At 40.1% G+C, this 144,179-nt stretch overlaps 3 protein-coding genes across 3 annotated transcripts in view; 1 reads left to right on the plus strand and 2 right to left on the minus strand.

The window, feature by feature from the left end:
* Positions 1–1,409: 1,409 nt before the first annotated feature.
* Positions 1,410–70,057, minus strand: ST14 (suppression of tumorigenicity 14). The gene is made up of 19 exons (XM_027877669.1): positions 69,676–70,057; positions 27,431–27,590; positions 26,625–26,752; positions 26,281–26,351; positions 24,933–25,090; positions 24,576–24,611; positions 21,027–21,267; positions 19,952–20,091; positions 17,983–18,080; positions 16,933–17,042; positions 16,472–16,602; positions 15,682–15,786; positions 14,691–14,801; positions 14,182–14,295; positions 13,094–13,216; positions 12,213–12,399; positions 6,631–6,905; positions 6,157–6,293; positions 1,410–5,385 (listed from the first exon to the last, which is right to left on the minus strand). The coding sequence occupies exons 1-19, from the start codon at positions 69,754–69,756 to the stop codon at positions 5,224–5,226; spliced, it is 2,568 nt and encodes an 855-aa protein (XP_027733470.1). The 5' UTR covers positions 69,757–70,057; the 3' UTR covers positions 1,410–5,223.
* LOC114054480 (60S ribosomal protein L37a-like) lies at positions 52,899–53,329 on the plus strand. The gene has a single exon (XM_027877676.1). It carries the CDS (start codon positions 52,975–52,977, stop codon positions 53,251–53,253), a length of 279 nt encoding a protein of 92 aa, XP_027733477.1. The 5' UTR covers positions 52,899–52,974; the 3' UTR covers positions 53,254–53,329.
* Positions 70,058–110,556: 40,499 nt separating the features above from the next.
* The window catches only part of APLP2 (amyloid beta precursor like protein 2), a 91,168-nt gene continuing 57,545 nt past the window's right edge, over positions 110,557–144,179 (minus strand). The window contains exons 4-17 of the mRNA XM_027877556.1: positions 132,726–132,838; positions 131,622–131,818; positions 131,073–131,290; positions 129,636–129,803; positions 125,746–125,876; positions 124,983–125,057; positions 123,764–123,922; positions 122,887–123,015; positions 119,623–119,722; positions 118,957–119,109; positions 115,082–115,164; positions 114,194–114,268; positions 113,612–113,767; positions 110,557–112,067 (exon numbers count right to left, since the gene is read on the minus strand). Of these exons, the coding sequence (XP_027733357.1) occupies positions 111,966–112,067; positions 113,612–113,767; positions 114,194–114,268; positions 115,082–115,164; positions 118,957–119,109; positions 119,623–119,722; positions 122,887–123,015; positions 123,764–123,922; positions 124,983–125,057; positions 125,746–125,876; positions 129,636–129,803; positions 131,073–131,290; positions 131,622–131,818; positions 132,726–132,838 (1,859 nt within the window). The 3' untranslated portion in view covers positions 110,557–111,965. The remainder of the gene's footprint in view (positions 112,068–113,611; positions 113,768–114,193; positions 114,269–115,081; positions 115,165–118,956; positions 119,110–119,622; positions 119,723–122,886; positions 123,016–123,763; positions 123,923–124,982; positions 125,058–125,745; positions 125,877–129,635; positions 129,804–131,072; positions 131,291–131,621; positions 131,819–132,725; positions 132,839–144,179) is intronic.

A 144,179-nucleotide genomic window follows, 5' to 3' on the forward strand; every position in this document is an offset into this window, starting at 1 on the left:
CTCCTTATCCCTAATCTCCCTGCTCCCTTTTCCCTCAACCAGATATTCATTGAAATGAGCACTTAGCACAGAGCAGATCGCTTAATCTCCCTGTTTTCTAGGTGACTCTGACTATAAATCGCCGATCAACTCCCTCTACCATTGAAGTCACAGATTCAATCCCTATCCGTGGTGCTCTGTCACTGTCTGTCTCTTTTCTGCGACCTTCAATGCCTTGGGCCTTCCTTGATCCCTTCTCCCTTGGGTTATGAACTTTAAAGTAATGCCAAGTAAAGGGTCGGATACAAGAGTTTATTCGTTAAGTAGACTTTTGATAGTGAGCCAGCCTTGACTGGATACTTAGACTGTGCCTGCCCCGATAGTCTACACTACCTCCCCCTCCGGTGTTTTGAAGATGATGTCTGTAAAAGGATCATCTATGACAACACCCTCATCTTACAAATAAGAACACTGAGGCCCAGAGAAGTGACTTGCCCAAGGTCACACAGGTCGTAAAAACACAGGACTCAGAATTCAGCATCAGTTGCACAACGCCGTGCAAAGGGTCCAACTGACAGTTTCTTTAAGTGTAGAGAAGAGCATGGGTCTGACCCACCAATGAGGCAGTTTCAATCTCAGGGGTGTGAGCAAGGAAAAAGCCTCTAAGTGGAGGCAAAAGAACCATAGTGGAAGAAAAGTTCAGTCAGCCAAGGGGAAAGGGAAAGTTAGGTTTGCATCTTAGGAAAACCCAAGCACAGATCACCCCTGCTGGAAGATTCTGAGACAATGGAATGGACAGACAATGGAATCATTTCCACTAGCCCCTGGAAAGAACTTGACAATGACTGTAAGGAATACACTGGGGGAGGCATGATGGCTGGAGTTAGACCCATGGAATTCCATGCTCCTAGTCCAGGACTGAGGGAAGAGTGCTTTGACATTCAAGGATTGTGTTTCACATCCTTTGGGCTATGGCCAGGCCATCATCCCCAAGGTCTCCTACCCCAGCTCCCAAGGACCTGAGCTCTGAGGCAAAGTAACTTCAAACTATGTCACCCATTAAGAGTAAATGCTTAGTAAATGTGTGTTCCCTGTCCTACCATTCCTAACCCCCACTTCCACCCCCAAACAAAGCTTGCCAATTTTTTTAGTGGTGAATCTGGAGTCAGATATCCTTGGGTTCAAATCTCAGATTTACCACTTGGTAGCCATTACACTGGGCAAGTCATTTCACCTGTCTGGACCTCAGTTTCTCCATCTGTAAAATGAGAGGTTTGGACTAGGTAACCTCTGAAGTCCCTGTTTGCCATGAGCCTATAATCCTGTCAGGTGGAATTCCTTGCTTCCTCTGCCTGGGCCCAAAGAAATTGGAGAGAGGATAGAAACACAGTTTGCATCTCCAGAATCAAGTAAATTTAAGGACACAAGTGTAGGCACGCAATAATTTATTTTCCGGATCAGTATCTCTTAGTTTGCAAGGTTCCAGATTTTGCCTGTGTGGACTGCATAGAATATTAATAACTAGGCCCTTAATTAAAGTTTCTTGACTGGTTGGTAGACAGTCCTGGGATCCACAGCAGGCCTGAAAGATTGGTCCCTTTGAAGATTCCGGGGCCATCAGAAGTAATCCAGACATCAGAGAAATATCTCTGCTTACATTTTCCAGTTTTTCTTCTGGGGGATGGGCCATCCATTGAACACCATCATCCAACTGTGGAATTCATGCATGATAGATTCTGGTAACTGACCATCCGTACAGATGAGCCCCTTGCTGACAAGGGGCAACAACCCCGTAAGAGTCCCCTCCCCGGGCCTCCGTCCGCATCTTCCAAGTTTACTTCTGCAATTGCCACCAGCAGGTATGCTCTTCTAGCCTACGCTTTTACTGCCTTTCCTTCCCAAACTCCTCTGCTCTTGGTTCAATCCTGCATGCTTATCCACAGTCCATTCCATCAATCCCACTTAATAGGGGATGGACCCATGGCAGGCTGGCCCTTGCTAGTAGGGAATTATGGAGTGGCCAGATGGAGGGGAAGAGGCTGGCCATCCTATTGCCCATGGGGAGGGCACGGTAGGAGGAAAAACCTCAAAGATTATTTGAATTTAAAATATGTAATTCATTTCATGCCCTGAATACTGCATTTGGCTACAACTGAAGGAGACTGCAATAATTAAATTGTGTTTTACTTTACACGCTTGGGGTGAAGTTTTTGGATTCAAAATGCAAATTTATGTCAAATAGGCAAACATCAAATTTTGTGTGTGTGTGTGTGTATATGTGTGTGAAATTGAAAAAAAAAATTTTTTTTCTATCAGTCCTTCTGTGATATGGAGCAGAGAGCAAAGGAAAAGCAGGCAAACACTGTAGCTTCTGAACCTATGCAGCCTCCCCCACCCCTCATCTGGCCCTCTCTCTCCAGCACTGCCCCCCCAATATAATTAGTTCATGTATCATAGGGAGAATAATTAGCAAATTTGTTAACTAGGGTCCAAGTGGAAATAATGTTTGCTTAAACCAGTGTGCAGGATTCTTTAGGAGCATTAGCATCTTAGAAAGCTATTGATAATTTTCTATTGATATTTTCTATTGTTCGCCTCAAGTCACAGGGAACTCTGGATTAGTCTTAAAACAGTGAGCACTAGGTTCTGATAGGTCTTACATTCACTCTTCTGAAACTAACCAAAACTTAGCTCTTATCTAAGAAACATCGACCAGATATATTTGTATACACGTGTGTATATTCCCGTTCTTTGGAGTACGTATGTACCAGTACATGTCTTCTTTCCTCTCCACACCAGATTCCCAGGCAACTTAGTACCCAAAAGTAGCTCACGTGATTGAATCAAAAGGATGGCCTTCCTTGGCAAAAGTATAAAACAAGAGGGTTGGGTGGGGGAGGGGTGAAATGTATGCATACACACACATACTCCTGACCACTTTCTGCCCCACCCACCCCTTACCCCATCAAAAACAAACAACCTGCTCACCCTTTAGCACTAGAAACATGGACCTGCTCTGTCCCTTACAACCTTTCCACCTGCCAAGTTGACCCAGGCCTTTTAACATGGCCTGTTCTTCTCTGGTGGCATAATACCCTGACCACCCAGGGATTGCTGGTACCATCCTCCCATGCTAGGAGACTTCTCTCTTGAGTTTCATTCTTTCGAACCAGGCTGTCTTCTACTTTGGGAAAAAGCTGGGGAACTCCCATGATCTTGGGAAATGCACGCATTATAATAAATCTGGAAGCAAGGCCTGCTTTGTCCAATCTGGGGGAGTAATAATAGAAGGGGAACATAGGACCATGGCAAGCTAGTGAGGGAAGAAAGTTGTGGATAGGCATGTTCTGTGTCAATTCCATCCTCTCCTCCCTCATCGGACTATTGTGGAAAACAAAAGCAAACTTTGCCTGGGAATGGAGTGCATTCACCCTGGCTGCTGAGTTTGCTGCTGAATACTTAGCAACTACACCAAGGACTGGAATCTTGTAAAACTTTCCCCTTTAATGTATATTTGGTCCCCAATATCTTCCCTGGGGCTCTGGCATCTTAAATACATTTGACTGAGAAAGCCCAGAAAAGGGCCCTTAACAAGAACAGAGCAACAATTACAATAATAAACTGTACATATAAGTCATTTCTTTGGGAATCATTTTCTGATTCTTTCTATTATCACCCTTCTCCCCCCCCCCTCAATTGCAGATCACAGTTCTCTCCCTCATCCTGGGCCCCAGAAGGGGGATCCATTCACACACTTATCTATCAACCCCAGTGCTTTATGGGGTCCAGTGTGGACAGAACCATGGCCATCCTCCCTTTTCCCCAGACACAGCAGAACAAGTACAAGGGGTCAGATTGAAATGAGAAAATCAACAAGAGGCCATTTCCAGGCCCTTGGACAAGGAACACCCAGTCTCTACCAGACTTCTAAGCCCCAGGAGGTCAGAGATTGTTTTATTGAAACTCTGTACCTCTCCTAGTACCAAGCACTATGTTCTCCACACTAGATCCCCTTTAAAAGTGTCTGCTGATTTGGATTAAATCGAACTCTTCTCTAGCTCTGAGGAGCATCAGCCAACACTGACCCTCAGTGGGCCATCCCAAGCACAAAAGCCAAGAAAGTTTTAAATTAAAAAAAGTTAAATTTTCTTATCCTGTGCCTGAGGCAAAGAGAATCCAAAGTGTGGAACAAAGGGAGGTTCTAACAAGAAGATATTGTCCCTCCGTGGTCCAGGAACATCACTTAGACTAGGAATGGAACCAGCAGCCCATCTATGTGTAGGACACTAGCCAGCACACATGTACCGTTATTTCCCCTTCTCAGAGTAGGGGGAAACCTTCCCTCCTAAAGCAAAAGCTTCAGGAGGCAAACAGCCTGGCACTTCCTAGAGAAACCTTCTGTGTGTGTCCAAACTCTAGGCAGGTGCTGCCCCCTCCCCCTAATCGACTCCTTTTACACCTCTGAAGCCTGCAGAATTTCTGGGCCTCTAAGGTGTCACAAGAGAGACCACAGGGCTTGCTTGTCTAGAGAATAAAGCAAGACTGCCATAGCACTTTATTACACAATCTGGCACTCCTGTGCACACCCCACCCCCCAACCCCAACCCCTGAGAGTGCATAGATCTAATAAAAGGCATTTGTGAACTGGAGTGGAGGAGGGAAATCAACTCTGGTGTAAAATTATTAATTTAAAAAGTATTAAAAACTACACACACACACACACACACACACACACACCCACAACAACAACAACAACAGGAAGTCAGGAAAAACAGTTCAGCTTCCTGGTCCTCATTTTCTTCAGGGTCAGGCATGGGCTGAGCTCCACAACCCAGAGCCTCTGGCCATAGGTACTGACCGTATAGGATGTCGTAGTCTAAGCAAAGTGGGGGGACACATTTAGAGCTTCTCTTCAGGGAGAAAACACAGAAGGCTTAGCAAAGTCTCTCAGATCCAGGCTCAGGGATGGGGTTGGGGGGAAATTTGTGTCCCTAAACTTCAGATACTAAGTTGAGACACAGGTTCTGCCCATTGCTCCTCCATACCCATTTCCTAAGAGTTTGTTTGAGGCTGGGGCTGGGCCTGAGGTAAGTGTGAGGCTCCCAGGTAGAATCACGGTCTCCAGAGACAAGAGGATGCAGTTCATATCCTGGAGGGACCTCAGGGGAGGGACAGGTCCATTGGCCCATCCTCAGTCTTCATATGTATGTGTGTGAGGAGAGCATAGCACATTTAGGGTAACCCCTACACTCCTGTCTTCTCTTTAATCCAGTTCCGAAGCACGGAGACTCTCGTGTAGACACCTGGCTTGTTCCGTCGAGCACAGCCTTCACCCCAGCTCACCACCCCAGCCAGGAAGGTCCGTCCATCATTTTCCACACTGGACAGAGGGCCCCCTGAATCACCCTAAAAGAAAAGAAATCCCACATCACATGAGAACCCTACATAAGCACTCCATCTCCTAGACCCCCTCAATCACTGGCCTCTATAACCCTATGCCAACCCTCACTTCTCAAACATCTTCAATGCCTCCTCACCAGTTCACCTCTCCAACACACCATCTTACACACACACACACACACACACACGCATACACGCACACATTCATTCTCTCTCTCTCTGTCTCTCTGTTTCTGTCTCTGTCTCTCCTCTGTCTCTCTCCTGTCTCTGTCTGTCTCTGTCTCTCTCTGTTTCTATTTCTGTCTCTGTTTGTCTGTCTGTTTCTCTGTCTCTCTCTCCTCCCTCTATCTGTCTCTGTCTCTAGGTCTCTCTCTGTCTGTGTTTCTATCTCTGTCTCTGTCTCTCCTCTGTCTGTCTCTCTCTCCTGTCTCTGTCTGTCTGTCTCTGTCTCTCTGTTTGTATTTCTGTCTCTCCTCTGTCTCTTTCTCATCTGTCTCTGTCTCTGTTTCTATTTCTGTCTCTGTTTGTCTGTTTCTCTCTCTCTCCCTCTCCTCTCTCTGTCTATCTGTCTCTGTCTCTCTGTTTCTATCTCTGTCTCTCCTCTGTCTGTCTCTCTCTCCTGTCTCTGTCTGTTTGTTTCTCTGTCTCTGTCTCTGCCTCTCTCCCTCTCCTCCCTCTCTCTGTCTCTCTGTCTCTCCTCTTCCCCCAGCCCCATCACAACATCAGCCACTCTTCTAGGAACCTTCCCTCTCCACTCCAAAATTGGCAGCAGCCTACCTGGCAGGCATCAATGCCTCCATTGAGGAAGCCCACACACATCATACGGGGGGTCAGCTGATTGGGTAGCAAAGACTCGCAAGTGGTCTGATTGATCACTCGGATCTCCCCCTTCTGTAGGATCAATGCCCCAGTGCCTGGTGGTTGGGAAGAAAGCAGAAGAACATCAACTTGGCTCCTCTATTGTCTCAGCTTCCCGCAGTAGAACGACATCCCCTCTGCCCACATCCAGATAGCGCCCTCCCCACCCCACCCAACCCCGCCTTTTCCTAAGAAGGAAGCAATCAGAGTCAACATTCACCCTGGGGACAGAGGAGCTACCTGTCCAAGGAAGTGAGCCCAACAAAAAGGTCAATGGGGAATGAAAAAAGGGAAATTAGGAGCGGGTGGTGAGGTGATCAACACAAACGTGTGACAGAAATAGAAGGGAAATTCTTTTCAGGGCCCCTCTGAGCCCATGAGCCAGGCTCTCACCTCCTTCCTGAGTGTGCCCCCAGCCTGTCACCCAGATGGCCTTGCCCGCAGGGAAGGTGTGGGATGAATCAGGAAGGCAGATGGGCCGGATTACAGTGCTGAACTCGACAGGTTTGTCCAGCTCCATAACAGCAATATCATAGTCAAAGGTGAAGTCGTTGAAGGCAGCGTGCCGGATGATCTGTTTGAATCCCCTCTCTTCCACCCCTGTGGCACTGTGCTTGCTCTGGTCATGCAGACCCAGGTAGGCTTTCCATAAAGAGGGCTCAGAATATCTGGGAAACAGAAGGAGAGACAATGGCACATTAGACAGCACGGTCCTTGTGGGAACAAGGAAAGAAGGCTGGAATGGAAAAAAGAGGGCTCTGGATGCAGGACTTAATTCTTTTACCGGTTTATTCAGTGACACTGTGCACACACCACGACCTCTGTGTGCTTCAAAACAGGAACACTGATATTCATTATTTCAACAAATATCGATTAAGTTCTTGCTATGGAAGGGAAGTATGGTGTTGTAGGAAGAATGCTGGGCTTGGAATCAGAAGACCCCAAGCATAAATACTGCTTCTGATGCTTAATAGCCGCCTAAGCATGAGCAAGTCAGAGGGAGCCGGACAACGTTTGTTATCTCAATCCAGGTCCAAGGGCCCCTACGCTGAACATTCATGAGAAGACTAAAGTCAGATTCCTCAACCCCCTGTCCTCTATTCCTCAAATCTTCTCAGTTTCATTATTTCCTCTCCTTTCTCTCTCATCACAGAAAGGGAAACATCCCTCATGTTCACTAAAGTTAATCCCTCTAACTATCTTCGGCCCCACTGCCTCCGCCATGTTCCCTGACCTCCGACCAGCAGTCATCCCCTGTCATTCACACGTATCAATCTCTGCCTCTTCACTCCAGGGGAGAGAGTGAGGCTGATGACTTTGCACAGTCCTGCCTCACTTAAATCCAATTCATTTGCAAGTCAAGACATCACCCTCCAGATGCCATTCTCTTCCAGAATGAAGGATCAACAACAACTTTTCTTCACCTGCCTACAAATATCCTCATGTCTTCCCAATGATAAAAAGGCTATCAAGTGAGGCAATTGGGGTTAAAGACTTGCCCAAGGTCACACAAGTTAGTACGTGTCAAGTGTTTGGTTTGAGGTCAGATTTGAACTCAGGTCCTCCTGACTTCAGGGTGGGTGCTCTATCTACTGCGCCACCTAGCTGCCCCATAAGGCTTTCATTTGACCCAGCCATCTACTGTCTCATATTTCCCCCCTCTTCGCTTTTTTGGGGGTATTCATTTTATGTTACTTTGCTGTTACATAGAGCATTCTTACAAGGTTTTTTTGGAACTACAATCAACAATTAGCAACAAACAATGGTGGTTCAAACTTTCTAAGAAATGATCATTGGACAAATGTGACACCCTCTCACGGGAACACAAATCTGCAGTTTATTAAGAAATGACATGAAGGGGCAGCTAGATGGCGAAGTTGATAAAGTTGATAAGCTGAAAAGTTGATAAAGTTGAAAGTTGATAAAGTTGATAAAGCCTTGGAGTCAGGAGGACCTGAGTTCAAATCTGGCCTCAGACATTTGACACTTACTAGCTGGGTGACCTTGGACAAATCACTTAACCCCAACTGCCTCACCAAAAAAAAAAAAAAATGACAAGCACTTTAATTTGCCAAAAAGCAACATTTGTATTCTGGTAGTTACATGCTACTTCTATTATATAGTAAAGTGGATGCCAGAACTAGGGAAATTGTCCAATGAAACAGCAGCAACAGAAGAGTATGAAAACCTTGTGTAGTCACAGATATACTATGGACTCCAGGACTTATTTTACAGTAGGCATATTTCTTTTATTTTTTGGAGGCAATGTGGATTAAGTGACTTGCCCAAGGTCACACAGCTAATAAGTGTCTGAGGCCAAATTTGAATTCAGGTCCTCTTGACTCCTAGGCTGGTTCAGACTTTTTTTTTTAAAAAAGAATGAAAAATAGTATACTTTAATCTGCATTTAGACTCCATCAGTTCTTTCTCTGGAGGTGGATAGCATTTTTCATTATAAGTCCTTCAGAATTGTCTTGGATTACTATACTGCTGAGAACAAACAGCTAAGTCATTCACAGCAGATCATCGTACAATATTGCTGTTACTGTGTATAATGTTCGGGTTCTGCTCACTTCACTTTGCATCAGTTCATTTAAGTCTTTCCAGAATCTTTTTTTTTTTTTTGGTTCAGATTTTTAAATACCAGATACACTTTAGTCCTCTACGTAAGTGTTTGGAAGTTACTTATGTTTATATGAAATGAAGTTATTAATATTTTTTTCCAACAGTAGTTGCACACCAGAAAGGCCAGGACAGACACAAAGCAGGGAATGAAGTGTTCCCAAAGCTGCAGTGTGAAAAGACTATAAATGATTGATTTCATGCACATGGATGGTTCTCTGCTATAGGAAATCCAAGTGGAGCTATAAGGAATGAAGGCGTGTAAAAAGGTTTCTTGGGAGAAAGGAAGATGACATGGGGTCATCTTCCTGCATGAATTTTAATTTTCTGCATCTTCTGCAACATCAACATTCTTCTCTGGCACTGTCTGATGTCCCTACTGTTAGGTTGTCTCTAAGCAACTCATTCAGTGTATCAAGCTCGGCAAGAGCCTCATCAAAAGCTGTTTTAGCCAATGTGTAGGCGAGCTTTGGGTTATTAAGCAGCTCACAGTAAAATACAGAAAAGTTAAGAGCCAGCCCCAGGAGAACTGTTTGCATCTCCTTCTTGCTGCTGTCAAATGCTTCTTGGGAATTATCTGTTGTTTGTCTTCAGTCATGACCACAGGCTACTTCATCAAGGTACAGAACGGATATTATTTCAGTAATCTAGGCAAGACGTGACAAACACTTAGAGCTGCGAAGGCCTAAAGAAATCATGATATAAGACCGTGCTCTCTGGATTAGTCACATTGGCTATTAAAAACATATCCAATAATAATTCCAGGATGGTGGTGCAGATGGACTCCACTTTCTCCCAGGAGTCCTTGACCAACTTCATCTTCTTGTCAGTTTTCTGCTCAGTGCTGGAAATCGCCCTCCCAGCTGACCTGCACACAGCACCCCCGCAACCCAACTGCATTCTCGTAGACCACCACAAGCAGACTGCACTCCTCGTTGGACAGCTCAGGCCCCCTCCTCGGTCATCACCCTCGTGGAGGCGGCCATTGTCATAGCACTCAGCCTGTTTGGCCAGCTTGACCTGGATCATCTCGGTCTTTTCCATAGTGGACAGGTTTCAGGTGGGAGTGGGGGCAGTGGCAGAGGCAATGGCATAGTAGCAGCAGGACTGGGGAGAGAGAGAAGCAGCACCGAGGACTGGGGCAGGAAAGAATCAACCCAAAGCAGGAAGAGTCCTTGAAAGCCTCCCCACTGGCCTCAGCCACTCCTCCCCCTTCACTTTTAAACATAAATAGCAATCGTTTCTGTTTTGGCTAGAAACTCTGAGGTTCTTTCTCTATCAGATTGATTTTTTTTTAACTAGGTAAAGAGGTCATTCTCTGCCTCATTTCTTACCTAGCCTTAATCACTGAATGGATGTTGCCTCATCATATTGAGACCTGTTAAAGACCTTAGCTTAAAAAGGCCAAGGTCTCCCACTGCATCCAGGGCCATCTCCAGTTGTCCTGATCAATATCTGGCCACTAGACCCAGATGGAGGAGAAAGTGAGGCTGGTGACTTTGCACAACCCTCCCTCACTTAAATCCAATTCACTTGCATGTCATGGCATCACCTCCCTGATGTCATGGTCCTCTTTGAGAACGAAGGAGAAACAACAACAAACTGCCTGAAAAAGCTGTGACTATCCAATGGCTCTAGATTCTCATTACTCCCTTTTCCTCATGTTCTAAGGCCATGGATGACCTCCCATTTACCAAACTCGGTGGCTTCCTACTGGCTAGTGTCTTCTTCCTAAGTTTGAAAGATGTCATCTTCTCCTGGTTCACATAGCTGTCCACTTACTCCTCCACTGGGAATTCATCTTCTTTCCCTCTTCCCTACGCCATAATGTGGATATTATTCAAGAGTCCCTTCTTGGTCCTCTTCTTTTTTCTCTCCATATCTTCTTTCTTGGTCATCGTCATCAATTCCCTTGTGTTCAATTATGACTTCTGCACAGATGACTTTCCAATCTATAACTGCACTTCCCCCCATTCTCCTTCCTGACCTACAGTCCTACATCACCAGCTGCCTGCTACACATCTCCACCTTCATATCAATAGACATCACAAACTCAACAAGTCTAAAACAGAATTCATCATTTTCAACCTTCACCCCCCACCCAAAACAAAATTGCACCTCCTGCTTTCCTATTGCTGTTGTAGGCACCATTATCCTTCCATCTACCAGGTCTCATGACCTCAGAATCATCTATAACTCTTTCCTCTCTCACTCACCATGCCCTCCCCCATTGCTGTTGTTCAGTCATTTTCAGTCATGACCCCATTTGGGGTGTTCTTGGCAAAGATACTAGAGTGGTTTGACATTTCCTTCTCCAGCTCATGGAAACTGAGGCAAACAGAGCTAAGTGACTTGCCCAGGGTCACACAACTGCTAAGTGTCTGAGGCCAGATTTGAACTCAGGAAGACGAGTCTCTCTGACTCCAAGCCCAACACACTGTGCCACTAGCTGCCTCATTCCTTCCCCCCAGGCATATCCAAATGGTTGTCAGTTTGCTCTCCACAATATCTCTTGCATCTGTCTCCTTGTCTCCATTCAAAATTCCACCAACCTTGATTCAGTGTTCCAATCCTAGTTCTCCTACTTACTAACTATGCAACCTCAGACAAATAACTTGCCTCTCAGTTTCCCTGTCTCTAAAATGAGGGTGTTGGACCTGATGATTTCTTAAGGCCTTTGCAGCTCTAAGTCTATGATGCTGTGATAAAGCTGTTATCACTACTTGCCTAGATTACTGAAATAACATCCCTCTTCCATCTATCCCTTTCCAATCCATCCCTGCCAAAATAATCTTCCAAAGTCACAGGTCTGACTTAACCACATCATTTCCTGACTCAGTGAGTGTTCAGTCCTAAAACATCATTGCTTGCAAGTGATCATGGACATTAAATTAGCAAGTTGCCCTGTGGTCTCCATTATATTATAGTATCTGCCTAACCCAGACTCTCCACTATGGCCCTTTTTTTTTTTTTTTTTTTTTGGCTAGGCCATGGGGTTAAGTGACTTGCCCAGGGTCACACAGCTAGTAAGTGTTATGTGTCCGAGGCCAGATTTGAACTCAGGTCCTCCTGAATCCAGGGCTGGTGCTCTATCCACTGTGCCACCTACCTGCCCCCACTATGGCCCTTTCTAAAAAGCCCTGCCCTGTCCATGAATTGGCATGACTCATGAAAAGACCAAAATGCTTTGTAAAGTATTTCATAAAACACAAAGCAGGGATACCTGTTCAATACTGCAAGGAGATGAAGGAAGCCCACAGAAGATACAAGGAAGTGTCCCTTCTCCCCATCCCCCCATCCCAACCCCATGTGTTCCAGTCCCTGGTAGAGCCTCTATGAATATAGCCACCTACCTGATTCCTAACTCATCAACGAAGCAATGGGCTGCAGAGACAAGCCAGGTGGAGGAGATTAGTGATGCCCCACAGAGGTGACCCTGGCCCTCTGCATGGAGGCTCACCTGCCACGGCCACTCTCCTTCATCTGAGTTCTGGCCTCCAACAATCCTTGACTGTTTACTGAATGACCGGAGTCCACAATCTATTGAGTGATGGGAGAGAACTCAGGTGGGGTGTGTGGGCTGGGAGAAAGAAGCCCCCCATGGCCCAAAGGCCCATTCTGCTGGCCCCAGAGAATTAAAATGGAGACTTTTCTTTATGAGCCACCTCAGATATGGACTAATATTATAATAAAGCTATAATCATCAAGGGCTCTGACATGCTTCTTTGAAGCACATTCCCAACTGCCTGGTCAGGTCAAATCTTCCCAAGGAATTTTAACTCCTACCCCCGAGTCTATCCCAAGAGACCCTTTGGAAGCTTACGTTACCTGTTTTACCTCCCTTTCCCCCTGGCTGGAGTGAATTTAGGAGAGTTCTGATTTTTAGTTACATTTTAGTTTCAAAGCTTTTAAACCATTCCTCCTTTACATATATTTACATACAGCATTTTAAGAGGCTCTAGAAGAAAGGTAAATTCACTTAACTGCTACAGCTGTATTCAAATTCAGGGCTTGAAACACCTGAAAGGCAGCCCAGATTCCCAAACACAGAGCTGACAGGAAGGAGTTGGGAAAATGGCCAAGGAAAGCCACATTCTGGTTTTCTCCCTTCCTGACGGCCACAAAGGCTAACATAGTAGGAGGCTGGCTCCCCTCAGCTCTTTTCTACACATCAGGGGCAAAGAGAAACCCAAAGTGACGGGACCACGTCTGGGCCTGTCCTGGATGTCCATACCACAGTTCTTCTCATCCGAGCCATCACTGCAGTCATTCTTCCCATCACACTCAGGGTTCCCTTTGCTCAGACATACTCCATTGAGGCATTTGTATGTGTATTTGGTGCAGGGGACAGTCTCAACTGACAACAAAGGGGAGAAAAGGTCAAAGCTGAGGATGGGGAATAAGACTCCATTCTCTCCTGTAGTGCATGTTGTCAGGGTCAGGAAGTCAGCACCAAGGTGAAACATCCTTGCCACACTCAGACATAAATTACTTCAACCCATGAATTGTTTGTTTTGTTTTTTGAGATTGGGCCTCCCTATCTCACGGACACTGGACTGGCAGCAGCCACTCAAAGGCCTAATCCCATGGCTGATCAGCAGGGAAGTTTGGACATGTTGCTTTTCTGACCTAAGCCGGGTTGCCCTGGGCAGTCTGGTGGCCCCGACTCCTGAGGTTTACCATATTAATGCAGACACTCATGTGGCTTTAGCCCCACTGCAGTTGGGAACTCCCAAACTCAAGCTATCCATCAGGTCCAGCTTCCCCAATAGCAGGAATTATAGCAGACAACTCCATGCCCAACCCATTAACTTCTAATATAGTCTGCAGCCCACCCTGCCTCGGGACCACCAACTCATATCCCAACCATGCCTCAAAACACTTGTCAAGATTTACCACCTTGTAGAAGTCTTCCTCACTTCCCATTCCTTTCCACACTGCTCTCACCAAATAGTGTGCAGGGTTGTCCGCATTATTAAATAACATTTATAGATATGTTGCTTTGTATGCGTCCCAATGCCTTTGAACGGGTTCTATATCCCACTTAGACTGCGTGTCTCCTGGAAGGTCAGAGACCCTCTTTATTTCTCACTTGCACACCCAGGTACAAGGTGTATACTCACTTCAGAGTCCTCAATGACTGAAGCAAGGGAAAAAGGATGGAGTGAAACACTCCTAATACTCAACCCCAGAGGAATATGGGTCTGTTCTAGAGGCAATCTCCGATATCTTGAACCCCAAATTCCCAAGAGAGGTCCCCAACCTCGGCAATGAGCCCAGAGCCAAGCCCTGTGCTAGGGCAGCTCTTTTTTCAGCCCTTACCACTATTACACTTAGCTTCATCACTCCCGTCTCCACAGTTATCCCGCTTATCACATTTCTGGCTCTCGGAGATACATTTTCCATTGCCACACCTGAAGGTCTGAGCTGGGCAGCCTGAAAAAGCACACAGCCTCAACAAACAGCTAATTGTTTCTCTCTATCCCATGACATCCCACTATTCAAGACAAGCCACCACTGTCCTAAAGGACAGTGGCGTCAAACTCAAATAGAAACGGATCTCAGTAGGCTACATATTGACTTCGAAAACCACAAATTAATATCACTTAGTAATTTTATCGATTTAATTAAATATCTGTTATATTTTAATATGGTTCAGGCCACAGAGTTTTGCCAATCACTTGTGGCCCAACTGCAAGTTTGAAACCTCCCCCGTAGGATACTGAAAAAGGGTCAACGGGGCAGGCATCAGCTTTGCCTCAGAGGAAAGAACCCAGGACCCTTCCCCAGGAGCCCCAAATGCCCAGGGAACCCTGAAGGGAATTACTCACTGCATTGCAGCTCATCACTGTTATCCCCACAGTCATTCAAGCCATCGCAGACCCAAAAGAGGGGCTTACAAAATTTGTTCTTGCAAGTGAACTGGTAGGTTGAGTTACACACTGTTGGAAGGATGAGATCAGAAGAGGCATGAGCAGCAGAGTGATGGAGGAACGAGGGCATTTTCACAAATGGGATTTAGGGGGCATGAATCTCATGTAGCACATCTGGTGATTCTCTAGGAAAGTTTAGCCAACTATCCATCTTCCGAAAGTAGAAGGGGGAAAAAATGCAATACCTAGAGTGTTCAGGGCTACAGAGCAAATGCTGCAGAAATGCTTCATGTCCAATTCAGGTAAAAGATTAAAGAGATTCACAAACCAGACTGGGGGATTGAAGAGAACCCGTGCTATACAGTTATCCCTTCCACATGGCAGGGGTTAGGGGCATGGCGACCCCACAATCTGAAATTCGAGTAATATTTTTTGACCTTCCTTTCATACCAATGAAGAAGTCTGAATAATTATGGTATTAAAAGATAAAATATGTTGCTATCATACAATACCATACATATATTTTGTGCATTTCTGAGTTTCTAAACTTTTTCTGTGTCATCTGCCGGCTTTAGCATGTCGTCTGCAGCTTCCACAAAACTCCCCCCAAATTCCCATTTAATTTCTTGTGCCAACCTGCGATATATCAAAACCATGATGGGGAAAGTCACAACTTGGAAGGGATAACTGTATTTCCACGTGAGGAAGGATCTCGCAGTCTGCTCGAGGTTCATCCTATGATAGGCACAGGACAGCCACTTTCTGGCGGGGAGGGAATGGGGATGGTCCAGCAGTATCCATGGGATTAAGGAGTCACGGGGTATTATCTTCCCATACAGGGCAAGGCAAGAGGCAGAGTGAGTGGGCAGCTGAGCTGGGGAAGGGTCACAAGGCCCGGGGCCACCATCTTGGAAACCAAGTCTATCTCATAGCAGACGCCCTGACTTACCACAGTCAAGCTCATCACTGAAGTCTGTGCAGTCAGCCCAGCCATCACAGCGCAGATTGTGAGCGATACAGCGTCCCGTTTTGCAGGTGAACATGCCAGGGCAGGCTGTGGGGGAGGGAGTGGAAGAAGAAAAGTGGGAGGCACGTGCTAGGCCTGCAGTTCTCATGCTAACTCTACTAACGCTGCCCTAGCAGACTGTTACCCCTCTCTATTAAAATCAAGGCATTTTTATAGTCACACAATGAGCAAAGAATGGAAAACAACTTCCATTTCATTCCGAGGCCAGCAGGGCTGGAAAGGCTCAGGGCAAGGACCGCCTGCTTCAAATATAAAACTCCCGGTCCCATCAATTGAGTGGATTTCTGAAAAACCCCTACTCAGCATCTAAGGGCAAGGACTATATATAACATGAGATAGCCCTGGACACCAGTGGATGCAGATCAGAGAATTCTAGTGAAATCTCTTTGGAAGGCTTAGACTCCCAGAGAGACCATGATAAATTAGAAAGGACACAAGACTGGGCATCAGGAGATCCTAGTTCTAATCCTGATTATGTCACTTGCTACCTGTGCACTCTTAGGTAAATCACGTGACCTTTCTGGGCCTCAATCTTTGTTATCTGTAAAATGCAGTCCAATGGGCCTGCCTTCCTTATCTCACCAGATCTTTGTGAGGATCAAATAAGATAATGGCCATAAAGTGTTTTACAAATATGAAAAAGGTAGAAAGCTCATCTTGGTCCAATTTCCAAACAAGTTAACTTTCCAAAGCCAACCCCTTCTTTACTCACGGTCACGGGAGTCATAGGAGAGGTACTCAGCGAAGAAACCTGTGTCAGTATAGGACCGATCCGAGTGGAAATGGACAGTGATCTTGTTACTCCTGCTGGACACCACAAACTGCGGCTTCTGTCCACAGAACCTGGAGGGGACGGGAGAGGACCGCTGGTGTGCACACTGCTGTGACCATTACTGAACCCCAGCCAATGGGGTGAAGGGCTTATGGGGCTAGGAAGTAGCAGGGGATAGAGTCCACAAAGCAGGCTGGGAAAATCCCCATTGGACAGCCAGAGTTCATAGACACCCCTGCGGGGGGGGAGGGGGGGCACAAAGCTGGGACCTGAGGGGAGGCTGAGGATCTGGCCACACAAGTGAGAGCAAGGCTCCCCCCTCTCCTCCACCAGAGAGGATTCTAGGTAGAGAGCATCTCTGAGAATTCTCAGGTTCCTCCCTATTTCCCCAGAACACTTACTTTTCCCCATTGATTTCCACATAGTCCTTGGTGCAGGTACCCAGGTTTTTGTTAGGTTCCACCAAATAGAAGATTTTGAAACGAATCTTGACATTTTTGTCGCGGGGGACCTGCAAAGGGAGGTGAAACTCAGCAACTGTTTCCCCTCACCTATCCCAACATCCTGTGAAGGAAAGTCCCCCTCTCACCACCCCTGCTCCTAAAAAAGGATCTAAATTTTCTCATTTCCTTCGTCAAATTCTTCATTATCTATCATTTCCTTCCCCTGACATTACCCCCAATATTGGCAGCACCAAAGACATTGAAAATATGGATAACAGTAACTCACATTCAGATTTGGTGGCCCAAAGATTTCATCGCAATCTAAGCTTTAATATCTTAAGCAGCTCAGAGCTGCACTAAGATTTGGGGCCATCCTATACAGTGCTTGCAAGTTCCCAAAGTCCTTTCTTCACAATGACTCTGACAGACAGGTAATACAAGTATGATTATCCCTGTCTTACATACGGGGAACCTGAGGGTCAAAGAGATGATGTGATTTGCCCACGGTCATAGCCCTAGGAAATGGCAGAGACTTGCAAGTCCAGGTCTTTTGATTCTGACCAAGTCTAACATCGTTTGGCTTAAATTGTGGCAGAAAGGCCATAGGTTAGATCAGGGATGGGGAACCTGTGGCCCTCTAGGTCCTCAAGTGCAGCCCTTTGACGGAATCCAAACTTCACAGAATAAATTCTGCCAAAAGGCTGCACTTGAGGACCTAGAGGGCCACATGTGACCTCGAGGCTGGAGGTTCCCCATCCCTGGAGATGTTTGGCAGAATTTTCTAACTGCAAGGGTGAGACACCAGAAATTGTTGCTAATTTCCAACACTGGAGGGTTGTTAAAGAAAAAGACTGGAATGACCTGGAGATCAGTCCTGCCTAGAAGACTGTCACTATCTCCTATAGCCCTCTTCAAGGTCCCTAACAACATGTAGCCTTTTCTCATCCCTTCTTCCTTCTCTCCTTCCTTATTCTACTAACTCCATAATTAGACACACCCAGCTCCTACCTCAATGTCCCATGTGCAGTCCATATTGGGGGGGTAGTGGCCTGGGTAGTAGGGGGTACTGAATGTGCCCTGAACTCCAGTTAGGCGACCTCCACATTCTGAAAGTCAAAACACAAGAAGCAGTGTGAGGGATCCAGAGTCAAAGAGTTTGAGTAGGAGGTATAAGAAAAGACAGATCAAATGGATTCCTTTCGATGAGAGCTTCTAGGTGAAAAGCCAAAGACACTGTCCTTTTTTTTTTTTTTTCTAATTTCTGGTGTGGGAGGAAGAGCAACGATGTGAGGACCTGAAAATTCTGTGTGGTGGCTGGACATACCAAAGCCTTCACTGGCTTCCTTGAAGGCGGTCCTCTAAACCCAAGCTGCTGATTCAACTTGATAGTCAGCAGATAAAGAACAATATCCGAAGGCTGGAGTTCTTAACCTTTTTTGTGGTATGGACCCCTTGGCAGTCTGGTAAAGCCCATGTCAGAATAATGTTCTTGGAATGCATAAAAGACATATGATTACAAATACAATTATATTAAAATACAGTTATCAAAATATTTTCTTAAAAAAAATTTACAGACCCCAGGTTAAGGACCCCTGCCCTAGAGGCTCCAGTATTACATATTTCAAATCATCCCTTAGCTGCCCCTTAGCTGGCCCTCCAGACTCCACTTTCCCAAGCAGCCAAGGGTTTCAATTGAATTCGGTAAGCATTTTTTTTTCAGTAAGCATTTATTAAGAGCCTACTATATGCTGGTCACTATGTGAGGAGTTGGGTTATAAAGACAAAAAATAGTCTCTGCCCTCTAGGGGCTCACATTGTACTGGGAGAAGAGAAGTAGGGAAGAGGGAAAAAAGAACATACATACAAATAAATCAAAACAAAATCTACAAAGTAAACTGAAAGTCATTTGGAAGGAGGGAAGCAAAAACAATTGGGAATATCAGCAAAGGCCTTATATGGGAGATGGAAACTGAGCTGAGCCTTGAAGAAGGGAGCTTGAGATTCTAAGAGGCCGAGGTGAGGAGGAAGTATGTTTCAGGCATGTGGGACAGCTCATGCAAAGGTACAGAGAAAAGGGCTGGAAAGCTGTGTTTGAGGAACAGGAAGTAGGCTGAGCTAAGCTGGACCAGAGAGTGCATGAGAAGTCATGTGAAATTAGTCCAATCCCATAGTCAAGGATGATAATTTTTTTGTCACAATCTGGGAAGCCAGATTGCAAAAGGCTTTAAATGCTACACAAAGCAGTTCGTGCTTTATTTGAGATACAACAGGAAGTCACTGCAACTTCTTAAGCAGGGGAGGAATGTGGGGAGGAACGTTTTTTAAGAAGATCAATTTGGCAGCCATGTAGAAAATGGATGAGAGAGTGGAGAGGCTTAAACAGAAATCATCTGTGCTCTGTTGTTAAGCATGCCCTATGTGGGCGGCAGCAGCATCTTCTAGGGAAGGGGTTCTTAATCTGAGGCCCCTGAAGTTATTTTTTAATATTTTATATTAATACAAATATAACACCTTATATTTTAATAGAGTTGGTTACCTTTGTAATCCTATGTATTTTGTTTTACGAATTTAAAAACAGTATTATGAGGAGGGGGCCAAAGACTTTACCAGCCAACGGGTTCCATGACACACAAAAAGTTAGGAGTCCCTCCTCCAGGGTTTCCATACAACCCCCACCTCAATTCTCTTGTTGTTGTTTAGTTGTTTTCAGTTGTGTCTGACTCTTCATGGCCCCTTTTGGGGTTTGCTTGGCAGAGGTACTGGAGTGTTTGCCATTTCCTTTTCCAGCTCATTTTACTGATGAGGAAATCGAGGCAAACAGGGTTAAGTGACTCACCCAGGGTCACACAGCTGGTAAGTGTCTATGGTCGGATTAGAACTCAAGTCTTCCTGAGTCCAGGCCCGGCACTCTATCCATTGTGCCACCCAGCAGCCTACCCCATTCCCCTCACACCACTACCCCAAACCCTCTCCTTACCAGTCATCTTGGGCAACTGGAAAAACACTGCCTTAAAACCAGGGTGGCGCCGCACAGTGTTGGTGATGAGTGTGACAAGCATGACATTCTGAGAGGAGAGGAAGGTCAGGTTGTAGGAGGGAGGGTAAGTGCCACATAGCCTGCAAGATGGGAAGGAGGGAGAGCTTGAGAGAAGAAGATGCAGGTGAACCACCCCATGCATCCTTCCCCATCTCCAACTGGATCTTAACCTTGGCTCTAACCGCCAACATTTCAGGAATCAGATTTAGTGACCACTGAGCCATGCCCCCTATACACAGTCAATGCTCCACCCCGGGTCTGACAACTGAGCTGAGATGATAGCTTGGTTTGGGGAGTCCACTGACAAAATTGCTTCTGAAATGTTCCATGTTTGAATCCTCAGAACATTATTCTGTAACTCACTCCAAACACTGTACCTGTTCCTTGTTTTAGACCAGGGGTTCTTAACTTTTTGGGGTATCTTGGACCCCTTTGGCAGTTAGGTAAAGCCTGTAGAGCCTTCTCAAAACAATGTTTTTAAACACAAAATAAAATACAGAGGATTGCAAAGGAAACTAATTATATTGAAAAAGAGTTATCAATACAATAAAAAAAAAAAGTTCATGGACCCCAGGTTAAAAGCCACTGCTTAGGAGTAGCTAAGTGGTATAGTGGATAAAGCACCCGTCCTGGAGTCAGGAGGATCTGAGTTCAAATCTGGCCTCAGATCACACTAGCTGTGTGACTCTGGGAAAGTCACTTAACCCTGGTTGCCTTTAAAAAAAAAAAAAAAGCTCCTGCATTAGAAGTTATAGAATGGCCTTTAGCTAAAAGCAATGATATACTTCTACACTACAAGACCAATGCCTTAAACTTACCCTGCAGCAAATGAGATGACATGCATAAAGTTTTTGCAGCCCTTAATGTGACACAGAAACGCTCGCTAATATGATCATTACATCTCATCGTCTCCCTATCGGCTCTCCTCATGCTACCCTGGTCTCCTTAGAAAATCAACCTGTTTGTTACCTTGCCCTCAAAGTATGGCAAGAGGCTCCAGCCCCAGCATACTCACTGCACCACAGCTCGAGGTTCCACAGGGCTCAGGGAGTCATATACCGTGACCACATCACTCCCAATATCATCACAGGCTGCGACATCAAAACTTTCAAAGGTAAGGCTCAGCACCAGGTCAGCATCTCCACGCAGAACCCACTGGCAGCGGGCACGAGCGGGGTAGGGGCTGTCTGGGAATCCTGGAGTGGTGAAGCGGGTCACCTCACCAGACCGGGCATGTAGGGAAAAGCTGCAGCTGTCTGCACAGAAGAGAATTAAAAATGAGAGAATTTGAGGGAGGGAACAAGAAAGAAACAGAGAGACAGACATAGATATAAAGAAAATACATATAATATGTACAAAATAAATATAGGATAAAGGGGGGAGGATACTAGCAACTGCCAGGTGTGATGCAAATCAGGAAAAGCTTAATGGCAAAGGAATACAATCTGAGTTTTGAAAGAAACAAGATTCTCAGAGGCAATGGTGAGGAGAAAGGGCACTGTATGCTTGGGAGATAGGAGGTAGAGGCTCTCACATGAGGAACAGCAAGATGGTAGGTCTAGTAGGAAAGTGGGTAATGTGTAATAAGGTTGTTGGAAAGGTACATTGGCACAATAATGATGTGAGGGAAAACAACTTTAAAAGACTTCAGAACTCTGATCAAAGGAACAACCAACTAATCATAACTTCAAAAGATTGATGATGAAATATACCACCCACCTCCTGGCCTAAAGCTTTTAAATTAGAATTACAAAAGGAAACTTGTAGTCTCAGACACGGACAATGTGCTGGTAATCTTGTTTGACTATATAAATTTGTTATAAGAGAGGGCTTCTATTTGGGGAAAAGGGTGAATTAGTGGGTGCTGACATACATGGCGAAAAAAAGAAAGAGCATCAATTAAACATTTTTAAATGCCCAAAGAAGACAAAAAGTGCAAAAGGGGACATAAACTGAACAATTTTGTTACTATCCTGTTAAATTTTATATATCTTACAAAAAAGAGGTTTGATTTCCAAACATAATTCTCTTTCTTATTCTTTATACAGTGAAATATTTGTGTTTACTTTGAAAGACTTAAGAACTCTGATCAATGCAATGCAGTGACCACTCACCATTCCAAAGGACTAATGATGAGGCATCCTACCTACCTCCTGCCAGAGAGATGATAAGCTCAAGGTACAGAAAGAGATAGGTGTTTTTAGACTTGGCCAATGCAGGAATTTGCTTTGCTTAATTCTTCATATCTGTTACAAGGGTTTTACTTTTCTTTTTTTTAATGGAGGGAAATGAAAGAGAAAATAAATTTTTGTTTATTGAAAAAAGATTTAATTTTAGAAAAAGAATTCTAATCAGTGTAGTGATCAACCACAGTTGGGCACTGAAAGAACCAGCAAATATAAATGCTGAGCCTCTATCAATGATCTCTAGAAAAAGAACAGAAGTATTGCAGGTATGGAGAAAGTAAATTTCCCCTAACACCCCCATCCAATTTTCAAAACAAAAAACAAGAAAAACAAACCAAAAAAAGCATAAGAAAGTAGTCTTTAAACTCGAGGCTAGATGGCTTGACTTCAGTTACTTTCAATTGTTAAAGGGATGGGGTATCAGCACTGAGAAAGAGACGCAGTGACCACTAGGGACCAACATAACTACATCAGGAACAGACTGTGCCAAACTAAATTAATTTCCTTTCTTGATGAAGTTTCTAGATTAATCAATCAGTAGAAAGCCCTGAACATAATACACTGATATTTTAGAACATCATTTAACAGAGTCTCTCTTGATGATCTTGTGGACAAGTGGATAGATGTGTGGTAGATGTTAGTATAGTTACATAAATTCAGAACTGGTTAAATGAATATGCCCACAGATTAGTGATTAATGGATCTGTGCCATTGGGAAAGCAGGGGAGGGAAGATGTCCTATAAAATCCTACAAGGATCTGTCCTGGGAGTTGTCCTGCTTAAGATTTTTATCAGTACCTTGGATAAAAGCATAGTTAATATACTTATCAAATTGACAGATGTCACAAAACTAGGAAGAACCATTACATGCTGAACAAGAGAACTGGGACCCAAAATGATAGCTAAGAATAGCCAAATCCAATGTGATGAAATTTAACAATCACCAATGCAAAGACCTACACTAGAGTTCAATCAGCTGTGAAAGTACAAGATGGGGAAGTATAGCTGGACAACAGTTTATATAAAAAGTTTTAGTGAACTTCAAGCTCAACGTGAATCACAAAGTGACCCAAATAAAGCTGATGCAATCTTAGGCTGCACTCATAGAAGCGTACTGTCCAGAATGAGGGAAACGATCATCCCAGCTATTCTCTGCACCCTGCTCAGACCACATCTGAGGTATGGGCCTGCTTCTTGGCACCACATTTTAGGAAGTACGTGGGCAATAAGAGCCAGTCTAGACAAGTGTGACCGGGGTGGAGCGAGAATTAAAGAGCATGCCACAGAAAAATGACTAGAAATCAGAAATGTTCAGTCTGGAAGAGAAGAGGTAAGGTGTATGTGGTAGGTATCTTTTTTTCTTTTTTTTTTTAAGGCAATTGGGGTTAAGTGATTTGCCCAGGGTCACACAGTTAGTAAATATCAAGTGTTTGGTCTGAGGTCCGATTTGAACTCAGTTCCTCCTGACTCCAGGGCCGGTGCTCTATCCACTACACCACCTAGCTGCCCCTGCGGTAACTATCTTGAAGTATGAAAGAAGAATTTAACTAAGAACAACAGATAAAAGCTGCAGATAGGTAGATTTCAGTAAACCTGATAGAAGGTAAGATTTCCAAGCAGTAAAAGCGATCCAGAAGTTTAATGGCTTTCCTTGAGAGGAAGATGGTTGACTATCACTGGATGTCTTTAAGCAGATACTGGGCAATCCCTTTCTAGAGGCGGGTCATAAAGGGGATCCCTGAGCAGAGACAGCCTAGATTACATGACATCTATGGTCCCTTCTGGAGATACTGAGATCTTCTAATTCTGTGAGAGCAGATGATTAGAGGACTAAGGAGAAATCCCTAAGTATTTATTGTCTGGCGGCTTGTGCCCCTGGAAACTACTTTGTGTAGCATCATCACAAAGACTGTGCCTTGAGGACAGCACCATCCTAGACACAGGAACCTGAAATGAGCTTCCACCTCTGAGAACTGAAGAGGTGACAGGGAGTTGCTAACAGCTACCACTAGGCTTTGAACACATCTCTGCCATTTTCCCCAGCAAGAGAAGTCGACATCTAATCAACAAACATTCATTAAGTGCCTACTATGTGCCAGACACTGGACTAAATTCTAGGGATACAAAGAAAGACAAAATCAATGCCTGCCCTCAAGGGGCTCACACTCTAACAAAGGAGACAGCAAGAAAACAACTATGTACAAACAAGCTAAATACAGAATAAATTGGAGATAATCAACACAGGGAAGGCACTAGCATTAAGGAGAATTGAGGAAAGACTTCCTGTAGAAGGTGAGATTTTAGCTGAGACCTGAAGGTGCTAGTCAAGCCAGGAGGCAGGGAGGAAGAGGGAGAGCATTCCAGGCAATATTACTTACTGTCTCGTGTTGTCTGTGCTGTTCTGGCGTCAGTGGCTAAGAAAGGAAGAGAAAGAGTAGACTATTTATGGGGTCTGTGTATTTCCTTCTCTCCTGCTTCCTTATTACCCTAAAGGGAGGAACTCTGTCAATAAGCCAAGAACTCAGATCCCCAATGCAAGACTGCTGGATCTGCCTATTCTATTAAAAAAAAAAAAAAAGGGATTCTATAGATTGACCCTTGAAGGACAGATCTGAACCTGCCAGGGTTTGACTCAGCCCTTGTCTTTTCCCCATCCCTCCTTCTAGTCCTTCCTTCTCTATTCTTTGTTCCTATTCACTCTGGTTCATCCATTCACCTCTAAGCCCAGAACTCACGGAAAGCCACAATTGAAGCCACGTTGAAGGACTGCAAGGACCGGGACCTGGGGGGTAGCGACAGGACATATTCTTTTGATATGGCTCGCTCAACTTCCTCTACCATATATTGGGGGACACTGAATTCTGACCAGTAGTAGGCAATTACACTGCCCTCACTGAAAAGAGAGAAGGATGTGAAAGAATTAGGTTTGTCAATCAGTCAGTTAAGCACCCACTGTGTGCTAGGCACTGGGTTAAGCATTGGGGATACAAAGAAACACAAAAGATAGTCCCTGCTCTCAAGGAGCTCAGTCTAATGGAGGAGACAACATGTGAACAACTATGTACAAACAAGATGTATACAGGATAAATTGGGAGTAATCAATGGAGAACAATCACTAGAATTAAGGTCTGTGTCTGCAGAGAGTAGCGGAAGGGTCCTGACTCACATAGATGGGCTCTAGAACCACCCAAACTAGATCATAAATACACCCTCAGTTCATACCCTGATTTAGAACCTCCAGTCTTTTCTCCCCAGCTCTCTAGACAAGAAAGGTGTCTATGTCCCCAAGAAAGTGTGGCAGTGGACAGAGCCTCAGACGTGGACTCAGGAAGACCTGGGTTTGAATTGTGCCTCAAACATTTACTCGGTAGATGACCATGGGCATGTTACTTAACCTTTCTCAGTAAATCGGGGATAATAATAGTACTTCATGGGATTGTTGGGAAGATCAATTAAGACAATTAAAGCACTTTGCAAACCTTATGAGGCTCAGTAAATGTCAATTCTTATTATTACTGTTGATATTCCAGCTTCTCTCTAATTAGACTTTATTAAGTAATAACAGCCACTTGCATTTATGCAGAGCTTTAAAGTTTACAAAGTGCTTTCTTTTCCACAATCTTCACAACAGACTCTCATAAAGGGGAAGTGACTTTGCCCACAATGACATGGCTGGAAAAGGTCAGAGATCAAATTTGAACTCAGCTCTTCGGAATCCAAGTCTGGGACTCTTTCCACTATACCTTCCGTCCCCATGTAGAAGATTATTTCCTTGTTCCTCTAGGGCTCTAGCCATCTGGTATTGGCTCATTTGCCATACCAGAACCCAACCAAGGGCTAATTCAGGTTTAGAATGACCCACTTGTATCTCCAAATGAGAATAATGGTAAGGGCTCCCCTATGGCTCATATAACCCACACTGCCAATATTCCTCAGGTCACCTAAATGGAAATTCTGAATGACTCCTACCACCCCAGTCCATTTGCAGAAGGGACAGGTCACTCCCAATTAAAGACGCTTTGCTTTTTCTTTTTTGATCCTCTTGCCCCATCTCCCACCTACCCTCTACCCCCGGGACCTTACCTGAAGGCTGTTACTCCAGATTCCTTGTAGAAGGGCCCAAGGGCTGGTATCCCATTGTATAAAACCTTTAGCTGCCAAGGAGCACAAGGTGGACAAAGAAAATGGAAGAAGAAGAGAGAAAGGTCACAGCAGACCCCACTGACTGGCTTGGACATTCCCTGCATTTCATACCCACCCTACCCAGGAACCCTATGTCTATTTTCAGACACCTTCCCACTCTTGACAGTGCTCTTGACAGACCAATACTCAACCCCAGTGTCATTAATGGGAATGGAAAGACATAGAGAGGCAAGGCAGCTATGCCTCCTCGCCTGGAGAGTTTCATCCTGGAAGAGGTAGCTTACCGCTTCCTTAACCTTGCTGGCCAGGTTTGCAAATTCTGTGGAGTTGGAATTCTCATAGGCATCTATAAAGTTCTCATTTGTAATCCTCAGGTAACCATTGAAGATTTTCTGCATCCGTGCATTCTGAGCTACAAGAAACCAAGGAAAGTAAAACAAGTGAGAAGATTGGGGCTTTGCCTTCCACCAGTCCACTATTTTAGACTCTCCCTCCATCAATGTCCCACCATCACATAAGGTGGCCGAGCTAGATGGACTCTGAAGTCCTTTCCAGTTTGAGCTCTAAAACGTTAGGTCCAAGGACATTTGCCCCACGTCAGCAATGCCAGGAGATGGGGCAAAGCAATGAACCTACGTCTCTCCCCCCATCCCTTATCCTATTACACCAACTCTCTGGGGTCTCCTAGCTTAGACTCCAAAGTCTAGAGGAATCCAAGAAGAGGACACCTAGTCTGGTCTGCTCACCTAGACAGAGGTGTCAAACATGTGACTCCAAGGGAAGCCCAAATCAGATTAAAATGTAATTGGGAAATATTTAATAAAATAAATAAAAATACAATTAAACATATAATATTAATGTGTGGTTTTCTAAGTCAATATGTGGCCCACAGGGATCCTTATGTCTAAGTTAGTGGCCTCCATGTCTATTCAAGTTTGAGATCACTGGCTTAGACTACAAGTAATTATAAACTGCCCATCCCCAACCATTATTTTTCCATCAGACCACCACTCAGGCTTTCCACTGCCCCCACCCACTGACCACTGCCTCTAACTATTAGTATATTAATGGCACCTTTTCCTGTACTCACAATTAAAATGCCACACCAAGATTCCAACCATAAGGGACAACAGGATGAAGAAGATCACCAATGCCAGCAGCACAATCCAGCGCTTCGGTCCACGTTTTTCCACTTTCCTTGAATTGTTAGCTGGCAAGAATTCCACTCCTTCCTCAAAGCCATTTATATTCTAGAATGGAGGAGAGAGAACAATAGAATCATTCGTTTAAACCTGGAAGAGCTTCAAGGTCATCTAAATCAACCCACTCAAATTAATAAATAAAAAAAAAAAAACTGAGACCCAGAGGAGTAAAGTGGATTAGCCAAGAAATAAGTGACAGTGCCAGGACCTGAATTCAGATCATTTGACTCTAAGGCAGTTAAGTGGCACAATGGAAAGAGCACCTGCCCTGGAGTCAGGAGAACCTGACTTCAAATCCAGCCTCAGACACTTACGAGCTGTGTGACCCTGGGCAAGTCACTTAACCCTGTTTGCCTTAGTTTCCTCATGTAAAATGAGCTGGAGAAGGAAATGGCAAACCACTTCAGTATCTTTGCCAAAAAACAAACAAACAAACAAACAAACAAACAAACAAACAAACAAACAAACAAACAAACAAACCCAAATGGGGTCATGAAGAGTTAGACACAACTGAAAACGACAATATGCTCCAGGCACTGTGCTAATTATTGAGAATACAAAGAAAGGCAAAAGACAGCCCTTTCTTTCAAGGACTTTACAGTCAGGCCAAGGACAGAGCCTCGGGGCACACACATAGTTAGTGGGCATGACCTGGGCCTAGCAACGGGAATAAAGAGCAGTTCAGACAAGTAGGAAGTAAAGCAGCAAAAATCAGCTTACAAAAACCTAGAGAGGAGAAAGTGTCAAGGAGAAGAGGGTGATTAGAAGTGTCCAAAGCTGCAGAGAGGTCAAGAAGGATGAAGGTTGAGAAAAGGCCACTCAATGTGACAATTAAGACGCTACTGAATACCAATAGAAATTGCTCTTTCAAAGATCAGCAACAATCTCTTAACTGCTAAAGCAACTTTCCCCCTCAGTCTTCATCAGCCATGACCCTTCTGGCCCCTTTGACATGGCTGACCAATCCCCTAATTTTTCCTCCCTTGGTCTTGGGGACATTAGTCACTCTTGGTTCTCCTCCTGCCTTCTGAGGCTCCTTTGTAGGATCATCATTCATGTCCCATGCCCTGAGTGTCCCCTGGACTCTGTTCCGAGTCTCTATTTTCTATCTATCTCTGCTCTCTCAGTGCTCTCATCATGTCTCACGGATTCAATTGCCATCTCTAAACAGATTACTCCCAAACAGCCATAACCAACCCTGATCTCTCTTCCGAAATCTCATCCCTCACTTTCAATCAAGTATTTATTTAGCACTTCTGTGCCAGGCACAGTGCTAGGTGTTGGAGATATAAGTACAAAGAATGAAACAATCCCTACTCACAAGGGACTTACATTCTAACGGGAGAGACAAGTACATAGAAAAATATTTATAGTAAAAATATGAAACTAAAAAAATGTATACAAAGTAGTTAAATATGAGTTAGGGAGAGAAGGCATTAGAGGTTGGTGGGAATGGAGGGGGTCAGAAAATGGTGCTTCACTGCATCTTAAAGGAAGAGAGAGGGGCAGCTAGGTGGCGCAGTGTATAGAGCACCAATCCTGGAGTCAGGAGGACCTCAGTTCAAATCCAGCCTCAGACACATAACACTTACTAGCTGTGTGACCCTGGGCAAGTCACTTAACCCCAACTGCCTCACACAAAAAAAAAAAAAGGAAAAGAGGTATTCTGTGAGGCATAGGATAAGAATGAAATGCTAGTCATGGGGAATAGACCTTTGCAAAGGCACAGAGATAGGAATGTCACGTGTGATGAACAGAAAGGAAACCTAGTTTGCCTGGTTCACAAAGTGCAGCCAATGAGGATGGAAAGATAGGCTGCAGCCAGGCTATTAAGGGCCTTAAAGGCTAAACAGAAAACCACTGGAGTTGGATAAGTGTAGGAGGCAGACAATCAGATCTGTGCTTAAAGAAAATTACTTTGGCAGCAGGGTATAGGATAGACTTGAATGGCAACAGATGACACAGAGAGACCAATTAGGAGGCTGCTGCAATATTCTAGGCTCGAGGTGATGAGGTCCTGAACCAAGGTAGAACCTGTCTGAGTGGAAAGGAATCAATATCTGAGAGATGTGAAGGTCTAAACGGCCAAGATTTGGCAACTGATTGCATATGCAGGGTGAGGGAAAGTAAGGAGTCTAGGATAATGCCAAGATTATGAACTTGAGAGAATAGAAGGATTGTAGTGTCTTAGACAGAAATAATAATAATAATAATAATAACAATAATGTTTAGTTGTTTTTCAGTCATGTCTGACTCCATGACCTCTTTTGAGTTTTTCTTGGCAAAGATGCTGGAGAGATTTGCTATTTTCTTCTCCAGCTCATTTTACAGATGAGGAAATTGAGGCAAAAAGGATTAATTGACTTGCTCAGCTAATAAGCATCTGAGGCCAGATTTTAACTTCGATCTTTTCCTGATTCCAGACCCAGTGTTCTATCCACTGCATCACCTAGCTGTCAGTAGGGTATTTTGGGAAAGAGAATGGTTTAGGGTGAAAGTTTCCCTGCAAACATGTTGATTTTAAAATGTCTCTGGGACATCCAGTGTGAAATGTATAGTCAATTAGCGATTTGTGATTGAAACTCAAAGGAAAGACTAGGGAAGTAAATACAGATCTGGGAGTCATCTGCAGAGAGATGATGTGCAGATGACTGGATAGAAGCATCCACGGGATGCAAAGAGGTTACCAAGAAAGAGTATAAAGGAAGAAGAGGGCCTACGGCAGAACTCTGGCAAACCCCCACAGTTAGGGAGGGGCGTGATGAGGATGATGAGCCAGCAGAAGAGAGTGATGGATGGGAGGAGGACAAGGAAAGAGAACAGTCATAAAAACCCAGAGAGAGAAGGGATTCCTGGAAGAAGGAGATCAATAATTTATGCAACTGATGGGTTGAAAAGAATTAGGCCTGAGAAAAGATTATCAGATATGGCAATTGAGAAATCACTGGTAACTTTGGAAAGAGCGATTTCAGCTGGAAGCCTGGATGCAAAAGTGTTCAGGAGTGAGAGAAGATGAAGACGAAGATGAAGATGAAGAAGAAGAAGAAGAAGAAGGAGAAGATGAAGGAGAAGGAGGAGGAAGAGGAGGAGGAAGAGAAGGAGAAGCAGCAGGAGAAGATGATGATGATGATGATGATGATGATGATGATGATGATGATGATGTTGATGATGATGTTAGACATCTTCACCTGGATGCACTGTAAGCATCTCAAACTCAACATGTCCAAAGTAGAACTCATTATATTTTCCTCCAAACCCTCTCTAAACTTCCCAATTTCTGCCGAGGCTACCCCTATCCCTTCTGTCACCCAGGTTCCCACTCTTGAAGTCATCCTTGACTTTTCCTCCCTCCCGACTACCCTATCAGTTGCTAATTCTTATTGACTCTAGTTCTACCACATCTCTGACATCTATCAGCTTCTCTGCACTCAGGCTCTACCTCACTTCATACTCTCCTGAACTCTCACATCACTATCTGCCTTCTGGACATCTAGAACTCAATGTCCAGTAGATATCTCAAACTCAGCATGTCCAAAACAGAGCTCCCCTTTCCCCTCAACCTTCCCTATTACTGTCAAGGGTATTGCCATCCTCCCAGTCAGCTAGGCTCACAACATGACATCATCCTCAACTCCTCATTCAAACTCACCCCACACACCCCATCTGTTGACAAGTTCTGTTATTTCTACCTTCCTAACATCTGTAGTACATGCCCCTTTCTCTCCACTTACACAGCCCTCATCCTCATCTGGACTACTGGAATAGCCATATGATTGATTTCCCTGCCTCAAGTTTCTCCCTCACTCTACTCAGCTGCCAAAGTGAAGATTCTGACCATGTTACCCCTCTCTACTCAGTAAACTCCATTGGCTTGCTGTCGCCTCCATGACCTGGTCCCTCCTTCCTACCTTTCTAATCTCCTTATACTTGATTCCCTTCCAGGTTCCGTAATACTGGCCTTCTTACTGTTCCTTGCACACAACAACACTTCTCAACGACCAAGTCTTTTCACTGGCTGTCTTCTATGCCTGGAATATTCTCCCCCACTTCTACCTTTTGGCTTCCTTTAAGACTCAGCTTAAAAGCCACCTTCTGAAGGATTCCTTTCCCATTCTCTATACCTTCCTCTGATGTCATTCTCCATCCTCTTCTGTCATCCTCTGAGATTACCTCCTTTTATTTATTATAGATTACCAAACAGATAACACTGTACATATTTGTATATACATAATTATTTGCATCTTGTCTCCCTCATTAGAAGTTCCCTGAAGTCATCAACCATTGTTTTGCCCCTTTTTTGTATCCCTGAACTTAGTTCAGTGCCATGGCACATAGTAGGTGCTTAATAAGTGACTGTTGGCTTACTGACTGACTACAATAGTTTCCTGATTAATCTTCTTGATTCCATCTCTATCCTCTCCAATCCATCCTCCATGCAGGTTCCAAATTGGTGTTCTCTCAGGCAGCAACCTTGTGTGACGACCAACTATGATAGACTTAGTTCTTTTCTCATCAATACAATGACCCAAGGCAAGTCCAAAAGACTCGTGATGGAAAATGCTATTCACATCCAGAGAAAGAACTGATGGAGTGTGAATGCAGATCAAAGCATACTATTTTCACTTTCTTTATTTTTTTTCATGGTTTTTTCCTTTTATTCTGTTTCTTCTTTCACAACATCACTAATATGAATATGTTTTACATGACTACACATATATAACCTATATCAAATTGCCTACCATCTTAGAGAAGGGGGAGGGGAGGGAAAAATGTGGAACTCAAAATTTTATATAAAAATGAATGTTAAAAATTGCCATGTAATTAGAAATTACTACATAATTAGAATTACATGTAATTAGAAAAAAATAAAATACTATCTACTGGGGGAGGGACAAATTGGTGTTCTCTAAACAAAGATCTGACCATGTCAGTCCCTAACTCAAAACTCTCCAATGCATTCCTGCTATCTCTATTTTAGAACTTCCACAATCTGGCTCCCATCTACGTCTGCAATTTAATTTCATATTGCTCCCATTTATACGTCCTCCTTTACAATCAAAACCGCCTATTTGCTAAGTTTCATACAAGAAATTCCATATCCTGCCTTTGCCAATTCCCAGTGTAGTACCTTTTTTTGAGCTCCGAATCCGCAACTTCCATCAAAGCACAGCTTAGGTGACATTTGTTCTGGGCTTTTCCTGATTCCTCTATGTATTAACATCATTTCAAAATTACTTCAAATAACACTATAGCTACTTATCTGTGCATATAGTGTATCAGATCCTCATAGGGGCCCCTCTCCTACTCCAGAAGAATGTAAGCTCTTTAAGGTGAGAAGTGGTTTCATTTTTGTATTTGTGCCAGCACCTAGCACAATGCCTGATGCATAAATATTTATTAAAATGAATTTGAAGACTAGTTTGGGCAAAGAAACAAGGATGTGGGCAAGGGGCACAGAAAAGTGGAGGGCAGATTTGTCCCTTAAGTTATTGAATAACTGTCTCTGAGGATCTCAAAGCTCTTTCAGAGACCTGTGCCCTCACCTGCTGAGAAGAAAAAGAACAGAGTGTATCATCCTTAGAAACAAATTTTCTCACTCTCAGAAGTTCTCAGCTCCAGCTGGAATGGGGCACATATTTACATCATAGGTGAACCATGTAGAGAGAGGTGGACCCCAGCCAACATTTAACAAGCTAAGAGGAAAAAGGCTTTATGGCAACAAACTGGCTGTTCTGATTATCCTATTTAGGAACAAACTGTGTTGGTTTTAATTCCCATTGTCCCAAAAGAATTCAGCTTGAGAAGTAAAGCACAGAACTCTGTATCGAGGCATCCATGCCCACAGGTTCACATGTTGAGTTGAATGGTGAGATGCAGTAAAATGTGAAGATGTAAAAGACATTGACTGTGGGCACCTACCCTGGACCCTTGGCAAAGGCAAAATCAAACAGAGTTGGGAGGCAAGGGTAGATGCAGACTGACGCATAAAGCCAAGGTCAGGAAGCATCATGTGTGGTACAAGGAAAGTCAATGGAAAGAATTATGGATTGGGGAGACGGGGAGGAAGCATTTATTAAGTGCTTACGATATGCCAGGCACTGTGCTAAGCACATTATAATATTATCTCATTTGATCCCCATGACAACCCTGTAAGAATGGTGCTATGATATATTATCTGGGAGTCAGAAGACCTGTGTTTGAATTCTGGTTCTGTCACTTATGATCATGGGCAAGTCACCTTACTTAGGGCCTCAGTTTCTTCCTCTATCAAAGAGAGGATTTGGTGAGCTTGACAGTCCCTTCCAGCTCTAAATCTATGGTCCTGTGCCCTATAGAACAGGCTCTTTCCAGCCTCCCCTACCTCAAGAAACCTCTGAAGACTTTACATGCCCTTAGTTTGAAGCATAACCACGGCTGTGCACCTTGTGTCCAGACCTGGCATGCCTCTCCAGGTTGTCTGGACAGCTACACCAAAGCAGTCCAGGTAAATCCCCAGGACGGGGATCCAAGACATTGGATCAAATTTCTAGTGGCACTGGATATTGCAATACCATTAGATCCATGGAAAGATGCAAAAATAATGTCATTTCATTGAACACTAGACAAATACCCAGCTACCCAATAGGACAGTATAATCTGGATAGGGGAATAGGACAGTGGAAATAATATTGCCACTACAACAATAATTACTACTACTGCCGCTGCTACAAAGACTTAATATGTATAGAGCACTTTTCCATCCATTATATCTCATTTGATATTCACCACAATCCTGTGTGTTTGGCAGGATTCTAGAAGCTTCTAGAAGACTAACTGGTTTTGGTTTCTGTAGTCCCCCAATGCCTTGCACAGGCAAGCCCTTAACAAATGTTTGTCAATTTGAAGAGCATTATCATCATTTTTACAGATGGGAAAAAAAAGGCTCAGAGAGTAATTTGCTCAGTAAATTCCCCAGTAATTTACCTTGCTCAGAAAGCAGAACTGTATGGATAGTATTAAAACCCAGGTCTTCATCAGGTGTTCTTTGCAGTACGGCACATAACAGGAGGGGGGGAAAAGATATTCTCCCAAAAGGCTCAAAAAGAAAGGATGGGATGCTAGGAGGCAAAGCTGTGTTTCAGGAATCCTCACCATAGCAGAACTCTGCAAATTCCTCAGGTTTGGGATACTGCTTCTCTGCTCTGAAGCCTAAGCTGGAGAACTCAAGGTGGATGACCCTGAATTCTGCATCTGCACTGAACTGTAAAGATCTGTTTAATTAATAACTGAATTTCTCCCTTTACATCATAGGCTGCTTTTAAATTTTATACTAAAAGAACTGGAGGGCCCTTTACAGATTCTACCTCCTCATTTTATTAATAGGAAAGCAGACTCAGCTCTTTCTAGCATATCATTCAATCAATCTCTTCACAGCCCCCTGGAGGAAGGGGTAGGTTGGGTAGTTCTCACCCAGTTCTGCTCAATAGCACATAGAGAACAACTCCACCCACTTCCAAAAGCTAAGAGGAAAGATACTGCAGTCATGTGCACATGCCCACACATGCATACACAGGGAGGACTCACCTGCCATAGAGATACAAAAATAAAGGCCAGAAAGAAAACTGGGGGCCTAGTGAGTCTCTAAGAGGACCCTTACAAGGTTGGCTGAGATTCTCCACCAGTAAAATAGAAGCAGAGAAGCAGAGAAGTCAGTACATTGCCATTCCTATCCAACTTCCAAATTTGATGAGAAACAAACAACTAAAGTTGAAGGAAATGATCAGAAAGATCAGAAAAGGGAAGAGGAACGCAGAGCAACTAGAGGCAGCTAGGTGGTGCAGTGGATAGAGTGCCAGGCCTGGAGTCAGGAAGACTCCTCTTCCTGAGTTCAAATCCAACCTTGGACACTTACTAGCTATGTGACCCTGAGCAAGTCACTCAACCTTCTTTGCCTCAGTTTCCTCACCTATAAAATGAGCTGGAGGAGGAAAAAGCAAAGCACTCCAGTATCTTTGCCAAGAAAACCCCAAATGGGGTCACAAGCAGGACTGAACAACAACAACAACAATGTAGAGCAATCAATTAGTCAATCAATCAATCAACTAGTACTTTAGTGTCTAGGAGTTGGGGATATAAATATAAAGAATGAAACAATCACAATGAGCTTACATCCTATGTAAACTGTCATTGTCATTCAGGGAGTGACAAGTATATACGAATATACACAGCATACAAAGGCATTAAATACATATGTATACATACACATATATGTGTGTACACACACAACAAGATCATTTGGGAGAGAGGCCCCTGTCAGGTGGAAGAGAATCAGAAAAGGCTTCATAAAGTTGGTGAAGATGGTGCTTGAGCTGCATTTTACTGTATGTATGTATTTATTAACTTTATATTTATTCTGTATATATTTTTGTATGGACTTGTTTCCCTGATTAGAATGTAATCTCCTTAACGGCAGGATTGTCTTTTACCCTGTTTTATATCCCCAGTGCTTAACACCGTTCCTGACACACAATAGGTGCTTCATAAATATTTATGATTTTACAGTTCTATGGTTTAAGTAGGGGTCATTTCGTTCTTTGCACTTTTATTTCCAGTCCTAGAATAGTCATTTAAAAATACTTGTTGATTAGACTGACAGATTCATAACGTTCTGGTCATTTCCTCCAGCTATCTATTGCTGTTCTGCCCACCTTCCAAGAATTTGGTTAATGATGACAACATCGTGACCTCTTTGCCCACCTGCATCTCCCCTCTTACCTACCCACTTACACCAGTAAGTGCTTTGCTCAAGATCACACAGCTAGGGACAGAGCCAGAAATCCAACCCGAGACTCCTCACTACTAATCCAGTGTTCTTTTTATCTCTCTCAGCCTCAGTTTTTTATCAAACATAAAATGGTTTGAATGATTTGTGCTGAGTTTTGAAGGGAATCACGGAAGGCAGAAATAGTGAGAAATAGTGTCTACCAAGCATGGTAGATAGCCAGTGTTAAGTAACAGAGTCAGGAGATAGTGTTCAAGTAACAGCAAGGACAGTTTTGCTGGATTATGGAGTACCTGAAAGGAAGTAAAGTATAAGGAGACTGGAAAGGTAGGAAAGGACTAAGTTTATATTTGATCCTAGAAGTAACAGGAAGCCACCGGTGTTTATTGAGGTGGGGGAGGTGACATGGATCAAATGAGGTATTTGTGAAGCACTTAGGACAGCCCTAGCACCGTAGGTGCTTAATAAATACTTGTTCCTCCCTGCCCCTTTCCCTTTAAGAAGATAACGACTTCTGCTTTGAGTGTTTTAAGTTTCAGATATCTACAGCACAATCAGTTCAAGATGTCCAACAGGCAGGTGGTGATGTAAACCAGAGATCAAGACTAAGGTTAGAAGAACTACAGGAAATGGGGTATAGAAATCTATCCTGCCCTATAGGAAAACAGAAGAGGAAGGAGATAAGAGAAGGGAGGGGTGAGATAGAAGGGAAGGCAGGTTAGGGGAAGGGGTATTCAGAATGCATGCCATCTGGGGGCGGGGGAGGGGGGTTAAGATGGGGAGAAAATTTGGAACTCAAAATCTTGTGAAGTGAATGTTGAAAACTAAAAATAAATAAAAAATAAAGAATGAGGTTAGGACTAGATAAACAGATTTTATAATAATCCACATAAAAATGAGAACTAAATACATAGGAGCTGATAAGAAGAGCAAGCCACAATAGGATACAGGAAAAAGAAAAGGGGGCCCAGGATGGAGCTTTGGGAGACACCCACCATCAATGGACACAATCTAGATGAAGATCCAGAAAGGACACCAAGGAAAGGTCTGACAGATAGGAGAACAAGATACGAGCAATGTCACAAAAATAAAGAAAGGACAGAGTATCCAGAAGAAGAGGGCGACTAACTGTGTCAAAGGCTGCACAGAAGTCAAGAAGGATGAGCAATGAGAAGAGGCCATAAGATTTGGCAAGTAAGAAATCACTGATAACTTTAGAGAAAGCAGTTTCAGTTGAGTGATGAGTGGAAGTCAGACTGCAGAGGGTTTAGAATTGAATGAGGGAAGAAGTGGAGGCACCAATTGCAGATAGTTTTCTTAAGGAATTTAGCCACGAAAGGGAAGAGAGATTTAGGATGATAGCTAGTGGAAATGATAGGATCAAGTGAGGGTTGGTTTTTTTGGCAATCGGGGTTAAGTGACTTGCCCAAGGTCACACAGCTAGTACGTGTCAAGTGTTTGGTCTGAGGCTGGATTTGAACTCAGGTCCTCCTGACTTCAAGGTCGGTGCTCTATCCATTGCGCCACCTAGCTGCCCCTCAAGTGAGGGTTTTTTAAGGACAAAGGGGACTTGGGTGTATTTATAGGACGCAAGGAAGATTATTGGGGGAGAGAGAGAGAGAAAAAGAGAAAGAGAGAGAGAGAGGGAAAATGAGCGATCTGCTGGAGAAGATGAGATGAAATGTGATCAGTGGTCCATGTCGAGGGGTTTGCCTTGACAAGAAGGGCCATTTCTTTGTGTGAGACATGAGCGAAGCAAGAGATAGGGAGGGAAAACATCTGAGTGTTATGATGGGAAAAGAAGGAGCTCTTGGTGAATGGCTTCATTTTTTTTTCAGTGAAGCATGAGGCAAGGTCCTTGACTGAGAAGTAAAATAAAGGGTATCATAGAAGGCATTAGGAAACATTGAATAGCTGATGTGGTAAGTTTGTGAATTGATTAAGGAAATTTAAAATGATTGGTTTACTTCAGTAGGGGCCCAGTTGAGATTATGCAACATAAATTAGTTGTGGACCTAGTCTGCCTGGTTTCATTGTTTTCTCCAGCTTTGTTCAACACGTGAATAAGAATGAAGGCAGTGGATGGGGACAACATCCAAGGATGGGATTTGGCAAGGCATGACTGTCAATGAGATAGGGGCAAAATGGATTCAAGTGGAAAGCATAAAGCTGAACAGATTCATCAAAGAGTTAAGGAAGAGAGGAGAGTGTAACCAGTGCATAGGGTGATAGTCTGAGAAATAACTGAGATGTGGAGTGATAGTTAATGAATTAATCAAACAAGATTTGTTATCACCTGTGCACCAGGTACAGCGTTAGAGGCTGGGGATACGAAGAAGGAAATAAAGCAACCCCTCTTCTAGGACCTTAAACATATACAAAATAGATTAGAAATATAAAGTCATTTTTTGGGGGAATGGTTCTAGCTGCTAGGGAAAATCATGACAGGTTTTATGTAGGAGACAGTTGATCAAAATGTTAAAGGAAAAGATTCTAAGAGGTCAATATAAGATGGAAGTGAATTCTAAACATGGCGGACAACCAGTGCAGAGGCACAGAAACAGGAGGATAATAATAATATTAATAATAACTAGCATTTATATAATGCCTACTATGTGCCATGTACTACACTAAGTGTTTTACAAATATCATTTCATTCAGTCTTTACAACCCTTTGAGGTAGATGTTACCATTATCCCCATTTTACAGTTGAGGAAACTGAGGCAAACAGAAGTTAAATGATTTGCCCAAGGTCACACAGCTAGTAAGTGTCTGAGGCCATATGTGAACTAAAGTCTTCCTGACTCCAGGCCCAGTGCTCTATCCACTGCACTACCTAGCTATCTTTACATAGGAGATGAAGTATCATGTGTAAGGAACAGAAAGACCAGTTTGGAAAGATAGATTGTGGTAGTTAAAGGTTTTAAAAGCCAAGCAGAGGATCTTATATTTAATCCTGGAGGCAACAGAGAATGACATGGTTATATCTGTGCTTTTTAAAAAAAATTTTGGCAGCCATAAATTGGGGATGGGAGAAACTACAAAATAACTACAAATTGCCTAAAATATCTGGGCATTGACCAACCAAGACACATACAGGACATAGAGAAACTTCCACTTTGACAGAGGGTTATACAAGCCATCCTTTATTCTCCATATTTTGCCACCATGTTTTAGCTATCTGCTCTCTCCAACTCTGTAGTCTCCTTCTCCCATTACTGAGTTCCTCTTGGAACCTCCATTTTGAGGAGAGGCCCAGACCATCTATCTTCACCATCCAGACTTGGTCACCATGTCTTCACAGTACCTCTCTCCCCTCCCTCCCTGCTTTATAGCTCCCTTTTATGTGCTATCTTCCCCCATTAGAATGTAAGCTCTTTGGGGGGTAGCTTTCTTTTTGTTTGTATTTGTATCCCCAGTGCTTGGTATAGTGCCTGACAAATGGAAAGTGCTTAATAATAAATGCTTAGTAACAAATGATTGTTGATGTACAATTATTACACAAAACACTCTTCACAGAAATCAAGGAAGGCAAATAATTAGAGGCATATTCAATCCCCATGGTTGGTCTATGCCAATTAAATATAGATGGTAATATTACCTAAATTAATGTTCAGATTTAGTACTACACCAAGCTACTAATGTGATACTTTATAGAATTAAACAAAATAATAACAAAATTTATTTTGAGGAACAATAGGTCTAAAATCACAAGGGAAATAAACAGGAAGAAAATAGGAATGAAGAAAGCATAGCATTACCAGACCTCAAAAGTATATCATAAATCAGTAATCATAAAAACTGATCAGTACTATTTTCTACTTTGGTTAAAAAATAGGAAAGCAGTTCAGTAGAACAGACTAAATAAGCGAGAATCAGAAATTAAAAACAGTGGATCAATGTTTAATCAAGCCAGAATATAGCAATGACTATACAACCTGAATAAAAAAAAAAGGTCACTTAATTAAAAAAAATTAGGAGAACAGAACGAGGTACCTTTCATAACTATGACTGGGTCAAGTGTTCTGAACCAAATAAGGGCTAGAGATGATCATAAAAGACAAAACAGACCATTTCAATTACATAAAATTTTAAAGTGTTTGCATAAACAAAATCAATGCAGATGGAATAAAAAGAAAAACCTTCAAAATGGGAAAAAATCTAGTAAGTGTCTGAGGCCATATCTGAACTAAAGTCTTCCTGACTCCAGGCCCAGTGCTCTATCTACTGCACCACCTATCTATCTCTACATAGGAGCTGAATGATACATCCAGTATCATTGATAAAAATTATGATATCAGGGATAAATAGGGAATTTATATAAATTACAGAGCAATAATAATAACAATGAGTAGTTTTTACACAGTCCTTTAAAATTTGTAAAGGATTTTATATAAGTTACATCATTTGATCCTCTCAACAACCTTGTGAGATAGGTGGTTTATTAGCTCTGTTTTACAGATAAAGAAACTGAGGCAGAGAGAGGCCGAGTGACTTGCTGCCCACAGTCACACAGCTAAAAGTCAAAGATAGGATTCATACTCAGGTCTTCCTGCCTCTAGGTTCAGCCCTATAAATACCGTGACAACCAATCCCCAATAAGTGTTCAAAGGATACGAACAAACACTGGTCATAGAAAAACATGCTCCAAACAAATCACTATTAATGACAGAAATGAAATTAAAACAACTATGAGCTTTCACTACAGATGCAAATTGGCAAAACACACAAAAAAACAAAGTCAATGCTGGAAGGGCTTTGAAAATACTGGCTCACTAATATACTGTTACTGGAGCTATGACTTTGTACAAGTATTCTGAAAAGCAACTGGAAAATGACAAGAAAAGTGACTAAACTATTCATAGTGCTACAGATCTAGAGCTGAAAGAGGTTTTAGACATTACTGAGTCTAACCCTCCTTTTTGAAGATGAGAAAGCTCAGCATCATCAAGAAGTTAAGTGACTAGTCCATGGTCACACAACTGGTTAAGTGTGTGAAGCAAGATTTGAACTCGGAATGCGTTTCATACCCTTTCACCCTCACTGTCCTAATACTAAGTATATAACCCTCCCCTAAAGTTAAAAAAGCAGAAAGAAATGGAAGGGAGGAGAGTGGGGGGGGAAGGATGGAGGGAGAGGGAAGGAAGGAGAGAGGGAGGAGGAGGAGGATGAGGAGGAGGAGGAGGAGGAAGAGAAGGAAGAGGAGAAAGAGGAGGAGGACGGATCCAAACGTCTCTGTACTTAGGCTCCAGGGCTGGCTGGGTTAGGTATTAACTCAGATGATCTGTAAAAGTGGTCCAGGAAAGATAATTAAAGACTATCATGTGCTAATTGATATCCTACTACAGATTGTGCTTTAGACAGAGGTTGAGAAGCAGAATGATCTCATTTGCTCGGGAGACTGGCTGTCTTACTCTGACCTGGGACTTTGGACAAGGGTGTCTCAACTCAGGCTCCACTGCTAACACAACCTCTCATCTACTGAGGCTTCTATATACTCCTCCTTTGGATGACTGAGTTTATGCACCTACAAAATGGGGTACATACAGAGGACACTAAATACATGAGATATCACCACCTTCAGCAGTCACCAAGAGCCCTAATGCCCCAGGGTCTGCTGGGCTTTTCAAGGAGTAAGAGAGAGGATTCCCTGGGCAGGCCAGCATAGGCTGGATTGTACACAGAGCAATGAGGAAGTCTCTGGGATTTCTGGGACGCTGAAACCACTATCCTTTTACAGAGAAGAGGAGATAAAGCTGATTTCAGGGGCTGGTGGAATATCTTTCTGTTTACTTCTGCTAGCAAAATCCTGACTAGGGTTCTAAGTTTGGGGCCTGTTCTTGAGTTCCCAGAAACATAACGGAGCATGAGGTCACAAAAGACAGCCAGAGACTTGAGAACAACAGGGAATGACTTTAAAATCTTGACCCTGTATTCACCAGATCTCTAGAGAAATTTACACCTAGGGCCCCCAAGCCAAAAATTCAGAAAGGCCCAACTTACTTTTATAAATTATTTTTTAAAATTATCAAGCATTTATTCTTTTCTCCTTACCCTCCAAAAAAAAAAGAAATTCTTGTAATAAATATGATATGCACAGTCAAGAAAACTAAATTCTCATATTGACCATGTCCCAAAATGTGTGCTACATTCTGCACATTAGTCCATCATCTCTCTGTCAAGAGGTAGGTAGCTTTCTTTGTCATCAGTCCTCTGGAATCATGGCTGATGATTGCATCAATCAGTTAAGCAGTTCAAAATTGTTCATTTAGCAATGTTGATGTTATAAATTTCTCTCCTGGTTCTGCTCACTTCACTGTGCATCAGCACATATAAATCTTCCCAATTTTCTCTGTAACTGTCTTTCTACACTTTTTATGGTACAATGGTATCCCATTACTTCCATATATCATAATTTGTTCAGCCAATCTCCAGTTGATGAGTACCCATTTAGTTTCGATTCTTTAAATCTCAATTTGATTTTTGCTAATTCTTAAAAAAAAAAAAAGCCTCTATCAGAGAGGCGCTCCTGCCTTTCAGGGCCTTCTTTGTGCTTCAGGGGCCACTTGGGCAATATAATTTCTATGCTCAGATACCATCAGCAGACCTGGACTATGGCTATGATTACATGGATATAACAGGAAGTTCACTGAGAAATTAAGGTTCCCTTAGGATGGTATCACTGGGTGTGTCTGCCAAAGGAATGGTGCCCTGTCTGACCCACCTCCTCTCATCTGTGGAAAGAACTGGTTATGTAAGAGATTCCATCACCGTATTTTAAACAGTCACGCTCAATGGCGAAATAAGGGCCTGGAAAATGATGTCAGACTTGCTTTCAGTAGTCTGGGAAACTACCAATTCAGTAGGCTATAAAGCACCCTTAGGAGGCCTTAGGAGTCTGAGATAGCCATTTCAGAACCTCTTCAGGCTCACTGTTTCTGTGGAAACATACATTCATTCATCCATCTATTCAACAAACATTTACTATATTTTCCAGCCATCTCTACACCATACTGCATGAAACTCCAACCATTGTCATCATTCCCCAAACTCCTCCAACCCTGAACTCTATCCCTCGAAACCTGAGCTCTGTTAGATGATCTTTCACCTTATCTTGCCCAAAATCAGGTCTCTAAATGACTTCTTAGCTATCTTGACACTATATCCCCTCTTCCTCAAACCCTGTGCTGCTCCCCTTTATCTGTGATCTTCCCCCATTAGAATGTAAGCACTCAATAAATGTGCTCTCGGGCTCTCTCTCTCTCTCTCCCCTCTAAATACCGCACACATTCCCTAAGATTAACACTCACAAAACTCTTCCCCTATGTGTCACTTCCTTATCCAGTTCATAGACTAACACAGGGCTTTCCCACCTCCCACTGACAGCCAGGCCTCTGTTTATGTGGCTGCTCCTTAGCCCCTCCACCAAGGGATGAGTTAGGAGGCACAGAGTTGAACGGAAAGTCTTTTTTTTACTCTTTTGTATCGGGTTTATTCAAAAGCCTGGCCTGGGAAGAAGACACAACTACTGACCTTAAGTCTTTATTATTTTTAGATTCCAAGGAGCCAAGTTCTTATTGGCCCTGGGCCATCCAGGCCAACTAAAAGTGGATTGTAGCTCACAGTTAATGAAACAAATAAACAAAACAAACAAACCAAAAGAAAACCTATAGGCATTCTCACTTATGCATCTGGCTGACCACCATCCATTCTAAAGACAAAGGGAAGGTCCCTAGGAGGCCTGACTCGGCATACCCAGAGTACTTTGTTTTGAGTCAGCACACAGAAACCAAACCAGGGATACTTACACTCCAATCCTGCTGCTGGTTTCAGGAAACAATACCTTTTTACAGCCTGAGTTAATGTCCCCCTCCCTTCTCTACCCAGAGATGGCCCTACCCATATACACTGCCAGGGACACTTAGACAGTCATACTGCCAGTCGTAAAACCAGGGTCCTACTCACAGCTGAGCACTACTGGGGAGGAGGAGAAGGGAAGAACAATAACACGAAAAATTTTCAATAAGATAAAGAACAATGTGAAAAGTACAATGCTGCATATCCATTTTCTTCATCCCCTTAATTAGAAGATAATGGATCTAATAAGGGAGAGGGAAGAGAGGGGACCTCTGAGCTGGGGTCCGTGTTTCTCGGCTCCCTGGTATCTCAGCGATCCCATCTGTAAAATGAGTTTAATGAATTCTCACATCCTGCCTTGCAGAGATGCCACAAACATTTATTATGTAATTGCTCTGTAAAGGAAAGTTGCTTATTACTGTCAATAGTAATGGCATTCTGCTGCCTCTCCCAATCTGGAACAAGACACAGTCTTCTTCTTCTTCTTCTTTTCTTTTTTTTTGGGGGGGGGGGGTTGGAGTAGAGGGAGAGACAGACACAGCCAGAAGTCAGGAATGCTGGTTTAAAAACAAAATTTAAAAAAGAGAGAGAGACAGCAAAAGCTAACCTTGTGACACTATCCAGAGAAATATTCAATTATCTGTGACACACATTGTAACACACCCCTGGGTGGAATGTAAGCTCGCTGAAAGCAAGACTGCTTTATTTTTGGTCTTTGTTATCTCCAGCACCTAAACAGATATTTATTGAAGTCACTTGAACCCAAGACAGCCCAAATCTATTAGGCTCAGAAGTGAATAATGACCCCCCCATCCAGCCTGGTTGGGGTATAATAAGCACCAACCATCTTCCTGAGCCATACATAGGAAAGTTAACCCTCCCTTAAAAGACACAATAAGTAATATACGAAAAGACCTCACCCTCCTCATCAAGGCTCATGCAAATTATAATTCATCCATATGGAAGAAAATAAGTATCTATCCTTGGTGAAAGAAGGTTCAAGATGGACCATATATACCAATGGGAAGGAAAAGGGAGAATTCTGTTTAGTCCCTCTTCACCCTGTCCAGACACCCCTTAAAAGCCAATGTACTGAATACACAGTCAAACTGGAGATTACAGTAAATAACCCAGAATCACTTTTATCCCAGGGGTCAACTGTTCTAAACTCTTGCAATTTGTGATCAGAGAAAGTCAATGGAGAGTTCCTTCTGAGCCCCATGAGAGTGGTGTCTTGCCTCAGTCCTGAGCACTAAAGTCTCTCGATAACCTTTCTTCTAATCACAAACTCCTTTGCCTAGAATTAATGTATGTGTATTACTATGTCAACACAACACCTGGAATTCAACCACTTAGCCAATCTGCCTTGAGATGCTGTCTCAACATCTCTCCTTCTAGATCCACCTAGAAGTCCCAAAGTTGAAAGTAACTGGTAGATTAAACCTATTCTAGATTATGGAATTCATTCCCCTTTCACTCTGCCTACCTTAATCAACCCATCCTCTAAATCCCATATCAAATTCCACTCCCTGGTAAAGCTTTCACTAACCAATTCCATTCAACAAAAATTTACTAAGCAGCTATTATGAGAAAGGCAGAGGACTAGGTGTAGCAGAAATGAAAATTTAAAAGTGACAGGCACTGACCTCAAGGAGTTTTCATCCTACTAGGGGAGTTTTAACAATGACAAACCTGAGTATAATAAGAGGTGGAGCATGATAAAGGTAAGGGAGAAATCCAGACAAAGTAACCCAGGAAGACTTGAGAATGGAAAAATCACTTTCAGCTTGACTCCACAGAAAAAAGTGGTAGTATTTGAGTTGAGTCTTGAAGAAAGAAGGATTCTGAAAAGTGGAGATGCAGAAGGAGGGCATTCTAGAAATGCGGTATAGTCTATAAAAATGCCAGAAGCCAGAGAAAGCATGTTAAGGTTGGGGAACAGCTACTAGTCTAATTTGGCTAAATGTGGTGTTTGTGAAGAAAAGTAATTTGAAATAGTTAAAAAGAAAAGTAGATTGGAGCTGAACTGCAGAAGCCCTTAAAAGGACCTTAATGAGTTTGTTTGTTTGTTTGTTTTTATTCTATAGGCAATGAAGAGCTGTGAAAGTTTGTGAGTTTTCTTGTTTGCATGTTTTCAGGAAAGCAACATGATCAAACAGCGCATTGGCAAGATTACTTTTGAAGTTGTTAAAAGGATGGGTTAGAAAAGGTGAAAACCGTTGATAGGAAGAGCAGTTAGGGAACTGTTATAATACTCCAAGGGAAAAGTAGTAAGGGCCAGACATATCTGATAGATATGAGTTGAGAAAGAGGGAGAAATGCAACACATGTTTGAGGCAGAATCAACAGAAGTTGGCCATTCACTGAATGGTGAGGGTGGGGATAGGGGGGGACCAAGCTTAAAAACAGTCAAACATATGAATGAGTTTTGAGCAACCTAACACAATGCCTGGCACATTGTATGTGCTTAAGAGGTGTTTTTTTACTGACTGGCTGAAATAAAGAAGTTGTAAGGATGGACTTCAGGATGGATACAGGATACAGGAAGAGGTGAAGAGCTAAGTTTTAGACATGTTGCATCTGAGGTCATGACTGAACTTCTGGGTGGAGATGCCTAGAAGGTAGTTGGAAATGCTTTCCTGAAGTTCAGGAAAAAGATTAGAACTTGATATAAAGATCTAGCAGTCATCCACATAGAAGTATAATTAAACTCATGGGAGTGGATGAAATCATCAAGTAATAGAGAATAGAGAAGGCCCTTGAGAAACACCCACTCTTAGGAGGGTAGGAAGATGAGGAATCAATGAAAGAGACCAAGAAATATTGATCAAACAGGTAAGAAGAGAATCCTGGAAGTCCAGAAGGAGAAGAATATCAAGCAAGAATGAATGATCAATCATGTCAAGTGATATAGAAAAATCAAGAAAGCTAACTGAAAAGAAAAGGCCACTGAATTGATTATTAGAAATAAGAATTCAATGGTAGTTAAGAAATGTAAGAAGAAAATTTTATTGGCTTGGTGGAGTTACAAGGCGGACGGCAATGGGTTGAAGAGGAAGTGGGTAGTAAGGAAGCAAAGTCAGTAAATGTCAACTACCGCTTCTAAGAGTTTGGCAGTGACAGGGAGAAACAATAAAGAACAACAGATTGACAGGATGGCAGTTACAGGAAAAACTTTTAAAAGACAGTGCAGATACAATCATGGATACAGGCATCAGGAAAAACTCAGAGACAAGCAGAGACTGAATGTGTTGGAGAACAAACATATACTAAGGTCCCTCCCTTGTAGGCTATGCTAATTCTCCCCCTAAAAAGGTAGTGAAACAGTCTTTGAGACATTTTTGGCCCAGAAGACTTAATGCTTGAGCTGTTGGTGTGGTTTTATGGTGACCTAAACACAAAACCAAGTGCAGGAAAAATCATTGGCTCCTACCTTAGGTTGGACACACACTGGCACCCAGTGGAACTAACACTAAGTCCTTGCTGACCATCTTTTCCATGCTATGGCTAAATAAGCTTTTTTGTTCATTGTTAGATGATCTACTTCATTGCAGTCCCGAATATGAACTATCAGACTGGCGTAGCCCACATGAGGTGGCAGGATCAAAAGCACAAGTGTAAGAAAATCCATCCATATTCTCTAAGCCTAGAGCAAAGAAGGGTTAGATGGATGTAGATGCACAGAGATTTTTGAAGGGTAGAGAAGATCAACTCATCTCAATAAAATAGAAGGTGATGGCCTCTACTGAGAGACAGTAGAGCACGAGTGGAGCTGGGAGCTGGTAAGCTCCAGGAGACACATATGGAAAAGCCCAGTTCATAGTTATATTTCCATTATCTCCCTCCTCTCATCACTTATAGTGCTAATTGTCTATATCATTCATTTAGTATTTCATAGCATCATAGGATCCCCTGAGAATGTAAATTCCTTGAGGGCAGGAAATATTTCAACTTTTTCTTTGCATCTCCAGTCAGTACCTAATACGATGCCTGGAACATTGACTGTTGATTGATAACAAACTTACAGCTAGACAGAACCTTATAGTTCATCTAGCTCGACACCCCACCTATCTTCACTCCCATTTTACAGAAGTGCATTACTTAGAGTCAGAGAGATTAAGTCATTTACCCAAAGTCACATGGATAGTAAGAGGCAGAGTTTACTCTTTCATTGTTGTATAGAATGCAAACACCTAGAAGGTAGGGCCAAAATAGAATACATCTTTACATTGCTCACTCTGCCTAGCACATTGAGAGGCACTCAATATATATTTGCTAACTGACAAACAGCTTTAGGTGTTCTTTCTAAAGCTAGCAAATTCACTTATTGCAAGGTCAATGAGTGGCTTCCAGTAACACAGCTTAAAGACGTGCCTTTTCTCCCTCCCTCCCCTCCAGCCTTCTCTTGGAAGATGACAAAATGGTCAGGTCACCGGCCACACACTTGCTGCCCAGCACCTTCATTCTGGGGTCATTGCACTCAGGTAGACTTAGCCCAGTTTAATCTTGGCTGCCTGGGAGGTAAATCTGAGGGCCACCTGTTTTGCAGCAATAACCCACTTTGAGTTTGCTCTTTAGAGGTAGGGTAGAAGTTCCCTTTAGGCTTTGATCTCTAGAACTATTGTTCCACACCTTCCTCTCCCCTTCTAGTCCCTCCATTCAGCTGCTCTCCCAGCCTGATTTTCCAGACTAACCTTTTCCTGAGAATCCCATGGGACTCAGCCTATTTTTCTGATGACTGCCTAAGAATTTGGTTTCTAGCTCTAGGGAGATCCACCAGCCTGGTTTCCAGGGGGCAAAGGAACATCTCAGTAAATATAGTCTGGCCCTGTCCTTCTTCCTGAAGCCCCCCTCTATCTCAGTCATTCCTACTTCCTGCTTTCCCACAACCAGGCCCAGAGCAGAAGCCTGCACCAGAAGAAACCATACTGGGCTTTTACTCCAGTGGATTCCCATGGAAACCAAACACAGAGAGAGAAAGAAGAGGCAGAAACATGACTGATTTGCACCAGTTTCCTTTCCTATATCTACTTGCATACAGATAGAGTCAGAGGTCATAGGGTCCGTGGTTATGTTCTGGAAACAAGAAGTAGTCCAGTTGACTAAGACATATAATATTTGAAAGGGAATAGGTGTTAGCTAAGCCTGGAAACTCAGATAGTGAAGGGGCCTTGAATGCAAGGCTAAGGAAGAGATACTTTAGAATACTGATTCTGATCTCCAATGTATTTGACTGTAAGTGCCTTGTTTTTTACCTTCCTTTGTATCTCCATTGCTTACAGCAGTACTTGACAGTAGGCCTTTAATAAAAGCTTGCTGAATGATTAATATGGAGATAATGTTTTGTATTACTACATGGGTACAATGTATACCAGATTGCTTACCTTTTCAATGATGGAGGTGGGGAGGGAGGGAAAGAATTTGGAACTCAAAATTTTAAAAACAAATGTTAAAAATTGTTTTTGCATTTAATTGGGGGAAAATAAAATACTAAAGAATTAAAAAAAATAAAAGTCTCTTGACTTGACTTAAATATTAGCGAAGTGTAGTACATTGGAAAGAACAGTGGTTATGAAGTCAGAGGACCTGAGTTCAAATCCCTAAACCTTTGACAACTTACTACCTGTGTGAATTTGGACAAGTCATTTAACCTCCCTCCGCCTCAGTCTCCTCCCCTGCAAAAAAAGAGGGAGTTGAACTAGATGGCCTCTCAAGGCCTTTCCAGTTCTAAATCAATAAACCTATAAACTATCCCTCCCAGTTTTGTATCCTCAGCAAATTTAATAAGCATATCATCTATAACTTCTCTGAAATTGTAAAAAAAAAAAAAAGTTGGAACAGGAAGAGCCAAGTACAAAGCCCTGTGATGCACTACTAAAGTCGTTGTTTAAGATGACGTTCGTTATTCTATAAATACCATTCATTTATTCATTCAAAAAGCATTTGCTGAGGCCTACTATGTGCAGAGTACTATGGAGGTTAATATTATAGGAGATACAAAGTTTACATGAGGAAGGGTTGCTCTCTCCATGGAACTCATAGTGCAGTAGGGGGATGAGGCATTAATACAGATGGTTATAATACACAATAATCAGTGCATTCTATGGAGATGGAAAATAACTGAGGTCTGAGGGGAAAGGTTGGCACATTTAAGTGGAACTTTAAATAACTGGTAGGAATTCAACAGGTGAGAGGAGAAAGGGAAGGAAATAAGCACTTATCAAGTACCTACTAAGTGCCAAGCATTACAGATATTATCTGGGGGGGAGGACGACAGAGAGCATTCCAGTTGGCTGTAGCAGATTACAGAGTGGGAGTGATAATGACTAAAGGCTAGAAAACAGAATAGCACCACATTATGATCCTTTGCCATGAACCTTGGAGGTGCCAGGGCTCATGTTCTAACAACTGACCATACAATTCCACAAACTGAATGCCAGTGATTTCCTTAACCTTCAGCTGTAATGATAGCACAAGACACATTTCAGGATTCACTTTTTTGGCCAGGATTTTTTTTCTAGTGGTTTTTTTTTTTTTTTTTTGGTCTGGCTCTAAGATTGATGTGGAGTTCTCGCTAAGGAAGACTTTTCTACCAATACAGAGCTACAACTATTTAGAAGCTTGTCTTAGAAAAGTTGCCTAGAGGCACTGAGAGGTTGACTGATCCAAAGTCACACAGCCAACTTAGGCACATGTATGTATCTGTATCTGTCTGTCTGTCTCAGAGTCCAGCCTTGAATCCTGATTCTGAAGCCAACTCTCCTCTGTTTACTGCCTCTCTAACTCAAAAGTCTACCACTTCCAATACCCAAAATTTTTAAATTATACTTGCCATCTACCATTTCCTATCCTTAGACCTGTCCCATTCTCTAACACTAAAAGTATTCTTTGCTCTGATTATAGACTATGGCTTCTGGCCCCTCAAGTCATTTGTATTTTCCCAACATTCTCCCAATGTCTCCAACTATCTCACTTCACTTGTCTTCTTAACCAACCTTGACCTCCTCCCTCTAGCTCTGAAACTTTTAACATTTTACTAAGTACTAGTCTAGAATCCCTGCTCCCCTGAACTTCTGCCACTGCTGATCAGTGAATCTTTATTCCTAAGTAACCTCCATCAAGATTTCTCTGCTCTTTTTCCAGAGCTGTAGAATATGCCAAGAGAAAGTCACAGAATTGAGCTGACTTCACCCACTGCATATTCATGCTACATAACTTTAGCTAGGTTCTTGCTGCTTTTTGACAATCCTTCTGCTCTATCCTTTCCAACTACCTATCTCATTCCCCAGAGCTACCTTTCCAATCCTTTTCTTCTTTCAAGTAATTCTACCCAAGAGTCATAGCAAATGACCTAGTCTCCTACTTCCCTCAGAAGACTGAGGGCTTCTGGTGTGAGATCTCTGAGCTGTCTATCCAGAGCTATAATTAACATGGGGCTAGTAGGGCTTTGTCCCAGGGTACTGATATCTGGTGTATATGTTGGGGGGGGGAGCGGTCCCTGCATTTTCTCCCTAGGAAGAGCTGTCCTGGTGTGCACTCCCTGAGTCTTAGTTCACGTCCTCTTCTGATCTCAGGCAGTATAGCTGCATTTATCTACCAGATTTCCGTTGCTATGACTCTTTCTCTCTTTGGGCCTCCTTTTCCCTCCACCTCTCCTTAAAATGTTAGGATCAGACCATCCTCTCTTCAAGAGGGACAGCACCCAGAGTCTTCATGCCTCTGCTGCCAATCCTCTTACACTGACCTCTGCCTCTTCTCCCGCCCGCTCTGCCCCCACAGCCAGGTTTCTTGCTTCTAGGCTCTTATGACCCTTTAAACATCCCTTGCCTTATTTCTCCATTAAAATTCTTCTGTGATGTTGCAATATGGTATGGAAGTAAGAACATGAAACACATACTTTGAGAAAGTTGAGAGTGACTACAAGATTGATAAATGACAGGAGCAAAGATAAGGATACCCTGTGTGGACCTCAAGATAGATAGTTGTAGAAAGATGGTCTACAACAGAGGTGGGGAACCCGGGGCCTCGAGGCCACATGTGGCTCTCTAGGTCCTCAAATTCGGCCCTTTAACTGAATCCAAACTTCCACAGAACAAATCCCTTAATAAGAGGATTTGTTCTGTAAAACTTGGACTCAGTCAAAAGGCCACACCCGAGGACCTAGAAGGCCACATGTGGCCTTGAGGCCACAGGTTCCCCACCCCTGGTAGAAGCTACATTGGGGAACAAGGAGCGTACCTACCACCTTTCCCCCTGACCCCCTTGTGTGTGTGGCGGGGGAGTGATTTCCTGTGGAGAACGTTACAATTCAGTGGAAAAGGTGACAAAGGATGTATTTCCCTTAAAAGGGTCATGTTTCAGGTCAAACAAGGACATCGAAGGATATGTTAGTTGAAAAGTTCAAGGACATGAGGAGCTTTGTGAGACTACAGCAGGCATTATAAAGAGTACATGCAATGTGCTAGAAGATGAGTAAACCATTTTAAGAGTGGTCTTGGGTCAAAAGGAGATATAATGAAAACAGGAATGAGGCAAAACAGCTGAAAATAAGGGTTGTGAAATTACAAAGAACAAGTATGATCCCACAGAAGAGATAGGAGAAGATACTCTCTCTTTGCTGAGGTGGGAGATCCATGGGTGTGGAACAGTGTATATAGTTTCACATTTTTTCAATGTATTGATCAGTTATGCTGATTTTTTTCTCTTTGTTCTCTTTTTCTTTAAAAAAGATTTTGTTGTCTGGTCTCAGGCCCTGAAAGCACGTGGATACACTGCCTTCTTTCCTCTCCGAGTTCCGGCCCCGCAACTGGCAACATGGCTAAACGTACCAAGAAGGTCAGCATTGTTGGTAAATATGGAACACATTATGGTGCATCCCTCAGAAAAATGGTGAAGAAAATTGAAATTAGCCAGCATGCCAAGTATACCTGCTCCTTCTGTGGCAAGACCAAAATGAAGAGATGGGCTGTGGGTATCTGGCATTGTGGATCCTGTATGAAGACAGTAGCTGGTGATGCATGGACCCACAATACCACCTCCGCAGTTACAGTCAAATCTGCCATCAGAAGACTGAAGGAATCGAAAGACCAGTAAAATCTTCTTATCAAATATCTGTAGCCCATAGTCCAACAATCAATGGGTTAATTTATGGAATAAAAAAAAAGATTTTGTTATAAGAGATGGATCACTGAGAGAAAGATGGGAAGGGAAATGGGGGTATTTAGTTGATACAACAAAAATATCAATAAAAATTTATTTTAAAAAATGAGCGCTCAGGAAATATGTATATGTTTCTGAAAGCACTGAGACTACAGCACCAGGATTGGGAAATCAGCACACTCTGTGGGTAAAACTAAGATGATAAGTAGCAGAGTTAATCCACTCCAGGGTTTAAAATAGAATTTAGAATGCTACTATTTCCAAGTGAACGTGCATAAAGTCTTAGCAGCACTGTGCTTCAGTCCCTTGGTAAGAGGGCTACTGAATCAACCAAGAATTTACCAAATTATACAGTTATCCCATCCATATCACAACTTTCCCTATTGCAATTTCAATAAGAAATTGGCATAAGAAATTAAATGGAGGGGGCAGCTAGGTGGCACAGTGGACACAGCTCCAGCGTTGGAGTCAGGAGGACCTGAGTTCAAATCTGGCCTCAGACACATGACACTTACTAGCTGTGTGACCCTAGGCAAGTCACTTAACCCAGACTGCCTCACCAAAAAGGCAAAAAAAATTTTAAAAATTTTAAAAAATTAAAAAAAAAATTAAATGGGAATTTGGGGGGAGTTTTGTGGAAGTCATAGACAACACGTGAAGATGAGCAGATGACACAGAAAAAGTTATCTTTCATATAGTATTTTTACTTAATATTGACCTACATATAGCCTGTGACCAAACACTTGACCCAAATTTTACAATATGGTACTGTAAACATCCCATAAAAGAAAAAGAAAAAAATTCAGACGTCTTCTCTAGCACAAAGGGTGGGCCAAAAAATTTTATGAGGATTTTCCAGATCGAGGGGACTCCATACCCCGAACCTCCACAATGTGGAAGGAGTAACTGTACCACCACCTAGCCTCCACTTCCTCATCTTGCCCACGCAAAGAATATCATGAAAGCCCTGGCTAAATATCCTGCTAAAAGCAAGATACAACATGTCTATGGCATTCTACCAACATAATAACACTTACAGGGAAGGAAATGAGGTCAGTCTGGCATGGCTTTTGGCTCTTAGAGATTCATTTTTAAGTTTTCATAATTCATCTGCTTAATAATGTATCCTAGGATTTTTCCAATGATCAAGATTAAGCCTGGTTCTGCCTTGGACTTGACTGTTACTTTGGTCAAGCCTTGCCTACATCTTCAACTCATCCATCACATGCAGTTCTACAAAGTGCCCCTTAAGGAGAGGTAGAATGGGGTAATCTCACATAAAAAAGGCAAAAAAGAGCTTTTACAGTGGAGGAGAAGATGGGGGAGGTGGCAGGGAATGCTTGAACCTTACTCTCATTAGAATTGGCTCAAAGAGGGAATAACATACACACTAAATTGGGTATAGAAATCTATATTACCATACAGGAAAGCAGGTGAGAAGGGGATAAGAGAAGGGGGCGTTGCTCATAGAAGCGAGGGTGAATTGGGGGAGGCAGTAGTCAGAAGCAAACACTTGAGGAGGGACAGGGTGAAAGGAGAGAGAGAATAGAATAAATGGGGGAAACAGGATGGAGGGAAATACAGCTAGCAATCATAACCGTAAAAAAAATTTTGCAGTTTCTCTGATAAAGGTTTCATCTCTCAAATATATAAGGAATGAGTAAAATTTATAAAAATAAGAGGCATTCCCCTAATTGACAAATGATGAGAAAATATGAACAGTTTTCAGATGAAGTAACCAAAGCTATCTACAGCCATATAAAAAGGTGCTCTAAATCACTACTGATTGATTGCTTGTTGTTTGTTTGTCCTTTGTTCTTGAAAAGGACCATGACATCAAGAAGGTGATGCCATGACTTGCAAGTGAATTGGATTTAAGTGAGGCAAGGCTCTGCAAAGTCACTAGCCTCACTTGCTCCCCCCTGAGCCATCTGGGTTCAGTGGTAAGATACAGATCAAGACGACTGATGATGGCCCCCCCTTTATTGATTGAGAGAACAAATTAAAACAATTCTGAGTTACTGATTCACACCTATTAGATTAGCTAATAGGGCAGAAAAGGAAGGTGACAAATGTTGGAGGAGATGTGGGAAAATTGAGACACTAAGGCACTGTTGGTGGATTTGTGAACTGATTCAACTATTGTATAGAGTAATTTGGAATTATGCCCAAATATTTATAGCAGTTCTTTTCTGGTGGCAAGGAATTGGAAATTGAGGAGATGCCCATCAACTGCCAAATGGCTGAACAATTTGTGGCGTACGATTGAGATGGAATGCTTTTGTGCTATAAGAAATGATGAGCTAGATGCTCTCAGAAAACCTGGAAAGACTTACAATAAACTGATGCAAAGTGAAATGAGTAGAACCAGGAGAATATTGTACATAGTAACAGCAACATTGTGTGATGATCTCCTGTGAATGACTTAGTTATTCTCAGCAATACAATGATCCAAGACAACTCTGAAGAACTTATGATGAAAAATGCTATCCATCCCCAGAGAAAGAACTGATGGAATCTAAATACAGATCGAAGCATACATTTTTTACTTTCTTTATTTTTCTTGGGTTTTTATTTTGGTCTGTATTTTCTTTTACAACATGATGGGGTTAGGGAAGGAGGGAGAGAATTTGGAACTCAATTTTTAAAATGAATGTTGGAAATTGTTTTTACAAGTAATTGGAAGAAAATAAAATACTAAATTTTAAAAAGAGAGGAAAAAAAGAAAAATGCATAAAGAAGGAAAAAGAAAACAGAAATAAAGTACCCTTTAAGGACCTAGGCAGAGACAAAGGAGCCAATGTTGGACAACAGATCAGAAATCCTCCCCCTAGCCAACTGCCATAATTCTATGCCACTAGACAATCATTAAAGGGGCAGTTAGGTGGATAGAGCACTGGCCCTGAAGTCAGGAGGACCTGAGTTCAAATCCGGCCTTAGACCAAACACTTGACACTTACTAGCTGTGTGACCCTGGGCAAGTCACTTAACCCCAATTGCCTAAAAACAAACAAACAATCATTAAGTGTGCCAGATCACTCTGAAGCTCCTACCCAACACTCTCAGGAAAGTATAAAATGAGCAGATTATCCTGTAACCTACTAGGACAACTACCATTTGCCCTGAAGGGTAGTTTGCTTGCATATTAATGCTACCTGGGAAATGGGGAGAAGAACAAGAGAACACATATTATCACCAAAGGGTACCATGTTTCACTTAGTCTTACACTTCACAGGAATATAATGATAAAATAAATACAGTTCTCTGGAATCCCCTCAAAATCCAGCCCAACTCTCAGCCTTGGTAATATATTCCTCCCTACTTGCATGCTGATGATTTAAGTCAACTGTGAGAGATGCTTGGTTGGGGGCCTGGGAAGAGGCAGGGAAGACAAAGGATTTGAATGCTGGCTCTGCCACCAACCACCTACATGACCTTAGGCAACTCACTTCAATTACCTAGGCTTCATTTTTCTTAACTGTAAAATAAAGGGGTTGAATTGACTTCTACAATCTCTTCTAGTTCTAAATCTATGAATCTGTGAACTCTTTAGTTGATACTTTAGATGTTACTGATACTTTAGATGATAGCTTGTACAGAACACTTGGAAGTCAAGGAAAGCCAAAAGCCCCAGGTTCTATGGCATGTAAGAAATAGACATGCCTCACTCTTCTTCCTCTTCCATGTCTACTAACATAATGTTTCCCCAGGAGAGAGGCAAACCAACTGTTTGGGCTGAACCACAAACCAGAGACAGACAAACCCAATGGGGAACTTGGAGACCACAACATCCTGAGTGATAGACAGCCACAGGTAGGATACCCACAACAGAAGCTGAATGATGAATTGAACCCAGGGCTGAAGAAAGAACAACATACCTTAGACTGAGTTTGGCAGAATTTAGGGTTCCTTGGTTATCTGTGTCAGAGGCAGCTGCAGTCTCTGGGGTAGTGGGATGGGAATCAAGAGTCATGGGTTCCTTCTCTTCCTAGTGCCTCAGTTTTTCCATCTGCTAAATGGATATGATAATTCTTTCTCTCCCTACTTCTAGTCAGCAAGTATAGTAAATAGAGAGCTGGACCTATAGTCAGGAAGACTTGAGTTCAAAACGAGCCTCAAACTTGGGTGAAGTCACTTAACCTCTGTCTGTTTGTTTCCTCATCTTAAAATGGGGATACTAATAGCACATACCTCCCAGAACTGTTATGAGGATCAAATTAGATAATACCTGCAAAGTTTTGTAAAGCTGAAGTGCTATCTAAATGTTAGCTAGTATTGTTATTGTTATTCCTGCTATGAAACCAGAAGGAAAAAGTCCAAAAGGCTTCCAGAGAAAGCAAACACCCAATCCAAACCCAATATGTGCTGAATAACAGGCCTGACTGTTTGTCCCAGCCACAAAAAGGAATATTCACATCTCCTCCATCCCAACAGCCAACCAGTTCCCAAGAAGAAAGAGGTGACAATTCTGCTATCGGGGTGATTGCCTCTGTTTGATCACATTTGGACTATTGTGTTCTGTCTTGGGTGCCATTTTTAAGAAGGACATTCAGTAATAAGCTAGAGAGCTGAAGAGTCTTGAACTCATGCCATATAAAGATGAGAAAGTATCATAGCTATCTTCAAGTTCTTCAAGGATTATTCATGTAGAAATGGAATTAACTTCGTTCTGTGTGGTCCCAAGAAAGGAAAACAAAAAACAGTAGGCAGAAGGCACAATGGAATAGACTGAGTTTTGATGTAAGGAAAAATGTGCTAATAGAGGTATTCAGAAGTGGAATGTATTGTCTTGAGAGGTAGTAGGTTTCCCTTCAAAAAGAAGTCTTCCCACAAGGTTTCTAGGAGAGCTTTTCTCTTAGTGGGCTCCAAAAAAAGTGCAAATTTTTAAAGGTATAATTAATAAGATGTGAGCCCAGTGTTGCCCACCCCCAGCCTAGTCCAGCATGACCCTCCCAAAGCAGTCAATACAGCTGGTCTTCAATTTCTCTACAGATACAAGGTGACCTCATCCATCTCTGAGCTACAAGGCTATACAGCTTATATGTTTCATTTGCACAGTTAACTGCTTCTCCTTTCACTCCTAGGTTCAAAACTCTGATAACTGATACCACAATTTCATGTCTGGGAATATTTCATCTGAGCTCTGAACCTAGGACTGCAGTGAATTTGCATGGAGAAAGATCAGCTCTGGCCATTGCCAAGTACAATCCAGGTCTCTGGTTTGGGAAGGAATCAAGGGATGTGGAAAGAAAAGTTTGTCTCTACCATTAAGTGACCTGCAGGGTCCAAGCTGTTTTGTAAGGCAAGTTCTATAAGTTTCTTTAACAAGCACACTAATTGACATGTATATACCTGCTAAGCAACACTCTTTGTGAGTCAGGCCCCAGGGCAGTCAAGTCTTTTAGTATCTGTGTAAATTGGGAACAGAGGGTAAGTCCAGGATCTGACAGCCCAAGTGTGAGGCACCACCTCAGGAAGGAAGCAAAGAAGTATTAAAGGGGAGGGGGGAAGAGTCTAACAACCTGAGTGCTAGTCTCTGAAAATATATAAATATAATAATATATAAATATAAAACATAGAAATAATATAGTTTTATAAAGCACCTAAAGATTTAGAAAGTTGTTAAGTTCTCACATTTGAGGCTCATAACAACTTTGTGAAAAACAGGTGGGGCAGGCATTATTATCCTCATTTTACAGATGAGAAAACTGAGGCTTAATGAGGTAATGTATCTAAGTACAGATTAAAATAAGGGGTCTAGACTAGATAATAACAGCTCTCATTTATATAGGTTTTACCAAATGCTTTCCAGAAAGGTTAAACAAATTCACAATTTCAACCAAAGCAATCTTATACTTAAGAAAGTGAATAAAATGTCCTTATCCTCTAGCAAGAGATTCCAATGTTAGACATATACCTGAAGAAAATCAAAGATAGAAGAGTTCCATATGCAACAGAATATTCACAGCAGCACCTTTTAAAACAAAGAAATAGAAACAAAGTAATTTCCATAGACTGTAGAAAGAATACACAAACTGTGGTACTGAAATGTAATAGTGGGGGTGGCTAGGTGGCGTAATGGATAGAGCACTGACCCTGGAGTGGGGAAGACCTGAGTTCAAATCCAGCTTCAGACACTTGACACTTACTAGTGGGCAAGTCACTTAACCCTGATTGCCTCACAAAAAAAAAAAAAAAGAAAAGAAAAGAAATGTAATAGAATATTACTGTACCATAAGAAACAATGAATCTGAAGACTACAGAGAAATCTGTGTAGACTTATGCAAAGTCAAAGCAGAACCAAGAAAGAAAAGTACACAATGACTACAAAAGTATAAGTGGCAGGGAGGGAAGGAGGGAAAGGAAAAAAGGAGAGAAAGAAAAAGAAAGAAAGGAAAGAAAGAAGGAAGGAGGGAGGAAGGAAAGGAGGAAAGGAAGGAAGGAGGGAAGGAAAGAAGGAAGCAAGGAAGGAAGGAAACACTGTCTAATTATAGCCAAGCTTGTCCCTAAAAAACAAATAAAAAAATACAACTTCCTCCCTTCATTGGAGGTAGGGGATTATGGACATGGAGCACTGCATATACCCAGTTTGCTGTGTTGTTGTTGCTTTTTTCTTTTTCCTTTTTCCTTTTTCTTTTTTATTCTTTGAAAATTCTTTCCCTGGGTGGTTGGGGAGAGATATATTTGGACATTAAGGTGATATAAAAACAAAAGAAATCAATAAAAATAATATTTTAAACAAACTAAAAAAAACACACCAAGTGCTTTCCTCACTACCTACCCCTGAGAGCTAAGTAATGTACACATCATTATTCCTGTTTTACAAATGAGAAAACTGAGGCACTTAGGGCAAGGTGACTCACCTGAATCCACATAGCTAGGAATTGGCCAAGTCAAAGCTCAAACCTGGCTCTCTTGAGCCCCAAGTCCTGTCCTCTTGCCACTCTGTGTGGTCTCTTACTTACCTTCTAACTCTAAAAAGCTACAAGGCAAAGACTTCTAAATGAGGATTTCTCAAGTGCTATTTAGAGGTTGGGGAAAAAGAAAGACCAGGAATAAGAGCACCAAAGTTATCTTCAAAGGGTAAATGGCTAAGGAAGTCCAAGAGACTGGACAAGTGAAAAGGGACCAATGTTCTAAATGAGGCCAAAGGCAGAAGACAAGGAGGCTAAGGCAGTTTGGTTCAAGGACCTTCAATAGAAATCTACACATGCACATGACAGAAGGATGGCACCATATTTAATTTAGAATACACCTCCAGTTGTTATTTGAATGAGTACATTTGTGGGTCCTTCTGGGAACTTCAGAATCACTATCATCCATCCCATTTATGGATCAATTATAGGATATGGGAATCTTTTTTAAATCATTAATTAATCTCTTATTTTTATTATGTCACCCAGATTTCCCCCAGTTTCTCTTCTCCTTTCCCTTCCCATTCCTAGTGAGCCATTTTAGTCACTTTCTTAAGGATAATTCCAAATTGCTTTGGTTGAAATTGTGATTTGGTCCAACCTTTCTGAAACGTATTTGGTAAAACCTATATAAGTGGCAGCAAATATTTTTTTTCAAAAAGAAAAAGAAAAAGAGGAAGGGGAGAAAAATGATTAATATACTGATTAATACATTGAAAAAATCTAATTAATACCCATAGACTCTCCCACCTCTGCAAAGGAGTAAGGGAAGGTGTTTTCTCAAATCTCAACTTTGAGGACATGCGTGTTCTTTGGCATCTTGCAGTAGTCATTTTGGACTGTTTTGTGGGTGATTCTTTCCATTTATGACATATGTTGCTTCCTTGGCTCTGCTTACTTCACTATACATCAGTTCATATAAGTCTTCCCACACTTCTCTGTATTCATCATATTCACTGTTTTTCACAACAAAGTAACATTCTATTACATTTATGTACCACAATTTGTTTAGCTATTCAGCTAGGTTGCAAAGAGGTATATTTGGGCTTGGATCAGAAAAGAGTCTCCTAACCCTAAGAGCTGCCCCAAGGTGGAATGGGCGCCCTCAGAGTGTGGTGGAGTTTCCTCCCCTTACTGGAAGCTTTCAGGCAAAGCCTGGACAATCACTTGTCAACAATGCTGCAGGGAGGGATTCTTCTTCATATTGAGTTAATCTAGATAGCTCCTGAGGTCCCTTCCAGCTCTGAAATTCTGTGATTTTAGGTCATATGCTCCCTGAGAGCTAGAACTCCTCTGTTTAACTGGGCAAAGCAGAATCTCAAGAGTTCTCTAGCAAGTGATGGATCCAGTGACAGTCTTGTAAATGTTTGCAGGCAGTACTAAATGCAAAAAACCACACCCAAGATACAAGAGCAGCTGGGTCATCATCAGAACAGGTGGGTACATAAAGTCCACATTATACATAAACATTAGTTGTGTGTGTGTGGCTTTTTGTTTGTTATAACATAGAAACAGAAAAGTGAGACTAATGACTCAATTTTTAAGAAGAAAAGTATGAGTGGTGGTGTCTTCAAATCACTCTCCAGAAAAGCAGGATTTGAAGATATATTTTTGAGAAGAACTTTTATGATCTCCCATCATACTTATTATAGAGGCATAAGATATGGGTTCAAGTGTTGCCTATCATATATACCATAGGCAAGACATTTAACCTTTAAGACAAATTGAAGATGCCAATTTTCATCTAAGAAGGGGGTTTCCACAATCAGAGTTCACTATGCCTAACAAAATCAAAGGTTCACTCTCCCCACTAGCACCTTGTTTTAAGTGCCTAATTGTTCCTTTATCAAGTAGTTTACAAGCTTTAAGTTTTCTGACTATGTGTGATCTTATAAAAATTATTAGGGACAGTCCTCTGGATTTTAGTTTATTCAATTTATTGGGGGTTAGACAAAATGATTAATATGGTGCAAAAGAAAGAAAGATGTACTAGGAATCAAAGGATGTGGGTTCAAATTCAGTTCTGTTATTTTGTACCTGCATAATGTTGGGCAAGTTCCTTAACCTTTCTGGACTTACTTCCTCATCTGTAAAATGTGTTGGCTGAGATGACCTGAAGTCTCTTTTCACTTGAACATTATCCAAGTCTCTAATAATTCTTTGGTTGCCATTCCCTCCCCACTGCCTAGGAAAATGGTATTCAAATCTATTTAATAAATATTTTCAAGTGCCATACCATGCACAAGGCACTGTGGGAGATGCAAAAGGGGACAGAGAAAGAGGTAAAACTGGGCTCTATGCCTATCTCCCCTTAGAAGGTAGCAGGGGAAGATAGGAGAAGTATGAAAAAAATAGGAGTTAGAATGTGCTGTCATAAAAGAGGTATGTTTTAAGAGTCCAGATGAGATAGAGTTCACAACAGTTTGGAGATGGTCAGCCAGTCAAGTCAATAAATAGTTATTAATTGCCTACCAAGTGCCAGGCACTATGCTAAGCACTGGAGAAAAAAAGAAAGGCAAAAGAAAGTTCCTGCTCTTAAGATGCTCGTAGTCTAATGCAAATAACTATGTACAATCAAGTTACACAGGAAAATTGGAGAAAATGTACAAAGGGAAGGCATTAGCATTAAGGGAGATCAGGAAAACTTTCCAATAGAAGGTGAGATTTTAGCTGGGACTTGAAGAAAGCCAAGGAAGCTAGGAAGTGGGGATGGAAAGGCTATTAGGAAATCAGGAACAGCTTCACAAAGATGGTACCTTATGAGCTAGACTTTAAATGGATAAGGTAACGGGTAGATAGGAAAGAGAATTCCAAAGGACTTTTAATTAGATCAAGCCTCACTGAACAAAAATGTTCAATAGTTTCCTTTTGTGTACAGGAAAAAGTCCAAACCCCTTTATCTGGCACTCAGGACCCTTGATGATGTGGTTCCAAAGTATGATTCTACTGTTAACTACCAATACTTTCTCTCGCTTACTTTATACTCGAGCCAAACTGGACCATCCAAATAAATGCTCAAAGTTTTTCTACTTCTGTACTTTTGTTCATGTTATTCCTTCTACCTGAAATCTCTCTCTCTCCAGCTCCACCTGTCTAACTTTTATCCATTCTTCTACACCTACCCAGCTCAAGTGCTATCTCCCCTCACTGAAGCATAACCTGATTGATGATGCTCTGATGGAAGTGATCCTCTCAGTATTCTGTACCTACCTAATTGCACTTTTAGATTCTCCTATGCATTAGAGTTATCTCCCCTACCACCAATAACAAGGACTCACATTTATAAAATGCTTTACAATTTCAAAACATTTTATTCATAAACAACCCTATAAATTAGTTACTGTGTTACTATTCCCACTTTACAAATAAGGAAACTGAGGCATAAAAATGACTTGCCACAGCTAGTACGTATCCTTTCAACTATATCACATTCCTAGAAAATAAGGTCTGGGAGACTCCTCCTCCTTCTTCTTTTAAATTTTATTTATTTTATTCTGAACCTAAGAAATGAAACAAGCATTTCCATAACATAGTGGAATAGAAAAAAAAAAGATGATTTACACATGAAACTACAAATCTATTATGTACAACAGAGACTCCTTTATATTTCTCACAATATCTTTGCACATAGTAGGTGCTCAACCAACAGTGTTGGTTGAATGATGGAATGAATGGACTTGCTTCAATGGAATGGAGAAGATGAACCAAGGTGCACCAGTAGTTAAGAAAGGCTAGGGATAAGTAAAGAGGTTTGGTAGTGTAGGGCAGCTTAATGATGACCCTGGATGGCAAATATGAGCTTCCATTTTAATCTATTGTGTGGAGAAAAGAAACTAGGGGGAAAGTTTGTGACAGAGAAAAGCATCATTCCACCCTTCATACAAGTGGCAGATGAGTCTTTGTTATCCATAAATCTGATAATGAAGATGATGATGATGATGATCAGTGACACATGTGGAAGTGACACCCAACTTTCTCATTTTTCGGAATTCCTGATCTAACATTTCCTAGTTGTGTAACCATAGGTAAGTCATTTGACCTTACAACCTCACTTTCCTTAGCCTTCCCAGGGTTGTAAGAAACAACCAAGCACAAAGCACTTTTGTACAACTTGAAACGCTACAGAAACGTCAGCTATTATTATAATTATTAGTTGACAAGTTATATTCATTCTGCATCCCCAATATCTCTTGGATCTGTCCTTTCATAGATCACAGCCTTTAGGGATACACACACATATGTATACATATATGTACATGTGGGTATGTGTGTAAAGATTATCTAGTCCAGTGGCCTCATTCTCACAAGTGAAGAAGCAGAGACTCAAAGAAACTCAAGCACACACAGGCATCCCTAACTAGCAGAGCTTGGATTTCAAGCCAAGTGTTTTAGCTCCAAATGCAGTATTCCCACTGCTCCACCATGATGCCTGCTTCCTTTCTGTTCTCACTGCCACCGCCCTAGTTCAGGACTTTATTACTTCCCACTTGGACTATTACAATATCCTCCAAACCAATTTCCGTTCCATTCCAATCCACCCTTCATACAAATGGCAGATTAGTCTTTGTTATGCACAAACCTGATGATGAAGATAACAATAATAATCACTGACGTTTATATATCACTTCAAGGTTTACAAAATGCCTTATGAACACTATTTCATTTGATCTTCACAACGACCAGACATTACATGTATCATTATCCCCATTTTACAGATGAAGAAACTAAGGCTCAGAAAGGGCAAATGACTTAATAATAATAGCTAGTATTTACATAACACTTTAAGACTTGCAAAGTGCTTTAAAAATATGATCTCATTTATCCTTACAACAGCCCTGAGAGGCACATGCTATCATTATTCCCATTTTACAGATGAGGAAATAGAGGTTAAATGACTTGCCTAGAGTAACACTTCTCATGTCATTCCTTTTCTCAAAAATTTTCAGCAACTTCTTGTTGCCTAACAAAAGGTAAACTCTTTAGCCTGCCATTCAAGGCCATATACAATCTGGTGCCACCATACTTTTCCAGCCTTATTTCACACTTTCCTACATGCATGCTATATTCCAGCCAAATGAGCCTTTGCACATAGTTATCCTTACTAAAATATCATTTTCTTCCCCAACACACCTGCCTCCACCTATTGAAATTCTACCCTGCGATGACTAAAACAGTTGTGGTACATGAATGTAATGAATATTATCAGTGTGCTGTGAAACAAACAAACAAAAAAATCCCCTGTCATGATTATGATAATACAGAGAAGTGGAAGATTTATATGAAATGCTGCAAACCAGGAAAACAATATACATGGTGACTACAACAATGTAAACAGAAAGAACAACAAAACAATTGAAACTGAATGCTGCTAAACTATGACCAAATTTGGTCCCAAAGAAGATATTTGAAAAGGTTCCTCCCATCTTTTTTGGTATGATTGAGGGGTCAGGGTGGGAGCAGGGGACTATGGGCATGGAACAATGCATATGCCAGATTATTTTTGGATATATTACTTAGTTTTGTTGAACAATGTTTTTTCTTTCTTTGATTTTTTGTATCACAACTCTCTGGGAGTGCTTTACATATATTATCTTATTTGTTCCCCACAATAACACGGTGTAAAGTATGTACTACAAGGATATACTGACAAAGGCAGATGATATAAAAACAAAAGGTGCCCTTTAGATATATTTTTAAAACCTTCGAATTCCCCCCAAAGAATTCCTACTTCTTCAAGTTCCATTTCAAATATCACCTCCTCCATAAATTCTTCTGGGATCTTCTGTGCCCCCTACCACAAGGAGATAATGCTATTTTCTCTCTCCTATACTGTATCTCTCTTATATATTTAGTTTTCTTTTGTTACTATATTTTATTTGTTGTATGCTTCACTTGATTACATAGGACTCTGCATCTCTCCCCCCGCCCCAGCACCTAGCACAGTGCTCTGAAAAATGTAAATACTTAAGTGTGCATTGAACTGAACTGAGAGGTTATAAGTGAGACCAAGGTTTTGATTATCAGCAGGAGGCTGTCCCCAAAAGAAAGAAAGATGGGAAGAACAGATGACTCGTAGGCACAGGAGAAAAACAACCTTAAAATAACAAATAACCGGCCCTCTGCTGAGAAGGCAGGAGGCTAAGGCCCAAATAGGCAATTATCAGGAAATCATAAACACCACAATTACTATAAGGAAAACAAAACGATAAGTGAGTAAATGTGTAGCACTGCAAGGGTGGTATCAGACAGAGGCTAAAGTCTATCTGGAGACCTGCTCTGATCACACTTCCTTTTTCAATGAATAAGAAACAAAAGAAAACCACAGGGCTCAAATTTCAGTTGTCCCTCAAGATTTGTGTAGCTAAAGTTGCCTAAAAGACTATTTTACAGAGAACTCACACAGGGCAAGTGCTCACAAGGTGTTCAGAAGAAGCGATATAAGGACACTCTCAAAGTCTCTCTTAAGAATTTTGTAATTGATTGTGTGACATGGGAGACACTGGCACAGGACCACCCAGCATGGCATGCCCTCATCAGAGAAAGTGCTGTGCTCTATAAGCAAAGCAGAATTGAAGTAGCTCAAAAGAAATGCAAGATATGCAAATTTAGAGAATCCACCCCAAATGTTCACATGGACTAACCTATAAAGCATTCTGAGCTTGTATTGGTCTGATAACCCACAGTCAGATACATTGTAACTTGATTCTAACATAGTGACGTCATTTTGGTCCTCAAGAATGAAGGACAACAACCAGCTAAAGTAGCCCTAGTACCTACTCTTCCATAAGCTCAATACCTCAGGATGTGATATGGGGAGGGGGAAAAAGGTAACAAGATCAGAAATGCTTCAGAAATCTGCCACTGGAGCCTGGGGCCCAGAACAACAGCTGTGGTGTCTACCACAGAAGAGGAAGCACATATCTAGGAAAAAGAGAGTATGGCAACATTACCCTCCCATCCCTTACACTGTAGCAAAGGCTCTTAACCTAACCCTAAGTACGTGAAAATATATCTCTCTCAGAGTTCTCACCCAGAGGCCCAGGGAAACAGAGAAATGTTAGCTTTGGTACCTGGATATCACTTGGGACTGGGAGTGAGAGTGCTGTGTCTACACTGAGAATGGACAATCTTACATTGGGTTTTTTTCTTTCCTTTTCTTTTCTTTTTTTTTTTTGGCTAGGCAATGGGGTTAAGTGACTTGCCCAGGGTCACAAAGCTAATAAATGTATGGGTTTTTTCTTTCTATAGCATAAGAAAGGTATCATGGAATAGTGGATAAAGAGCTGACAGGATCAGGAAGATCTGCTGGCTATGCAACCACAGACAAGTTGCTTTCTCTTTTGGTGTCCCAAGCAGCAAAGACCATAAATTGCAGAGTAAGTGCCTACCTGTACTTCCAGAGAACTTTCCCCCACCAAGCAATCTCTATACTGAAGGACTCACAACTCAGTGCAAAGTAGGGAGAAAAAGCAGAACAGAAACTGCTACGTGTCCCCCATCAGGAGGACAAAAAGAGTTTATATGAGAATTGGCTGAAGGAACTGGGCATGTTTAGCTTGTAGAAGGGGGAGGGGAGAGAGAAAAAGAGAGAGAGACATACCGGGATATATCTATTATCAGGTATTTGAGAGGTTGTCATGGAGAACTATTGACCCCAGAGGGCAGAACCAGGAGCAACGTGTAGAGGCTATGAAGATATAAATCTAGATTTGGTGTCAGGAAAATTTCCTTAACCATTAGGCCTGCCCAATTCGAAATGGGTTGCCTTATAACAGCTGGATTCCCCCTCATTGGTGGCCTCCCAGCAGAGCTGGATATGCTGGATGAGATGGTTGCTGAGATCCCTTCCAACTCTGAAAGTCTATGATTCAGTTTAGGTATCTCTGGAGAAGGAGTTATGAGCATCTTTTCACAATCAACCGGCTCAAGCTTTCTGCCTTGTATCTTTATTTTGCCTTCATGATGTAATAGGTAGAGATTTAGCCTTAGGGGTAGTTCTTCTTTGACACATATTACCTGTGTGAATATGGGCAGGTCTCCTAATGCCTCAGTGCCCCTGAGTTACAGGGAAGTCGCAGATCTGCATCAATTTTCACACAGGAAGTTCCCTACAACTACAGGCTTGTAGGTTCCTGGATGGGTGGTTGGGGGTGGGAATTTATATTTAAGAAGTTGCCTTAAAACAACCTAGCCAGAAAACCCAAAAATATTTCCTATTCCCTACTTTGGGATCATCTACACCCAGAGAAGTCCTACAAAGGCCCATGCCTAGGCCTCCATGCTGCACTAAACAATTGCAGTCCCTCTAAACTGCATCAAAGCAGAGCCCCCAAGGTTCCTTGTGGGACAGAAGAAAAATTCTCAACTGGGGAAAAATTCTCAGTCAAAGGGGAGATAATACTCGAAATTCAAGGATGGAATTTTAAAATCCAAAAGTAAAGTGTTCTCTCTTCCTTCCTTTCTTCTCCCTCATCCAAACCCAATCTGGATTTAGTTTAAACAACAGCGCCTCCTTTATCCACATGCTAAAGCATGGTTCAATGATGCTAATGAGACTTTAGGCAGCAGAGCTAAATAAAACTGGGGAGGCAAAGATAATAGGGGATATGCAAAGCTGAAAAGTTGGTACAGACCTAAAGGTCCTTTCCATATGCAGGCCCTAGAGATTTTTTTTTAACTATTTCTCATTTATTCTCAGCCTTATAGCTATAAACGCCCCCGCTTTCTTTCAGTTGGCCTCCGAAGGCTGGGGTTTGCTCCTCAAAGATCTGGCGTGCATCCACGATCCCACAGTCTCAGTCCTTCCTCCCTGTCCTCTCTCACCAGGTAGAGGCCAGGCACCTGCCAAACAGGAAATTCCACCTGTCCGGCAAGGGCCCGCCGCAAACAAAAGGGGGAAGAGCCAGTGGGTTCCCTTTCCAAAGACCGGCGCACGGGGCTGGAGAGGCCCGGGACTGGGGGAGGATGATGAGGCCAGGAAAGGAAAAGGGGAAGGTAGCAAGAAACTCCTACAACTCCTCCCTCCTCCGTTTCGATGGCCTCCAGTCCCGGCAGAAGGGGGATGGAGGGGACGAGGGAACGGGGAGTAATTTCTGACCCTCAAAGGGAAGACTTTGAAATCAGTGCAGGACTCCCTCCCTCTACGGACCGGGGAGCCAGGGAGGGAAGCTGCGCAGGGTGAGAGCCCGAAGGGAGCCGAGAAGGCTGGGCGGCGTCTGCCTGGGGGAGGGGAGGTATTATTACCCTGACCTGCTAGAAGGGGCTTCTCAACCTAAGCAGGAAGCAGCCCCAGATATCGGAAAGCAGCCGCCTCTCCACCAACGTGCCCCCCCCCCACCCCGCTCACCGCCCCGTGGGGCGGGGCAGGACCCCTCGGCATCCTGGGGAGCGCCTCCGACGGCTCGGAGCTGCCCCTGAACTGGACACTGAGCCGCACTCTCACCTGGGATTGGTGGCTGTACTTAAGCTCGGTGCTGAGGTGCTTCTTGCCGCCTCTGCCCTTCTGGGCTCGGTTGCTCTTCATGGTCCCTGATGGAAAAGTGTGAGGAAGGGCTGCCCCACCGAGGGAGGCAGGACGGGGATCTCAGCGACGCGCTCCCGGCTGGCAGCCGGCTCCCATAGCAGCCAGGGCTGCGGCTCTGCAGAAACCACGCGAACCGAGCCGGAGGCGAAGAAAAGGGAACCAAGGAGCGGTCCAACGATTCCTGCTTCGCTTCTCACTCCGCTCCGCGCTCCTGCCCGGCCGCCGGCACTGTGCTGCGTGGGGTCCGCTCCAAATCCGCAGTCCAGCCGGGAGTCCTCCCTTACTCTCGCTCTCACTCTTACTCTTCCTCCCGGACTCAGGTAGTTTCAGGGTGTGGCCTCCTCTTTGGCCCGGGCTTGGCCCGGCCCGGCCCCGCCCCGCCTCCTGCCCCGCCCCCTCGAGACAACGCACAGGCAAACTTTGCCCAGCTGAGCCGCGCCCCCATCCCAGCCTCCCCTCGCAAGTCCTCCTGGACTAGAGCAAGAGCTGAAGACAGGACTGGATCCCGAGTCTAGGACTAAATTATGTGATCCAATGGAAAGAACCTGGACTTGGAATGCAAAAGACCTGAACCAGCAGCTCCGCTGCTACCTAACCAGCAGTGCGACTTGAGCGGAAAGTCCTTTCACTTGTCTCAGTCTCAGAGATTTCTTCAGCTGAATTACCCAACTCACAAGATGGTTATGAATATCAATGTTATAAACGATGTATTTTGTAAGCAGGAACTGATGGTGATTTGTGACCCAACTGACAGTAGTACTAATAATAACCAACATTTGTATAGAGATTTAAGCTTCTTAAAGTACTTTACATTCCATAGGCTAATTTATTTTTCGCAACAACCTTCTAAGTGCTACAGGTCAGCTAACAAGTCAACAAGCATTTGTTAAGCGTTTACTACGTGCCAGGGACTGTGCTACTGAGCTAAGTGCCGAGGAGACAAAGAAAGGCAAAAACATAGTCCCGGGCCTCAAGCAAGGGGAGACCATATGCAAAGTTCCTATGGTGAAAACAACACAAGATATATAGTGTTAACTCAGAAAGAAGGCGCTAGCAGTGAGAAGGACCTGGAAATGCCTCCTGCAGAAGGTAGGATTTGAGCTGAATCTTAAAGGAAGCCGGGAGAGTCGGGAGGCAGAAATGAAGAGGGAGATAATTCCAGAAGTGAGGGCTGACCTGGTCAGACCTGAGCTTGAGGAAAATCGATTTAGTAGCTGAGTCGAAAATGGATTGGAACTTGAAAGACTTGAAGAGAATCAATTAGAAGGCTGAAATGACAAGATTTGACAACAGATTGGATAAGTGGATAATAATATACACGTGTTATTATTCTTCCCATTTTATAGATGAGGAAACTGGGCCCCCAGAGTGACCAAGTGATTTATCCCGGGCAATAGGGCTAAAAAATACAGGAGAGAGGGTTCAAACCCAGAATTTCCTGATTAAGAAGCTCAGTAGGCACTAAGCTAGGACACCGGCCAATCAATCAGTTACTTGATTCAGTTTTATCCTATGAAGTCACACTGCATTATTTTATATAATTAATACACTCTAATGCTGAGCAGACCCCCTTTCAGTAATAACCAAACAAAAATTAAACTACTTTTGCTGTAGCAACTGGAGCAGACTACAAACCTACTTTTTTTTTAATTAACAAACTTTTATTTCTCTTCCTCCCATTTCCCCCCTCTTCAGGGGAAAAAGAACAAAGAAAAAAAAAAAAGAAAACCCTTGTAACAAATACCTGTAGTCAAGCAAAACAAATTCCCGCATTGGCCTTGTAAGGAATTGTGCCTCATTCTGTATCACATCTCTGTCAGGAGGTAGGTAGCATTCTTCATCAGTAGTCCTCTGAAATAATGCTTGATCATTGCATTGATCAGAGTTCTTAAGTCTTTCAAAATTGTTCACTTTGACTATATTGCTTCTTCTTGTTGTTCAGTCACATCCAACTCTTTGTGACTCCTTTTGGGGTTTTTTTGGCAAAAATACTGGAGTAGTTTTCGATTTCCTTCTCCAGTGGATTAGGCAAACAGTATGTATGTCTTTCCCAGGGTCACACAGCTAGTAAGTGTCTGAGGCGGGATTTGAACTCAGGTCTTCCTGACTCTATGTCCAGTGCTCTATCCATCTGCCTACCATAATGTGTTTGACCATTCCTCAATTGGTGAGCAACACTTTAGTTTCCAGATCTTTGTCATCACAAATATAAGGTGACCCAGGTAATAAGTCACAGAGCTAGGACCAAAACCCAGTCCTCTACTTCCCATATCCCAGGCCTCTTTCCAACATATATAATGTCACCTCTTATGTAAGCTATTCAATTTAACACTAGTCAGGGTAATAATATCTGACATTTGACCTTAAGGTTTGCAAAATACTTTCCACACATATTATCTTATTTGAGCACTACACTACAACCCCAAGATACTACAATCTACATTTTATAAATGAAGAAGGCTCAACATGGTCAAATACACAGTTAGTGAAAGTAAGAAGCAGGGTTTGAATCCAAATTTTCCAGATTCCAAGTCCAGCATTTCTTTGCTCTATGCCTCCCCAGAAGAAAGAGGCACATGTTGAGATGATGGTGTCCAATGAAGGTTCAGTCTTTTCCTGGAATCAAAAACCATAAGATCAAAGATCTAGAGCTGGAGGACCTCTCAGACATCACTAAGTCCAGCATGAGGAAAATGAGGCCAAGGACAGTTAAAGTGACTTAACCAAGGTCACAAAGGTAAGCAGCAGGGTCAGTATTGGAATCCAGATCTCCTGACTCATCAGCGTTTTTTTCGCCATGTATCGTATTGCCTCCCCTTTTTTGGGTTCCTATTCTTTCTGAATATGCTAGACTTTTAATGAATGCTGATCCACAGAGAACAAATTTAGTCTCTTTATAAGGGTAGGTGGGTAAAGACTGCTTTGCTCAAAGTCACACAGGAGCAGGAGAATTTGAACCCAAGATTTGTGACACTGACCTTCAGCAATGATGTGTCATAAACTAGTATGTTCCCCACCCACCTGTTCCCTTAGGACTCCAAAACCTTTGACCTCTGGCTTGAATAGAAGTAATACTAGGTTGTGCTTGAATAAGCCAGGTACCAGGTTATTTTCTTTAAAATCAAGGAGAACTGGGAAGATCCTTTGTAATTCCATTCTACTGTAAGCTCAAAAGCTACAACTGTCTTCCTGGGACCACAGTGAGCTTGGCCCCATCATTCACTACATCAGTCACTCAAGGCTCCTGAGAGTGTACAGAGACATTCAGGTGGTGTGATAATACTGTCTAAGCTTGCCACAGTGTAGGTATTACTGGCTTGAAAGTGGTATTATCAATCAGTCAGTCACTGTTATTGTCACTGTAGTAAATGCTGAAGATAAAAAGAAAAGCAAAAAAAAAAAGTCTGCCTTCAAGGTGCTTACATTTTAACAGGAATAAAATTAGAGGACAGGACTAGATGATCTTTTAAGGTCCCTTCATGTTCTAAATCTATAATCTTGAATTTCCTCAAAGAAGATGTATACTGATAATACTCAAATGAATCTATGAGATCTTGTTGTTTGTCCTTCCTCTTTTTTTTTTTTAATTTGTTTTGACTCGCCCAGGGTCACACAGCTAGTAAGTGTCAAGTGTCTGAGGCTGGATTTGAAGTCAGGTCCTCCTGACTCCAGGGCCAGTGCTCTATCCACTTCACCACCTAGCTGCCCCATTTGTCTTTCCTCTTAAAGAAGACCAATGACATCATTCTTGCTCATGATTTGGATTTAAGTGAGGCAGAGTTGCACAAAATTACCAGTCTCTCTCTTCCAGACTCATTGAAGTCCAGTAGCAAGACAAAAGTCAGGATGACTTGTCAATGGCTCCAGATGCAATGGATGACCTTGGTGTCTTTGATGTCTGACCAAGCTCTAAGCATTCCACAGTGCCTGCTTCAGTCACTTTCATGGCTTTCACTGGAAGAAATTGTTCTTATCCACCCATTCTGCCTGGGGAAGTTTTCACATGCTTGGGGTATACTTTCCCCAACCCACCTTTGGGTATGAGGCCTGTCAGTTACCCTCAACCTGGTTTAGTCTAGTTTTTATGGAGTCTGAATACAGATGGAAGCATACTATCTTCTCTTTTTTTTGTTTTTTGTTTTTTCTTTCTCATAGTTTTTCCATTTTGTTCTGATCCTTCTTTCAGAACGTGATTAACGTGGAAATATGTTTAATATGATTGTACATGTATGGCCTATATGAGATTGCATGCCATCTTGGGCAGGGGGTAGAAGAGGAAGGGGGGAAAATTTAGAACTCAAAATCTTGTAAAAGTGAATGTTGAAAATTAAAAATAAATTTAAAAAAAAAAAAGGAAATAAAGTAGCAGCCACTGTAGAGGTGGAGGGCTAGATGGGAAAGCCAGCTTTGTAGAGAAGGTAAGAGGCAGGAGCTAAGAAATACATTTCTGTCACAGGCTGGAATACCTGGCCTAGAATAAAAAGTATAATGGGGATAAAGGTGCATTGTTTTTTGGGAAGTAACTGTGATATGTCTAAATTAAATCTACCAGTTTATTAAAAAGAAAAAATAAGAAAAAGAGTATCTAGACTGCTGAAGGAAATGAGGCAGATAATGAAAACATGCCTAGTTACAGAGTCCTGTGGAGTGAAATTCCTAGGTTACAGACAATTTCCAGTGTTGAAGAGAAGAGGGAGAGAGAGAAAGAGAGAGAGAGGGAGGGAGAGAGAGAGAGAGAAAGAGAGAGAGAGAGGATGGAGAGAAGGGAAGGGAAGAGAATTACACACTCACGGTAGGGGTGAGGTTAGGAACAAACCAAAGACAGGCCATGTATGGATTTGTCTTTCAGAAATATAACTGTGTGACTCTAGGCAAGTTGCTTCACTTTTCTTTTCTTTTCTTTTTTAGGCAATTGGGGTTAAGTGATTCACCCAAGGTCACACAGCTAGTAAGTGTCAAGTGTTTGGTCTGAGGCTGGATTTGAACTCAGGTCCTCCTGACTTCAGGGCCACTGCTCTATCCACTGCGCCACCTAGCTGCCCCCTTTGCTTCACTTTTCTAAGCCTGTTTCTTCATATATAAAATTAGGAGTTTAGACCAGATGATTTCTAAAGTTCTCTGCAGTTCTGTAGTCTATAATCCTAACCTCAAAAGAATCATCTTGTTTTCTGCACCCAGCCCAGTGGGTATGGACAGTGTGACTTTGGCTCAGAACTGGAGAGGAGCAGGAGTAGGAAAGCAAGTTGGATTGCCTTTGGGATGTTGTGCAGTGTTTTCAGTGTTCCAAATTTCTCCCTGAAACCAAGTTCCATCTTTTTAGCATCGGTATTCTTTTAATTATGATGTATTACTGTAAATCATAGAATGTGACTTTTTTCTAATTTTAATAGTATTTTATTTTTTTTCCAAATTACAAGTCAAGACAATTTTTAGCATTCATTTTTACAAGATTTTGAGTTCCAAATCTTTCTTCCTCCCTCCCCTCCCCTCCCCTCTTCCTAAAATGGTAGACAATTTGATATAAGTTATATATGTGCTATCATATAAAACATATTTCCATACTAGTCACAGTTGTGAAAGAAGAAACAGATCAAAAGAAAAAAACACAAGAAAGAATAAAGCAAGTGAAAAAAGGATGCTTCAATCTGCATTCAGAGTCTATCAGTTCTTTATTTGGATGTGGATAGTATTTTCTATCAGGAGCCCTTTGGAATTCTCTTGGATCATTGTGTTGCTGAAAAGAACTCAGTCATTCACAGTTGATCATCACACAATGTTGCTGATACTGTGTGCAGTGTTTTTTTCCTGGTTCTGCTCATTTCACTTTGCATCAGTTCATACAACTCTTTCCAGGTTTTTTTTGAAATCTGCCTGTTCATCATTCCTTACTGCACAACAGCATTCCATTACATTCATATACCACAGCTTGTTCAGTCATTCCCCAATTGATGGACATCCCCTCAGTTTCCAATATTTTACCACCACAAAAAAAGGGTGCTATAAATATTTTTGCACATGTAGGTCCGTCTCCCTTTTTTTATGATTTCTTAGGGTTACAGACCTAGTAGTGGTATTGCTAGATCAAAGGGTATGCACAGTTTGGTTGCCCTTTGGGCATAGTTCCAAATTGCTCTCCAGAATGGTTGGATCAGTTCACAACTCCCCCAACAGCGCATTAGTGTTCCAATTTTCTCACATCTGCTCCAATATTTATCATTTTCCTTTTCTGTTGTATTAGCTAATTTGATAGGTGTGAGGTAGTACCTCAGATTCGTTTTAATTTACATTTCTTTAATCAAAAGTGACTTAGAAGGGACAGCTAGGTGGCGCAGTGGATAGAGCACCAGCCCTGAAGTCAGGAGGACCTGAGTTCAAATCCGTCCTCAGACCAAACACTTGACACTTACTGGCTGTGTGACCCTGGGCAAGTCACTTAACCCCAATTGCCTTTAAAAAAAAAAAAGTGATTTAGAGCACTTCTTCATAGAACTATAGATAGCTTTGATTTCTTCATCTGAAAACTACCTATTTATATCCTTTGACCATTTATCAATTGGGGAATGACTTGTATTCTTACAAATTTGACTCAATTCTCTATACATTTGAGAAATGAGACCTTTATCAGAGACACTTGATGTAAAGATTGTTTCCCAACTTTCTGCTTTCCTTCTAATCTTGGTTGTATTAGTTTTGTTTGTGCAAAAGCTTTTTAATTTAATATAATTAAAATTATCTATTTTACATTTCATAATGCTCTGTATCTCGTTTGGTCATGAACCTGTAACTCACTTAACTTCTCCTTTAAGAATTTGGACACCATATATACTATTTCCTCTTTTTTTCCCTCTGTTTTGTTTTCTTTCTTCTTTCTCGTGGTTCCTCCTATTGGTTCTAATTCTTCTTTACAACATGACTAATGTGAAAATGTTTAATAGGAATGTATATATAGAGCCTATATCAAATTGCGTGCCATCTTGGGGAGGGAGGTGGGAAGGGAAGGGGAGAAAATTTAAAACTCGAAAGCCTATGTAAGTGAATGTTGAAAACTAAAAATAAATTAATAAAAAAATTTTTAAAAAGAATTTGAATTCTATATCAGTTGGTGCATTAATGTTTAGTACTGATATTACTTCATTGTCTATGGTAGCTTTTAGCAAGATGTAGTTTCCTTCCTTATCTCTTTTAATTGGGTCTATTTTTGCTTTTGCTTGGTCTGAGATCAGGATTGCTGCCCTGCTGTTTTTTTTGTTTGTTTGTTTTTGTTTGTTTTTTATGTCAGCTGAAGCGTAGTAGATTCTGTTCCACCTCCTTGTCTTTACTCTGTATTTGTCTCTCTGCTTTGGGTGTGTTTCTTATAAATATATTGTAGGATTCTGGGTTCTGCTCCCCTCTGGTATCTGCTTCCATTTTATGGGAGAGTTCATCCCATTCACATTCACAATTATGATTACTAAATGTGTATTTCCCTCCATCCTATTTTTCTCCTGTTTGTCCTTTCTCTCCTTTCATCCTTTCCCTCCTTGACATTGTTTTTTTTTTAAGTTTTTAAATTTATTTTAAACCTGAGTACAAAATAAAAAAAGAACAAAATTGCCATGTACAAAGCAGAACATGAGAGAGGATTCAATAAAAGCAATAAATTTCCATTTCAAGAAAACCTATATAATAAATACTACACATTATTTCCGAAACTATCCATCTTTGCTTCTTTGTAGGTTTTCTTTGTTCTCTCACACTTTTTATTTTATTTTTCCCCCTCCCCCTTCCAAAGAAGGCTTCAATTAAGTGTGGATATATACATATACATACATACATACATGTCTATCTATATATATACACACATATATATTTATCAATATATACATAGATATCTCTAAATATACACATATCTACACATATATGTAAGACCATACTATGCTTATTTCTACTTGTCATCTGTTTCTCTGAAGGTAGACAACATCTTCTTTCAGAAGTCCAAGTCTTTCCATGTTTTTTTAAATCAACCAGCTCATCATCTCCTATACCACAGCAATATTCCAACCCAATCCCATTCTATCTGAGAGATTGTCTATGAAAGTTTTTTCTCCTAATTTTCTGCATTCTTCTATTCTTGGCTACATAGGTTTTATTTATAAAAGAAAATTTTTGTTTAAAATAATCAAAATTATCCATTTTACACTTCAACAATGCTCTCACTTTATAATATGGTTTAAGGTCTGATACTATTGGATCTGCTCCCTTTACATCTTTTTTTCCCCTAGTTTCTTTGAAGTTCCTGACCTTTTGTTCTTCTAAATGAATTTTGTTATTTTTTCTAACTCAGTAAGATAATTTTTAGTTACATTACATAATAGATTACATAAATAGATTAATTACATAAATTACATGCATTACATTACATAAATAGATTAATTAGGTTAAATTGTCATTTTTTATTATATTGGCTTTACCTACCCATGAACAATAAATATTATTTCAATTATTTAGATCTAATTTTATTTGTATAAAAAGTATTTTATGTTTATATTCATATAGTTCCTATTTCTGTTTTACTAGGTATGCTTTGAGGTATTTTATATTGTCTAGTTATTTTAAATGGTCTAAAACAATATTGAATAATATGGCTGACACATAGTATAGTTTCCCTATTTTTCTCTTTTGATTAAATCTATTTTAATTTTAACTTTGTCTGAAATCATGATTACTACCCCTGCTTTTTTTATATAATAAATTCTACTCTTGACCTTTATTTTTTTGTTTGTGAGTATCTCTCATTTTTATAGCATTTCCTGAAAGCAACATATTGTTGAATTCAAATTTTTAATCTGCCATCAGTTTCCATTTTATGGGTAAATTTATCCCATTTACATTCTAAGCTATAATTACTTGTTGTATATTTTCCTCACTATCCTTCTTACCCTATTACTATCTGTCCTCACTCCTCTGCTTTACTGCTACCCGCTATCTTGCCCTCCTATTCCTTAACCTATCCAACCGTCCAAAAATCCCTCCATTATCCTCTCCTCAATCCTATCCCCTGACCCTCTTATTTCTTTCTGAATACAGAAGGCTTTTATACCCTTCTAGATATATATGCTGTTCCCTCTTTAACGTAATGACAGTAAGGTTTCAGTACTACCCACCCTCCCTCCTATTAGTTTCTTCTGTATCAAATTTTCCTTTTTTTTTTTGCCTCATTTGTATGAGATCATTGCTCCTTCCTATCTCTCCCTACACAATTTTTTCCTTAGAATTTTTTTTATAAATTTATTTATTTTTAGTTTTCAAAAAACATTCACTTCCACAAGATTTTGAGTTCCAAATTTTCTCTCCATCTCTCCCCTACCCCCACCCCAAGACAGCATATATTCTGAATATGGCTTTTCCCAATCTGCCCTCCCTTCTGTCACTCTCCCCTTCTCTTGTCCCCTAGAGTGATTTGTGGCTTACTGGGATGCTTCCTGTCCTGGATTGTGTTCCCCTTTTAACCCAATGAGACATGCCTTTCTTGCCAATCTTCCCAAGTTTCTTGGGCTAAAAGATTGTTTCACCCCATCTTTTTGCTGGTTCTGCTGTTCCAAGATTTGTTCTAGGGCACTATTTTAGAGCTATCTGGAGATGAATATGGGAGAGTTACAGCAATTTACTGCTTACTCCACCATCCTGGCTCTCAGAAGTTCAATTCAGAATGCTATATTCTTGGAAGAATGAAAAGTTGTACCTCAGGTACAATGGAGAAGTGCATGGTGGGCAAAACTATAGGCTGAGGCATAATGCCAATTATAAATTGCACAGGAGAAGTAGAGCAAAAGGTATCATCAGATATGACCAGAAAAAATAGTAGGTTGGTCATGAAGTAAGAGAAGAAGGAAGGAAATAAGCATTTATTGAGCACTTAGAACATGTCAGGCACTGTGCTAAATGCTTTACAAATATCTCATTTGATCCTCACAACAACCCTGGGAGGTAAGTGTTATTATTAAACCCATTTTAGATTTGAGGAAACTGAGGTGAACAGCAGTCAAATGACTTGCTCGGGGTCACACAACTAGTGAAGGTCTGAGGAAATTTTTTTTTTCGGGCTTTTTGGTGAAGTGATCGGGGTTAAGTGACTTGCTCAGGGTCACACAGCTAGTAAGTGTTAAGTGTCTGAGGCTGGATTTGACCTCAGGTTCTCCTGACTCCAAGGACAGAGCTTTATCCATTGCACCATATAGCTGCCCCTGAGAAAATATTTTGACTTGGATCTTCCTGACTCATGACACAATGCTTTTATTCCCTGTGCCACCTAGCTGCCTTGGAGGATTACTGATGGCCAGCTTGAAAGATATCCATTGATAACCACATAAAGTAAAGATATCTGAAGGAAGGCTCTTACCACTCCTTCCTCCACCCTCCTTCTCCCGCCACCCCCCAAAAAAATCTTTGGGCATACCTGCTGTGGAAAATTTATGGGAGAATCTGGCTTCATGTCTTTTCATAATTTTTCTTGCATTGCTCTCCTTTCATTTCCCAATCTTTCTTCTACTACTCTTATTTGATTTTTAAAATCATTTTTTAGTTCCTTCAGGAATTCTTGCTTGACTTGTGTCTAATTCAAATTTTTTATTTGAGGCTTTACTTGTAACTGTTTTGAAATCACTGTCTTTGTCAAACTCTAACAATAAATGACCAAAGAGTCACAGAGTTTATGCAGCCACTGTTAACTCTGAAAACTACCGAAAAGCTCAGAAAAGTACACAAAAGCTCACTGTTGACTCTGAAAAATAAAATAAAACAAAACAAAAAAGCTAACACTGGTTATAAGCAAAAAGCATTCTTCATTCCATTTGAGGAGAGAAACTAGACACACATGCCAAGGTCTGCTCTTATACCAAGGAGACCCACTTTAGAGAGGCCAAGCCTTGAGATACATACACACACACACATACACACACACACACACACACACATATACATACATACTAGTGGCTAGACAAAGAAACACGCAGTAAGCTATAGCTGTGGCAATGAGGGGGTAACAGCAACAATGAGGCAAGTTTGATTTATAGCAGGACTTTATGATTAGAACCTGATATCTGCAGGTGCTTGTCTGAGCTCAGGGACCATCTGGGGCTGGTGTGAACCAATTCTGTGATTTAACTGCAGCACAGTTCATCCAGAGGGTGAGTGCAAAGGATTGTTGGAATGCCTAGCTCAGGGCACAGCTTTCTTCCTGGGCCTTAGCTCTGGAAAACAGGGTGTCTCCTAATAGTAAAACAAGAGGAGTGAAAAGAGAGTGGTCTTGGCATGGGGATCCTTCTGAGTTTGTGTCCTGATCTTCCCTGTCACCATAGAAGCTTTTTATTATCAGGTTCTTTTTTTGTTGTTTGTTCATTTTCCCAGCCTATTTCTTGACTTTGAACTTTATGTTAAAGTTAAACTCTATTCCCAGGATGGGGAGTGGGGAGAGATGCTATCTATGGGAATATTTAGAAAAGACTCACAAAAGGTGAGAAGGCATAGTTGGGGGAGGATGTATCTATAATCTATATGGTTAGAAGTACCTAAAAGAACTAAGCATAGTGACATAGCTATAGGGAACCCAGTAAGCTTCTTCACTGATTAACTAATCAATTTGATACATCTTCTAAAATCTTACCATACCACATCTGGAAATGCATGTGTATTAAAAAATCCACTCAGAGCGTAATACTATTCAAGAGTCTTGAGGAGACACAAGATGGAGAAGATAATGGACTATGCTTTGGGAGCTTATAACCTAAGAGAATCAAAAAGATACATTGAAAAAAACTAAAGAATGCCACAAGGTATTGCATAATCAAAAGCTAGATTGTATGGCACCAACTATCATTGCTGCCTTCTCCTGCTAGAGATGCCTCTGTACCTGCAGCTTCTCCCACCTATTGGTAAATTCTTTGTTGGAACCTCCAGTTGAGGAAGCACCTATGCTAGCCAAGCTTGCCTCTGACTTGGCTTAGCTCCTTATTCTCTGGACTACTTTTCTACCTAAGAAAACAGCTAGGTGGTGCAGTAGATAGAGCACCAGGCTTGGAGTCAGGAAGACTCATCTTCATTGAGTTAAAATCTGGCCTCAGACATTTACTAGCTATATGACCCTGGGCAAGTTTCTTAACTCTGTTTGCCTCAGCTTCCTCATTTATAAAAATGAGTTGGAGAAAGAAATGGCAAGCTATTATAGTATCTTTGCCAAGGAAACCCCAAATGGGGTCATGAAGAATTGGACATGACTAAATGTGACATGACATGATTTTCTACTTTGCCTGTGGGCAGGTATCCCTTTTTCATCTCCTTTTTATGTGTCAGTGGTTACCCTCAACCTAGTTTAGCCCGTCTGCCAAGACAGTTTTACTGGGGTGTGGCTGCTGCCTATGCTACATCTTGTGGGAGCCATGGGTGAGAGTTGGGTGACAGGAGGCTATAAGCCAAAACTAAAGTGGAGAAGAATTGGTACTTGACACTTTGTTTGCAGATGATTGTCCACTCAATGCATTCTCTGAGGCTGAAATGCAACAGACTTTGGATTGACCCTCTGCTATTTGTACTAATTTTGGCCCAACAACACCAAAACAGAAGTTCTCCACCAAGCAGCACCATGTTATCCATACAGGGAGCCATCAGTCACAGCAAATGGAGAAATTATGAATGCTATGGAGAAGTTACTTACTTGGCAGTATACTTTCCAGGGATATACACATAGATGATGAAGTTGACCCACACATTGCCAGAGCTAGCTCAGTATTTGGGAGGCTCTGAAAGAAAGTGTGGGAGAGAAGTATTATGCTGCCTACCAAGATGAATGTCCACAGAGATGTTGTACTGACTTCATTATTGTGTGCCTATGAAACCTAGACAGTTTACCAGCACCATGCCAGAAAACTGAACTGCTTCTACTTGAATTGCCTTAGGAAGATTTCCTAAAGATCACCTGGCAAGATAAGATACTGAACACTGAGGTCCTTTCTTGAGCTGAACTGCCAAGCACTTAAACTCTACTGCATAGACCACAACTACAAAGGACTGGCCACATAACCTAAATGCCAAATGCATGTTTATCTAAAAGAGTATTTTACAGAGAACTCACAGAAGGCAAGTGCTCATACAGAGGTCAGAAGAAGCAATACAAGGACACTCTCAAGGTCTCTCTGAAGAACTTTAGTATCGATTGTGCGACATGCGAGACACTGGCACAGGATCGTCCAAACATGATGTACCTTCATCAAGAAGGTGCTATGCTCTATGATCAAAGCAGAAGTGCAGTAGTACAAAGGAAATGTGAGCTGTGCAAATACAGAGATATCTCCATCTCAAATGTTTTGAAGGACTATTTGTGCCTGACTTGTGGTACAGCCTTCTAAGCTTGTATTGGACTGATCAGCCACAGTCAAACACATTGTACCTTGACCCCAACATTGTGGTGTCATTGAGTCCTCTTCAAAATAAAGGACAAACAACATATTTTGTCTTCCCTCATTAGAATGTAAAAGGCAAGGACTGACTCTTTCTTTCTCTCTCTCTCTCTCTCCCCCCCACACACACTTTTATTTGTATTCCCAGTGCTTAGCATATAGTGCCTGGTATGGATAAGGGCTTAATAAATGCTTTATCTAATCTTATAATCTAATCTACAGGAATTCAGGAAAGGGGGATATAATTTTCTTTCTTGTGAGTTGTCAGGGAAACAGGTGAGACTCAAGATAGGTTATACAGTAAGTATTTGGACAAGCAGTGTGGTAGAGAGAAAAGACCTCGATTTGGATTCGGAGGACCTAGCTTAAAATCCTGCCTCCCATCATTTTCTTCCTATGTGATAACTCTGAGCCTCAGTTTCCTCATCTGTAAAATGAGGGGGTTGGACTAGATGGTGTTAAATTTATGATCCTATGATTGACAGAGAGGAGAAGGAAAGGGGAGAGAACTCTAGACAGGACAACAGCTTGAGCAAAGACACAGAAAGAGGCATGAGCATAGGGGGTGTGTGTGTGTGTGTGTGTGTGTGTGTGTGTGTGTGTGTGTGTGTGTATTTGGCAGGGGAACAGGATAGAACCCATCTAATGGAAAAAAGTATGGCATACTAGGAGATAACAACAGAATGTGGAAAGCAGCTTCAGTTATTGCAGAACTTTTCGTGTCAGGCTGATCAGTACTACTAGTCTTGGACCTTTCCAGCTCTCAATCCTATGATTCTTTGACAAAAACCAACAGACAACAAGAGATTATATTAAGTTTTAACTCTAATGGAAATAAAAACTTAAGCAGTCTCTCAGGAGAATTAACATGGCAGCAATGTGTAATACAGATTTGGGAGTAGGGATAAGGAAAGAACTAAAAGCAATAACCAGTCTGAAGCCTTTTTACAGTAATCTAAGTAAGATGCACTAGGGACGTAAGTTAGGGATCTAGAAATGTAGACTTGGCCCAGCTTCTGGGATAAGAACTCACTATTTGATAAAAAAAACTGCTGGGAAAATTGGAAAAGAGTATGGCAGAAACTAGGCATAGACCAAAATCTTACACTATATACCAAAATAAAGTCAAAATGGGTACACAATTTAGATATAAAGGCTGATACTATAAGCAAACTGGGAGAGCAAGGAATAGTTTACCTGTCAGATTTATGGAGAACAGAAGAACTGATGACCAAACAAGAGATAGAGAACATTATGAAATGCAAAATGGATAATTCTGACTACATTAAACTGAAAAGCTTTTGCACAAACAAAGCCAATGCAACCAGGATTAGGAGGGAAGCAGAAAACTGGGAATTTTTACAACCAGTGTCTCAGATAAGAGTCTCATTTCTAAAATATAAAGAGAACTTAGTCATTCCCCAATTGATAAATGGTCAAAGGATATGAACAGGTAGTTTTCAGAGGAAGAAATTAAAGCTATCTATAATCATATGAAAAAATGCTCTAAATCACTATTGATTAGAGAAATGCAAATCAAAATGACTCTGAGGTACCACATCATACCTATCAGATTGGCTAACATGACAAAACAGGAAAATGATAAGTATTGCAGAAGATGTGGGAAAATTGGAACAATAATGTATTGTTGGTGGAGTTTGGAACGTTCATCCAGCCATTTTGGAGAACAATTTGGAACTATGCCCAAAGGGCTATAAAAATGTACATACCCTTTGACCCAGCAATAGCATCTAGGGCTGTATCCCAAAGAGATCATACAAATGGGAAAAGGACCCACATGTACAAAAATATTTATAGTAGCTCTTTCTGTGGTGGCCAAGAATTGGAATTTGAGGGGATGCCCATCAATTGGGGAATGGCTAAACAAGTTGAGTATGTGAATGTAATGTAATACTATTGTGCTATAAGAAATGATGAGCATGCAGACTTCAGAAACACTTGGAAAGACTTGTATGATGCTGAGTGAGATGAGCAGAACCAGGAGAACCTTGTATACAGTAACAGCCACATTATATGATGAGTAACTTTGATAGACTTAGCTCTTCTCAGCAATGCAAAGATCTAAGACATCTCCAAAAGTCTTAGGATGAAAAATACTATCCACATCCAAAGAAAGAACTATGAAGTTTAAATGCAGATCGAAGTATAATATTTGCTCTTTTTTTCTTCTGCTTTGTTTTGTTTCTTTTTTCTTGTGGTTCCTCCTATTGGTTCTAATTCTTCTTTACAACATGACTAATATGAAAATATGTTTAATAGGAATGTATATGTAGAGCCTATATCAAATTGTATGCCATTTGGGGGAGGTAGGTGGAGAAGGAAGGGGAGAAAATTTAAAACTCAAAAGTTTATGGAAGTGATTGTTGAAAACTAAAAATAATTTTAAACAAAAGAATCAGTCTTGAGAAATAAAAAGAAAGAAATGTAGATTTGGGAACTAACAGCATATGGGTAAGAGTAGAAGTGAGTGAATAAGTCTTCTGTAGGAATGAATATAGCAGGAGAAGGCAGAGGTATGAGCATCGTACTGGATATCCACACAGGGAATAGGAGAAAAAAAAGACCAGTCAGAAGAAATAATGACCAGTCAGAGAAATAAGAACTTATAAAGCATCTTTCAAGAATTTCAAGAAGTAGGAAAATGATCAGCAGTGTCAGACTTAGCAGAGATTAGAGACCATTATAAACCTCATATGGAGTATTTAATTAATAAATAAGGATTGCATTAACAAAACACTGCTCTGAGAACTGGGGGCACAAAAATAAAAACAGACCCCACCCCCAAGAAGCTCACATTCTAATGGAGGAAACATGTATTAAAGGGAATGGGAATATGATTCTTCCTCAGGACAGTTAATGTAATCACAAAATATAAACACACATGCGAAGTTTTAAATGTATATACAAGATGGTTTAAGTCTGGTGAACCTCTTTGATTAGTTCAAGAAAGGAACTGCTGATTAGCCAACCAAATAAGCTAACCACATTTTTGAAGACTAAAAAGCTGGAGATATTTCCACAGTTCAGCAGTGCAGCAGTGAAGAATTTCATTTTGGGAGCTGGGGATAGGCCCTAAGAGGGAATTTCTCTTATAGGGGAGAGGTTCTCATCTCCCTTCCTCTTTACTCTTTCCTATTCCTCCCTTACCCCATCTTCTTTCTTCCCCACTCCTCACATTTTTTTATTAATTTATTTTGATTTATCAACAATCACTTCCATATGCTTTTGAGTTTAAAATTTTTCTCCCCTTTCCTCCCCATCACCCTCCCCAACATGGCGCACAATTTGATATAGGCTATATATATATACATCCATATTAAACACATTTTCCCATTAGTGATGTTGTAAGTAAAAATTAGAACCAATAGGAGGAACCACCAGAAAGAGGAAACAAAACCCAACAGAAGAGAAAAAAAAATAGCAAATAGTATGCTTCAATCTGCATTCAAACTCCATAGTTCCTTCTCTGCATGTGAATAGCATTTTCCATCATGAGATTTTTGGAGATGTCTTAGATCCTTGCATTGCTGAGAAGTTCTAAGTCTATCAAAGGTAGTCATTGCACAATGTGGCTGTTATTGTGTATAATATTTTCTTGGTTCTGCTCATTTCACTCAGCATCAGTCCATACAAGTCTTTCCAGGTTGTTCTGAAGTCTGCCTGCTCATCATTTTTTATAGCACAATAGTATTCCATTACATTCATATTCCACAACTTGCTCAGCCATTCCCCAATTGATGGGCATCCTCTCAATTTCCAATTCTCACTCCTCACATTTTTAAAATTCAATTTTATTTTCTTTTTCAAATTCTCTCCTTCACCCTCCCTCAAAATAATTACATATGTGTATAGTCATTAAAAACAGGTTATCACATTAACCATGTCCAAAAAAAAGAAGAATATGCTTCAGTCTCTATTCTGATTCAATCAGTTCTGTATTTTGAGGTGGATAGCATATTTCAACATCAGTTTTTTGGAATTGTGTTTGGTCATCATGTTGATCAGTTACTTAGTCTTTTTAAATTGATTATCTTTACAATATTGCTACTATTCTAGTTTTACTCATTTCACTTAGGATCAATTCATACAAGACTTCCCAGATTTTTCTGAAATCATCCCCGAGTATTCCATTGCACTCATATGCCATAACTTATATAGCAATTCCCCAATTGATGGGCATTCCTTCAGTTTCTAATTCTTTGCCACCACAAAGAGCTGCTATAAATATTTTTGTCTATATGGGTCCATTTCCTCTTTCTTTGATCTCTTTAGGGGTAAAGACCTAGTAGCGGTATTGTTGGGTCAGAGTATAAAAAGTTTAATAGGTTTTTTGAGCAGAGTTCCAAATTGTTTCCTAGACTGGTTGAACTAGTTGACAGTTCCATCAGCAGTGCATTTGTGTACATATTTTCCCACATCCTGTCCAGCATTTGTTATTTTCCTTTTCTGTCATCATAGCCAATCTGATGAATTTGAAGTGTACCTCAGAGTTATTTTAATTTTCACTTTCTAATTATTAGTGATTTTAAACATTTTTTTATGGCTATTACTAGCTTGGATCTCTCCCTCTGAAAACTGCCTATTCATGTCTTTTTACTATTTGTCAATTAGAGAATGGCTCTTATTCTTCTAAATTTGACTCAATTCCCTATATATTTTGAGAAATGAGACCTTTATCAGAGAAACTTACAGCAAAGGTATTTCCTCATTTTCTTCTAATTTTAGATTTATTTCGTTTTATTTATACAAAACCTTTTTAATTTTATGTAACCGAAATTATCCATTTTTGCCTCCTATGAACTTCTCTCTCTTGTTTGGTCATGAAATCTTCCCCCACAAATCTGACAGGTAATTTCTTCCATGCACCACTGAATCTGCTTATAATGTCATTTTTTATGTTTAAATTGTGTACTCATTTTGAACTTATATTGGTATATGGTGTGAGATGTTGGTCTATACATAGTTTCAGCTACACTGCTTTCCAGTTTTTCTGACAGTTTTTGTTGAATAGTGAGTTCTTGTCTGAATAGCTGGGATTTTTGGATTTATCAATTAGGGTGCTCATTTGCTTTTGTATATTATATACCTAATCTATTTGATTGATCAACCACTCTATTTCTTATCCAGTACCCAAATTGTTTTGATAATTACAGCTTAGAAGTATAGTTTAAGATTTGCAACTGCTGAGGCCCCTTTCTTTTTATTTTTTACCATTGATTCCCTCAATATTCTTGACCTTTTGTTCCTCCTGATGAATTTCTTAAAAATTACTTTTTCTAGCTTTATAAAACAATTCTTTGGTAATTTCATATGGCACTGAATAAGTAAATTAATATGGGTAGCATAGTCACTTTTGTGATATTGGTTCAATCTATGCATGAGCAATTAATATTTGTCAAATTTTATAAATCTGTCTTTATGTGAAAAGTGCTTTGTAATTGTGTTCATACAGTTCCTGTGTATGGCTTGGCAGGTAAACTGACTCCCAAGTATTTTATTCTGTCCACAGTTATTTTAAATGTAATTTGACTATCTCTTCCTGGTGGGTTGTATTGGTAATGTATACAAATGCAGGTGATTTGGGTAGATTTATTTTATATCCTGAAACTTTGTTGAAGTTGTTAATTGTTTTGATTTAGGTTTTCAGTTGACTCTTTGGGGTTCTCTGAGTAAACCATCATATCATCTGCAAAAAGTGATAGTTTTGTTCCTCTTTATCTGTGCATATTCCTTATATTTTGCATGATTGTTCATATATAACCTATATCAAATTGCATACCATCAAAAGGAGGGAAGATATGAGGAAGGGAGAGAATTTGGAACTTAGAATTTTTTTAAAAGGAATGTTAAAAATTGTCTTTACATGTAACTGGGAAAAATAAAATAAAATATTTTTGTATCTATACTTATTCCTTCAATTTCTTTTTCTTGTCCTATTGCTATAACTAGCATTTCTAGTTCAACATTGAATAGGAGTGGTGATAAAGGGCATCCTTGCTTTACCTCTGATCTTATTGGAAAGGCTTCTAAGTTTATCTTCATTACAGATAATGCTTGCTCGTAGTTTTAAAGAGACACTGCTTATCATTTTAATGAAAGCTCCATTCTTTCTAGCGGTTTTTTTTTTTTAGCAGAAAGGGTTTTGTATTTTGTCAAAATCTTTTTCTGCATCTATTGAAATAATCAGATGATGCATTCCTGGCGTAAATCCAGCCTGGTCATAGTATGATCTCTGTTATATATTGCTATAGTCTCGTTGGTTTTGCATCAATACTTATTGGGAAATTGATCTACAGTTTTCATTCTCTAGTTTTGGTTCTCTCTGGTTTAGGTATCAAAACCATATTTGTGTCTTAGAAGGAATTTAATAAGATCTTCTCTTCACCTTTTTTTTTTTTAACAATTTACATAATATTGGAATTCTTCTTTAAATGTTTGGCTGAACTCAATTATAAAAGCATCTAGTCCTGAGGGTTTTTCCCCCCCTTTGGCAGTTTATTTATGGTTTGCTCAATTTTTTTTTTTACAATAAGATTGTTTAAAGACTCTATTTCCTGTTCTGTTAATCTGGGCAATTAATATTTTTATAGATATTCATCTATTTTATTTAGATCATCAGTTATGTTGTTATATAGTTGGGAGAAATAGATCCTAGCTACTCAACCAGAGAATGCAAATTGGGGGAGTAGCCCTCAATGGGTTGCTACATACATAAATAAGTATACATAAGATACATACAAAATAGACAATGTAACCATAGAGAACACTCTGGCACCTGGGGAAATCTGGAAAGGCCTCCTGCAGAATACTGCATTTAAACGGAGACATGAAAGAAACCAGAGATTCTAGAAGGTAGGAGAGAGAACAATTCAAACATGAGGACAAAAGTATGGAGACAGGAGACAGAGGGTCATGTGTGATGAATGGATTAGGCCAGAATGGCTGAACTATGGAGCAGATAAAGAAGAATAATGTTTAAGAAGACTGGAAAGGTAGGAAGGAGCCAGGGTGTTTAAAAAAAAATCTCAGCACTTCGAATGCCAAACAAAGGGGTTTATATTTGATCCTGGAGGTAATATTGAGCCTTCTGGAGTTTACTGAGTTGAAGAGGGGAAAGTCTCTGGCATGATCAAACGTATGTTTTAGAAAAATTCCTTTGGCAGTTCCATGGAGAATAGAGAAGAAACTTAAGGCAGGAAGATTAATTAGAAGCCTGTTGTTATAGTCCAGGTGAGAGGTGGTAAGAACCTGAACTAGGGTGATAGCTTTGTGACTGGAGTTGGGGGGTGACTGGAGTAGAGTAGATCAGAGAAATGGCCTAGAGGTAGAATTGATGTGATTTGACCACTGACTGGCTGGAGGTGTAAGAGAAAGTGAAGAGTTGAAGATACCTTCTGTCTTGGGAACCTGGGGGACTAGATAGATGATGATGCCCAAAGTGGTGGCATGGAAGTGTAGAAGAGGAGCAGATTTAGGGAAAAAGAGTAACGAGTTCTGTTTTGGTCTTGTTCTGTTCGAGATACCTACAAGCCATCCAGTTGGCCGTGTCCAGTAAATAGTTGGTGATGCACAAATGGAGCTCAGGAAGAGAAACTAGGCTGTATATTTAGATCTGAGAAATATCTGCATAGAATTAGTAATTACGTAATTGAGTCCATGGGAACTGATGAGGTCATCAAGTAAAAGAATGCAGAGAGAAAAGAAAAGAGGGCCCAAGAGGAACACCGCATAAGTGGGAGAGGAAGGAAGGAACCGGCATTTATTAAACACCTACTATGTGCTAGGCACTGTGCTAAGCACTTTACAAATATCTCATTTGATCTTCACAACAACGCTATGAGGTAGGTCCTCTTACATGTCTCATTTTATAGCTAAAAAAAACGAGGCAGGCAGAGGTGAAGTGATTTGCCCAGGGTCATATAGCTAGCAAATGTCTGAGGCTAGATTTCCTGACTCCAGGTCTGGCACTCTATCCACTGTGCCACCTCGTTGCCTTTAGTGGACATGATACAGATGAAGAGTCAGCAAAGGAATGGCAGAACAGGTAGGAGGAGAACCTATCATAAAACCCCAGAGAGAAGGAAGTATCCAGAAGGGAAAGGTGATCAGTAGCATCCGAAGCTGCAGAGAATCAACAAGGGTGAGCATTGAGAAAAAGGTCAGTGATGACTTGGGTGAAGAGTTTTGCACTTGAATGATGGCGTTAGAAGCCAGAGAGAGAGGAAAGGGAAAGAGGAAGAGGTGAACGCACTGAGTATAAATGACTTTTTTCAAGGAATCTAGCAGAGGAGAGGAAAAATATGATAGTTGGCAGGGATGTATGATATAGTGATATAATCCTTTTTTAAGGACTGGGGACCCTTTGACATATCTATAGACAACAGAGAAGCAGCCTGTAGGTATGAGGTGGGGGAGGGGTGTGTGTGTGTGTGTGTGTGTGTGTGTGTATGTGTGTGAGAGAGAGACACACAGATAGAGACAGAGAGAGAGAAGGAAAAAGAGAGAGAAAGAGAAAGGGAGAAAGAATACAGAAAAAAGAGAGAGACAAAAGAGAAAGAGGGAGGGGAAGGGAAAAGGAGTAAGAGAGAAAAGGAGAGAGAAAGGGAGAGAGAAAGAGAATCAGGGAAACTACATTTTGCTAAAACGTACTATAAACAATGAATGTCAAAAAACTTTACAGCAAGTGTCTCTGATAAAGGCTTCATTTCTCAAGATCTAAGGAATTTAGTCAAATTTATAAAAATAAAATTGTATTCCAAAGAGATAATAAAAAAGGGAGAAGAATCTACACGTACAGAAATATTCATAACAGCTCTTTTTGTGGGGGCAAAGAATTGGAAGCTGAGGGGATGCCCATGAACTGGAGAATGGCTGAATAAGTTGTGGTATATGAATGTAATGGAATACCATTATGCTACAAGAAATGATGAGCAAGCAGACTTCAGAAAACCTGGAAAGACTTACATGAACTGATGCTGAGTGAAGTGAGCAGAACCAGAAGAAAATTGTACACAGTGACAGCAACACTGTGTGATGATGAACTATGATAGACTTAGCTCTTCTCAGCAATACAATAATCCAAGACAATTCTCATGATGGAAAATGCTATCCATATCCAGAGAAAAAACTATGAAGTCTGAATACAGATCAAAGCACACTATTTTTTTTAAACTTTTTTACTTTGTAATTCTTATTTTTAGTTTTCAACATTCATTTCCATAAAATTTTGAGTTTTTAATTTTCTCCCCTCCTTCTCTTTCCCCCTCCGCTGAGACGGCATGCAGTCTGATATAGGCTCTACTTATACATTCATATGAAACATATTTTCACATTAGTCATGATGTAAAGAAGAATTTGAATTAATGGGAACTACAAGAAAGAAGAAACAAAACAAAACAACAACAGACAAGGAGAGCAAATAGTAGAAGCATACTATCTTCACTTTTTTTTATTCTCATGGTTTTTCCCTTTTGTTCTGATCTTTCTGCCACAACATGACTAATGTGGAAGTATGTTTAATATGATTGTACATGTATAACCTATATCAGATTGCTTGCTGTCTTGGGAAGGGAGGAGGAAGGGGAAGGAGGGAGAAAAATTTAGAACTCAAAATCTTACAAAAATGGATGTTGAAAAGTATCTTTACATGTAATTGGAAAAATAAAATAAAATACTATTAAGTGAAAAAAAGAACCTTAATATCTAATATAAAACACATAAATAATAAAGGATTTGATAAGAATAAAAATAATAAAAATAAAAAACAATAAAATAAAAATAAAAAATAATTTGATAAGAATAAAAAATAATTTGATAAGAATAAGAATAATATGCCACAGAGCTATACATGATTAATTCCCAAATAGCTACTATAGATAATGAGTGTTGTGAGTTCAGAGGAGGAAGTGATCACATTGAATTGGAGAAGTTTGAGAAGATTTCATGGAGAAGGGATTCTTTTTTTTTTTTAAATTGATTTATTTTGATTTATCAACAATCACTTCCATATGCTTTTGAGTTTAAAATTTTTCTCCCCCTTCCTCCCCACCACCCTCCCCAAGACAGCGCACAGTCTGATGTAGGCTATACATTTACATTCCTATTAAACATATTTTCACATTAGTGATGTTGTAAGAATTAGAACCAATAGGAGGAACCACCAGAAAGAGGAAACAAAATGGAGAAGGGATTCTTAAGCTGGGTCCTTGAAGGATGGGCAAGATTTTAATGGGTTGGAAAGGAGGGTATCATAGGGAAGGCAATGGCTTCAGCAAAGTCCGAGGGGAGGCTCAGTAATCAAAGCAGTTGGTTAGAGAGTGGAATTACATCAAGAACATGTAGAAGATAAAGCTAGAAATAAAAGTTGGGGATAGACTGTGAGGAGTCTTGAGCACCCAGGCTAAGGCATTTAGGCTTTGCCCCATGATACTATTACACTGTCTTCACGCAATTGTAGACTATGAGGTAGAAAGGACCTTAGAGGTAACCTAATCCTATCTCAACTCTGCCTATGGGACCCTTCTTTCCACTTATCCACATCCAACTCATTTGTGATAGGAGTAATAGTAGTGGTATACTAGTCAAGCTCATATCAGCTTTCAAGACTCGATTGTTAAATTTTAACTGGGAGCACTCACACCTTAGAAATAAAGCCAATGCACCCAAGATTAGAAGGGAAGCAGAAAGCTGGAGAACAATTTTTACAGCCAGGTTCTCTGATAAGGGCCTCATTTCTAAAATATATAGAGAACTGAGTCAAATTTATAAGTATACAGGTCATTCCCCAGTTGATAAATGGTCAAAGGATACAAACAGGCAATTTTCAGATGAAGAAATTAAAGCTATCTATAGTCATATGAAAAATGCTCTAAATCACTATTGATTAGAGAAATGCAAATTAAAACAGCTCATACCTATCCAATTGGCTAATAAGACAAAACAGGAAAATGATAAATGTTGGAGAATATGTGGGAAAATTGGAACACTAATGCTTTGTTGGTAGACTTGTGAACTGATCTAACCATTCTGGAGAGCAGTTTAGGAACTATGCTCAAAGGGCAGCCAAACTGTGCATACCCTTTGATCTTGCAATACCATTATTAGGTCTGTATCCCAAAAGGATCACAAAAAAGGGAAAATGACCCACATGTAAAAAATATTTATTGCAGCTCTTTTTGTGGTGGTAAAATATTGGAAACTGAGGGAATGATCATCCAATGGGGATTGAACAAGTTGTGATATATAAATGCAATGGAATACTATTGTTCCATAAAAAATAATGAGCAGGCAGATTTCAGAAAAGCCTGGAAAGACTTGTGCGAACTGATGCTACGTGAAGTAAGCAGAACCAGGAGAACCTTGTACACATTAACAGCCACATTGTGTGATGAGTAACTTTGATAGACTTAGCTCTTCTCAGCAATGCAATGATCTAAGCCAAGTCCAAAAGACTCCTGATGGAAAATGCTATCCACATCCAGAGAAAGAACTATGGAGTCTGAATGCAGATTGAAGCATACTATTTTCTCTTTTTGTTTTTTGTTTTTTCTTTCTCGTGGTTTTTCCCTTTTGTTCTGATTCTTCTTTCACAACATGGCTAATGTGGAAGTATGTTTAATATGATTGTATATGTATAGCCTATATTAGATTGCATGTCATCTTGGGGAGGGGACAGAGGAGGGAGGGGCGAAACATTTAGAACTCACAATCTTATAAAAGTAAATGTTGAAAACTAAAAATAAATTTAAAAAAAGAAACTGGCAAATACTACAAATCAGAGCCTGATTTATTGTGTTGTTGATCTCCCAGACTTATAAATTAAGGAGAAAATGCTAATAATGCAAATCAAACTTTAAAATGTGCCAAGATACTTTTTTTCTCAGACAGCCTGTTGTTAAACATTTACCAGCCTACCACTAAGCAATATCCTAACTCTTGTCCCATGCAAATTAGGCTAGTTTTTCTTTAAAAAAGTATTGAGACCATCCTAGAAACTTGATTGGCTCAGGGGGCTAAAGGCTTAGGCTGTTGATATAACTTTCTGGTCACTTTAATATTAAATCAGTCAAAAAAGCTCCAGTTGCTCAGCTGATGTAAAATGATGGGCAATTCATAGACGAGGGAGATATGCTCAGCCAAATCAACTAGAAATGTCTTCAATGCCTGTCCTTGTTAAGTATCCATCTCCAGCTATGGCTAAGTAAATCTCCTTTTCTTTACTGGTGAACAATCTATGAGTGTCTCATTTTGTTCCAATACCTAAACTACCCAGGAACCAGTCTGAGTCAGGGCAAACTGAGCAGCTGTAACTGAAATCTACTTCCTTATAACTTGTACTCATCACACACACACACACACACACACACACACACACACACACACACACGCCAGTTCCTTAACTACTTAAAGAAAACAGATCATATCCTGGCAGGCTACCTCAGTTTCAAAGGTTTCCATGGGATTGGTGGCTTCCTTATACCTGCTACCTCACCTGTTTCTCTGACTGCGGTCTTGCCCCCTGGTTCCTGTGGATTTCCTGGTTTCTGACAACTCATAAGATTTCTGGTTTTTGTTGTTTTGGAGTTTTTTTGGCCTTGTCCTCTGATACCTATGCTTCAACACTCCTGACTTCTGGTGGTTTCACTAATTTCTTTATTTATTAGACTGTAAGCTCCCTTCTCCAGAAGAAGGAGTATATCTTAATCATTTCTATACCTTTCTCCCAGTTACAATGCCTTGCTTACTAAAGGTATCAATCAATCATAACACATGTATTAAGCACTTATTATATGCCAGGCACTATGCCAAGTGCTAGGTATGCAAAAAAAGACAAAAGACAGTCCTTATACTCAAGAAGCTTACATTTCTAAACATGAAAACAAATATATACGAAGCAAACTATATATATAATAAATAGAAAATAATTTAAAAAGGGAAATCACTGTAATCAAGAGGGATTAGGGTCCTCTAGAATGTGTAATTTTAATTGGGACTTAAAGGAAGCCAAGGAGGTCACTAGAGGAGAAAGAGTGTTCTAGGCACAGGTGACAGCTTAAGATAGTGCAAGGAGCTGAGAAATGAAGCCAGGGGGCCAGTATTACCAGATCAAAGAGCAAGGTGTAAGAAGACTGGAAAGGGGGGGTGGAGCCAAGATGGCAAAGTAAAAGCAGTGACTTGCTTGAGCTCTCCCCCAAACTTCTCCAAATAACTATAAAAAATGGCTCTAAACAAATTCTTAAGCAGCAGAACCCACAGAAAGACAGAGTAAAACAAATTTCCAGCCAAAGACAGCCTGGATGGTTGATCGGAAAGGTATATCGCGCCGGGCTGGGAGAAGAGCGCAGTTCAGCATAGGCACGCAGGCCACAGCAACCCTGGAGCAGGCCTCAGAGGGCTGAATCACAGGCAGCTGTGGCGGTTTCCAGACTTCTCAACCAACGAATGCCAAAGACAACTTAGAAGGTCAGTGGGAAAAGTCTGTTTTTACTGTGAGAGAGAAGCAGTGGAGTTCCAGTCCCATTCCCTGGGGCGGTGGCTGCCTCCCGAGCTTCCAGCCCACAGACTGAGGGGGAATCGAGTGGCTGATAAAAGGGGGATTGCAGGGATCTCTCCGCTGGTACAGGAGTCTCTTGCTTTGCCTGTGCTTGGATCTGGGTCACAGTTCTGGGTGGTGGTCCTGGGGCGAGGAGGAACGCTGGCATGGTGGAGCTTGTAGGGGCTATGGAGAGGAAACCCTCCTCACAGTTCCAAGACAGAAAAGAGTACTCATAGACCAGAGCACAGGCCAGGAAAGGAGTAACCACCTCGCCCTTGATCATAGCACCTTGGAAGAACTGAAAATTTACAGGCCCCTAGAAGTATCTCTGAAAACAGCTGCACAAAACCCCTGAAGCTTGCAACAGTACATTCTCCACACTGGAAACAGACTCCTACCTTAACAAAGAGTCTATAACTCAAGTAATTGGCTGAGATCATGAACAAGCAGCACAAAAAGAGTCAGACTATATTATCTTACTTTGATGACAAAGAAGATCAAAACATACAACCAGAAGAAGTCAACGAAGTCAAAGCTTCTACATCCAAAGCCTCCAAGAAAAATATGAATTGGTCCCAGGCCATGGAAGAGCTCAGAAAGGATTTTGAGAAGCAAGTAAGAGAAGTAGAGGAAAAACTGAGAGTGATGCTAAAGGAGACCAAAAAAAAAACACTGAAAAAATAACACCTTAAAAAATAGCCTAACCCAAATGGCGAAAGAGGTCCAAAAAGCCAATGAGAAGAATGCCCTAAAAAGCAAAATTGGCCAAATGGAAAAAGAAGTCCAAAAGCTTATTGAAGAAAATCCTTAAAAATTAGAATGGAGAAATTGGAAACTAGGGACAATTTGAGAAATCAAGGCACTGTAGCACTAATCCAAAGGAATGAAAAAATAGAAGAGAATATGAAATATCTCATTGGAAAAACAACTGACCTGGAAAATAGATCCAAGAGAGAGAACTTAAAAATTATTGGACTATCTGAAAGCCATGATCAAAAAAAGAGCCTAGACATCATCTTTCAAGAAATTATCAAGGAAACTGCCCTGATATTTTAGAATCAGAGGGCAAAATAGAAATTGAAAGAATCCACCGATCACCTCCTGAAAGAGATCCCCAAAGGAAAACTCCTAGGAATGTTGTAGCCAAATTCCAGAATTCCCAGGTCAAGGAGAAGATATTGCAAGCAGCCAGAAGGAAACAATTCAAGTACTGTGGAAACACAATCAGGATAACACAAGATTTAGCAGCTTCTACATTAAGGGTCCGGAGGGCATGGAGTATGATATTCTGGAGGGCAAAGGAGATGGGATTACAACCAAGAATCACCTACCCAGCAAAACTGAATATAATCCTTCAGGGTAAAAAATGGTCATTCAATGAAATAGGGGACTTTCAAGTATTCCTGTGGAAAATACCAGAGCTGAATAGACAATATGACCTTCAAATACAAGACTCAAGTGAAACATGGAAGAGGTAAACAGGAAAGAGAAATCATAAGAGACTTATTAAGGTTGAACTGCTTACATTCCTGCAGGGAAAGATGATATTTGTAACTCAGGAGTCCTTTGTCAGTATTAGGGTAGTGAGAGGGAAGAAAATTATATGTATGTATAGACAGATAGATAGATGGCACAGGGTGAGTTGAAGATGAAGGGGTGATATCTGGAAAATAAAATTAAGGGGTGAGAGAGAATTATACTGGGAGAAGGAGAAAGGGAGAAGTAGAATGGGGTAAAATATCTCACATGAAACAGACAAGAAAAGGCTTTTACAGTGGAGGGGAAATGGGGGAAGATGAGAGAGAATGAGTGAACCTTATTCTCATTGGATTTGGCTTAAGAAAGGAATAACATGCACAATGGGGTATGGAAATCTGTTTTACCCTACAAGAAAATAAGGGGGGAAGGGGACAAGAGAACACGGGGTTGATAGAGGGGAGGGCAGATTGAGAGAGGGGATAATCAAAAGCAAACACTTCTGAGGAGGGACAGGGTCAAGAGAGAGAATAGAATAAATGGGGGGTGGGATAGGATGAAGGGAAACATACTTAGTTTTTCACAACATGACTACTATGGAAGTGTTTTGCATGACTACACATCTAGAACCTGTACCGAGATGCCTGCCTTTTCAACGAGGGTGGGTGGGGAGGGAGGGAGAAAATTTGTAACCCAAAGTTTTAAAAACACATGTTAAAAATAAAAAAAAATTAAAAATTCAAAAAAAAAAGAAGACTGGAAAGGTGAAAGGGAGTTAGGTTATGAAGGGCTTTAAATGACAAAAGAAAATTCTGTATTTGTTCTTGAAGGCAATAGGAGCCGCTGGAGTTTGTTGAGTGGGGGGGGTGTGACATGGTTGAACCCGTGCTTTAGGAATTCACTTGGGTGGCTTAATGGAGGGTGGATTGGAGCAGTTTGACCCACCATGAGGTTATCGTAATAGTACAATGTGTAAGGAGATGAGGATGAGCACCAGAGTGGTAGCAGCATCCAAGGAGGGAGTGAGCGTATTTGAGAGATGTTGCAAAGATCAAATGGGCAGGTGCTGGCAACAGAGTGGATGGGGGGAAGGGAGCAGTGAGAGATAGTGAGGAGTCCAGGATGACTCCTAGACTGTGAGCCTGAGGGATTGGGAGGATGGCACAGGCCTCTGTAGCAATAGAGAAGGAAGGAGGGGGGAGATTTGGGGAAAAGAAAAGGAGTTCTGTTTCGGACATGTTGAGTTTAAGATTTATTATCATCATTATTATTTTTTTTTTTTTTGCCACACTCATTTCCCAATATACCCCACTGCACAGAACCTTCTCTTATAACAAAGAAAAACAACCAATTAAGCAAAACCAATCAACATAGCAACTGTCTCTTGTGCATAATGCAATTTTCTATATCCAGATTCCCTACCTTTCTACTGAGTAGAGGGACAAGTATTACATCATCTCTCCTCCAAGACTCAAGTTTGATCAATTCAATTAATCTACAAGGAGCTGCATTTTATTCTTTCCATTAGTATTATTGTATTATATTGTTATTCTACTCTATTATTGCAGCTAGGTGGCGCCATAGTGCATCGAGCACTGAGTCTGGAGTCAGAAAGACCCAAGTTTAAATCTAGCTTCAGACACGTTAGCTGTGTGACCCTGGGCAAGTCAGTTAACCATTATTTGCCTTGGTTTCATCATTGGTAAAATGGGGATAATAACAGCACCTACAACCTGGGGCTGTTGTGAGGATCGAGTGACAATTAATAATTGTAAAGGCTCAGCAGAGTGCTTCACACATAACATTACATAAATGTTAGCTATTACTATATTGTAGCTCTGATTCTATTTTTTTTTTTTGCTTCACATCAATTCACATCAATCTTTCCATATCACCTGAATTCCTCATATGTTATTTCTTAGGATGCAGTAATATTCCACATTCACATAATTATTCTTAGGCTTTCTCCAATCAACGGGCACCCATTTTATTTCCAAGTACTTGCTATGACAAAAAAAGCCATATTAACCTGAATGTGCCTTCAAGTTTTCTGGGATCCTCATTGTATCATATTGTATTCCTTCTGTAACCTTCTTCTGAATGCATTTCAACATTTCTTGGAGTGGACTTGCAAACTCTAGATGAGGAAACTCTCTACTAATACTAGGCAGCTGGGGACCCATTGGATAGCAAGCACACTGCACCTGAAGGAGACCTGAGAAGAAAACCCAAGTTCAAATCCTGCCTTGGACACTTACCACCTGGGTGACTTAATCTGTCTGCCTTAGTTTCCTCATGTGTAAAATGAGGATCTACTATAGTAGTACCTATCTCTCAGGGTTGTTGTGAGGATAAAGTGAGATTAATATTTGTAAAGCATTTTGTAGACTTTAGTGTTATATAAGTGCTACCTATTATTATTGCAGTCTGGCAAACATACTCAAGAGTTGCCCAAGACATTGAGAAGTTGTGACTTGCTCAGGATCACCTTGGGAACAAAGGCTTTCCTGACTCTGAAGCCAGCTCTTTATCCATTCTGTAACACTGCCAATTCCAAATTGTCTCTCCTAAAATGTGGGACACAGAACTGAACACTGTTAATACTGCAAGTGTGGCCTGACCAGGGCTAGGGTAGAACCCAGTTGAATTATCACCCTTTCAATTTACATAGGTCTACAAATAGTGCTAAAGATTGCATGAGTCTCTCTAACATCTCTTGCCCCAATATTGACTTATGTTGAGCTTGTGAGTACACTCTGACCCCTCAGGTCATTTTCATATGAACTATTGTCTAGGCATATTTCCCCATTCAGTACTTAGAAGTTGATTTTTTAAAAAATTTTTTTAAATTTTATTTTTTTAATTTCCCTTCATCCTATCCCACCCCCCATTTATTCTATTCTCTCTTTTGACCCTTGGCCCTCCTCAGAAGTGTTTGCTTTTGATAACCCCCTCCCCAACTTGCCCTCCCTTTTATCATTCCCCCTTATTCCTTCCTCCCTATTTTTCTGTAGGGTAAGATAGTTTTTCATACCCAATTGAGTGTGTATGTTATTCCCTCCTTAAGCCAAATCCAATGAGAATAAGATTCACTCATTCCCTCTCATCTTCCCCCCACTTCCCATCCACTGTAAAAGCCTTTTCTTGTCTGTTTTATGTGAGATAATTTACCCCATTCTACCTCTCCCTTTCTCCTTCTTCCAGTATAATCCTCTCTCATCTCTTAATTTTATTCTCCACATATCAACCCTTCATCTAGAAGTTGATTTTTTGAACCTCAGTGCAGGACTTTACCATTTAACTCACTTCCATCTAACCCCTTTTCTCGACTAACATGGCTACCCTATCACGTCTCACCTGGATTATTTTAACAGCCTTTTAATTGTTCTTTTCTTCCAAGTCTCTCCTTTCTCCAATTCATCTTTTACACACCTGCCAAGACAATCTTCTTAAAGCACAGATTTGGCCTATCTATCTATCTGGCCTATACTATCACCGCTAGGATAAGACAAACTCCTTAAATTTTGCACATAAAGCCCTTCACAATCTGGCTTCAGCTGACTTTTCTGGACATCTCATTTGACCCTCCTTCACATACTCTATATCACAACTAAACTGGCCTATGCTACTCTGTGAAGTTGAAATTCCCTCTTGTGGGGCAGTTAGGTGGCACAGTGGATAGACCACTGTCCCTGGAGCCAGAAGGACCTGAATTCAAATATGATCTCAGATACTTACTAGCTGTGTGACCCCAGACAAGCCACTTAACTCCAGTTGCCTCAAGGAAAAAAAATAAAGAGAGAGAAATTCCATCTTCTTCCTCTGCCTTGACATAAGCTATCTCATATGCCTAGAAAGCACTCTCTCCCATAATCCTTAGATTCCTCCAAGACTCAGCTCAGATACCACCTCCCATGCTTTGCCTTTGTCATCTACCTAGCTGCTAGTACTTTTTCCTCAAAATATCTCATATTTACATATCTGTGTAACTGTCCCATTCCCCAGTAGAATGTAAGCTCCTTGAGGGCAGGGACTGCTTCTGATGCTCCCTACATGTGAGAATTCAGCAAAGTCACTTAAATTCTTTGGGTCTCTGATTCCTCATCTGTAAAACAAGAGGGGTCTGACTAGCTGTTCTCCACTTTCCCTTCTAGCTCTACAGTTAAAACCCTCATTTTACCATCTTATTCACAATGACATCGTTAGAATTTGTCAAATATTTGGAGGCCCTCTTCACTTTCTCCTCAGTTATGTTGATGCTATCCTTTTTAGTCTTGGGGTGGGGGATGGGGAACAGCATTTGGTAATTTTTGAAGCACACTCATAAAATGGAATCTAAGGGGACTTAAAAAAATAAAGATTCGCCAGCAATACAGTTCAGAACAGAGGAAATGGAAACAGGAAGAAAAGGCAGGCAACTAAACGGGGCAGAGCAGCCTGGAAAGGATTAAAAAGATTTCAAAGCAAAAGTGGATGTAGTGATGAACATAAGAACTGAAAGTGGAAAGGTGGGGGTGAGAAGAAGGGGAAGATCTTTTTATTCCTATCTTTGTTTCCTGTCCATAACCAAAACTTTTTCTCTGAAACCAGGGCAATCCAATTTCTCAAAATAAAAATAAATGAGGCTTTGTAATTTTTATCACTATGCCTATTTGCCCCCTAAAACAACAAACTGATGAATCAGGCATGATTTTCCCTATTTGTGTTAAGTGATTCTTCCATGATGGGTCCAACCCATTTTGGTCCATGAAACCAAAAGAATTCCAATTCCCTAAACTTCCACTGGAGCCCCTCTTATGAATAAAATTAACGTTGGCCCAGCAGTTGTTTGCTGCTACCAGATATTCCCTGGGATGCACATATAGTATTTAATAGGATATATTTTATCCAAATATACTGACCAGTGGCAACATAACTGGTTTCCCTAAGGACTTTTCCTGACTTGCCACCATTTTTGTTTCCCACACACACTTACCATCTTCTACCGCTTTCTCCTAAGAAACCAACCAACCACTTATCTAGGGTACTCTGAGACAATAGTGAAAATGTCCCTGCCTTCAACCTAGTGCACTGAGCAGCGGCAGGTAACCTTCTGAGCAGCATTAAATTAAATCGACACATTGGCTTTCTCCAAGCCCTGAAAATTGGGGAGAGAAGAAAGATGATCCTTCCCAGTTCTAGAACTTGGAATTAAGTAGAAAAAAAGTGTTGTTTTTCAGAGTAATATAAAGCATGATTATTCTAATCATATCTTAGGCAAGTTTAAAGAAAATGTGGACCAGAAAATTGGATCTTCAAAATTAGGCAATTGAATGATATCCTAAATACATTCTAGGTCTAAAATTTTAAGAATTTCTTATCTCCTTATTCTCTGGCCCTTTCAATTAACCACTAATTTAATATAGTTTGAAATAGGGACCATTCCTATGAAAGAGAACCCTCTTGCCCAGTCCACTCATTTATCTTCTCTTAATGTTTCAATCCAAACTAAAGTGAAAGTTTCCTGTCATGGTAACTGAAATCTAAGCAATTGACCTGTACCAGGAGTCCTGATGATCCACGTGGTCTGACTTGAACACCTGCTAGAACTCTGGTTTGTTAACAATTACTGACAGGAAAACTCAGCTGAGAAATCTGTAGGCACCTGAGAATGACAGAGGGTGGTGGCAGGACCACATTCTTGTGAGGTCAGGCCATGAGTCATAGAAACAGAAACTACCAGTAGATAAAGTAGAAGTAATAAACTTCTCTCAATACCAGATTGGGGGGGGTGAGGGCAAGGTAGTTATGCTACAGGCTTATCAGGATAGCAATTGGCTTAAAGAAAAGCAATCAGATTTTCCTGGAGGATGCATATTCACTAAATGTGTTACATACATTTGTATTGCGATTGGCTAGTTAAATATAAAAAACCATAATTTGAGCATGTGGGTAGAGTTATTCAGCAGGATTGGCCCACATATAGGGGAAGGGAGGCTTATTTAGCAAAGCATGCTACCCGGGACAAGACTGTATGGTTTTACTACTGATTGGATAACACTTGAGTGAGAATGAGAAAATTTCTTAGTCCATTTAGACCCTCCCTTCCCCCAATTTTAACAATAAGGAAGCTGAGGTCTAGAAAGTTCCCATTGTTTACTCAAGGCTATTAAGCTGACTAATGTGAGAATTTAGAACTCAGGTCTGTGAGGTTAAAGTCAATGCTCTTTCACCACACTGGCCTGTGAGTTGTCCCTTACCCTACCACACCCCATATTAGAGGAAAAAAATCCAGGTACACAAATACATGAATAGCAATGCAATTTGGTCAACATATATTCTCTGGATGGCACAATCACTCCCTGAACTGAAAAGGGAACCCTGAAATCCCAGACCCCGTTGCATAGGAATTATAAACCCAATCAGATCCCAAAATCTATCCCAGTTTATGACAGAATCTGAGAGATTTGGGCCCCTAATGACTTCCTAGATGTCTTTGATATCAAATAGCCAACAAGTCCTAAGCCTTCTCTCCGGGTCAGCTGACACCATCCATCAAAGTTCTCCAGATGAGAGGTCAGCCCTTCCTAGGAATGTCCCTATTATTAGTTGGGAAAGCTTTTATTTTTTTTTTTCCTTTATGACATTCATGGCTGGTCTTAGAAATGGCCAGAGGAAGAGGGAGAGACTGATGTGAAAACACTAACACAGCCTGTTAGACTGGTTCACAGTCTTCCTGGCTGAAGTCTCAAACTGCATACTCCCTATTTTAGGGGAGGCTTCTGAGTCCTCATTATCTAAATGCATCTGCCATAAAGGTTGTGCTAAACAAGAGTGGACTCTGAACTCTCAATTGATAACTGGTCCAAGGATATGAATGTGTAATTCAGTGAAAGAAATTTAAGCTATCAAAAGTCATATGAGACCCCATGCAAGATGTCTAAGTACAGGCAGCTGAATTCTCCCCACATTCCCTCCCAAACAATTTAAAAATAATGCCTGAAATCAAACTTTGGAGCAGCAGAGCCAACTAAGAGTCAGGGTGAGACATTTTTCCAGCCTAAGACAACTTAGAAGGCCATCAGGAGAGTCTGTGACACTGGTGTGGGCACCAGCCTGGAGCACAGTGAAGGCCTTGGAGATGGCTGTGGCAGCAGCAGGAGCAGCCCTCAGCCCTGAGATAGTAAGGGGATTGGACAACTGGTCAGTAAAAGATTACAGGGGACCCTTTACTGGCACTGGGTGCAACTGGTGCTCATTGGCAATGCTCTCATCCATAAGCAGTTCTGGGTCACAGTTATAAGGTGGAGAGGAGTGCCTGTGGTCAGTCACAAGAGAGCAGGAGACCTGGTCAAAGTTTCAGGGACAGCAGGAGGAGACCTGGTCACAATTTCAGGGCCTAGAGGAGTGTTAGCATTTGTGATTGCTGGTGATCAGGAGCCCTCCCTGGGGAAAGACCATTCCTCTCCCTGCATCATACCACCTTGGAAGGAAGCACTGAAAATTTGCAGAGCCCCAGAACTAGCTCTGAAAACAGCAGTGTGAAAAAAGCCTGAAGTTGGGACAGTGGGTCCCCATCCCCACTGAGCAGATCCCAACTTTAACGTAAAGTACTAAGTCAAGAAATAGGCTGGAAAAATGAGCAAACAGTAAGGAAAAAAAAAAGAACTTGACCATAAAAAGCTATTGTGGTGGCAGGGAAGACCAAGACACAAACTCAGGGGAAAAAAATGGTGAAAACATCTACAAGCAATGTCTCAAAGAAAAATGCTAATTGGACCCAAGGGCAGCAGAATTCCTGAAAAAGTCAGAGATAAGAATGGTAGAAGAAAAGTTAGGAAAAGAAATGAGAGTGATAAATAAATTATAAAAAGAGAACGGAAAGTTTTGTAAAAGAAGCACAAAAATATACTGAAGATAACAACTTTAAAAAACAGAACTGGCCTAATGGAAAAGGTTTGAGCACCACATTGCAATGATTTTATCTAAAGGACACTAAGAAATCATAAGGGACTTAATATGTTTAAATGATTTAAATGCCGGTGTGGAAAGATGATACTTACAACTGCTAAGAACTTTATCATTATTAGAACAGTTAGGAATCTATGTAGAGAGAGGGCATGGGTGCGAGTCAATTATATTGGGACTATCACTCCCCACCAAAAAAAAAAATAGTGAGAGAGAGGTATGCACTGGGAGAAGGAAGAAGTAGAATAGGTAAATTTTTCTTACATAAAAGGGACACACAAGGAAGAGCTTTTACAGTGGAGGGGAAATTGAGGGCTGGTGATGGGCAATGCTTGAACTTTACTTATCACTGGAATTGGTTCAAAGAGGAAAGAATACACACACGCACTCACTAACTCAGGTACAGAAATCTCACAGACTCCATAGGGAAACAGGTGGGAATGGGGATAATAGAATGGGAGGGATGATAAAGACAGACTAAAGGAGGCAGTGGTAACAGGCAAAACATTTTTGAGGAGGGACAAAACAGAGAAGAAACAGAAGAACATAGGCTGGAAGGAAATACACAGCAATCATAACTGTGAATGTGAACGGGAGGAGTATACCCATAGAATGGAAGCAGACAGCAGAACGGATTAGAAACCAGAATCCAACACTATGCAGTTTACAAGAGACACACTTGAAACAAAGACACACAGAAAGTTAAAACAAAGGGCTAGAGCAGAATCGAATATGCTTCATCAGAACTTTTAAAGGAAGGACTTTTAAAGTTATGATCTCAGACAAAGCAAAAGCAAAATGGATCTAATTAAAAGGGATAATCAGGAAAACTAAATTGTGCTAAGACATACCATAAACAACAAATATCAAATAATTTTACAGCAAGTGTCTCCGATAAAGGCCTCTTTTCTCAAGTATCTAAGGAACTGAGTCAAATTTGTAAAAATAAATATGAAATATAAAAATAAAATAAAGCCACTCTCTGTATGCCAAACAGACCATTAAAAAGGGGGGGCACACCCCCAACATGTAGAAAAATATTTATAGCAGCTCTTTTTGTGGTGGCAAAGAATTGGAAACTGAGGCGATGCCCATCAATTGGAAAATGGCTGAACAAGTTGTGGTATATGAATGTATTGGAATATTATTGTTCTATAAGAAAAGATGAGCAGGCAGATCTCAGAAAAATGAACTGATGCGGAGTGAAATGAGCTGAACCAAGAAAACACTGTACACAGTAACACTGTGCAACGATCAATGATGTTTGACTTGGCTCGTCTCAGCAATATGATGATCCAAAACAATTCCAAGATTCATGATGGGAAATGCTATCCACATCCAGTGAAAGAAAGAACCAATGGAGTCTGAATGCAGATCAAAGCACATTATTTTTCCTTTTTTCATTTTTATCATGTTTCTTTTTTGACAAAATGATTAACGTGGAAATGTTTTACTTTACTGCACATAAATATCCTTTATCAGATTGCTTGTTGTCTTGGGAAAGGGGGAGGGAGAAAAATTTGCAACTCAAAAATCTTTCAAAAACTGAATGTTGAAAATTGTCTTTACATGTAATTGGGAAAACTATCAAATAAAAACAAAAAAAAATTAAAAATAAAAGCCATTCCCCAATCAGTAAATGGTCAATTAATATGGAGAGGCAGCTTTCAAAAGAAAAAAAAATCAGTTATTTATAGTCATATAAAAAAGTGTTTCTAATCAAAAGATATGAAGTTTTCAGATGAAGTAATGGAAGGTATCTATAAGTATATGAAAAAAGGCTCTAATTCACTAGTGATTGAGGAAATGAAAATTAAAACAACTCTGAGGTACTACCTCATACCTATTAGATTGGCTAATAGGACAGAAAAAGAAAATGATGCATGATGGAAGGGATGTGGGAAAATGAGACATTAGTGCGCTGTTGGTAGAGTTGTGAACCGGATTCAAGCATTATGTAGAGCAATTTGGAACTATGCCCAAAGGGCTAAAAACCATGCATATTCTTCCACCTAGCAATGCCACTAATAGGTCTGTATCCCAAAAGAGATAAAGAAAAAAAACAAAACAAAAACAAAAATACCACAAAGGAAAAGGACCTACATGTACAAAAATATTTATAGCAGTTCTTTTCTGGTGGAAAAGAATTGTGCCCATCTATTGGAGAATGGCTGAACAAGTTGTGGTATGTGATTATGATAGAATACTATTGGGCAGGATACTATAATAGAATATTATAAGCACAATGTTCTCAGAAAAACCTGGAAAGACTTGCATGGGCTGATGCAAAGTGAAATGTACTGTGTACAAAGTAACAGCAATATTGTAATATGATCAGCTGTGAGTGACTTAGCTATTCTCAGCAATACAGTGATCCAAGACAACTCTGAAGGCCTTATGATGAAAAATACTATCCATCCCCAGAGAAAGAACTGATGATATCTGAATACAGATCGAAGCACACTTTTTTACATCTGTTTTCTTTAACAACATGACTAATATGGAAATGTTTTCCATGATTACCTATGCATAACCTATACAGAATTGCTTGCCTTAATGAGGAAGGAACAGAATTTGAACTCTGAAGTTTTAAAAACGAATGTTAAAAATTGTTTTTTTACATGTAACTGGGCAAAAATCAAATAGAAAATTAAAAAAGAAAAGAGAAAGTGTTATAAACCATTAATGATTAGAGCAATGTAAATTAAAACAACTCTAGGCTACCACCTCACAATGTCAGAAATGATGTAAATGCTGGAGGGATTAATTGAAAATAATACACTAATATACTATTGGTGGAGTTATGAATTACTCCAATCATTCTGGAAAACAACTGTGAACTATTCTAAAAGGGCTATAAAACTGTGCATACCCTTTGATCTAGCAATACCACTACTAGGTCTATACTACAAAGAGATTAAAGGAAAAGAACCTATATGTGCAAAAATATTTATAGCAGCTATTTTTTATGGTGACAAAGGGTTGGAAATTGAAGGGATGCTCATCAATTGGGGAATGGCTGAACAAGTTGTGGTATATGATCGCAACAGACTACTCTGTGCTGTAAGAACTGATGAAAGGGAGATTTCTGAAAAATCTGGGAAGACTTGCACGAACTGATAAAGGAACATGAGCAACAATAAAAACAGTAACAAAATGCTGTAAAAACAAACAACTTTGAAAGACATAACAACTCTGACTGAGCAATGATCAACCACCACGCCAGAAGACTCATGATAAACATGCTACTCACCTCTTGACTACAGATAAGACAATAGACCCAGAATGCAAATTGAAATACTTATTTTTTTGGTTTGGCCATGTGGGAATTTGTATTGTAACAAGGGCTTTGTTTTTCTTTCTATTTCAACTAGGGGTGGGAGGGAGAAAGGGCAGATTTTTGTTTAATGAAAAAAGTAAAATTTAATCCCTTCTGCCAAAAAAAGTGGAACTCTGCTAGATCAGTGTCTGAAATCTCCTTCGGACCTCAAGACTATAAGTAGAACCAGAAAGAGATGTTAATTAAAAACAATCACTTAGCACTCACATAAGAAAGCACAGCATACTGGAAAGGGTAATTGACTTGGAAATCTCGGGAGTTTTTGGGAAGCCTGGATTTGAGTCCTGGTTCCTCTATTTGTGAACTCTATGACTATGGCCCAGTTATGCTAAGTTTTTAGTACCTCAGTTTTCTTTAGACTAGCTGATTTTTAAGGCCTCCTATCACCTGGAAATCTGCAACGTCTGTGTATGTACAGAACATGTGGAAGGTCAAATAAGCAAATACTACCATCTTGCTCATGACCTTGAATGAGGATCTGGGGCCCTCTAGTGGCAGAAGGCTACACAAAAAATTCACAAGTTCTGCCATTGCAGAAATCCAAACAGGTCTTGTTTATTCTTTGAGGAATAGTGCCCTTAGAAGTCCAAGGAAACTTCAAAATGAATATTCACGAAGCAGATTTCCAGTTTTTATTTTTAAAACTGTTAAGAGATAGTTTTTTTGTTTTGTATATGTGTGAGTGTGTGTGTGCGCGTGCGCACACACGCGTGCGTTTATGAATTAGTGGGCAAGGTTTAGCAGAGAATGAAATCCTACTTCTAACACTTGATAGCTATGTGAACCTGGGCAAGTCACTGAAATCTTCTGTGCCTCGGGCACTTATCTAATAATAATTCAAAGTCTGGGTGTGAATCTGCATTAGCGAAGGGAATTCCCAATATTATCCAGATCCTGAGTATTCTGCATAAAAAAGTCCCCTACAGTAAGAGTTCTGGGCTCAAAACCTAAAGGGTTCTTTGTATGATTAGACTAATATGAAACAAATCATTTTTCAAGGAAATATACAATCATCGAGAGAGAGAAATAAATGCCAGCGAATGACACAAGGATTCTATGTGGAAGTTAAAGTGTTTATTGATGTGTTTAAACTTTGTACATTCCCCACAGACCACACTAAGCAGTTTGCAGGTCAAGTTTAATCTGTGCATAGTGGGAGAGACATGGAGGGGAAAGGGGAAAGGGGGGAAAACCCAAAGTCACAGGAAAATAGAAAAAATACACCACAGGTTACCAGAACCTCCAAATTTAAAAAAAGCTGTGAGCATCAACATCAACTATACAAGCATTACAAAGACATGATGGGGAATGCAACAAAAAATTGTCACTGCTCTCCATGGTGTCTATAGATCCAGTTTTCTATAAAAGTGGCAGTATCCTTTTTCGAAATGAAAGCCAACATTCCAGTTTTTTGCCCCCTCCGATGACAGGGGGTTGGTTCTGGGGAGAGTGTTTTAAGCAGCCCAACCCCCTCCCCCATGACTATAAATATTCTTCAGGTGGACATCAAATAAGCTGATGACAAGGGTAAGGGAGAGGTAGTGAGATGAAAACATGTTCAAAAGGACAAATGCCAATGAAGGCAAAAATTCAAAGCTTTGTTCAAGGAAGGAGAAAAGTCAAATGAACTTGATTTGTTTGGGGGGAAGGGAAAGAAGGTTACAAATTAGAGCAGGGAGGGATGGCAGAGCATTGAGCACAACTGCACAGACTTAAAGGAAAACAGACTTAAGAAGAAAAGTGGTTACGGTTACCACCCTATCTGTGTACATCATGCTGGCGAAACACCTCCAAACAACCCAACCGTAGGTTCTTCAAATGCCTTGGTGCATGAAACACCAAGCAACCCAGCAGTGGAAGCACCAGATCTAAGAAACTAATTCTTTAAAAAGTAATGTGTGAGAGATGCCACACAATGTGCTGTAGTGGTCCAGCACCTCATCTCTACCTTTCATTTGATCAGTTTCCAACTTTCCACAAGTTCATTTAGAGGAATACTGCTTTTATATATAAAAGCCAGAATGGTAAATGAGCTACAAGTTCATTTATACAATGCAGTTGGTACAAACGACCTTCATATACAGTCTATCAGAAATAAAAATCAACATCTTCCGTTTATATAGAGAGCTCGTGTGAGACAATACAATAGAATTGAATTTTCAGATTAATTTAAAAAAAGAAAAAACTACAGTCATATATCTGCAATAGATCAATTTTCATTTCATTTAAGAAGATTTATATATCATATAGTTATATTATCATTTTTCACCCATTTAAAAGAATGGAAATTGCAACTCTACAGTAGTACTTATAATCTTAATGATCCAGGAGTTCTGAATGTAAGATGAAATCCTCTTGAAGCAACAGTTGGTCAGTAGCTGATCCAAAACACTGGACCCCTTTTGGCCCGCCTTTTGCCACCTCCTTTCCCACCAGGAGTGCTGCTGCATGTTCATGTCATTTAAATCTGCATCTGCTCCAGGTATTTGTAAGTTGGGTTCTCATAGCCATGGTTCTGCATCTTGTTCAGGTGGCGCTCCTCGGGAGTGAGCATTGGGTCAACCTGGAAAAATGTTGCACAAAAATGTTGGGTCAAGGCTATATAGTGCAAAATAACTGGATCTTCAAGGGCCTACCAGGGACACCCATCAGACAGGGGTGAGTCTGAATTTCCATTGCTCAAGGAGAAGTGTTTCAAACAATTGATTTCAAGATTCCAATCTGAGTCAAACAATCAATTGTAGTTATCACTTCATAATTCCTCATTGTCCCACTAATCCTCAGTGAAAAATAGTAACTTAGTGTTTTAGTCTATGGTACTGCCAATCTTCAAGGCCAATTTTATAATCTATTCCGCTCAAACTGCTTCCCCACTCCTCAAAATATATATTATATATACATATATATATATGTTGCCTAACCTTAGAAAAGAAAACTAATCTCTTAGCCAAATAAATACCTTTTACCCTGATGGAATTAATTTCTTGTTACTATTCCAACAGGCAAAATCATAGTCTCAATTAATATTAGAAGTCCTGATCCTTGTGAGATAGTTCAGCATTTCAAGCAATGCATACAGAGTAGGAGCTCGTCTGCAGAGTGGAAGACTTGCATTAGATGCTGGGGGGGGAACAAAAATGAGATGGTATGGGTCCCTGTCCTTATGGAACCTAGAGTTTAAAATAAATGCATCAGAGGCACACAGAGGAGGGAAAAGACTTCTCAGAAGAGCTAGAATTCCACCTTGGATTTAAGGATGAGAAGGAAATCCCTTATAACTAAGGGGAGAATATTCTAAAAGCATAGAGAGCAACATGAGATGGGATCAAGATCTTAGAAAGTATAATGAAGAGGGCACTGGACATGTAGTCTGGAATACCTGGGATCAAATCCTGACTCAGAATAATAGTTTAAAAGGTCACACTCACTAGCTGAGCAACCCTGGGGGCAACTCACAACCTCTCTGGACTTATTTCCCCATCTATAAAACTAGCAAGTCACCACTATGGTGCCTTCTAGCTCCACATGTGGGTTAATCTTGCTTGGCTACCCATGGACCATAAAGAAGAAACAAAAAAGGTAAGGCTGGAGAAGTGAAACTGCACCCTATCACAGGGAGCTTGAATTTCAACTAGTAGATTTTGAGAATGGGGCATGATTAGAGATATTCAAAAAAAGATAATCTGAGTATTAGAGTCATGCAGGAGGAAGAGCAGGTTCTTGGGGAAAATAAATAAATTTGTATTGAACATTTAATAACTCATCTGTGGGAACGTTTTACATGAGACCTAGTAATTTAATGAGTAATCCAATTGAAAACTAAATGTGTCCAATACCCGAGACAGTAAGATGATAAATTTCCAGGAAATACCTGTTATAAGGGTCTGGAAGCCTAAATTCAAACCTAAGTAACAGAAAGTGTGGCAGCAAGGTGGCACCGTGGATACAGCACCGGCTCTGGAATCAGGAGGACCTGTGTTCAAATGTGGCCTCAGACACTTGATCACTTGATACTTACTAGCTGTGTGACTCTGGGCAAGTCACTTAACCCCAACTGCCTTGCAAAAAAATTAAATTAAATTAAAAAAAAAAAGTGTGGCTCCTTACCTCCACAATCCCATGGCTAATGGTGCCATACTGCCTTTTCCTCAGCATCACCAGGCTAATGACGATGACAGTAGCAATGGCTACTGCAATGACCAGCAGGCCAATGAGAGCACTGCTGCTTAGGCTGAAGTCATCTCGTAGTGATCCTTCAGAGTTCTGAAATTACAACCCGCCAAGTAGGGAAAAAACCAGCAAGAATCTTCAGGTTACCTTCTAAACACAATGAAAACTTCCCTAGGAGCTGCTGCCTCACTGAGGGCACTCAAGTAATGTTTGCCCATAACAAACTATTACATCTATCCTTCAAATACAATGCAACACCAACACACACACTCACATACGTCATGACCTTCCATCAAATGAACATATTTAGACACTCTGGTACAAAACTCCAAATATGTGCCCAAGTACAGAGGTTTTAAACTTATCTCCCAAAGGTCTGAAAAATTAAGATCTAACAAAGTGCTGAAGGTATGTTAAAAGTAGGTTCAATGTAAGTCTCTTTTCCAGCTCAAATGAAGGAAGGAGGAATAGAGAAGCCTCAGAAAGAAATGGCACTATGCCCTGGGACTACATACATACCGGCTCTTCCACAAGTCCTCCAACTCTCTCAGCATTGAAAATCATTTCTTTAACATCCAGGGTTTCGTCAATGACCTAAAACAGTCATGAAGGGATCAGTGACTGTGCAGAAGGGGAGATTTAGAACGGAACACTTGGGAGATGTTAATATAGTCTCTGTGACAACAGGAATGTGGCAGAGGAAGTCAAATACATCCCTCTGGACACCAGCCACTTGCATGGCCCATGTTCCATCCCCCAAATTAAGGGACAAGTACGTAGGCAAGACTATGCTGCAGCTGTCCAAGTGGTTTTGGAGTGTTGTAGTGTTGGCTCGTCAGCCCGTCATGAATTTTTTCCTTTATCATGACACTGCATTAAGGTTACTTAAAAAACTAACCACACATTGGTGTAGTACAATTACTTTGGGGTCCACACATGCCAGGAGATTTGGCTTAAGTATCAAACTTAAACAAACATAACCCAGAAAGTAAAGCTTTAGGGAATAGGGCCATGAAAACAAGACAAATCTCCAGGCAATCTGAGAGCCAAACCTAACTTTTGCCCCTCAGTCAAGTTACCAACCCTCCATCCATTTGAACGTGGCCTCTGTCTAGCATCTCTTTAGTTTTCCAGCTATGAAATCATTTCCCTCCCCATAGCTTAACAAGTAATAGCCAATGGCAAGTTCTGCTATTGATGTAAAAGAGGTTCTCTACTCCCTCTTCAAACCCAGATGTGAATCAGCATAGTAAGTCTGTAAGTAGCTTCAGCCCAGACCTACTAAATCTTCTGGCACCATAAGGATAATGCACACATGATTATTCATCTGTAAAGCATCTAAAACAATGCTACTCACTTTAATTATACTCTCAAAATGAAAATGAGAGGGGAGGAAAGGGAGCTCACCACATTCTCATCCACTTTATTCTTGCTGTTAATCACTTTCTCTTCAGCGCCAATCAGTCCATCTAGCTCTGCCACACCAGACCCTATGCACAAAAAAGATTGCTAATGAGGCTCCAAGAATTTGCTGGCCTTATATAAACCTTTTAGTGTCAAAAACCACTGAAGAAATAGGTGAGCCTAGCACACACAATTGCTAAGACATTGCTTTTTTCCCTGACATTTTAGGAGATGCACTATGAACTATAATGAGGAGTGACACTGGTGTTTTTTGGAAGACTGATATGGTTATGATGAAAGGGAAGACAGCACTGACCTAGAAAAATGGAAGCTGAAATCCTAAGAGATTCCCAGGGCATAATGAATAACCTACACAACACAATCTTCCATAATGCAGGTCACCTATCACCCCCTACCTGCTCCTGCAGTGGCATGCTGGTGCCCTTTAGAATGACCAGTAATGCCATTCCATCAGTGATGAATCAGGGCATTGACCCAGAGATGGGAATATTCTTAACATAAAGGTGATGGGGAGAATATGATTTCACGCATAGAATATCATGATCCAACATCACACATTTATGGTGATATGACACACTAAGTATCATAGTGTGAACAAACTCAGAAACAAAACCCAGAAAAAGAGCAAATTCTCTATTATTTTTAGATTTAAAGTACAGAGACAGAGGGAAGGAAAAGGAGGAGAAAAGAAAGGGAAAGAGAGAAGATGATGGGAGGGAGAATGGAAACGGAGAAGGGTGAAGAAAAGGAGATGAAGGTACAAAGGGAGTGGGGGAAAATAAGAGTTCTAAACCAATGGGCCTGCCAGTATATTGTATATACTAAGTAATTCAAACCAAAATATTGGCTCGTGTAAACGTACTGTCCTTCCTAAGAGAAAAAGACAACAAAGCTTAAAGTCAGGGAAGCAAAGCTTTTCAATTCACAAACTAAAACAGTACTTTACATTCAGCGATTAATAACAGAGCTACCAGGGTTGCTGAGTTTGCAGCTTTGCTAATGCATGACACATTAACTCATTATTCTGAAGCCAAAAGCAGGCACAATTTTTCTCAAGTCTCCCTTTTATGGAAGAACTTAAAACTTTGCTGTTGGTTAAGTTAAATAAGGAGAGGTTTTATTGTTTCAAAAATACCAAGGAGACAGCAATGCTATGCTCCAACAATTTAAGAAAGAAGAACCTGGAAATTTATTGCCTCCCTCAGGATGCTCACTCTTAGTGAATTCTAATTTTAAAAGCTCACATTTTATGAAGCTAGAGCCTTAAAAGAATTAATGGCAGCATTAAATTAAATGAGATAAAAAAATTCCAACCAGCAATTGAGACTGGCTTAATTCTTTTCATGCTGCAACTTAAGTGTTTCTTTAAATTGGCAACAATTCATTTTGATTTTATGGTCTCGAGTCAAAACAAGTAATTTCTAAGGAGCAAGAGGTAGATTATACCTTGGAAGAAGGGAAATTTACCTAAACAGATAATTCAGGAAATGGCAAATTAATTTTTTAGTACTAAGAAGTACAAACTATAGGGTCATATTCATTAGAACGTCTCAAAAAATTCTGGAGACAACTCAACTTCACTAACAAAATGTCACATAGATGCAGACAAATTCCCAAGAAAACAGACACTAAAAATCTTAGTGTGCTACTGAGACCACTTAATTAAATTAGGACATTGATCTCTAATAGCAAATTCACATTAGGAAGATGAGGATGCACTCAAATGAATGTACTATTCAGACACACCTAGATGTGTTCTACCATAGATCACTTTAACTGTCCTCTAATCACCACAGAATGCTTATGTGGTGCTCTCGGCCATAATCTGTTTACATAAGGATGTCAATCAAAAAAACATCAGTGAACTCTCCGGAGACATCTGATGCCACCAAAGGAGCATCCACAGAAGGAACATTGTGCTACCAACGGCTGTTAAGAGAAACACCAACTTTAAAACACGGTACTGTTGTAAGCATTGACAAGGAGCATAGCACAGTGGAAACAGCCCCTGATATGAGTCTAGAGAACTGAAGTTCTGAGTACCAGCTCTGTCACTTAATAGCTACATGACTGAACAAGCCCTCATTTCTCATTCTTAGCTCCTTCAACAATAAAATAGGTATCAAACTTGTACTACCTAAAAGTACTCTGTAAACAGAAACTGACACACAAACATGGAATGTTTTCAGAGGGACGATGGCACATGACTACCCTGGTGTGGGCAAATCTTGCTATGCAAACTCTTTCTCACAGGTGCAAATTAGTAACCAACCCATAATTTATAATCTTCGAGTTACCTGTGACAAAGTTTAAGAAATTTGCTCCTATGGTCACACAGATATTATTTGCTAGAGGCAGGACTTGGACCCAAGTCTTCCTGACTCAAAGGCAAGTCACAAGACAGCCTCTACCTACCCATTACACCGCGATGCCTCTCAAAGGTGGTAACTCTAGAAGTTATTAAATTTCAGTTTATTTCCCAAATAAGCCATTTTCCACCACAATTTCTAACAAGTCAAAAAGAAAAGCCTTGTGAAGATGAAGGACTTCTTAAAAGGAGGATAAAAGGTGAAGAAGAAATGCTGAACAAGAGATCAATGGCTAAGACTAACATTGTTTGCTGACAAAAACATCCCTCAGTAATTCAACGTTAAGTCCAAAGACACATGTATGTCTATCAGCTACTGTATCAAATATGCTGTAAGAAGGCTAGACTGATTCCTGAGCACTATGAGGTGGGCCCCTCTTTGGATGCCCTCAGTGCTACAATCGAAAAATGAGGTGAGGAAGAAAAAAAAAATCAGGTGATGGCATGAAACATAAAATGAAACTACCAACACACTGAGGAAGTGAAAAGTGATGGAAGGCTTATAGGGAGCAGCTTTTACAAACCAACCTTTTTTCATTGGGTGGTACAAATCCGGCTGGGTCTCTAGCAGAAGGGAAAACAACACAAAATAGCAAAAAAGAGGAGATTAAGAAAAAGAAAATTGCTCTCTTCAAAATTTCTTGTTTTTAGCTTTTGCTACTTGTCTTAAGAACAAGGGGCTCTGTCTTTAAAATACAAGACAAAAACTCCATTCTTCCCTAAAATAATTCCCAAAACTTCCTAATATTAAGGCCTAAAGATTTATTAGAGAATATTCTAGTGAAAAAGAAGGGAGAGTTTGGTATTTCTTGGGCCCTGGACAGTAACTGCAGGATAACATGCCCCTAAAAGATGAAGCTCAGTCTGCAGGGTACAGTTCCTTGAGGGAAAAAAAGGACAAGTCTAAATTAGAATTATCTGTGACATATTGACAAAGTAATGTTGTCACTTCTAGGTACCCAATTTGATGTACAACCAAAATGATGTGCCCTTAGAATATGAAAGAACTAGGGCCAACTAGAACGGCTTACATTTCTGATGGGTTGTGGGGGTATTTGTAGGGGAGACAGCTTTAGGAATAAGGCAATGAAACAAAGCACCCTTAAATGTTGCTTAGTCAAATCTTTGTCCCCCAGGAAAATCAGGACAATGGGAATTCCTACCGCTCTTCTGACCTGGAGGCAAAGCCCAATTCTACCAGCTCTTCTATATAAATGCCACCATCTCCCTTCTGCTAATAGAACTAAGAATTTAATACAATAACTATAGCACATGACCATATGCCCATAAGCAGCCTATCAAACAATACTTCTCGGTAGGCACTGGGCCCAGAAGCTTGTTTACTTTCACTGTACAATCAAAGCATCTCAAGTCCTTTATGAAGAGACACAGCTCTCTCTGTTTCCCATTAAACCTATTCCACTGTTCCAAATAAGTGAGCTCAGTGTCCTGGCTCCCCAAGAGAGGTCACATGTTCAGCCATACACACCTTCATTCTCAGATAAGGATGGGAAAGGATGGAAGGAGTGGAAAGGTGGAACCTCATCACTTTCTTCAGAGCTAACTCGGACATCTACTGGAGACTCTGAGATGGATGAGGTGAACTGATCCATATCAGCACGCTGTTCCTGAAGTAGTTCATCTAAAAATAGGCAAAGAGCAAAATAAAATAAAAAACTTTTCATAAGCATCTAGTTTTCAAGTCTTCAAGAAGGCAACTGTTTGCAAGGTACAAATGACTATGATTTTAGAAGGACAGATGTTCTTAGCTTGGTTGAATGGAAAGGAATGGGAAAAAATAGGGACTAAGAAATAGTTGTGAAGAAGAAGAAAAAAAAAAACCATTAACAGGCTACTTCCTTCTCCCTTGCTATTTCACACCCTAGATTTTCTTCCTGTATTTAAATTATTACAAGGTCAGTGAAACAGAAGGCATTACTGGATCAGTCATCACAGCAACTCCTATGCCATTTTTCTGAAGTTGGGAATGTAGATCCTACAAAGAAAACATTTTCAATCTTCAAACAAATAAAGTATTGGTATAATAATTCTCAGTTTCATTGACCTCAATTGCTCCCATCCTCTCTAGCGTCTTCCCACCACAATTAGTAACAACTAATTCCGAACAGAAAAAAAACCATTAGTTGATACCTACCAATTTCTTCCTGGATTTCCTGGGCAACGTAAGGTACTTTGTATAATAGGGACAGGCTCTGATTTCTTCTCTCTTCAATCACATGGAGATGGGTCATTACCTAACCGGGCACAAACATCGTTAAGCAAGTAGCTTTCATTTTTCAGTAACAACCCCAAAAGTCTATCTCCCTGGAAAACCATTTCCAGACCACTCAAAGTCTCAAGCTGAATCTCAGGACTTACAAAATAAGAATCCCCTCACCACTAATGACTAAACTAACACTTCAATAATAAAATATAAAATCTATGCCCAGAAGATATTAGGAACTTTACCAAAATATAAGTAGGTATAAACTTCATTCATAATTCTGCTTATTGCTTAATTTTAAACCTAACATATGTACTAATTGGCATGGTTGGGCAAAAGAGGTTAGTCTAGCCAATTCTTCACCTAAAATACAGTGAACCCTACCTATACTGAATTGCAATTTTAATTACATGGGGCCAAAATATCCAAATCATAGATGACCCCAACTCTTTTATTCCCTTACTTCTCTCTTCCTACAACTGCATGTTAATGTTTATTATCTCCAGAGTCTAACAGAAGAGAGAAAGGTAAACTCAAAACAATTTTAATATGATACAAAATACTAGATCTGACAAAAAGTCACAAGGGAGAAGGATGAAACTATTGATAAAAGTAGATTTTCTGATTATATCACCCTAAAGCACAACTCTTTCTTTTCTAGATAAAAACACAACAATATTTAAGTATTCAAATCTATAATAAGGCCACATATTACAAAACCATTGACAACTAGTTACTTACACTAATAGGGTAATAATACATCCACCTTAATAATGTGAGAGAACTGTGGCATTTAGCAGTCAGCAAGGAAAATTATGATCCACTTTCCTAAAACACCCAAGTACCACTGTTCAGAAGCCACAACACCTACCTTGTCCATGAGATGACTGAACATGTATTAACAAATTTTTCCCTACAGAGGGTGCTCCAAGTCAAGAATCCCAAATGTCTGAACTAGAAAATTAAGTTAAATGGAACTGTTTTTATTATAGATCAAAGCCTTTCTGACCTTTAAAAGGAAGGATGAAAGCAATTTAATTTTATTTTTGCAAGTCTGTCAATCAAATAAACTGATGGAAAAGCAGAGTGCCTAGGAGAAATAATGCAAACTGAAACGGAATTTAAATACTCCATCTTGCCAGAAGTGTGTTGATGCTGTAACTTTTCCAAATGAATTAAAGGACTATAGAGAACACATCAACAAGAACACACAGCAAGAGACAAAAGTTAACAAATGTGTTTCTTTTGCATATAAACCTGCGGGTAGGTTACAAGGGTGTGAAACCTAAGTCTATCACTTCCAGAATCCTATGGAGATCAAACTAAATGACCACTGAATGACAAAACAGAGGTTAATGCAGGAATAACAGAATGTTTTATGTACTTAGTGGGGCCATGAGAAATAAAAGGCTAGCTGAGCACATGACTGCTGCTCTGACAAGATTTTCACACACTAGGGGAAAGACTCCCTCCTCCCCTCCTGTGCTTGGCGATGATTCTATACTACAGCAGCCTGGTGACTCATATTAGAAAAATTAATTTAAATTTAACACAAAGGGAGGGAGCATGGCATCGCTGACAGAAAGTAGGACTCAAGAGTACAGAGGACCCGCAAGTCCTGCTGTGACCTTGGGCAGGACACTAAAATTCCCAGTAGCTCTAGGCAATTCAGCTGTACTGGGAGACCACAGTCCTCACTGGGAACTTAATCTAGTAATAGAAACTCGGGTCCAGCAAATAAAAATAAAAATAAATTAATTAATTAATTAATTAAATTAATGGGAAACAATAACACCCAACAAACAACCTAGCCCTACCAAAGATGGGCAAGAATCCAGTACAATTCTCCTCGCTTATTTATCTCAGCCTGTAATGCCACAATTCTAATTAGCAGCATAGTCAGAGTCAGTTTTGAAAGAAAAATGTTGTTTTGTTCATTTGAAATCTTTGTAGTATCAAAAGATCTACAAAAAAGACGTCTGTCCATTTACTATGCTTGCCAGTACCTCCAAAATGCTAAGAGTAAAGAAAGGCGGAGTTCTGCCCATGTTGCACGGACCTTCTATGAAAGAAAACTATGAACAAGAAGGGCAGACACAGAACAAGTTGGGGAAATTGTGATCTATGCTAACTAGTGAAAATAGCCCCTGGGAGATCACAGATCATCTAAATATTTAAATAATATTCCCTTTGAATAGTAAATTCAAGAAAATGGACATACAGGTCTGACAAAATTAGAGTTGGCCTATGAAATGTATGTATTTCTTGCATAGTCCGGCAGGACCCCTCTTCTCCAGGAACCTGGTATTATTCAATCACTGACTGAACAGCTTTTAAAATAGTCAATGTCAGCTAAAGAATAATAATTTCAGAGTCTTATACTCCATAAAATTAATTCCAGCTTGTCCTGAGTTGAGTTTAGTCTGTGGACTGACCACCTGCTCTCCTTTTTAAAGAAGGCATGAGGTTCTTAAAAATGGAAAAGTATTCATTTTCATAAAATTTTATGTATAGAAGTATTGAGTATCCACTATCTCAAAGACAAGTATATTACTAGCTACACAAAAAATTAACCAAGGAAAAGTGATCAGCTGCAAGGCCTGTCCTCCATTTAAAAAACTTCAGTGAACACTGACTAGGATGGATTACTAAACTGTACAGATGTCACTGAATTTCCAAGTTTAGAAGTTTACTGAGGTTGTAGTTTATATCACAAGATGTAAGTGAACTATAAGTCAATGCACTAAATTACACTGCCATTACAGTATTCCAGGCAATATCCAAAATCAGCAGAAGCTAACCATGCTGAAAAACTGTTGAGTCCATTTGGAAATTGTTTCTTTCAGATATAATCACACATATCTAAACTTTTGATTATCATGAGTGTTTCGTACGCAAAAACTAAAAACAGTTCTTTCACAACAAGTAACACATATCAAATTTCATTATTCATGGATTAATGTGTCAAATTATTGTGAATATTCAGCCAATTAACCAAAGTATAAACAAGGATTCTCAAATGACTCACCAAGAATCACTCTCAGTTCAATAATTTTCTTAGTATTTCTCTTTTATCTTTTATTTTGTATTTATGGAATTAAGCATTTCTATAACACAGTATAATAAAAAATATGATTGCATATGAAACTGCAAATCAATATATAAAGTTATCATGCAATATTATTTCTATTATACCTGGGATTTCATCTGGGCAGCCTTTTCTGGGTCAACTGCCAATACATGCTGGTAATGGCGGATGGTATGTAGGCGATCCTTGTTCTCAGCACGAACATAACGCCTCAAGGCCTGGAGGATTCGGTGAGGCTGGAAGGGGGAAGAATGCAAAAATATAGTCACTAAAGAACTAGAAACATACAGAAAACAATAACTAATCCAGCTTTTTATTGGGCCTTTAACCAATTCTTCTCCATTATTAGCCCAATTTTAGCTCTCAATGTATCACTTGTAGTTTATTTTTCTTGAGCTTTCTCTATTACCCCCACTCATAGCAATCAGTTCTTTAATCAACTCTTGATCTATTAATTCAAAAGAATAAACATTAAGAAATGAGAGCACAATTTTCATGCTTTAAGAGTACGAACATGTCCAGAAGGTAATGAGGGTGGAATAATGGAACGGAAGAAATTGAGACCATAGAAACAAATAAAAAATAAAATAAAACAATTAAAAATAAAAATAAATAAAAGATTAAAAAAGAAGAAGAAACAAATCCCTCTCACTTCAGGACACTAGCCTTTCACAGTTAGCTTGAAGACCAAGTACTTAATATTTTATGCCCTATTTATTAAAGTCTGTGAAACAGTAGAGGAAGATGCTGGGCCATCAAATGTTTGATTAAATTTAGAAGGGCTGTTTTATCATTCTTCCCTTTATACCTCAATCTGAGCAAAACCATCCATGGGGATACTTTTAATGATGCACTGTATCACAACTTAGTTTGACCCTGCTTCTCCATAATGACCAAAGTCACAGGCACAAACTGGTTTCCAAAAGAGATAATTTCCTTAACAAAAATGTAGTTCATCAAGAATTAATGCTGAACACAGCTCACCCGTGGTGGGTCAGATTGCAAGGCAGCTAGGTAATTCTCTAGAGCCATGCGACGACGATCATTCAGCATAGCTTCCACTCGAGCCAGGTGAGTCTCCACCAGCTGCTGCTTCTCACTGGCTGCTTCCTTCTCTAGAGATTTCACCATTGCTTGGAAGTGCTGAATCAAAAGAAGTAGGAAAAATTATGTACTTCACCAGAAGCCAAAAGGTTGCATTAAAGTCAGGGGAAGAGATATGCAAGTATACAATATATACTTGAGTTCTCCAACTAAGAAGTATAGGATTCTTCTACTTGAGCGCCTATTTGTGAAGGCTGATGTTAATCCTAGAACGTTTAGAGAAAGGAAAACACTTAATTTCTTCATAGTTTGCTCTCTTAAGACAAACACTATGAATCATCTACCAATAGGGGTAATATGTTATGTTGAATCATCCCTATTCACTTGTAGGATTGCTGGCAAGAATCTATAGCTGGCCAGATTTGGTAGGAGATACTGAATAGTATCTCCACGAAAAAACACATTGGTGCACACAGGAATTTTAATTTTAATTTTTGACCTTGCAATCATGAGTGTCATGGACTAAATCACTGACCCAGATACAAACACTAGAAGTAAAGACATAGCTCAACTGCTAAACGTCTAAAGAAAAGGCCTTAAAGTAATAAAATCATTCTGCTTTTAAGATGACAGTAAATTCAATCAACCCCTATGAAATCCTAAATAAATGATGTAGAATAATAACTTCTCCTTTAGTCTAGATATTATTTTGGTCTCAAAGACTGGGTGCATTTTGCTACTGGCACTTTAAGGCTACACTCTTAGAAAGCTGGAAATCAAGTTTATCAGAAATAGTTATTTTCTGTCTTTTCAACAGATATGCAAAAATTTCAGTTCTGTTAGGAAAAGCTATAATCTAAACCTGGAAGTGTCAAAACACATCTTCCAGAAAAACAAAACAATGAAGAAAGCCCATAGACACATCTTGTTATCAGATAGTCTGATGGAAAGTTTGGCTTCTTCCTACCAGAACTGAGCAGGCCATAGTCACCTTGGAGATGAAGACACACAAACTATGCACACATGTAATTACTTTGTAATATGAGTTCTCCAACTGAGAGGTATCAGAATTCCTCACTTTCCAAGGTTTTGGCTGTGAACATATTCTCAAGCAGAAGAAAATCGAGGTTTTTTTTCGAAGAAAGATGGTGTCTCCTACCTGAATCAGGGTCTGTCTTTCTGCCTTAGGAAGGTTCTTAGCTTGATGCTCTGCTTCTTCCCATTCCTTCTTTACCTAAAAGATACAAAATCAAGGAATATACCTTCTGCCTTCTCTCCCCCTCCTCTAGTGAGTATTTTTTCCCTCAACATATGGAGAACTCCAAGAGGGAATGCCTATGGGCAAAGGTTTCCACCATTATTTTGTATTGGTAATTTTCCAACAGTAAAATGAGACTGTTGGATTAAGGTATCTCTGAAGCTCTTTCCAATGTTATACCATATGGGTATAATTTTGGGAGGACTATTCCAGAAAAGTGTTTATTTTTAGAGTATTTTTGTACATCTACAATCTAAACCCACACTCCTGTTTCCCTCATCCACAAGTGAATCTTAAAAGCTTCGAATGCTTAGTTGACCATTTTAGATTGAGCTACTTGCTTTCTAAATTTGAAAAATGTTGGAGTAAAATGGCTTTATGCTTAACCAAGGAAACAAAAAGGGGTTAACTATAGAAAAGTGTAACCATAGTTGTTTGATTTTTTTTTTTAATGGTCATAAACCAATATATTTGGAATATGAGAAAGATAATGGAAACAAAAAATTCTGTTTATGGTCTGATTCAGTTTCCTCTTTTGAAAAATGCAGGGGGTTGGTTTAAAAGGCTTCTAAAAATAGGGTACCAGGTTTTGGTTTTTATTATAAAAACTCTTATTAGCAGAGTATCAAATTGATGTGATGATAATGTCAGGGCCTATGCTTACTCTATCCATGCGATTGCGATGCCGAATTTCTAGCTGCTCCTTAGCCTTCTGGAATCTAGCATGCTCATTGTCATCTGCGGAGGTCTCAAAATACACATCAACGTCATTGGTTGGCAGAGGAGTTGGAGGAACTGAAACAAAATTAGAAGGAAGGTTCTGGAATCAAGACATATTGTTGAAAATGTCTGCTCCTCTGCTACTGGGAGAAATGGAAGCTTAGGACCTGCAAAATTGACTTAGGTTGTCTTAAGTTATGCTAAGGAGTACAGAGTTTCTGTTGTCTGCCTTTATTATACTGCAACCAGAAATCTTCTACACAGAAATGTTAGTCAACTATGTTAAATCAAGTTAGTACAGAAATTTAGTGGTATGTCAACCATCTAGATTATCTTCGGCAATAGCACGGCTCAAGTTAATGAGTGTGGGAGAAAGGATTTACTCTATTCTTTTTCAGAGTTTCTTATAATCTAAACTATTTAACCACTATTTTAAAATCCTCTCTTCACCACTAGTACAATCTGAACCAAGATGGATGTACAGGGTAAAGTTGTAACCTTATGAAAACCAACTTTGCCAAATATGAACATACATTTGATTTTAAATTAGTCAAGACTGAAAGTTCCGGCTTTATTTTGCTTTCTGTTATCCACCTTCATGTATCATTTTCTCAATTCATTACCTCCTTTATAGGACAGGAAAGGTAAAAAAGAAGAATTAAATGTACAGAGACCAAATTGTGTTTTTGTTTTTCAGGTTCTGTGAGGAGAGAAGCTGAAGCAACTAACTGAAAATTAAGTGTTGTACATTGCTGAGAGGCACTCACTCACATTATACCTAGTACTTACCAGGAGCACGGAAAACTAAGTTGCTATATTGTACAAAGACAGGAAAACGTTGACTTTAAATTACATTTGAACTTATAAACTATTAAATCTAATTAGCACCTACTGGCCATTAAGTAGGAAACAAAATATTATTTTAAAATGAAACATTCTTTATTACATAAACTGTTATCAATCCCAGGAAAGTGGATGTCTTGCACAGCTGATTCTGCCAACATGCTAAGAAAAAGATCAATGAAACAAATTCACTTGTTCAACCTCTCAAGACAGTATTTATGGAAGTTCTTGTCAAATCATTTCCTCAGCGATTTCACAGGTTAGACAGAATAGCTCTTCACTTGCCAGCAGAGTTTAAAAAACTGTGTAATGCATATAAACCTAAACTGAAGACAAATGCCCAAAAACTATATAATGATGTATTCAATAAAATCCCAGCAACTATTTACCTTCCTCAGAAGTTATAGGATGAAAGCAACTGGGTGACAAACACTTATTCCAAACTCACACAAACTTAACAGGCCACTACAAAAGGTTTATGTACCTTGTCAAGCCAAATCTTTTTAAATAATCTTTTTTTTCCCCTTTCACTATAAATCTATGTTGAAGATTATCTGATACAAATGCTAAAAACACTCATCATAAACTTTCAGATGAGAACAAGCAATAATCTGGATCATTATTCTTCTAAAGACAAGTATTATAGAACAGAATATGGCATCACACAATATGTAACAATTTAACTGGATACATGATGTACAAAATGTTTCTATTATTATTATTCAATTCTAAATCAGCAATCTAAGCTTAGGCTGAAAAGTTTATGTATTAATAGGTAAAAGGACTAAAAGACATCTCATAGAAGCATTCCAGTCCAAACCTTCACTTTAGAGATGAGGAAACTGAGGCAACTCAGGGCGTACATGGAACTTCCACGAAGTCCCACTTAAGTGACAGTAATGAAACATGTAAGCTGCTGCTAGCACCAACCATTCCCTAGCTTGGTTCCAATGGCTTGCACAGCTGGTATAAATGGAGAAATGAGACCCAAATTTGATTAATAAATCTGACTTGGATTAGTTATGTGACACTTGCCAAGTAATGTTTTTGACACACATTTTCCTAAGCTGCAAAATGGAAATAACACTAGCACTAAGACTTGTCTCATAAGGTTGTTGGGGAAATAAAAGGGAGGGGGATGTTTTAAAAAGGGGTGGAGGGTGGGGAGAGAGAGAATAGTGACATGATGCTGTTTACAAAGCATTTTCCTCACAATTGTGGAAAGCAGGTTGCACAATCATTATCCCCATGTATGGATAAGGGAAGATTCAAAGGTGACTTGGCCATGTTTACACCAATGGTTAATAGGGTTTAAACCCAGGAGGACTCTTCTCTTGATCCCAAGTACAGTTTTCATCTGCTAGAATGCATCTCCTTCTCTCTATAAAAGCACTGCTAGCTTACAGTTAATTCTATTTCTGTCCCATCCAGAGACGACCTGCTAAAAACACCTCTTTTCCATCTACAAGTAACACACACAGTCACATCCACACAACCACAGATACACAAAATGGGCAGAATTCACCACTACCGAGGACAATAATTTTGTGAACTGAGTAACTGTCCCATAGTCTTGATTAATGAACCCAACTTTATTTTATCACCCCATATGGGTGCCCTAGAATACCGTCATTTCCAGCAAGATATTTAGTAGTTGTTACTATCTACTCCCAGATTCTTTAAATTGCCTGGCAGTCTGAACAGAAACTAAAGACAGGTTTCTAAGAATTTGGGTAATCTTTTTTTTTTTTTTTTTTTTTTTTACAAAATTGCTGATCATTTTTAAAAGAAAAGAGGCATAAGTGATATAAATGGATTGTACTACTTCTCCTACATCTTACATCTCTATATCTGAGACTGAGCCTACTTCTAGACTGCTTTACATACACTTTATTTTACAGTAGAGTCTCAAATTCAAAGCCACGTTCCAGCTAGAAATAACTTCTTACCATCAAATTCCCCAAAGCTACCAGGTCTACTCCATACTTGCCAACTATCAGCCCATTTAAAAAAAAAAAATCACATGTATGAAGCTTGAAGAAAGAAAATCAGTTTAAGCACAAGCTGAAATTCTAAGTCTCCCCAAACACAAAAGGCTTATAAGAGATGCTTAATGACAGTTTAAGTCAAAGTGTTAAATTAAGGAGATTCTTAAAAATTACTGGGGTGAAAGAGAAGAATGTTTCATTTGATTAAAATCTATCAGAAGCTAGAATTAAACTCTTGAGAGCAAATTCCAACATCAAGTAGTAACTAGTCATTCTAATGAATTCCAGAGTACATGTCAGAATGCCCTTGAATATGTTCTAAGAGTATTAATTAGAACTGCAAAGATGGGGAAATCTAACAAAAGGACATGTCATTTAGACACCCATGGGAAAGAAAGACAACCTTCTTACTCCTATCTAGAAAAGGCCCAGCTCATCATCCTGAATACCTTGAAGTTGCCATTATATTAACTTCTTAGTTATACAGGTGATTCTTATTGTATATGCCAAGAACCACAGGAGCCTAGTTATATCAACATCTAAAATAGAAGCACAAGCAGTGATACCTCAAACCATGGCATGTCCTGATTTCATGGTTTTCCAAGCTAGTATCTAAGTTTCCAGGCACATTCCAACTAATGAGGGAACCAATACAACCAAGTCCTGGGTCTTCAAACTAAAATACTTTAAAATACTAAAAACAAATCTCCAGAAGGCTAGAGCCAAACCAGGGAATATATCATCACCACCACAACCAGCAGACAAAATAAGAATGGGCACATGGATACACTGGTTCTTGGAACTGTCAAAAAAGAAAAGTAAAGCCTAAAATCTAGGAAGCACAGAGATGAAACAAAAACAAAAACAAAAAACGACTGCAAACATCAGAGTCAGCAGGGCACACTACACAGATGTGGTCACAGGGACTGGCCAGAGAAGAAGAGACAGAATGCTGGACAGGACAGTGGCTAGCTGCACAGAGCCAGCCTGAGGCAGGACTTACTCATCGTTTTACACACAGCCATACAATAGTCCTCAGACTCAAAATTGTTCCTGTTGCCTCCGCAGCCGCCATATATAAAGCGCACGCATTTTCCCTTGGAGAGGTCGAAGTACCAACGGGGCATCACGGCCCGGCAGGGCCCTGTCATCGCTTCCTGGGAGCAGACAGCTGTGTGGAGATGGGTTAGAATGTCAGCAGGGAAGAGGTAGGAGCTTCAAATGCTTTTAACATGCTATAGACCAGCAGCCCTTAGGTAAGGTTAATGTTGTATGATATGCAACATCCACGAAGTATCAAAATTTGACAACCAGCAGCAGGTACATTACCAGCTACCTGACTGTTCACAACCTCAAAGGGTTCCTTAATTAAATAAGATAAGCAACTATGAAGGAATTGCAAGTTAAAAGTCATTTGCATGGTATGATGCCTATGATACCATCATGAATAGATGGCAACATTTGCAATGTGCAGCTAGGAGGCCTGGAGTCTTCCTTATCTCTACTTCCCAAGAAATAGACACTTGACCATATCCTGGTTATTCTCCAAGTAGGCCTGTCTTTATTTTTCAGCTCTACAATTGACCCTAACATGCAACCTTCTCCAGTTTCAGGAAATTACTTTATCTTCAGTATGCTGCTATTAAATCTGTCAGATCATTTTTACCTGAGAGATTAAAAAATTTTGACCTGATTCAGTAACATGTAGGTCAGCTAATTTTGCAATCAATATTCCCAACTATGAAAATGTTGCAATGGACATTGGCAGCAATCTACACATTGGAGAAGAGAGAAAGGAAGGAGACTTTACTACATATATATCTATATATTTATGTCTTTCTATATTATATATATATATATCTGCCTGAATATATATATATGTGCTATATAAACATAATGTGAATTTATTAAATAGTATTAATGTGTCTGTGTATGTACATACATACACAAACATACACGATGGAGAAAGGGACTTTCCACTCAGGTCAAATGTGAGAGATGGCATTACAATGTTTAACATATGATTAACATATTCATTAAAGCAGACTAACTTGCCTCTCATTTTCTAGTAAAAGGGAGCAAGAAGTCTCAAAAAAAACCTAATTATTCCAACTGATGGTAAGGTCTTAAACATGCCTATATCCTGTTCTATAATTATAGTCGCAAGTAAGAAAACTGCTTGTGATTCAATCTAGCACCTCTCTCACTAGATGTGTCAGCTGCTAGAGGCACCTTGCCAAGAAAACTGCCTACCAACTTTCAAAATGGGACTAACCAATGCTCCTGACAGTTCATTTCACTTTCGATGCATACAAGCACTATTCTTTAATTTCTGATTTACACATAGTGATTAAAGTTGTTGAAGTACTAACAGTAATAGGATCCAATTATATATGAATTTTAAAGCCATGGCCCTATCCATAAACAAGCCAGGAATTACCTTTAACATCATGAGTTATTTCCTTCTCAGAGAGAGTCCCATCACTGCTAGGTTCAGTTGGAGTCTCTTCAATGTAGCCATCTACTTTGTAGTTGTTATCATAGTAATAATCACGATCTTCTACAACTTCTTCTTCTTCTTCTTCATCCCCTTCTTCCTCATCATCTTCCACAGCTGCTTCTGTGAAGTCTTCTATATCTGCCTCAGTAGGAAATTCACTAGAAGATCAAAATTAGAAATTAAGGTAATTTTAGGCCCTCACACACAAATTTCAATGCACCTATCCAATGACTCTTAGCATTCTTAAGCATTCACATAAAGGTTTCAAACTGTCAAAACATGGTGATGTGGCTTGGAACAGTATAAATATTAATAGTCACTAAGGTTCTCCATGACTTGCTTTGAGATTATGACAATTAGATGCTTCAGGATGGGACCAACGCTGCTTCTCCATTCTCCTAGAAGTTTCCCTTTCTAAAGGTGATATGGAGCTACTTGTGTGTGTACTAAAAACAAACAAACATTTTTCTCAACCCAGAAAGACATTACCTTTTATAAATGTCATAATCTTCATCTTCTTCTTCATCTTCTTCTTCATCCTCATCCTCATCTTCCTCTTTTGAGGAAACAGATTCAATTACTTTGGTTTGGGGGCAGCACACATACTCAGTGCCATGAAATTGGTCCAGCCCACAGGGTAGCAGCATACCATAACTGTACAAGGTCATCCCCTGAGACATACATGCCTAGAAGAGACAGAGAGGCCAACATAGTTGAAGGCTTCACAGACTTTACAGTGAATTTGTTTCAAACATTTCCCTTTTCTGAGTACACTTCACTACAGAAAAATGCCTTATGAAAGAATCAAACTATATCAATATCTAAAATTATCGAGAGCTAGAGGAACCCTGGAGATTGACCATCTAGGTCCAACCTGCTCTTTAATGCTGTTTTTAAAGCAAAAAAGAAAACTGAAGCCTGGAGAGGCAAAATGGACTTGACTAAGGTCACAAAACAATTTACAGGCACAGCCATAATTTCAACTCAAATCCTCTAAGTCCAAGACTCTTTCCACTGTACCTGCTTCTATGAATTTCCTAAAACGCACAATAATTTATGTTATTCTGAACAAGTTAACGTTGAAATATGTATGCAACACCCACACTCAAAGCTTTCTTCCTGCCATATAAAGGTAAAGCTTTGTGCCTATCATTTAGGGAGATTCTCAAACTTTGTAATAGTTTAGTATAGGATAAATGTCTACAATCAGGGTTTGTTTTATTTTTCACTTTAGCAAAACAGGAACATGAAACAAGATTTCCATTGCTACCTATACAAATACTGTAACATACTTCCTATTAGTGGCTATCACTTGTCAGTCAGCTAATGTGCATTTATTAAGGACCTAATGTTTGCCAGGCACTGAACAGTCATCGCTGAACTTCAACAACCTATCAATCATAGATCTGGTATATGCCCAGCATGCCACCACTGACCAACTAGTACACACACTGACCAACTGACAAAGTTTACGAATTTTTCTTTTCGTGCCTAGAATATTCATAACATGACAAAAATAATAACTCAAGTACAAAATAATAACTTAAGTACTCATATTTCCCATTTTCACCTAGCTTTATGTCTTTTTTTTACCTCTTTTGTTACAGCATGCCAGTGTTGGTGATACTCGCACACATCTGTTTTTTCTTTATGGAAAAACTGACACCTCTCTGGGACCAGCAGAACATCACTCACAAATTCACCCACTGAAAAAAGAAAAAGGATTATCAGAGGCAAATTTGCTCTTCAAATCTGTTGATAAAAATAATCTACCAAGAAAGCACAAATACTCAGGGCTATTATAGGATTAATGACACTTCTATTACTAATTCATTTAAAAATTACTTTGCACTCCACAGCCACCCCAAAATAAACTGGTTTCAAGTGACTTTGCTAGTCTAGCAAAATTTAGATCTCAACCAACCTCTCACACCAAATGCCATGATAAGCTCAAAATGGATATAGGTACCAAATATAAAAGGCCACATCATCAACTAATTAAAGAGCAAGAAAGGAGATACTTTTTGTTACTAGGAATAGAGAAATTTCTTGGGTGAATAAGGGAGAGAAAGGATCCAAGTAGACAAAATGGACAATTTTGATTACAGGAAAACTAATAGCCTTTGCACAAACAAGATTAGTACAGCTAGAACCAAAAAGAAAACAGTGAAATAGAGGGACAAAAAACTTTGCAGCAATTAACTCTGACAAAAGATTAATGCTCAAAATTTACCTAGGGAACTGACCTATTCCATAATAAATGGTGCAAAAGATATAAACTGGTACTTCTCAAAAGGCATTGAAAACAATATGAAAAATACCCCAAATTATAAAAAAAAAATGCAAATTACAACTGCTATGAGGTTCTACCTCACATCCATCAGACTGCCAAAGATGACCAAAAAAAAAAGGAAAATGACAAATGCTGAGGGCATCCCTTCACTTTTATTCATTTACTTTGATTTATCAATAATCACTTCCATATGCTTTTGAGTTTAAATTTTTTCTCCCCCTTCCTCCCAACCACCCCCCCCAAGACGGCGCACAATCTGATATAGGCAATACATACACATTCCTATTAAACATATTTTCACATTAGTGATGTTGCAAGTAAGAATTAAAACCAATAGGAGGAATCACCAGAAAGAGGAAACAAAACACAACAGAAGAGGAAAAAAAAATTACAAATAGTATGCTTTGATCTGCATTCAAATTCCATAATTCTTTCTTTGCATGTGGATAGCATTTTCCATCACAAGGCCTTTAGAGATGTCTTAGATCCTTGTATTGCGAGAAAGGTTAAGTTTATCAATACTAGTCATTGCACAACGTTCTTGTGGTTCTGCTCACTTCACTCAGAATCAAACCATACAAGTCTTTCCAGGTTTTTCTGAAGTCAGCCTGTTCATCATTTCTTATAGCACAATAGTATTCCATTACATTCATATTCCACAACTTGCTCAGCTATTCCCCAATTTATGGGCATTCTCTCAATTTCCAATTCTTTGCCACCACAAAAAGAGCTGCTATGAATATTTTTGTACATGTGGGTCCTTGCCCCATTTGTATAATCTCTTGGAGATATAGCCCTAGAAGTGCTATTGCTGGGTCAAAGGGCATGCACACTTTTATAGCCCTTTGCTCTCCAAAATGGTTGGATCATTTCAGAACTCCACCAACAATGCATTAGTGTTCCAATTTTCCCACATCTTCTCTAAAATTTATCATTTTCCTGTTTTGTCATCTTGGCCAATCTGACAGTTGTGATGTGGTACCCTCAGAGTTGTTTTGATTTGCATTTCTCTAATCAATAGTGATTTAGAGCATTTTTTCATATGACTATAGATGGCTTTAATTTCTTCATCTGAAAACTGCCTGTTGATATCCTTTGACCATTTATCAATTGGGGAATGACTTATATTCTTATAAATTTGACTTAATTCTCTATATATTTTAGAAATGAGGCCTTTATCAGAGAGACTGGTTGTAAAAATTCGAAAAAGCACACTTTTGGTACTCCTAAAAGAGCTGTGAAGTGATACGGTCATTCCAAAAGAAAGTCTAGAACTACACTCAAAAAATTCAGTGAATTGTGAATACCCTTTGATCTAGCAATACCACCACTAGGCGTATACTCCAGGAAACACCAAGGAAAAAAGAAAAAGGATCGACATACAAAAATATTCATAAGTACTTTTTTTTCAACAAAAATATTCATGGTAAGTACTTTTTTTCCTAGTTGACAAGTGGAAACTGGGGAATAAGTGAACAAATCTTTTTACATGAATGCATTAGTATTTTGTTGTATCATAAAAATGCCAAGGAATGGATTAGAGAAACTTGGGAAAACTAGGATAAGAATACAGGGTAGGACAGATCAGAACAACATACACAATTAGCACCAACACTGTAAATAAAAACAAATTGAAGATAATTAAGAACTTGAAGCAGAGGATAGTAATAGTGACACCAAAAGAAGAAATACTGCATAGTCCATTAAGTATTTTTTTTAATGCACAAAAGAGAAGTAGGTTCAAAGGGAAACAAACAGGAACTAATATGCTAAATTTAGTACTACTCTAAAAACCCCAAGTTGTAAGTAATGAAATAATAAGACAATTTTATCAACATATTCTTTCTGTTCTTTCGATGTAGAAAAATATTCATGTTTGTGAAGTTCAGAATAAGAAACAAAAATCTTTCAACATTAATGAAGTACTTTTCTTACGTGCTAACAAATAGCTCCTGTAAAAACAAGAAGGGATGGAGGGTGGGGAAGTGGCTTACAAAAAAGGAAGGACAAAAGTAACTCGAGTCCAACTGGTCCAGTTAGATCTAAGATCATAGCCCAGTTTGTCAATCATTTTCAAAGTCTGTGCTCACCAACTTTACTTTCATAGTTTTGGTTTTGAACATGGATAGGGATTCAAGATAGTATATGTGAATTTAATGGCACAGAGAACTACTGGGAGGCAGAAATTCCTTTACTAATGCAGGTGAATATATTCTCTGCAAAACAGAATCTTTTTTGTTTTTATATTTACTGATTACTCCCCACACCTCCATTCAACAAGAATATATTCCCTTAACCTCCCACCTACCCCTTGAAAAAAACAAAAACAAAAAACAAAAACATAGTGCTTGTAACAAATATGCATAGTCAAGCAAAACAAATTCTCATGTTGGCAAAGTCATGTTATCATACTTCATCATAGGTCCTCTGGAATTCTTGCAGAGATCCTTACAGAGTAAGAACTCAACCAGAGTTCTTACACATTTCAAAATTGTCTATCTATATAATATTGTGGATCCAAGTGGAGAAAATGGAAGAAAAAAAAAATGTTGCTGGGGCTATGGGAAAACTGGTTTTTTAATGCACTCTTGGATGGAGATGTGAATTGGTCCAGTCATTCTTGAATGCAATTTGGAACTATACCCTTAAAACTATCACACTGTACATACCCTTTGACTCTGTAATAACTGCTACTAGGTCTATACCACAAATAGATCAAAGAGAGAAAGAACTCAAATTTACAAATGTATTTATAGTAGTTCTTTTTAGCAAAAAAACAAAACAAAACAAAAAACTGTAAACTGAGGGGATGTTCATTAAGTGGGAATAGCTGAACAAGTTATGGTGAAGGTGATGTAATACTACTGTGCTGTAAGAAATGATAAGGGAAGGTCCAGCTAAGTGGCACAGTAGAGAGAGCTCTGGTCTTGGAGTCAGGAGGATCTGAGTTCAAATCTCACTTCAGACACTTGAAACTTACTGTGTGACCCTGGGCAAGTCACTTAACCCCCATTGCCTCACAAAAAAAGAAAAGAAAAAAGAAAAGAAAAGGGGGGAGGTGGCTTCAGAAGAATCTTTAAGACTTCAACTAATGCAAAGTGAACTAAGCAGAAGCAAAACAATTTACCCAGTAACAAGAAAATTATAGAGATGGTCAGCTTTGAAAGACATAGTAACTCTAATCAACACAATGACCAAACAAAACAACAAAGGACTAATATGACAAAACATGCTATTCATCTGCAGATAAAGAGCTGATGGAGTCAAAGTGCTGACTGAAGCAAAATTGGGGGGGTGGGGATATGGTTAATGTGGTTTGTTGTGTTTGGGGGGGGTTTTGTTTTGTTTTGTTTTGTTTTTTGGGGCACATACACATATATACATGTATATAAATTGCTTTTCTGGCTCTGTTCGCCTGACTCTAATCATACAACCCCTCCAAGGTTTCCTTGAAACTGTCTATGAAAGTTTCATCATTTCTTATGGCCCAGTAACATTCCATTATAAATATACATCATACTTTGTTTAGCCACTCCCCTGTTGATGGGCAGTCCCTTCATTTTTTATTTTTAGCAATCAATGCTTGGTCAAAGAGTATGAACATTTTAATAGCTTTTTCCAAATGGCTTTGCAGAAACGACAGACCAATTCACAGCTCCAACAAAGCATTAGTATGCCTAACTTACCATAGCCCTTTTAAACATTTGCATTATCCTCCTTTTGTCAACTTTGTCAGATCTGATGGGTGTGAGGTGGAATCTAGAGTTACTTTAATTTGCATTCCTCTGAGTGATTTGGAACATTTTTTCATATAATCATAGACAGTTTGGATTTCTTCCGTTGAAAATTGCCTGTTCACATACTTTGGCCCTTTTTCAACTGGGGACTGGCCCTTATTCTTATATATTTGAATCAGTTCTCATTCGTCTCAAGGATACGTAATCTTGGATATTAGATTTTTAAGAGGCAACTGGGTGGTATGGTGGGCTGGATTTGTGAGGATCAAATGAGATAATATTTGTAAAAATCTTACCACAAACAGTAACTGGAAAAAGTAGGCATTACATAAATGCTTATCATCTTCCTCCCTCATCAGGAAAATTTGCCACAATGATTTTTCCCAGATAAATTTTTTTCCTTCTAATCTTAAACGTACTGCTTTTGTTTATACAAAAATTTCATGATTTTATGTAATCAAAACTGTCCATTTTATGAACACTTCCCCTATCCATAGATCTGAAAGGTAATTATTCCTCTAATTAAATTTGTTTATGATTTTCCATTTTCAGAGAATAGTACAAGATGAATAGGTACAGCCGGGATTCCATTATATTATCTTTCTCCACAAGCTTTTCTATTTCATTGGAAGGCACTACAATCCTTCCATTCTCCTTTCTTCTTAATTTTCTCCCCTCCCAATTTCTAATTCTTCAGTAAACTGAAGCTGTCTCCTTCAAAGTTACCACTAATCTTTTTGTTCACCAAATGCGATGGTCATTTTTTCTCAATATTAAAAAAATCTTTCTGCTACATTTTATGCCATTGGTCATGTCTTTCTCCTGGATGCTCTTTCTTTTCCTGCCTTTCTCTTGGTTCTCCAACCCTGTCTGACAATTTTATCCCATTTCCCTAGCTGATAATTATCTACACATCATGGCCCCTAACTAAGAAAGAGCCCCAAAGTTCTGTATTCTTGGTCCCCATCTCTCTGTGCACTCTCACTTAGAAACTTCATCAGTTCCCATGGATTTAATTTTCTTCTCTATGCAGAGGATTCTCAGATCTATATATCCAGTCTTAATCCCTTTAATAGCTTCCCTGAGCTTCAATCTGATACCCTCAATAGCCTATTATACATTTTACACTGGATGTTCTCTATACAACCCATCCTTTTTCTATTTCTATTAAGGGTGCCACCAACCACTCTATCACCTAAGTTTTCAACTTAGCTATTCATCAAACCCTGCAATTTCTATAACTCCACATCTGTCTCTTTTTCCCTCTAATGATATAGAGAATGCTCTCGTAGTTCAGGCTCTCAATCTGAAACTATTTCCCCAAATTGGTCTCCTTGCCATAAGTCACTACCCTACCCCCACTGATCCTCCAAAGAGCTACCAAAATGACTTTCCTAAAATGTGGGTCCAAAGATGTCACTTCCTTACTCAAGAAACTCCAGTTAGGTTCCCCTAAGCCCATTTACTCTAGGATCAATTTTTTTTATCCTTACCTAATTTTTAAAATTTTCTGTTTTTTGTATGGGTTTTACACTATACACAATTATTAGTACAGCTGTACATGTGTATAATTAATAAATAAATGCATTTGTTTATAAACAGATGCATGAGTAAATATGCATTTTTTTTTAAACTGACAGGAGTATGTAATCAAAAAAGATTGCCAACCACTAAAAAACTATGCAGCCTTCCCAAAGATCTCACACGACCAGTCTGTGTCAGAGGCAGGATTTAAACCTGGGTGTTCCTGACTCTAAGGCCAGCTCTCAAATCATTAAGCTGTGCTATCTCTCATGAATAATACTGTAAAAATTAAATATTTACTCTACACCAACTGTAAGCTTAAACACAATCAACTTATAATAATTTACTGGATCAATCACAGCTGCTCTGTGCAAGCTAAGAGAAGTTTATATGACATATTTGGAAGAACTTTGAAAATTTACTCAAAGAAATCCATTTCCACAATCAATTTTAATTCCATACAGGACTCAAGTTTCAAATTTCTGATTATCTTTGTTGAATGCTTACTCAGATTGTTCTATGAAAAAAGAGGTTAAGATTCACCAGACAGAAGAATTCTGTTTTAAGTTTTGTGAAAGGTTTTATGTGATAGGATGAATTTAGAACTATGTAAGCCACAAAGTTTATATAAAAAGCAACATAATCCTGGTTCTAATTGGCAATAAGATAATAGTTATGGTCTAAAAAGTGAAAAATCACAAGATAAAAGCTGCAAAAGGCTCAATAATTCACAGTACAACATAAATTTAACACTATTTCTTTTCATCAGTCTAAAAAAGTGAACCACATGAAAATGTGGCATGAATGTCATTAGTATTTTAATTTACGCTAGAAGCATATAATTACACAACTTATATTCAGTTTTCACTTCTCTGTTGTGTTTGTATTGTCAGCATCTATGAGGCACAGTAGTGGGTTAACAAGGATCTGGAGTTTTTCTCTTTATCTGGGTGCGAAAACTTTTTTCAATGACAAAACACTGTCTCCCACTCCCAAAATTTCCAATTTCTACTCTGATAGTGAAGCCCAAGAAGGTGAATATAAGGCAGTCTTGTTCTTGGCTGTCCCACTTTAAAAGTATCCAGTTTCTCAAAGATCAGTCCAACTCCAGAAAAGAATGAAAGAGTTTCTCTTTCCTGGGAATATGCACTGGGGGCAGTTTTTAAACAGCCTGCATTTGAGAACAAATTCTCACCAAAAAATACTTACTTTCTATAAAATCAACTGGGCCTCAAGGTTCCAGTTTTCTATAGTATAGTAAATTTAAATTTCACAGAACATTTTTAAATGGCTCAATAAAATCCAGTTAAGAACAAAATCTTTATGGGGCAGTGGATAGAGAACCAGCCCTGGAGTCAGGAGGACCTCAGTTCAAATCCGGCCTCAGACATGTAACACTTAACTAGCCGTGACCGTGGGCAAGTCACTTAACCCCATTGCCTAGCCAAAAAAAAAAAAAAAAAAAAAGAATGAAATCTTTAATTTATAGTTCAGCTGTCCTAAAGACACCAAATCATACTTGTTAAAAATTGGTATTTCATTGTTTCTAGGATCAGTTTTAATGGGCTTTAAAATTAATTATCCCAAAAGACAGATGCAACTGGGCTTTTATAAAAAACCTACAAACCAATTCAGAAGCATTTATTAGAAGATCACGAAGGTTTATATTACACATACATGCAAGCCTACTTTCCTAGCCAATAAATCAATGCTTTAGAAAGCATTTCTAAATAACATCTTTTCAATAAACAAACTTTTGCTTTTTCATATATCTGACCCACTATCACCACTTCTACCATTCTATTATTTTTTACTAATATAATTCAACAGGAGATGACTACTGGAAATTTGGGAAATGATAAAGGTCATTATTAAGTGCTGAATTAAAACTTCTACCTGAAATATAGTAATTTAAAATGTGATTCCAAACAGTTTTACTGCAGAGCATTTAGCACTCCTTCAGGTATAGTGGGGAAAAAACTTCATGATTAGAGAAGAGAAAAAAAGATCTATCATACAACACTTCGATAGTTCAGCCATATCAGTTATCAATGTCCTTAAACCACTTTCAAGCTTGGTGATCAAGGCAATATTTCAAAAAGTCTAAACCTAGGGTGGGGCGGAGCCAAAATGGTGGCGTGAAAGCAGTGACTTGCTTGAGCTCTCCCCCAAATCCCTCCAAATACCTATTAAATAATGGCTCTAAACAAATTCTAAAGTAGGAGAACCCACAAAAAGACAGAGTGAAACAAATTTCCAGCCCAAGACAACTTGGATGGTTAATCGGAAAGGTATATCTCGCCAGGTGGGGAGAGGAACACAGTGTGGCGTGGGTGGCGTGGGCACACAGGCCACAGCGAACCTGAAGCAGGCCTCTTAGGACTGAATCGCAGGCAGCTGTGACAGTTTCCAGACTTCTCAACCCAAGAATGCCAAAGACAACTTAGAAGGTCAGTGGGAAAAGTCTGTGACTTCAGTGAGAGAAGAAGCTAGGTCTCAGCTGCAAGTCCAGAGTGGGGCTTCTGGGGCTGCGGCTGCCTCCTGAGCTTCTGGCCCACAAACTGAGGGGGAATCAAGTGGCTGATCAGAGGAGGACTGCAGGGATCTCTTTGCCAGAGCTGAGGCAGGAATCTATTGCTCTGCCCATGCTTGGATCTGGGTCACAGTTCTGAGGTGGGGTCCTGGGGCTAGGAGGAGTGCTGGCATGGTGGAGCTTGTTGTGGCGGTGAAGAGGAAACACCTCACCCCTTATCATACCACCTTGGAAGGACTGAAAATTTACAGGTCCCTAGGAGTATCTCTGAAAACAGCTGTACAAACCCCCGAAGCTTGGGACAGTATATTCTCCACATTGGAAGCAGACTATTGGCTAGAAACATGAGTAAGCAGCGCAAAAAGAGTCAGACTATATTATCTTACTTTGGTGACAAAGAAGATCAAAACATACAACCAGAAGAAGAAAACATACAACCAGAAGAAGAAAACAAAGTCAGAGCTCCTACATCCAAAGCCTCCAAGAAAAATATGAATCAGTCCCAGGCCTTGGAAGAGCTCAAAAGGGATTCTGAGAAGTAAGTAAGAAAGGAGAGGAAAAACTGAGAGTGATTCAAGAAAATCATGAGAAACAAGTCAACAGCTTGCTAAAGGAGACCCAAAAAAATACTGAAGAAAATAATACCTTAAAAAATAGCCTAATCCAAATGGTAAAAGAGGTCCAAAAAGCCAATGAAGAGAAGAATGCCCTAAAAATCAAAATTGGACAAATGGAAAAGGAAGTCCAAAAGATTACTGAAGAAAATACTTCCTTAAAAATTAGAATACAGCAATTGGAAGCTAGTGACTTTATGAAAAATCAAGACACTGTAAAACAAATCCAAAAGAATGAAAAATTAGAAAACAATGTAAAATATCTCATTGGAGAAACAACAGACATGGAAAATAGATCCAGGAGAAAGAATTTAAAAATTATTGGACTATCTGAAAGCCATGATCAAAAAAAAAAAAAAAAAGAGCCTAGACATTATCTTCCAAGAAATTATCAAGGAAAACTGCCCTGATATTTTAGAACCAGAGGGCAAAACAGAAATTGAAAGAATCCACTGATCTCCTCCTGAAAGAGATCCCCAAAGGAAAACTCCTAGGAATATTGTAGCCAAATTCCAGAGCTCCCAGGTCAAGGAGAAAATATTGCAAGCAGACAGAGAGAAACAATTCAAATACTGTGGAAACACAATCAGGATAACACAAGATTTAGCAGCTTCCACATTAAGGGACTGCAGGGCATGGAATATCATATTCCAGAGGGCAAAGGAGATAGGATTACAACCAAGAATCACCTACCCAGCAAAACTGAGTATAATTCTTCAGGGGAAAAAATGGTCATTCAGTGAAATACAGGACTTTCAAGCATTCTTGATGAAAAGACCAGAGCTGAATAGAAAATATGACTTTCAAATACAAGACTCAAATGGAACATGAAGAGGTAAACAGGAAAGAGAAATCATAAGAGACTTATTAAGGTTGAACTGTTTACATTCCTGCATGGAAAGATGATATTTGTAACTCATGAGACCTTGTCAGTATTAGGGTAGTTGGAGGGAAAAATTATATATATATATGTGTGTGGATAGATAGATAGATAGATAGACAGACAGACAGACAGACAGATAGATAGATAGATAGACAGACAGATAGATAGAGGGCACAGGGTGAGTTGAAGATGAAGGGATCATATCTGGAGAATAAAATTAAGGGGTGAGAGAGGATTATACTAGGAGAAGGAGAAAGGGAGAGGTAGAACAGGGTAAATTATCTCACAAAAAACAAAAAAGAAAAGGCTCTTACAGTGGAGGGGAAACGGGGGAAGGTGAGAGGGAATGAGTGAATCTTATTCTCATAGGATTTGACTTAAGGAGGGAATAACATACACACTCAATTCAGTATGGAAATCTGTCTTACCCTACAGGAAAATAGGGGGGGAAAGGGACAAGAGAGTAGGGGGATGATAGAGAAGAAGGAATATTGGGAAAGGGGGTAATCAGAAGCAAATGCTTCTGAGGAGGGACAGGGTCAAAAGAAAGAATAGAATAAATGGGGGAGCAGGATAGGATTAAGGGAAATAGAGTTAGTTTTTCACAGCATGTCTACTATGGAAGTGTTTTGCATAACTACACATGTATAACCTATATTGAGTTGCTAGCCTTTTCAATGAGGGTGGGTGGGGAGGGAGGAAAGGAGAAAATTTGGAACCCAAAGTTTTAAAAACACATTCTTAAAAAAAAATGTTTTTACATGCAACTGGGAAATAAGAAATACAGGAAATGGGGTATAGAAATCTATCCTACCCTCCAGGAAAATAGAAGAGGAAGGGGATAAGAGAAGGGGGGAGGGAGAAGAGAAGGCAGACTAGGGGAAGGGGTATTCAGAATGCATGGCATCTTGGGGTGGGGGAAGGGGCGAGATGGGGTGAAAATTTGGAACTCAAAATCTTGTGGAAGTAAATGTTGAAAACTAAAAATAAATAAATTTGTTAATAAAAAAAATTATGGGTAAAAAAAGAAAAAAAGAAGTCTAAACCTAGCAAAATCAATACTTTAAAGCTGAGGTAAACAATTTGTGGCACCCAAATTGACTGCTAGAGGTATTCTGCCTATCAAGCATAGCTTTTCTCCATCCTCATCTTTCTCGACCTTTTTCCCTCTATTCTTCCACTTATTTCTTTCCACTATCAATACCTTTAGGTTTTTCAGAAATAACCACAATCACTGCCAGTCCACTGAAAGGCTAGTCCAAAGAGCAGTTTGAACACCAAGGGTAAATTCATTATGATCTAAAAACACTTTTACTGAAGATCAACTACACATAAAGCATTATACTAGATACCAAGGAGAGGATATAAAAATGAATGAAGACTTTCACTGCCTTCAATGAGCTTATAATTCACAAGATAGACAAGTTTAGAAATAACAGAAGTTCAGAAATAATATAATAATA

The sequence above is a fragment of the Vombatus ursinus genome, unplaced genomic scaffold, assembly GCF_900497805.2.
Source record: "Vombatus ursinus unplaced genomic scaffold, bare-nosed wombat genome assembly UNPS02014813.1, whole genome shotgun sequence".
Lineage (NCBI taxonomy): Eukaryota > Metazoa > Chordata > Mammalia > Diprotodontia > Vombatidae > Vombatus > Vombatus ursinus.

Coding starts and splice junctions, on each gene's coding strand:
- LOC114054480 (XM_027877676.1), top strand. CDS start 52,975: ATGGCTAAACGTACCAAGAAGGTCAGCATTGTTGGTAAATATGGAACA.
- ST14 (XM_027877669.1), bottom strand. CDS start 69,756: ATGAAGAGCAACCGAGCCCAGAAGGGCAGAGGCGGCAAGAAGCACCTC. Junction 18,081..19,951: donor CCAGTTGCCCAAGATGACTG/GTAAGGAGAGGG, acceptor TTTGACTTTCAG/AATGTGGAGGTCGCCTAACT. Junction 14,296..14,690: donor CAGTGATGAGCTGCAATGCA/GTGAGTAATTCC, acceptor GTGCTTTTTCAG/GCTGCCCAGCTCAGACCTTC.